At 26.6% G+C, this 139,079-nt stretch overlaps 7 protein-coding genes and 1 pseudogene across 15 annotated transcripts; 6 read left to right on the top strand and 2 right to left on the bottom strand.

Annotated features, from left to right (window-relative positions):
• The first annotated feature begins 368 nt into the window (after positions 1-368).
• LOC112681878 (cytochrome P450 4C1-like) lies at positions 369-21,946 on the top strand. Its single transcript, XM_025552217.1, has 10 exons — positions 369-925; positions 10,751-10,857; positions 16,301-16,391; positions 17,413-17,671; positions 17,916-18,042; positions 18,103-18,178; positions 18,238-18,347; positions 18,467-18,707; positions 19,427-19,609; positions 21,601-21,946. The coding sequence occupies exons 1-10, from the start codon at positions 766-768 to the stop codon at positions 21,759-21,761; spliced, it is 1,515 nt and encodes a 504-aa protein (XP_025408002.1). The 5' UTR covers positions 369-765; the 3' UTR covers positions 21,762-21,946.
• Positions 21,947-25,655: 3,709 nt separating this feature from the next.
• LOC112681897 (GTP 3',8-cyclase, mitochondrial) lies at positions 25,656-37,723 on the top strand. 2 transcript variants are annotated; one of them, XM_025552236.1, is made up of 8 exons: positions 25,656-25,806; positions 27,577-27,667; positions 28,104-28,271; positions 31,493-31,725; positions 32,181-32,405; positions 32,530-32,675; positions 32,946-33,031; positions 37,018-37,723. In XM_025552236.1, exons 1-8 carry the CDS (start codon positions 25,729-25,731, stop codon positions 37,644-37,646), a joined length of 1,656 nt encoding a protein of 551 aa, XP_025408021.1. In that variant the 5' UTR covers positions 25,656-25,728; the 3' UTR covers positions 37,647-37,723. The 2 variants fall into 2 exon arrangements, with proteins under 2 accessions (XP_025408021.1, XP_025408022.1); XM_025552237.1 differs by lacking the exon at positions 37,018-37,723 and adding an exon at positions 36,090-36,333.
• Positions 37,724-43,787: 6,064 nt separating this feature from the next.
• On the bottom strand, positions 43,788-49,478 carry LOC112681870 (sorting nexin-14-like). Its single transcript, XM_025552201.1, has 8 exons — positions 49,041-49,478; positions 47,677-47,745; positions 47,307-47,484; positions 47,080-47,211; positions 46,347-46,546; positions 44,741-46,045; positions 44,271-44,611; positions 43,788-44,210 (listed from the first exon to the last, which is right to left on the bottom strand). Exons 1-8 carry the CDS (start codon positions 49,136-49,138, stop codon positions 43,987-43,989), a joined length of 2,547 nt encoding a protein of 848 aa, XP_025407986.1. The 5' UTR covers positions 49,139-49,478; the 3' UTR covers positions 43,788-43,986.
• A 1,171-nt stretch (positions 49,479-50,649) lies between these two features.
• On the top strand, positions 50,650-53,696 carry LOC112681871 (probable Dol-P-Man:Man(7)GlcNAc(2)-PP-Dol alpha-1,6-mannosyltransferase). The gene is made up of 8 exons (XM_025552203.1): positions 50,650-50,998; positions 51,250-51,385; positions 51,462-51,635; positions 51,981-52,134; positions 52,235-52,379; positions 52,596-52,822; positions 52,887-53,144; positions 53,338-53,696. Exons 1-8 carry the CDS (start codon positions 50,873-50,875, stop codon positions 53,687-53,689), a joined length of 1,572 nt encoding a protein of 523 aa, XP_025407988.1. The 5' UTR covers positions 50,650-50,872; the 3' UTR covers positions 53,690-53,696.
• Positions 53,697-56,342: 2,646 nt separating this feature from the next.
• On the top strand, positions 56,343-69,365 carry LOC112681901 (ethylmalonyl-CoA decarboxylase-like). Of its 6 annotated transcripts, none has more exons than XM_025552248.1 (5): positions 56,343-56,532; positions 67,352-67,394; positions 67,986-68,231; positions 68,332-68,565; positions 68,857-69,365. In XM_025552248.1, exons 3-5 carry the CDS (start codon positions 68,036-68,038, stop codon positions 69,303-69,305), a joined length of 879 nt encoding a protein of 292 aa, XP_025408033.1. In that variant the 5' UTR covers positions 56,343-56,532; positions 67,352-67,394; positions 67,986-68,035; the 3' UTR covers positions 69,306-69,365. The 6 variants fall into 6 exon arrangements, with proteins under 6 accessions (XP_025408033.1, XP_025408030.1, XP_025408032.1 ...); XM_025552245.1 differs by lacking the exon at positions 56,343-56,532 and adding an exon at positions 61,870-62,036; XM_025552247.1 differs by lacking the exon at positions 56,343-56,532 and adding an exon at positions 63,665-63,715.
• A 7,494-nt stretch (positions 69,366-76,859) lies between these two features.
• Positions 76,860-77,311, top strand: LOC112681882 (annotated as a pseudogene).
• Positions 77,312-78,231: 920 nt separating this feature from the next.
• LOC112681894 (papilin) lies at positions 78,232-120,792 on the bottom strand. 3 transcript variants are annotated; one of them, XM_025552231.1, is made up of 41 exons: positions 120,458-120,792; positions 105,718-105,778; positions 98,038-98,240; positions 97,163-97,223; positions 96,755-96,837; positions 96,541-96,691; positions 96,261-96,384; positions 96,025-96,105; positions 95,778-95,950; positions 95,278-95,413; positions 94,046-94,239; positions 92,496-92,642; positions 92,003-92,182; positions 91,764-91,934; positions 91,501-91,683; positions 91,262-91,403; positions 91,061-91,176; positions 90,112-90,916; positions 89,882-90,031; positions 89,553-89,796; positions 89,293-89,468; positions 88,268-88,441; positions 87,924-88,076; positions 87,623-87,847; positions 87,379-87,555; positions 87,109-87,285; positions 86,316-86,492; positions 86,025-86,204; positions 85,077-85,247; positions 84,759-84,971; positions 84,507-84,677; positions 84,182-84,444; positions 83,962-84,097; positions 83,590-83,886; positions 83,211-83,402; positions 82,984-83,111; positions 82,717-82,867; positions 81,567-82,049; positions 80,020-80,175; positions 79,827-79,937; positions 78,232-78,700 (listed from the first exon to the last, which is right to left on the bottom strand). In XM_025552231.1, the coding sequence occupies exons 1-41, from the start codon at positions 120,478-120,480 to the stop codon at positions 78,465-78,467; spliced, it is 7,575 nt and encodes a 2,524-aa protein (XP_025408016.1). In that variant the 5' UTR covers positions 120,481-120,792; the 3' UTR covers positions 78,232-78,464. The 3 variants fall into 3 exon arrangements, with proteins under 3 accessions (XP_025408016.1, XP_025408019.1, XP_025408017.1); XM_025552234.1 differs by lacking the exon at positions 81,567-82,049; XM_025552232.1 differs by lacking the exon at positions 85,077-85,247.
• A 10,558-nt stretch (positions 120,793-131,350) lies between these two features.
• LOC112681880 lies at positions 131,351-134,103 on the top strand. Its single transcript, XM_025552220.1, has 2 exons — positions 131,351-131,478; positions 133,190-134,103. Exons 1-2 carry the CDS (start codon positions 131,351-131,353, stop codon positions 133,905-133,907), a joined length of 846 nt encoding a protein of 281 aa, XP_025408005.1. The 3' UTR covers positions 133,908-134,103.
• Positions 134,104-139,079: the final 4,976 nt, after the last annotated feature.

Genomic DNA, 139,079 nt, shown 5'->3' with positions numbered 1-139,079 from the left:
TCGCGGCGACGACCGTCCGTCCCGTCCGAACGAATACGCTACGTGCAGGCACATTGTACAACAACAAGCGCGCGCACGCACGCGCGCCTGCACGGTCTATGTACACAACGCGTAGCGTTTATAAATACGTACGCGAGGTACACACGCGCACACGCGCACCCGCGTATACGTTGTGCCCACGAAAAGAACAGTGTGCGTGTACGAGACACCACGCGAGAGTGTGTAACGCACGGCGGACGGACGGGATGAGCGGGCCGGAGCGCCGCGCGCCTTAATAGCGTCCAAGTCCGGTTGCTGTGGCGTAGTAGGGGTTGGTCGGGTCGTGCGCGGCGTGCGCGCGTCTGTGCGTGTGTAATAACTAATAACGTAATGGGGATGGCCCGGGCCGGCATATAAGAGTGCGCCGTGCAAAGCGTACGCACTAGATCGGTGGCAATTGTCATATAGCGACCGGTGGCGTGAGCACGTTGAATTTTTTTTTTTCGGTTTTTTTTTTCCTCTTCTCTTTCCCACCCCCTCCCCTCCCGTCTGTCACGATCGCGCACCGACCGAGGACCGAATCCTCGTCTCTCGCACTGTTCAATCGTTCTCACAGCGACGCACCCGGATCGAGACGACTGAGAGTGGTTAGTGCACTACGACGATTTTTTTCGTTTTCTTCCGCTCGCGCCCACCCGCACACGTTTCCGCGACACTCCGATCACTGTCAACCCTCGACCGCCTGCAGCCTGACCGTCCGTCGCATACCGCCCCGTGTTCGCCGCAATGGCCGCAGGCACGTGGACTCTGCTGTGCATCGCTGTCGTGCTCATCGCCCTGATCGTCCGCAGGCGGCTCCGTTTCGTCGCCGCGTTCCGAAACATCGCCGGGCCGCCGTCACTGCCGATCCTCGGCAACGCTCTGCAGCTCAACGGTACCCCTGCCGGTAAGTCCGTCACTTTTGCCCACCAGTGCAAAACGTCACCGGTTCCATCACGATCGTTATTCTTATTGATATTATATAATACCGCTGTTGCCGATAGCTCTTTCGATACGCGTATCGTGTACAATACACCGTTGTTTTTCGCGTTACTCGAGGTATCATCATCGTTGTCTTGTTCGAACTGCAGCTAACTGCACTAGTTCTCGATTTTACCAGTCAACTTTGAGTCGTACGAACGGCTTTATGACTGCTAAAAATCTTTTCTTTTCGAAAAACGTTTTCCTCGGTTTAAAGTTTTTACGAAAAAATATCCTACGCGCACTGCGCGTATGATAATACATATATTGCCTTGTCGGTATATGTCTACTAATATAATTCTAATTATTTTCCCATATTTTGCTCTTACTTTATACGGCGGTAACGTGAACATTATTATACACGACATTTTACAGAATTATTAACGCAATTATAGATTTATAACATTTATTAGTAGGTAATAATACGTATCGAACTTAATTAAAACGTTTAACATTATCTTAGAAACCGCACTATATGATCAAACTGATAATTTTGTATATATTTTGTGTTTCTAAAATAAAATAATATTTTTATAGCTGTAACGGAAATGTTTAGCTTGTCGTAAATAAAATAAGAAATTCAAATATTTAATTTGAATTTTCGTAACCGATTTGAACAATTTCACCTGATTAATGTTAAAATTATTTTGTAGTGTGTGTGTATGTGTATATGTAAGTGTGTGTGTGTATACACACACGTATATATTACATTTTTAAACATAAATAAATTATAATTTTATTTTGAAAAAAATTAAAATCGTACTGATTTATTTTAATAATACAACTGCATTATATATATTCTTGTTAGTATAATATATTGCTAAATAATTAAAATGTTTACAATAATTTAGTGATTACAAAAAGCAGATAATTATTTTTTACAATCACTTATGCATTGTAATAATTTAAGTAAAAGTGGAGTACCTATCAAAAAAGTGTAGATGGAAAAATATCCGAACAGACATGTGAGACAATCGATTAACGAAAGGATAATGAAAATTGGGCTGCAAAACAGATTATTTAGTAATTTATAATTTATAATTTATAGTTAACGACTAATAATTAAGATTTCTAGTAAGATTTGCGTACTAAATGGTGGGATGAAATTATTTTAACTACCTGAGTTTTTAATGCTTTTAGACATTGGAGTATATAGGACGAATACAATTTTCAAAATCAAATCTCAAGACCCTATCTAACACTATCTACACATTTTATAGGTATTACATATATAGTACATGCAATACATGAAATCTTATTAAATAAGTTGTTTTAATGAAAATCTATATTAAATATATTATTATAACTATTCTTTTTTTTATATGAACGAATGATTATTATTATACAGAAACTACGATTTATAATTTGTTTATTGTTATTTATTAAATATTTATTATTAAATATTATTTATTGTATTTTATTAAATTTATGGTTTTTTTTATATTTGAATTAATACAGACAATATAATATTTTTTCCATAGCACCTTTTGAAAATATAATAGTTAATAACAGACACGTGTATTTAGTAAATATTATGTTATACTATGATATATATATATAACAAAACAAATCACAAAAAAAAAGTATTTTTATGTAGGAATTTGAATTAAATTATATAATATTATAAATATAACAGTTATAATTTTTTTCAAATATCATTTCTTGGTAATTAGTTAGTAATTATACATCATCGATTATTATTTAAACTTCATATAACTATGAAATTATGAAATTTAAATTAATAAATTAATTTAAAATGCTTATGGTATGCATCAAAATAAATACAAATATACCGTTTTATATGTACAAAGATGTGATAATAAAATGTGTATGTTTTCAATAATATTTCTGTTAAATACGTAGTAATTTTTTTAAACATCTTATTGAATGTAATTTCTTTGAGTGCAATACTATCAATGTAGAATTGCTTATTTAAAGAATTCTTTTGTTTAATTTAATGTTTTGTTTTCTTCATTGTTTAAAAAATTGAGTAACCGAAGATATATAACTTTATGACTTTTCTAAAATCGACGTGTCAACTGTACGTGAATTTCATAAAAAAAACACGACGGTGAAAAATAATCTTCAGATCGAAGGGTTTACTTTCAAGCAGGTAGGGGACTTTAAGTATATAAATGAAAAAAAAAAGGATGAGTTGTAACGCAGTAAACAGATGTTATTTCACAATGAAAAAATGCTTTTACGTACAAAGGAGAGACTATACTGTATATACTTGTGATCCATAATGGCGTACGCATGTGAGACGTGGTATAGCACCTGCAGGGATGAAGAAAAACTATAGTTCTGCAAGAGAAACATATAAAGGAAAATACTTGGACCGGTGTACAATAATAATTCGGAAAGATTCAAAAGAAGAACCAATGAAAATCTGTAATAGTTGTACAATAAACCGAGTCCACGTCAGTTCTTGTCAGAAAAATGTTGGAATGGGTAGGACACATCTGGTTAGACGAGGGCTTATTTATTAAGAAAGTCACGGAAAACAGTTTAGTGGGGAAAAAATTAAGAGACCTCTGCAGAGATGGTACGATACAGTGAAAAGAGATCTAAAGAAAGTCAAGCCGTTGCTGGATATGAACGCAGAATTAGAGAGGCATAAGTGGTGATGGTGCTAAACGGACCGTTATAAGCATATGAAGAAAAAGAAAATACATTTTTAATTTTAATAAAACAATGAAATAATTTTTTGATTAGAAAGTAAAAATGTAACTTAAATAAATATTATAAGAAAATCACTTTGAATTTTAAAATATTAGACATGTGTACATTTAAAATTACTAATTATTTGATTTTCAATCAAGAATTTCTTTTGGGTTCTTTAACATTGATTAAATTGAATTATTTTCGCTATTTTAATTACTGTCCCTTAGATATTAGTCATAAATCGTCAGTGTTTGGGTATTTTTTATTTTTTATTTAAATACTGAAGTAGATTTTATTATTTATTAACCCATGTTGTCTATGTTAGTTATTAAATCCAATTCTGTATAAAGTATTTGTAACAATTATTTTTTAAATTTTTTAAGCACAAATCAACAACTAGTTATTATGATTTATTAAAACTGTATAATTTACGATGTATTACTTGAATTAATTATCTAATAAATTGCAAGACGAATCAGAAGTTTATTAATAATTTATAAATCGCAAAAAAAATAGGTGATTATTTGTGATAGATAACTAAAATAATATCAAATTTAAGAATTTCTTCTTAAAGATATAAATATTTAATATAATCGTTTTGCTAATTATCAATTATTCAAATATAACATATAAATTATCTGACATTATTAATAATTACATTTTAGATAATAAAAATCATTTAGTGGAACTCTAACTCTGTGCGTACTATTTATGTGTACTAGGGTTTTTCGTGAAGTGTACTATATTAATTAACAAGTATGAATCGTTTAAAAGTGAATTGTATACATTGAATTCTTATAAATTGTTCCAAGGGCGTTTGCTGGTAAAGGCCAGGTGGCGAGGCCCTACCAATTACTCTATTTAAAATTACGCAGGTTAGGAACAGTGAATATTTTTTTAGGAAAAAAAGACAAATTATTATAGTAAATATTTTTATAGGAAGCAGAATTTTAATCATGTATAAAATAACCAATGAACTTTGGTCTTCTAGAGATAGTTTTCTGTTAGCGCGCTCATGTGTATATTTTTATCTTAAGTTATTTTCTACATTTAACCATCGTTAGTTAATAAATTTGCAATACTCTCAAAACAAGTTGGTTAACAAATAAGCACCAATAATTTAATTGTTTAACTTTTTAAACACAGTTTTAATGTATTTTGGAAAAATTGAATTATTTTCTTCCTCGTTAAAAATGACATTAATTTAATATTTGTTGAAATTTCTAACCAAGTTGTAGGTTGTTTTGCACAGATTGATGATTGTTAATCGATAAACTATAAATCGAAAAATAATATTCGAAATGGTTTGATTAAAGAACAATTTAGGATAACAATTTAAAATTTAAATATTTTGATTACTTTTTAATAAAAGAAATAAAAACACATTTATTAAGGTAAAACATAATAGTAATTTTAATACTATTAATGCATTTGTTAAATACTTTTATGTCTGAGGAGAAATAACATAAAATAAATTTAATGTTATATAACTATTGAAGTTCCATATATTTCAATTATACCATCAAAGTATTTATAAAGCCATTAAGTTGAATGGTAAGACTTTTAAATTATTATTTTGATGACTCGTGGTTCATTCTCGCTGAAATAATATACTTCGTATTTAAAAATTCGTTATTATTATCGCACTGGTGTATTCAATTTAAATTCGATCTTTATTTTCTTCGACGACAAAAAAAGTTAATAACGTTTTACGATTGTTGCATAACGGGCCAAAAATATTCTTATCGATTGATGCTGTATAAGATGTATAAATTCTGTTTTATTTTAATACCATACTTACTGTTATACTAAACAACAAACATAAAATATGCATTATAATATAAACACATGTATAATACATCCATAAAACATAACGTAAATATTATATATAGACCATAAAAAATTTAAAAAATATAAATTCAAACAATTTATATCTCAAGATCGGTGTATTGACTACAAATTAAATATATTTTTGTCTACAAACGTCATATTTTCTTCATTCAAATGAATAAAACATTTTATTAGCATGTAAGATGATTATCGGAAAGATGCACAAAGTGAAAGTGGATTTATTGAGGCAATGCTAGTTATTATAATTTACTTTATAAGTATTACATTTGTTCACTTATCTTTGCAAATTATTACAATTCAAATGTAATCACTATGTCTAGACTGTGACTTGTTTGCCTCATATGCATAATATTGAAAATATAAATGTTATATATTATATTTGCATTGTAATATTTTTTTTAATAGGTCAAATTTAGTGCTAAATATATTGTTGCACTTAGAAAGTGAATTACGAAAGGATAGGTGACTGCATTTGCACACATAGTCAATGTCATGGCTAAGATTGCATGTCTTTCATAAGAAAAAAAACCTTTTACGCGCATGTTTACAATAGGTATTAAATCTCCGATCTTGAGATATTTAAATAAGAATATGTTTACTGCTATAAATTATATTGATAAAATGTAAAACTTTGTTAAATCAATTAAGTTGATATTTTAATAAGCAAACTAATGAAGCACAAAAAAATGTATTCAACAATAAATTTTGAACTACTGTATTAAATATAATCTAAAGCTATTTTATTAAAATTCAATTTTTATTTTTGAACAACTTATATTAAATAAATAAATTTCATATAGTAGACAAGTAATGTTTTTAATAGTATTTAAACTATCACATCACCTCCCCTCCTTAATATGTATATAAAATAAAATAATGTAGATATGTGGATATTAAATGTTTTTATGTGGATTGTTATTTTTATTTTTTTTTTTTAAAAAAAATTGTTGAAAATTGTTTGAGGTTTTATTTAAAACATGGGGAACAATAATTATTCTTATCGCTTTCTTCAATCTGAAAAAATTATTAAGTAAACTTTAGTAATTTGATTACACGTTAGGTACACGTGTACCTCAACGTGTGTATTCTTAGTACTTTTAATATTTTATCTTATTGTTTACAGGTTATAATAATAAATACGTATAAACGAGTATTAAGCGATTCGTACGCATAACATGTTTTTAAAATATTATGAGTACCATACGAAAAACACAATTTTTTAGAAGGCAGGTATTTTTTGTTCATTTATATCATATCATAATGATATGGATAATATCGCTCAATAATTTGACGAAATTAAGTATTCATGATTATTTAATAAATAAAATAAATTAACTTTAAGTAAATTCAAAGTGTAAAGAGATATGATTTAAATTTGATATTATTTTATAATTAACAAAAATATTTACCACTCAATTGTTTTGAAAAAAATAGTTTTTTATGCTTTGAAACTTGTCGTGTATTCGTATCAGACGGAAAATCGGCACTGACTTCTGGTCCTTGGCTATGTGACTATAGATACGAGATGTTAAGAAATTATCCCACGAACAATAATTGTATTGTCAATGGTCTTATTTGGATAACGAAATCAAAACAAACGTACGGTCTTTTGCTAACACATAGTATTTAAAAAAAGTTTTTGTTAAGGGATTTCAAATTTGTTCGATTTATGTCCAAAATGAATCTATTACAATTATCCACTGCACATTTTTATCGAACAAATAACAATGATCAAAAGTAATGGAACAAAATGAGATTCGCCGCAACCCAATATATCCCTCGCGGAAATTCAAGCAGCACCATGTACGAAACAATTATTTTTGATTTACAAAAATTCAAATACAAAAATGAAAACAATCACACATTAAAAATTATACATTAATGAAGTTGACTGTTTCGAAAACTCCACCAACGAAACAGATGTTTAATACAAAAGTAGTACCGCACCATTCATCTGCACGCAACGACAGCAATTTAAACGGATTGCACAACTATTACGATAGGAATTATTATTTTTCAACACCATGCAACCAGAGAATCCTTGCAGAGTTGTTCGTCAACGTCGTTTGCTTCCAAATGAACGGACGAACGACGGACATGCGCGTTTCATCAACGTTCGCGCTGTGATCCCGTGATCCGGGCGATAACCATCGGATCCGGACGAGGCATTAACGGACGGATAGCCGATACTCACCGATGTCCGTACCCCGACAGCGGGCGATTGATGGATCATTTCGGCACCGCCATCGACTACTCACCCGTCGCCTTCGGAAGACTACCCTGCTGTCTTCGTTACCGGTCTCCGTATGGCCGTCCAATACGTTCGGCTTTTCGAACCATTACGACGCGACGTGTTAACCACCAACACGGGTCTGGGTCGACAACGCACATATAACACCACCGGCCCCTCTCGGACAGCACGACAGCGTCTCCGTCAGGGCTTATTTCAACGTGTGCTTGAACACATTTTGCGTAACTTTAAATGAAAAATGCGCAGCTTTAATTCAAAAAATGCACAATTGTAAATACTATCTATAAATAAAATTTCTCTCAATAATAAATTATAGTTGTCTACTTCATGGCCGAGTGCAGGTAGAGGGTCCGTCAATCATCAGATTAGGTTTATTAATACTGTGTTATTATTATTATTTTATTGTCACAATATTATTGCACGACCGCAGTGGAGCTTATAATCATACGCAGAGAGTAATATTTTTGATTTTTAAGTTTTGCGCACTTCTTTATAAACCTTAAAATAAACCCTGGTCTCCACAGCGCACACCACGTCTCCGATCGGTTTCCGGTCTTCGGTTCTTCCGCTACGGCGGCTCTTGGAGCGCGCACCGTCGACCCACTTGCCTTCCGTTTTCCAAAAATCATCTCAGGTCCGGCAAGTTTACCGCCGTCTTCCATCGTGTCCGGGTGTCGCCGGAAGAGCGGCTTACCGCGCGCGCGTTATCGTTCACTGCGATCGTGACGGCGAAACGGGTACGAGTCGCTCCGGCGGTTCCGATGCACACGATCGCCGAACCGTACGAATCGTACGTGCACGCGCGTTACAGATGTATGCAACTAATAAGATTATTACAATATTGGATTTCTTGGTCAGTAAGTTGTACTGGAACGCTAAATATTCAACACGTAAGCCAAAAAAAACATTAACAATACACATAATGTTCTCGTGCACGTTCGCCGGATCGATCGACTTCCCGTGAATTAGTTGGCCCACCGATCGCGCGGATCCAGCCTACATAAACGGGAAGGGTGAAATGTAAATATGTACATATATTTACTATTTAAATACCTACTGGTAAATTCGATATATATATATAAGTAGATGCAACAAGTATTTAATGCAATAATTCTTTATTAATACTTTTTTTCATAAACTGCATTGAATGTCTTTATTGAATTATATTTAAAATTTAAAATTACCCTTTTCTTATAAAAAAATATGTATGAAAAAATGTATCGCGATCACTTCTAACTGTGACGTACATTAACGCATGGTAAATTGTAATGGTAGGTCGTAGGTATACGTAATTCGTATGTACCTATGGTTGACTAGTTTCGAACTATTGACAGGATTTTCTTTATTCTATGGTTGACCAATAAATACAGATAGTCTAATATGGAAGATGTTTTTAGATATTTTTAGGACAAAACTCTATGAGCGCAGCGATTGGCAGTCAACAGCAGGCCCGTACTGGCTGTTTTTATGGGGCGATTACGAAAATATTTAAGGGCGCCTTAATTTTTGTTATTTAATCCTTCAGGTTACATATGGCCCAATAGATTACAGATTAAAGAATCATAATTTAGACTTAACGCTTGCCTTCACAAAAATATAAACATTTTTCAATGATGTATTACTGAAGACCATGGGGTTATTACTTGTTAATGAAAAACAATGGATATCTCTTCAAAATCTTGTAGTGGTAATTTTTAAGGGCGCGTCGTGCATCTGCCCGATTGTCCGGTGGGCCAGTACGAGCTTGGTCAACAGCCATCGTCAGTCGGTCAAAATAATAATGGTATTATCAAAAATTTCTAAATTTATGTTATAAAAATAAAATACGAACATTTTTGACTGAATAATATAACAATACATTTATATAGAATAAAGGTACGTTTTCCCTGCAGCATCAAACGTAATATCACTAGACTGTACATTTTATATGTATTTTATATATTTTATATGTGTATATATAATTCTTACTCGCGTCAACGTCAAGCGTCGGTAAAATGACACAGTGCGTCCAAACGCATTACTTGTTTACCGTAACCTATTGTCGACCGGCCGTGCACAACGAACAGAAAGTTGTATGCATTTTAGTAAGACATGCGCAGAAGTTTGGACATGCAATTCGTAAGCCCCGTGAATGCACGTCTTCCGTTTAATAGTGTAATATCAGATTCGGTTTGTTGTTTTCGTTGCCCACTTGTCAGTACAGTTTTCGCGATTTTTAGTAGGTGGCATTATTATACGTGTTGCACTACACTGTTTCGGTGTGATCAATCTTGTTCGTGTAGTGTAATTTGTTTAACAGCCCCGCGTAGAATATTAAAGTTGTTATTAAAACTTTTTACTGATTACTGTTCGCAATGATTACGAAGATAATTGTGAGGGAAGTGCAAAACACCGAACTATTTTATAGTCAGCTTAAATAGCCATCGGGGAGCATTAAACAAATAATAAATCATTCTGTAACACGAATTGCAGTCCAAGACGAGACTTACCGAAACTTACTCATTTTGAATTCCTACTTATGTTCTATGACATAGAATTCTATAAGGTTAGGTTAGCATACCAATCTACATGTTACGTCGTTTAAATATACTTTTAGGCCTTAAAACATGTACAAATAAAACTATTATATATTTTTGAGACTATAAACAGAGTATAATAAATTATATGTTTATTAATAATTAGATCCATTATAAAAATATTAATATTATTATAATTTGAAATATTAAAATCAGTATAAAAAAATATTTATATAAAAGTTTCATAGTATGGATATCTGTATAACAATAGTTTTTCTTATTTTATTTTACGTGGATGTATAAAATCTTCCTAATATAATTTATATGCACAATACTCGACCTATAATGTACACCGAAAAAAAAAAAAATCAGAAAATAAATATTTTAAAATCTATTCACTATATAGAATCCACACATAAACAGATTTTATTCAATATAAGTACTTAATATATGTGTTTATTTTTTACAGATTTCTTTAAGCTTATGTTAGAATGGCACAAATCATTTGGAGACACATTTCAATTTTGGATTGGACTTCGACCATTCATAGCAATGAGTGACCCAGATCATATTCAGGTATTTAAGACATTATTTATATGTAAATAAATTAAAATATAATTTTAAATATGTATCATTGTTGTAGAATATTTGAACAAGAAATAAATAACAGTTATTATGTTTTATCAGTTTAATATTGCTTATTATAAACTTGACTGACACGGTACAGTATATTATTAAAATTGTATCAAACAATAGGTGTATTATTTATTTAAAACCTTACATTTAAATTTTATACTAAAATTACTGAAGTAATAATAATTAAAAAAAATATATATAAACATATATTAAAAATCATGAATTTTAAGTATTTTTAATACAAAATATTGTTAACGATTTTTATCTTCTGATCTATGATAGTACATTAAGACATATATTTATAATATAGGTTTATTGTTGTCTGTTTATTTAATGATGATACTACTTCCAAAAATCATAATAAAACTGTGAACATTTTCAGTTTATATTTTAATAATTTCAGTTGAAAAAAATGTATAATTATGGAGAAGTATAATATAAATATAGATATTACTAATAATGTACCTATGTGTACGTATAGTAAATTAGTTTTTTAGTACACAGAAACAGAGACGTACTGGCCCACCAGTATCTATACTGGGAAAATCCCGGTAGGCCATCTTAAAAATTATAAGACCTGGGCTCCCTACCAAATAGGTACCTGTAGTTTTAGCAATGTTATCGAAATAAAAATGTCATATTACCATGATAACAAAATTACCACCCTAAATACCACATTAAAATTTAGAAATATAACGCGTGGTTTCGCTCGCGAGTATTAATATCGTATAATATATATACTACATTACTACTACACTTATATATATATATATATATATATATATATATATTTATTTTTTTTATAGAACTTGAATAAGTTTACGATTACTACCTACACTATATATAGTTTTTACATGTTTACTTTTTGTTTACTGGATATAACAATATGTATTTTAAATTATAAAACATAATTTTTATTGTATGACGATTAATAAACAATATAATAGAACAAATAATAATTTACTATATTTAACTATATCTATATTTTTTGAATAAAAAAAAAAATTCACAATTTGGATTATAAAATATAAATATTTAATATAAACACAGCTTTTATTATATTTATATATCTATGGTGGATAATGCCTAGTTGTGATTACACGATGAATGATGTGAACGTGATAACTAGTAATGGTAATCACGGTTATGATTAAAATTTATAATATTAACACAGAACAGTTTACAGCTGAAATCTGTAAATATTTTATAAAACCACGGTTGATAATTTAACAAAAAAAAAAAATTTGCTAATTTCAGTGTAATAATGCAATTTAATTCTCTAATATCACTTTTTTTTTTCTAAAATATCACATTTAATACTATACCACACCATGTACCACAAGTGGATTAAATTACCACCATATGGGGTGATTACCACACTATTGGCAACACTGAGTTTTAGTAGTAAAGTTAGTAATAAGTAGTAGGTTCAGTAATTTTATTATTTTTGACAATTTTAATTAAATAGATGAAAAGAGAAAATTGCATAAAGGTCAAATAATAAATTTCAATGGTAATTTTTATTTATTTATTTTATTTATTTATTTATTTCAGCAAATCAATATCATTATTTCAATACAATAATCAAATTACAAAAGTTAAATTATTACAATAATATTGATAAGAGCTGATACGTATACCAACTGAGCAAGCTCGTTTCTGGTATACGGAGTTCCTATACATATTACATATATAATATAATAAAATGAAATAACACGTGTCTTCGCTAAATAACATTATCTTATAATTATATAACTAAACTATATTAATAGATAATCCTTTATAATTACACATAGATACTTTTTAATAATTGATTTTTACACACATTCTCATCAAGGCCATTTACTGTTTTAGTAATTGTTTTTTTTATACGATTTTTGTGAAATATATTTTTTACATTGGTTTTATTAATTTCACATTCATACTTTATTAGACCCTTTACATCATTTCCCAAATTGTTGAATATAGTTTTGACCATATGATTGGGAGCACTTTTTGTACTGGATAATGATATATAAGGTAATTTTATGTTATTGCCTGTTCTACTGTCTATTATTTCTTTATTATTAAGTATCTGCATTTGAATTGTTTTTATAAGTATTTGTTTAATGTATAATTTATAGATTGATAGTATGTTAGTGTTTTTAAAAAGATCTATTGAAGGGTATGTTGGTGGGAATGAGTAGGCTACTTTTATAATAATTTTCTGGGCAGCATATACCGATTGTATGTCTGTTCTGCTGGCGCCTCCCCAGCATGATATACCATATAATAAGAGTGAATTACATAATGCCATATAAATTTGCCGTACAACTGATTTATTAAGAAAGCGAATTTTGTAAAATAGGGAAATTAATCTCCGGATTTTATTTTTGATAAATTTTATATGCTCAGACCATTTCAGCTCCTGATCCATTATGACTTCTAAATATTTAAATTGTTGTACCATTTTAAGTGGTTTACAATTGCAGATTGTCTTATTTACTGATAATGCAATTTTTGGTGTACTATAACTATTAGCTTTGATCATGTATCACTTGGATTAATAATTATCAATAATAATTTTGAATACTCTCAGGAAAATGATAATAATATATAGTGTACAAGAAAAAAAAATGTAATTCATATTTATTATGCGTAACCAATGTTATTTATGAGTTCAATATGTATTCTTCAGAGCAAGGGTGGCAAAAATTTTTTGGTTCAAGTGCTAAATTTTTCCAATTAACATTTTGAAAATCCTCACGAGCCCAAAGAAAATTATATTTTCTAAGAATAAAAATAAAATTACAGATTTATTACAATATTTTTACTAAATTTTAGTCGTTTTAGTGAAACACAAGCAGCAATTTTTTCATCGGTCAAAACATTTCTATCCTTCGATTTAATTAAATTTGTTATGGTGAATAACCTTTCACAAACATAAGTTGACAAAAAATATGAAAGCATAAGGAATATTGTCATTTTTAAAACTTATGTTATATGTATAACTCATTTTACATAATCTACTTAATTAAGTTTACATTTTGAATTGTTAATCATATTTTTGATTTGTTATTGTATTTTTATTGTTATATTTATAAAATATTGCTTAATTATGTTTTCTTCCACATGTTGTATAAATACACTTATTCATTTTTACTTAACATTTTTGTATCATTTTGTTTTTTCATATATAATATATATTTATAAAATGCTAAATTTAAATGATATTGTTAATAATTTCAAATTGAAAACGTATACACAATTACCATACTATTTTTTTAACGGGTTTAAATACCCGTTTAATATAATATAATAAAAAATAAATAAAAAAAAGTATATAATTTGTTTCTTTGAATTTCTTATAAACAATATTTTATAAATAATTTCAATTTTTTGCGAGTGCTATTAAAATTTATTCAACGTGTCATCTTTGGTACGCGTGTCATAGATTCACCACCCCTGCTTTAGAGTATAATAGATTACTTGAAGTTTACTAGTTTCTTTTAACAATTCCTCTTACTCAAGTAACGTGTGAACAGGCCCGTACTGGTCCACTGAGCAACCGGGCCATTTATTTTTAATTTTTTAATTTTTAATTTACAATTTATTCAAGATCACTTAAATAAAAAGAATTATTTTAAAATTTTTGTGTATTTATTTATTTTTATAGAACTTAAATCAAAATGTATATTTGGTTTATTATTTTTGTTCATGGTTTTTTTTATAGTTTTGTTTTAGTGTAAGAAATGGGTAACCAACCTGGGTATTATTATAGGCACGTCATTATACATATGACTCATTTATATTAGTATGTATAGTAAGTGTGCCCTAACTTTATCCAGTTTCCCGGTATGGAAATAAATCCAGTACGCCCCTGCACAGAAAACACAATATTAGCGTGAATAGTGCTTTACATTAAAATTTATATTTTAAAACAATTTTGAGTTTAAATATAAAATAAAATATATTTATTGTTTACTTTTTTCATCACATTTTTTTTTTTTTACTTGTGACCATTTTTTTTTAATCGTTGACAAATGTAAGTTCAACGGTTGCACATGCTTATCAAAAAATAAAAAAAAAAATAATAATAAAACAAATAAAAAAATAAAAAAAAAATACGATATAATCAATTGCTGAGTATAATTTTATTAACGACCTCGCATGTTCTATATTAATCGAACTTATCATTATTACTTTGATGTTTATTGCACTACTATTAGTAAACACGTGGCGCATCATGATCGTCTTGTGCAAAAGATTTATGAACAAGAATGTTTACGTTCAACTACTGATTATTTAAATGATCAATAATAAGTATGTCATGCATTTTTTTCACATTTTTATCTAAAAACTAGTATAAATAAATACAATCAATTATAAGTTATTCGTAAGTTAAATGAATACAATTAAAATTATTAAAAAAGAATAATATTACTTTAAAATATGTTCACGTACCATTTGGCCATACATAATATATTTTTTTATTTATTTATCTATGATATTTATGACATATTGTTAAAAAAATGATTGATAACAACACTTTTGTTTATCTGACGATCAATATATTTTTGTTTAGTTGACAATTCTAAAAACAACCATTCGTAGATGTATATTATATATATATATATATATATATATATATATATATGTATTATATTTCTAAAAAAAATTGAAACGTGTAACTATTTATTTATCTCAAACAAATAAACAAAGGAAATTAATATAATATTAAAAATAACTTACTCTACTGGTATTGAAATAATAATTAACAAACACAAAACATTATATTAGACATTTTTTCTATTTTTATTTGGGCTAAGGATATTTTAGTATTGTTGCCATTATATCTCAAAAAGTTCATTAAGATTGAGTTACAATATTACTCAGAAAGAAAAATCGCCACAGATGACTGAGTTCGAACCGGTGACTGAGCAAACAGCCGTTTTATTGTAACCATATTTAGATATTCCTAAATATTGAAAAATTTCATTATTTTAAGATTATATTAAATACGGTTTTGTTTAATCAATATATATTTTAAACTACCAGTTTACACACAAATATAACAAATATGCCATCGGTCGATTTTAAACTAATATAAACTATAATACACTTATGTGCGCGGTAAAAAATATATTGCCTACCGTTTATTAAGTGCACTTGATTCATTTCAGAAAAATACTTTTTTGATTTAAAATACGTTTTGGTAAATGAATATTAATTATAGTACCTATCTTTAATATAAAACTATGAGTAGGATATTAAAATGAAAAACAAATTAAAACATTAATTTTGAATATATAATAATTAAATCAAATTTTAAAATTGAATATTTATATTTAATTAATTTAAAAATTAGTACAAAATAAATATTGATATTTAATTTTTGTTTTAGGAAATTTTAAGGTCATTTGAACATATAAAGAAAAATTTGGAATACGATTTACTGTATCCGTTTATTGGTACCGGCTTGGTTACTAGTTCAGGTAAAAATTATTTTGTATAAACTATATGAGTAATGATTTTTTTTAAATTAATAAAGATTCAATAATTCATGTAAAATAACATGTTATTACATTGATTATGTATTATTTATAAATTATAAAATCTTAATTTTTTATACATTTTTATGGTTCACTTCGATTTCCATCTTAATAAATAAATGGTTATTCATATGTTTCGTGTATTTTATGTATTGTACAATTATAATTTTAATAACTTCGGATCATAGCTGACTACAATATGAATAAGTTTTAAGTAAACTTAGACTTTATTCAAAGTCCCACAGCTAAAATCAGAACAGTTAATAGATACATTAAAAGAGAACTATAAAAATAATAAAAATAATTATGTTTCTACAATTTAGTACAATAGATTTTCTAAGCATAGAGCATGTGGTCTAAAAAGCCATACAAATTTGACATTCATTCAAAACATGTAAAACATATGATTTGAAGTTCATTGAAAGTATTATTGAAACAAAATAAAAGTTATTTTTATTTTTTATATTCAAGTTATTCAAATAATTTAATACTAGTCAAGCATGGCTTGTTAAAAATGATCGAAATTGTCCATGTACCTTATAATTTTATTAGAACAATAAGTATTAGGTACAATATTAAATAGTTTCAAGTAAAAAATAAATAGTTTATTTAATAAAACATCTTTTATTAAAGTAACATATTTTGTTTCAAAGATTAAACAATATATAATATCTTACGTTTTAAACGAAAATTAAAAAAAGAGCGAAATTCCTTGGTCGGATGAGATACCATATTTAAAAATTTGAAAGTAATACACCGACTTCTTTTATTTAAAATTATTTTTTCGAGAGTAATGGTAAATTTATTTCAAATTTTAAAAATTGATATAGCAATATTATTCACCGCTACTTTTATCCCGCCCCAACTAGGAGTTTCCCCCTTTGTAAGTATGTACATTGTACTTACATGTTTTTTTTTTTTTATATATATACAATTATTACTATATTTATACTGTTTAATGTAGGATCAAAATGGCATACGAGAAGGAAGTTATTGACACCAACCTTCCATTATGGTATACTTAAAGAATTTATAAATCCGATAGAAAGACATAGTAAAATCTTAGTGAAGGTGTTGGAAAAAGAGCTTTGTAACACGGCTGGATTTGACATAAAGCCCTATGCGAAAATGGCTGCGCTTGACATCATAGGTGACACAGCTATGGGATATGAGTTTAATGCACAAGAGAATTCAGATTTTGAATACATCAAAGCAATTGATGAGTAAGACTAATTACTATAATATTAGTCGACCTTTTAAATTTATAATCTGAATTTGAAGTTAAGAAATTATTACAAAAATTTACAAATCAGGATATACAAAAAAAAAAAAAAAATTCAACAGTTATTAATTATTGGTTTTAGTTTAATTATCTTTCGTGTAAATTTTTTTTTCATTCTAATTTCATCAATAAGACATTTATTTCTAATTTTGTAGTAATATTGAAAATGAAAATTTTAATTTCAGGCTCACTGGAATCATGCAGAAAAGATTTATAACACCTTGGTTAAAACCTAGTTTTTTGTTTAATTTAACAACACTTAGTAAAAGACAAAATGCGTGTATAGATATTGTTCATAAATTTTCAAAAAAGGTACTACATTGGAATTTATTCAAAATAAAAATAATAGATACTAAAGTGGATTTATTATAGGTTATCAAGGAAAGGAAAGATAATTTTAAATTATTCAACAATAAGCTGTCGGATATGAATAAAAATGAGATTAACGGTAAAGATAATAATGTTGTTGTAAATGTAAATAGTTATAACTATTAAATTCTTTATTAGGAAAAAAATATAACAAAGCGCTACTAGATTTATTGATAGAAACAGGAGAAGATGGAAAAGTATTGAGTGACGAAGATATTCAAGAAGAGGTTGATACGTTTTTGTTTGCGGTAAATATTATATTTAATTATATATAATTGCACTTATACCGATTGATGATTAGAAAAAATAAATGATTTGAAATTAGTTTTTATTATTCAAAATGTGTTATTTAATTTTTTTATTTCAGGGTGTTGACACAAGTTCTGTTACACTTTCTTGGATCATATATGTTTTAGGCAAACATCCACAAGTACAAGATCATATACTGGAAGAATTAAACAAAATAATACCGGACTTCAGTAATCAAAAACTCACAGTAGATATTATTAATGAATTTCATTACTTGGACAGAGTAATTAAGGAGGTTTTACGACTTTATCCACCGGCTCCATTTATCGGTCGACAAATATATAAACCAGTTCAGATAGGTAAAAAATATATATTAATATTTTAATCTTAAAAGAGTTTGACTTGATTGGTTCAGGAAGTACTGTTTTTGAAACAATAGGTGATTGTTAGGAAAAATGAGTTCAGGATAGTTAAGGATTCACTATGTACCTACCTACTATAGCTAATTTTTTAAGTTTTTAGATAATTAACTTTTGAAAACATCATATTTATATATAATATATTATAAAAAATAATTCATTATATTAATTTAACATCAAATACTTAATTTATATTCAATATTTAGTAAAAAGCTCTTTAGGTATATAATTGAAATAACATACAAAGTAAATAAAAACATATATTTAGCGTTAGTGAAATGTACAACATAATGCGAAATAGTAGATCTTAATATTCTTAAAATAGTTAAGAGTTGAATTTTTAAATTTTATACATTATTTAGGCATTATATAAAATTAGTACAGTCGTTGAATTTTTTTAAGAAAATATTTAGAATATTATATTCTTCACTAAAGAAAAAATATCATTGACATTTCTAAAAATGTCGTAAATCAATCAAAAATATTTTTAAAATATATTAGAGTTTTATTTGTTTTAAATTTGAAGATGTATGTAATTATTTTGTCAAGAATGATTACTAGATCGCAAAACAAATTTATCTTTCGAAAAAATACTCCTATTTTTAAAAAAAATATGAATTAATTTAAACTATATTTTTGTTCTTTATAAATGTTTGTAGATGATAAACACACGATTTTACCAGGAACATCAATTTTCATAAATGTTTTTGCATTACACAGAAATGAAAAATATTTCGAAAGACCTAACGAATTTAATCCAGATAGATTTTTGAATGAAAATAAAATGAATCGACATAATTATGCTTATATACCATTTAGTGCAGGACCAAGGAATTGTATCGGTAAGTTAAAGATAATGAAATACAACACTTCAGTATTAAGGATGGTAAAATTTTGATGTAAATAAATATAAACATTTTCGGCATATACACGGGGGGGGGGATGGGGCAAGTGTCCTAAGGCATTCAAAGAATTATAAATTTAGGGGGCATCGTAAAAATTAATCACAATAAGAAAAATGCAGTGTTTAATACATTTAAATTATACATTAGATTATTAATTATAATATTATTATTTAATTATACATTTATTTTTATGTACGAGTATAAAGCAAAAGAACACTATATCACATAATTAGTGAACAATTTCGTATTTTTACCAAATCTCTTTTGCAAAAGTCCAAACAAAAATCATTTTTGGTTTGATCAAACTATTTTTTGTATTCTAGATTTTAGTGAAATAAATCGATAAATGTCCGAAGTTCAGACATTTATTGACCACAGTCCGTAAAACTTTACCATTAAATCCTAGATTTTACCGATATTCCTACATTTACCTAACATATATATATATACAAACTGCGTCTTAGTTATTAATTAGCAATTCATTATAGATTTTACTTATTTCTAAAAATAAATCGAGTTTGATTGAATTCAGAAAATTCGGTAAACAAACATCACTTTATATAGCAATGTTGTACACACCATACCTATTTGGAAACACATTTATTATTAAATAGGCATAATTTATTAATATTGTTAAAAATTTTGCAAAAAAAAAATAGTTGTATACATAATGTTCAAATATTTGAATATTACATCTTTTTTATATAATTATTAAAACATATTTATTCATTTTTATTATTATCATTAATAACTTGTTCTTATAAACACAAAAAGTAATTTTAATTGAATGTTTATGTTAATATATTACTTATAACTTAATGTACTTTATAAGTACTAAAATTTTTTATAATTTAGCCAAAATATTGAAGTCAGTGGTATTCTGAAGTATCATAAAATTTAAATAAATAAATATATATAAATAAGATAACAATAACAAAACTAATAAAAATGAGCAGTTATCTTTAATAAATATTAAACATATATGAGTATGAGGTAAATTATACGTATAAATGTAATGTTAAATTTCCAAAAAAAATTGGGGAGGGAGAAATGTTGTTGTCCTAAGACGTTATTGGTAGAAAGGACGTCACTGGACATTTATCATTTGATTTCAGTTATATTTAATTATTCGAATAAATTAGAAACGACCTCACCGTTTATTTTATAAATAAAATACTAATGAATTAAAATGACATATAAAGAACACATGATATTAAATTATTTTACATAAATATCTCTAGTTTTTAACTCAAATAATCATATGTATATATCTACCGATAAAATATTATATCAACCGACAATTGTCACGCTGTTCTCATTATTTATGTGTCTAATTATCAATCATAACCTAATAACTAAAAATTTTAAAATACAATCTTAAATTTATATAGTATTTTTTCAATGCTCGAATAGATAACTTTTTCATTGGGTATGTCACGCACCATGTATCATAGTATACAAAATATTTGGATATTTTTATTAGATGCGCAGAAAATGTGATAAAAAAATTTTACTGACATTCCTAGTTATTGTTGCCGTGGGTGGTGGTCGTAGTATAACATAACTAATCATTGAGTATTTTATTATTTTATTAAACAGATTTGTTTGCTATTTCAGCTTGTTCATTAATTCAGTTAATATAATTTATAGTGAACTGTTCAGTTAATTTTATATTAATTAAGATTTTATTTTATTTTATTTTGTTTTGACATAAGACTTACATTTTCTTCTAATAAATATATCATGTCACTTTAAAATGCAATTGTAAACAAATATACAAATGATACTAAAAATATTAATTAATGTCGATCATATTCATTATTTTACAATATTGAATTTTAGTAATACTTTTATTTGTATTGTTAAATATTGTATTATATTTTCTACTAGCATAAAGAATAATAAAATATATTTGTGTCATATTTTAGGTCAAAAGTTCGCCATGCTCGTGCAAAAAATAGTTATAGCAACATTAATAAAGTCGTACAAATTTCAATCGTTAGACTCAGAAGATAAATTAGTTATGGCTGGCGAAATAGTTTTGAATGCGACAAAAGGAATTAGAGTTAAGATTGAAAAACGGACGTAAACTTATCGGAAAAATTGATTACTTTTAAGCATTGATCTTGTATTGACTATTTCTATCGCATTGCAATACCTACATTATTAATTTTTTAACTATTTTAACTTAATTTTATAAGTTTCTGTATTTATCGTATAGCCTTACTATATAAACCATAAGAATTATTTTTTCATTAGAATTGTATTTATTATTAATTTAGGTAACTATAAAACTTTACTTCTTTTATTTTCTTTATTCATAATCAATTGTAATTTATAGACCTACGGTTTAAAAATATATTTTCTTTTACTATATGTATGCATAACAAAGAATATAAATTTTTACAATTATTCTATTGAAATTGTTAGTTATATTTCATAATATGTCCTGTTGGTGGTATTGTAACTCAAAACATTTTAATAAAAGTTCATTTTAATTATACTAATATCAGAAGTAATAATTGTAATAATTTAATGATTTATGTTTATATTTACAATACATTTTATAATAATTGATGAACATACAATAATTTTAATGTGTGAATAAAAAATTATTTAAATATTTCAACTATCGTTTTTTTTTTTTTTTTTTGAGAATGGTTTTTGTTTTGCTAAAGAATTATTGCCATTTGGAATTATAGCTCAATACCTAAAAATAACGTTAAATAGAAACAACTAATATCACTAATAAAATTAATAATAGTAGCAAAATAGAAAAATTTATAAAAACCTTAAATTATTTTCGCGAATGGGACATTGACGTAGGTCAAGAGTTTAAAACTGGATCAATTTCCTAAACAATAATAATAAATCGCCTTTCCCTATTAAAACGTGTCAATGAGTTATTATTGTTAAATTAAGTAAGTTAAAAAATAATTGGCAGTTAAGAAGGGAAGATAGTTCATTGCTATTTTAGATCTTACAAACATTTTTCTAAGAACATGCATTTTATAAATATTAATGAAAAAACTAACCATAACAATTTATTATTTATTTTATTATAATTATTGTTGTTTTATTTTTTTTTTTTAAATTTGTACAATTAATAAGAATAAGTAGTCATTCTTAAGTGGAGAAGAAAATATAATTTAAAACATAAAAGTTAGTACAGGTACATGGGCGTATTTTAGGGGGGGCGAAGGGGCGATCACCCCCCTGAATTTGTATTTAAGGAATTGATTATATGTGAGATACACATTTCAAATTTTTTGATGTGGATCATTTTATAACGAAATCAAATTACACATTTCTGTGAATACTGAATTGGGCTTTTTGTCAGGTACATACTTAGTGAAAAATCAAACAAAACACAAGCATAACTTTCAAAACACAGACAGATGTTAAAAATAACTACACTAAAGTCGATTCTAAGTGGATCCGGCATTAGATTAAAACAAACAATTAATTTTAATTTTTAATATAAAAGTTAATTTAATAATAAGATTTAGTTACACTTAGAAGGTGTACAGTATATAAGTATATATTAAACTTATTTTTATATATTTTGTTGAATATTGAAAAGATAACAGATCGAGATACCTACATTCTGTAGTTATACATTAATTTGATCAGTATGCTCATTTAAGTGCATGGGTCATATCGATATTAAAGATCAATAAATTTCTATTTAAAAATTTCTGAAAATAAAATTAATAAATTAATAAAAATTGTATTTTACTTTTTTTTTAAAAAATATTTTGTTATATTTTATATTTTTTACGACTGGTAGTTAAGTATATAGAAAGAATATATATTTATACATATTCTATCAAAACGACTATATTAGTTTGTTAACGTACGTATGTGTAATATTGTGGTATATTTTTGATATAAGATATTTATTGGATACTAAGATAAAAGAATATTAGAGATTACGACATAATTTGATAACTTAAAAATATAATGAACTAGAACTTTATTGGTTAGTATATACGATAACGATATAGTTTGTTTTAGAGCATATTATACGTATACTGCGATAAATGTATAAAAAAATATGATAGTAAATTTAATTTTAATACGTAGGTATAGAAAAAAAAATACGTGATAAAATGAGAATTTTTTTGAAAGATTATTTACTTATATTATTTTGGAGTTGAAATATATAGTTATAATGTGAAAAAACTTTTTTATTTACTACATTTTTTGCGACGATTTTCTAATATTTTATTCACGAAGTCCATGTATGAAGTATGAATCAATATAGTATAATTAATCTATAAAAGTAAATATATTAAGCTTACTCACAGTTTGTTAAATGTTTAACTTGGACCAACATTGATATAATACATCAACATTTCTCATTATAAAATTTCGATTTTAAAATTAATATATAAGAAAAGAGTAATTTTTGTTACTTCTTATAATTTTTTTCAAAATTGTTTTTTATTTTATAAAATTTATATAAATTATTATTATTATTATAATTATTATTATAAATTTATTATAAAAACCAAAATAAATAAATACTAACTTACAATATCTTAGTATTTATTTGAAATAAAAATAAATGCATAAAAATAAAACAAATAAATATAAAAAATTTAATTTAAATTTTCTTGATGATAATGAAAACGATATTTCGGATTCTATACAAAAATACAAATATATCGTATAATATATTCATGTTTCATTGCAAGCAAGGTGAAATTAAAACAGTTTTAAACATATAGTTTTTCGAATAAAATGTTAAAATGCACATAAATTATTATTTTACACATATTACGATAAATCAAACGTATAAAAATGAATATTAACTTAAAGAAATAAATCAAATTATATTGTAAATGAGATTAAAATAATATAATAATTAATTATCAAGAATAAGTGGCAATGAGTAGAACCCGAATTTATGGGTTAGCATAAAGTACGTAAAGTATGTACATTCATAATCACCAATATTTATATATGAAAAAATATAAAAATACATGTTAAACACAAATTCTGCGCTAAATGTTGATAAATCAATTGAAAGAATTACCTAGTTACCAATGGCATTTTAATAATTATATTTTTGATTATCTTGGTACATTTCAAATATGAAGAAAAATATAAAAAAAAACGCAGAAGTCAGTTTAATATCGTAATGTAAGCGTTCCAAAATTCATGGGCCTTTATACCTAAATTCTAATAAAAACAATGCTGTATGTTATAACTATTCTATTTTATTTTTATGAAATTTATGTTTTTATAATTGTTTTATATTTTATTTTACAATGACAAGATTTTCTAATTTATAACTAATTACAAAATACTGAGAATAAATGAAATAGCATTAAATATCAACTGCGTATATAAACAAATATCAATTAAAAGCTGTACGAATTGAAAATCTAAAAATAATATAAACTAAACCGTATAATATGCAAAAAGTATTAAGGTATTAGAATGATTTATGGTTATGAACTTATTGTGGAATATTGAGTTGGGTAAAATTTTTGTTGTTGTATTCCATGAATATAAATAAATACATTACAGAAAATGTATAGTGTTTAACCTAACCTATATTATACAAACGAATATGCTCTTTCACAAATGTTATACCTTGACCACTTTTCAGGGTTTTGTTAAACTTCAAAAATGTTTTTAAAATTATTTTTAGTTGTTGTTTAAAACATGTTTTATATTATTTACAGTTAATTATTATTATTACAAATAATTATTATGATAATTTTTTCTGAGATTTGATTTATAAAGCAGTACTAAATTTTCGGCCACCCTTGTTTTTTGAACACCTTTGTACACTTGGTTAACGCGACCCTAAATGCAAATAATATTAATGAGAAGATAACAAGTTTAAGAAAGTATGATACAAAAAGTAATTAATACAAAATATATCGAAATAGAAGCCTTATTTATGTAGTGAGCGATAAGCAAATCGAGGATCATATATCAAGTGAGACAACAGTATTAAAATATTTTATTAGTAACCGGTCGTGTAGTACAATACAGAACTTCACTTTCTCTGGACGGGAAAAATTAATTTATTTTAAACAATGTTGTTACGTTTAATTTTCAAAAACAAACAGTTCATCAAATCCATTTCAACAATTTCGAAAAAGGAAAACATACAGGTATTTTACGTTTTTACTAATTTTTATACACTATAACCTTAAAATCAATCTCCCTAAAACTGATATATATATACTTCTCAAATATATTATGTAGTTAGACTCATATTGTTTAGTAATTTAGTACGTTTTAGCTAAATCTTATTACTTAAATAATAATAAATTATAATATTAATTATTATTAATATTTAATTATTAATATAAATGCTATTGTCAATTTAAAGTCGGACTCGACAACAAGAAGCAAACTCTTGGTTTTACGAGAAAAATATAAATAGGTATTTATAATTTAAATGATAGTAAAATGGTTTTTAATTTTTCCTCGTATTTTATGATGGTAACAATATTGGCTATCATATACTGAGTAAGTAGTTAATTCAAATAGCCAACAGTAAAATATATTATATATTATATAACAGCTATTAACTGCCTCAAAATCGGACACACACGTCTTACACACGCATACTTAATGAAAAAAGAGGACCCCACATTTGCATATGCTGTGGGGTCCCTCTTACAGTCAAACATATAATCACCGAATATAACGCATACAATACTGAGAGAATTAAGCAGCAGATATATTATCACCTGACTGAAACACTAAGCCCCAAACCAGACAATATCGTCAAGCTCTGCCAATTCCTCACAAATACACACCTCATCAACCTCCTGTAACCAACCTGCACCAATCTATTTGTTTATTTTATAAATTAATTAGTAATACGTAATAAGTTTATTTTCATTATGTATTAAATCTCAAACATTGTAATGTCCAATGGCCATAGAAGCCGCGGATAATTATATATAATAAAAAAAAAAACACCTTTTTAATATATGTTAAATTAGTTTAATTAATTAAGCTGTAAAACTGAAAAATTATTCGCTATACTAAATTCGCTCTTTAAAAAAAAGTTTTTGATATTAGTTTGGTAACAAACTGTTATATTTGGATGATTAAAAGTTGTCTTTTAACATATTTAAATTATATAATATACCATTATGATTTACTGTTTAGATATTTAGCAAGAATTGTTATTCAAATAAAACGTATCAAGTATTTGGCACTCAAAAATATTTGATTAGGTAATAGTACGTATATTTGTTTTAGGGTACTTAGATAATAAAAGACTAAAGATAAAGATATTTAGAATCAAAATTATTAGATTTAATGAATAACCTACAATTAATTAAATATTCAATTGTATTTTATATTAAATATTCTGTTTCATAAAAAAAATAACAAGAAGATACTCGTTAATTATTTAATTATTTATTTATTTTTTTACTTCAAGTATTTTTATTTTTTTTTAATTAAATAACATTATTGGGTAAATATATTATGTGTGTATCAATTATTTATTAGGCCTTTCGGAATATAATAGGTTAAGATGAAAAATGAAGTTGTTTATTCTTTAAAATTCCAGTCGTTTATTTTATTACTGTATTTATAAATTATATTACTTAAATACAATTCGAATAGGTTTATTTACATTTGTTATTTACTACTTACTACAAATTTCTACTACTTTTTTTTACTCAATACGTCAAGAAATTAAAAAATTATTTAATTTGGATAATCTTATGAATATTAATTAATTATGACTTTTGAGTTTTATAAAACGTATTATAATCATACTGCAAATAAAAATATTTTTTAATGATACACTTATCATGACTTTTAAATAAAATTTATATATATATATATAATTTATAATACATAAATAAAATAATTCCTACCTATTTAATTATTTAACCTAGAAGATATGTTTTTAGAAATCGTCCTTAAATGAAGTTTTAACGGACTCATTTGGAAGAAAACATAATTACCTTCGAATTTCATTGACTGAACGTTGTAATCTTAGATGTAAGTATACTTTATAATGTACGCATAAAAAACATTTTTAAAAACTACAGCAAAAAAATGGAAAATGAAGTCATTAAAAGAAATAAACTAATTATTTACTTTAAAGATGTGTATTTAAATGGAAAATTCTTTAAAGTTCCCAATTTTTAAAAATACCTGTGTTTTTTTTGTTTCGTATACCTACAAATGAATAATTTAATTTACAGGTAGCATTTTTTATCGTTATAAAAATTAATTATGACTTTATCTCAAAGTTAAGAAACAGAATAATTACTGAAATATTTTTAATGAAATAATTCATAGTAATATTATAAAACAATTATGTAAAAATTATTAATTTTTAATACTTACTTATATACGTGTACATATAAAATCAATTAGCGAAATAAAAAATATTCTTTTATTATTTAATAATAACAGATTATTTATTTGTTAGGCGAATATTGTATGCCTCTCAAAGGCGTTCAGCTTTCAGAACAATCAAAAATATTAACAAATTATGAAATTATACGGTTGATTTCATTATTTGCTGAACAAGGAGTTAATAAAATTCGACTCACAGGAGGAGAACCTACATTAAAAAAGGATATTATTCAAATTGTGGGTGAGTTCTATAACAAGTTATTAACTTTATTTAAATATTAGTGCCGAGCTCAGCTCTGAATAAAAAATAAAATAATACTATATAATGTATTTGTTTATTTGGTATAAAATCGATTAGTTAATTCCATAATTGTTTATTCTACTAATTGAATAGTCTATTCTCGTTATTTTATAAGTTTATTTTTTATTTGAATTATACCATGGTAGTAGGGTAAAATATACTGTTTTCGCTCCTTGAAGAAATTTCGCTCTTTTTTGTTTCTATATGTGGTATTTAACCATGGTTGAATTATTACATTTTCTTTGACTTTATTTAAAATGTTATATTTCTAAGTTTATAACCAAAATTAGTATAAGAGTTATAAGTTTTTTTATACTTACAGTTCTTTACAATCATATCTAGACATTTAATTATTGATACCATTGATGATGTTATTTGCACTCTCATCATTAGTCAGTGGCATCCACTAAAATTATATGAAAAATTAAGTTTTAGTTCTATAGAGATTGTTAGTATCTTAATTATTTACCATATTTTTGTTAAGAAATGAACAGAAAATATCTACAGGTTAAACCGTTGAATCATGTTCTTTGAACAATAATGCATAATTATATTTAAAATATATCATATATCCTCATAATACTACCTATACAATGATTTTTATAAATGGAATCATAAATAAAATAGATATTTTAAAGTAAGTAAGATATTAGTACCTCCAAAATAATATAGATATATGTTTAGTAATTACAATACTGAACTGACTTTTTAACAGTTCCAATTAATGTTTTTATTTCCTCTACACAAGTAACAATATTTTAAAAAATAATTTCACATTTAAAATAATTAAGTAATAGTTATGCAAATAGTGTTTAAATATTTCTGTTAAAAATAAAAAAATATAAAACACTGTTGGTATTTAACATACATTTTTATTATAAATAAACCCAAAAAAACGTATAGTTAATGAAACAAATTTCAGCACTAAATAGATAGATAGGTTCTTGGTATACATTTGAATAGTATAATAATAAAAAGAAACCCTATGAAAATCTTTTACGAGTAATTTATATAAAAAAAAAACCAAGAAAATAATTTGTTCAAGATTAATAAAAAAAATAACAAAATAAATATAAACATCTTATGTGAGTTAATCCAATTATAGTTATAAAACAAATGTCAGTATCAAATCAATAATAAAAAATTAATTATTTCCTTATCTAGGAATATATACCTAACAAAATTATGATTATAAAAATAACAAAATAGGATATATACATAGGATGTAGGATATATAGGATAAATAGGAATTTAAAGAAATCATTAACAAATTAAATATATCAATAAAAATAAAAATTATAATTGTCAAGTTACAATTAAATACCCATAACTTAATTAACAATCACCAATTTTTCACAAGTTAGAAAAATAAAGTGTTTCATCACTACTGAGATCACAAAATTAATTTCTGAAAAATAATTTAAATTTAAAGTAGGTAGATAGGTAGACAATTGCCTATTTTGGTCTATGATAAACAAAAATTATTATTGGCAATAACTAAAATGTAATTTTATGTAAAAATGTTCAGTTATTGATATCCTGTGTCAATAACTGAAATAAATTTTAAAACATAGTTATTAGTACCTCAATTTATGATTATATAAACAATTAAGAACATTTTAAAGTTGTTGCTTTTTAATTTAAAATGCTCCTGTAAATCAAATAAAACATACATTTGTAACCAAAGGCCATTAAAATACTAATCAAAGTTTGTTTATAGAGAAGTAGTTAACAACCTATTAGTTAACAAAAAAATTCATTTATTACTTCTTTCATTGACTTATTGAGATATTGTTTTATTTATGCATTTTTTTTTATCAATCAGTGCTCTTAAAATGTTGATAATTTTTGGAGAAAAAATATATCATTTGAACCAAATATTAAAAAAAAAAAAATGCATTAAAATGTCAAACATAGCATTAATTATCAACTAAATAATTTTACTATACTAATAACTGAGTACTTCATACTTTATAGCAAATTTGTTATGAGATAAGAAACAAATTTAGTGCAAAAAATAATAAAAATGATAGTTTCAATATTAAAAATACCTCTCCACAAATTGATGATGAATTACCATTACCTGTTTAAGATTATTTTTAATCAACTCCTTTACGAATGTAGTTTATTTTAACAAAAATTGACCATGATTATGATCAATATCATATTATGATGATTCATGGTACCTAATATAGTTTAAAAAGTTATAAATAATAATAAATTATTTTAATACTATTAGTGGACAACATATTATTTCTCACTTGATTTGCGTTGACACTTTTTATAATAACTTAGTTTTGTACAATACGAATAATATTCAAAATGTTATTTTGAAGACAACATAATTCACATTTAAATTACATTAATTAACATTGAACACAGTTTTTTCTATAATGTTAATTCAAAAGCTACTCCTCATAAGTATAATATTTATTCTTATTAGACGAATACCTACTTTATAGTAGGTATGGGAAAAATTGTTTGAACATCGATATTCGATGTATCAATACATCGGTTTTTAAAATATCGATGTGTTTGATGTATCGGTGGAAAACAATCGATGTTTAAGAACATCGAAGTTTAAATTTTATCAATATTTTTATTTTTTAATGACATTAAATTTTATGAGTTAAAAGCAGTACCACGAAAACAATGTTATTGCGCACCAAAATCATTCACCTGTTATTGACGTGTCCATTGCAATCTATCTATTTTCGTCGTAATGCGTTCATTAATTATAATTTTAATAAAGTGTAATCGAAGAAAAAATATAAATGGATAATTCTTATTATTTTAAAAAATCCTTTAACATTTTTTTTTGTGGATAGTTAAGGATTTTTAATACATATTTGATCAAATGTTAGTGCATTATTGCATACTTAATTATGCGTTTTATAATGCATGAACTTACAAGCCCTACTTATAATTGTATAGCGTATACTGTAAAACCATTTACGTATACTGCATACTAAAATAATACAAATAAAAAATTCGAACTTCTAAAACATTAACATCGATTTTTAAGTTCGAACATTTCGATCATAAACATCGATGTTTAATCGATTAATCGAAAACAATTAATTGATGTTTTTTGCCCATCCCTACTTTATAGAAGTAGTAACCGGGTAGAATATAAAAATTCAATCATGTATATATTTTAGAATCTATTAGCGATATAAAGCAACTCAAAACGGTAGCAATGACTACAAATGGCTTAACATTAACAAAAATGTTGGTGGACCTTCAACGTGCCGGCTTAAATGCACTAAATATTAGCTTAGACACGTTGCGACAAGATACGTATGGAAACATCACGAAAAGAGATGGACGATTATTGAAAAGAGTATTGGCAGGCATCGATTTAGCATTGCAATTAGGATTCAGTCCTGTTAAAGTGAGTTATTACCAAAAATAAATACTTATCAAGTAATTTAAATCATAGTGTCAAAGATGAATGTGATATTCATCTTTGTTTTTGGGGTTTCAATCAAAAAATAACATTGTCAAATTGTAATTTTTTTTTTTATACGAATAAAAATGTATTACGATAAATTCAACCGCTAATTAAAAATCTATCATTATTATTGTTTTTAGGAATAAATATGGCTCAAAATATTTTTTCTACGGAATTCAATAAAATCCTTGGTATCAGTTTATTTTCTTTTTCTTTTTATAAGTGCTTATCTACTTTTTCTACATTATTTTAAAGACTAATTATTATTATTAAAAATACATTTAATCTCTATGAAAGCTGTTGTAATTATATTACCAACGTAAATGTGTTGTGACGGCATTACTGCAATAATTGTTCGTAAATTGAGCGTATATAATACGATATCCCTTATACAGGTGAACTGCGTACTAATGAGAGGAGTAAATTTCGATGAACTATGTGATTTTATCGAAATGACTAGAGACAGGGCAATCGATTATAGGTTTATCGAGTTCATGCCGTTCTCGATGAACGACTGGAAAGAAAACCGAATGGTACCTTACAAAGAAGCTGTCCAAGAGATTATGAAATCGTATTCAAACTTCGGACCATGCGATAACAATCCAAATTCAACTTCAAAGGTATAGAAAGGGTGATTTATAATATAATAATTCTCATACCATTGAGTTTACGAAGGCCAATAGTTAGCCGAAAGATTACAAAACCATGGTTTACGTCTAAAACGTGTATGTTCTGTCTGTACAGATGTACCGAGTGCCAGGATTTATGGGTCGCGTTGGTTTTATATCGTCGATGACGGACGACTACTGCGATGGCTGTAACAGGCTCAGATTAATGGCTGATGGAAATCTAAAGACCTGCTTGTTTGAAAATAAAGAAATACATTTGAGGTACATTTTTAACGTAATAAAAATCTTTATTTAGCCTGAATTGATAGAACATTATTATACGGCAATATTTTTCTTTTTTTAATAGTTTTTCAACTTTTTGTTAAGTTTTACCTTCTGTCAAGGTAAAATGAAAAACAGCGCAGAATTATTCTATCAGAAAAATCGATAAATAGTTTTTACAAATTTATTGGAATTGATTTATTAAATTATATTTTCAAATATAATTCAAACGTTACTTATAATAATATGAACTTGTTTGAATGGGTTTAGGGATCCGCTCAGACAAGGAGCGTCTAACGAAGAACTATTGAGTATCATATCGAATGCGGTGCAAAACAAGAAACGGAAACACGCAGGTAATTAAAATATTGCAATCGTCAATAATGTATAGGATATGAGTATTTTATAAATGCTCGTAGGTATATTATACAAAACAGTCTGTAGGTGCCATAGGCAGTGGCGTGGTGAACGACGTTTGCCTAATGAAATGGCTTAGCCCTAGAAATCTATCAAGGAGCTGAGTGTCCCTTGGCTCATGTATTTATAAACATATTTTATTTAAATAATTAAATTAATTGGCTAATTTCATGCATTGAAAAATAATTGAATATGCACATATAATAGATAAATTAGGTATTTGAAAGGAATTAAAGAAGATTCTATAGGTAGTACAATCGAATAATTATATACAAATGTATTATTTAGCAGTGGTGGCTCGTGCCTAGGTGTTCAGGTGTGTGCACACCACATAGATTACCATAGATCAGGGATGGAAAATAGGATTTTTTTCAACGTGCCAATCTATGACATAATTAAAAATAAAAATTTTAGCCGTGCCAAAATTATTTTTATTAACACAGAAAAATACAAATGAAATATATAAATGAAAAAATATGAAATTTTCATTCTAGAACAGTAAATACTGTATTCGAGTATAGGGAAGAATTAATTAATTGCATGGAAAAAATAATAAGTGATGAATCCATTAAACATATATCTACTATTGAACAGGCATCGAGACTAAAAAAACATTACTTGATAATACATTTATTTCTTGGCGTACAATTTTTCATAATATGCCTCGTGTTGATATATTGTATAGTCAATTATAAAAAAGAGAAACTGATTCAACAACTGTGAAAAATAATATTGAAAATTTTACTAAAGAGATTTCCAAAATAAGAAACCAAATGGAAACGTTATGTGAAGATAATTTTGAACAAAGTGGTGATAAAAGAAAATACAGAGAAGGCGAAATAAAACGAGAAGCAATTGAAATGTATGATAATATTATATCTCAAATAAAACAAAGATTTGATTTTATTGGTCATCTGGTTGCTTCAAATTTATTTTTGGCGGATAATTTTGAAAAATATCATAAGCATTTTCCGGAAGATTATTTTAATGAAACTATAAATTTATATCAATATTTTGACACTAAAAAACTAAAAACCGAGTTACAATTAATCTATAGCAGAACTGAATTTAGATCCATGAGTGGAGCTGTTTCATTATTATCATTTATACAATCTGAAAACCTTATTGGTACATTAGGTGTAAGCATGAAGCTGTTAAAAATTATTATTACAATATCAATGTCTACAGCGGAATCAGAAAGGTGTTTTTCTACATAAAAAAGAATCAAAACATTTTTACGTAATACAATGCATCAAGACATATTATCGACGTTAGCAATGCTATCCACCGAAAGAAACTTTGTAATGAATATAACTGATTTCAATAATAAAGTCATAGAACAATTTGCCAATTCCAAGGAGAGAAGAATTGACTTTATATATAAAAATATTTAATTTTTTTGTGTAACTACTTTCTATAATTAATTATGACACTGTTGCTTATTGTAACAATATATAGATACAATAAATTATGACAAATATGTAATATTATAATTCATAATACATGTTTTAAAAATATGTAAAAATCCAATAAATATCATGATAATGGAATTTTGAATCTAATTTATTTGTAATTAAACTTTTGTGATTTATTTTTTGCACACCACCCACTTTGAACATCACGAGCCACCACTGTTATTTAGTAAGGGAAGGGGGAGGAGAAGAATCATTATTTAAATACTTTACTTAGGGTTTGAAATATGCTTGACATGCCACTGGCCATAGGTAGGGATTTCAACGATATATCAGATTAGTTATGTGTATTAAATATATTGTTTGAACACCCTGACTTTGGGTCGCCTAAAGTTGGCCTTTCAACGCACGTGATAAGCTTATATTTCAGCCAGACTCCGGCTTACCGACGACCGACTTTTGCATATAGCGTGTATCGCTTCCATTCTGTGGATACTGTATCGTACTCCTGTATAACCATCATATACAGCCATTTTCGGATATTTTTTCGGTTTTTTTTTTTTTTTCCAAAAATATATTAAGTATTATCCATTTTTTTCTATAATAAAATTACGAAATTGATTGTGATCGATGATAATTGTTTATTACATCGATAATTTAAACATCATATCTTTGGGCGATACCGATATTCTTAGCCATAGGTATTTGTAACCAGGGGCGGATCCAGAAATGTTTTACTAAGGGGGCGTAGTAACACACTTACACACTAGTCACTACACAAATATAAATTTATAATATTTTATTTTTCGTAATTTTATAATAGGTTAGGTTAGTTACTCTACTATAAGGTACTATAAAATAATACTATAGCATCTGGTTACTCTAGTTAGTAGATATAATGAATTTCGAAAAATAACCAAAAACCCAATATATTATATTATACATAACACAAACCTATTTTTAGAAATTTTGAAGGGGACCCGCGTTCCCTTCGCCCCCTTCCCCTTTAGACCCACGTTTGGTTGTAACTGGAGAGTAAATATTTCGTTTAGTAGTATTAGTCTAACAGTAATAATAATAATTTTAGTAATAGTCATCTTTTAACTATAACTAGTTTTAAATGTTTAAGCCGTTTAAAATAATATAATTGATATTAAGTACAATCATAATATGATCAGGGTTTGGCATTCGTATTATTCAGACAATTTGAAGGTAAACAGATAGGAAGAAATTATCAATCAGTATATCAAATGATTATGTAATATGTAATATGATTGAGATCCGTTGTATAATTGTTGTGAAATTTAAATATTTTTTTACACTTGTATCAGTTGTTCTTTAATTTATAATATCGATGTCAAAATTTGAAAGTTCAATGGACCCAATAAAAAAGTAATTTTTAATCAAAAAATGTTTATTTCATAATATTATTTAATTGAAATTTAAACGGAAAAAAATTGTTTACGTAAATACCCACTCATAAGCTCATTAAATTTATGTTGAAAATGGATCAAACCACTACTTATCCTAGGAAATATTTAACTATATTTAATTACAATGATGAATAACACGCACATGTTTTTAGGAATGGAAAATCTTCCTCATATGCCAAATCGTCCAATGATATTAATCGGCGGATAAGTAAAGTCCGACGACGCATGAAAAATATTACTTATTATAGGTACAATGGAAAATATTAGGTTGGAAGAAAAACAAACGCTGATCAGCACGGTTTACAGACATGTATTGTAAAGAACCCTCATATACGAATTTTATATTTATTTTGTTTGCAAATATTTATATTAAATTGTGTATATTCATTATCAAAAGTTATAGCTTAGAGTATTATTTTTTTTTAAATTTGCAAGGATTACGAAACTTAAAAATGTCTTGTGACTTCAACATAAATAGATTATTCAAAACGATTAACAAAATTAACAATATACGCATCAGAAACAATGGTCTCGCGGTTCTGAAGCTTTGACGAAAAAATGGATTTAATATATATATTTTTTTTCGAATTGTGATATACTCATATCTTAATTTAGGTAGTGTCAAGTTACGGCCTTTCGACAACCAACTAGAGTTCAAGACGCGATGTCAGTTTGCGTCACAAACATGACTTGATTTATAGTAAAGAAAAATATTCGGGCTTATTCTCAACGTAAAAATATTTTGTCTATCATTGATCATTTTAAGCATTGCCGAACACAGTATGCTAATATTTTACAAATAATTATTCCGGCACCAATATACCTAGATTAGAAGGGAGACCTGAAATTTGGCGACCACTTTCAAGGATTCACGTAGTAAACATAGGTCCGATCACGCGATTAGATTAGGAAGGATTGTATAGACGGTTCTTTTTAAATCCCGTTCCTAGGACGCATCCTTCCTGTTACCTCTGCCCGATACAGCCTACTTTTGCGCCATCAGGTACGGCATGCAGTACGGCACGAAGGGAAACGAAGCGAAAACAAATAACGGTATAATTGACGTTTTGCGTGTTTCAGCAATGGTTAAACGGGCGGTTAGGCCGAGGGCGATGGTCAAGGCGAAACGAGGAGCGATACAGAAACGGTGCGGAAACATTAGTAGTGATGTAATGACCGGCTGGCATGAGTCCTCGGGCGACGACGGTGGCCGCGCCTCGCGTTTGACCCACGTAGATGGCCGGACGGGCGACGCGCGCATGGTAGACGTATCGGGTAAACGGGCGACGCGGCGGACGGCCACGGCCGTGGCCCGGGTCCGTCTGGACGAGACGACGACCAGACTAATCGCCGAGGACGCGTGCAAGAAGGGTGACGTGCTGTCCATGGCCCGGCTGGCAGGCGTGTGCGCGGCCAAAATGACGTGGCAGCTGATACCACTGTGCCACCAGATCCGGCTGGACGTGGTCACGGTGGACGCGCGGTTAGACGTGGGCCGTCGTGCGGTTCTCATAACGGCCACGGCCGTCAGCACGGATCGAACGGGCGTCGAAATGGAATGCATGACGGCTTGCGCGGTGGCCGCGCTTACGGTGTACGACATGTGCAAGGCCGTCAGCCGTGACATAGTCGTCGAACATATCAAGCTCCAGTCCAAGACTGGCGGCAAAAATGATTACGCTCGCTGCCACGACGACGACGACCTATAATTTATTGAGAAGGATTATGAATTGTTTCAAACCTTTGAAAACTATAATATTATGAAATAAAAAATAATTCACCCGAACGATTGTAGTAGTTTTAATATTTAAGAATAAGAAAAATGAGGAGTCTAATAAATCAACAATAGATAATGCTATAAATTACTATACTTACCACGTATTTTAAACCAAAACTGTTCTTCCAAACTAATGTATAGCTTCTCAGATGTTTAGTACAACACAAATATTGGTACAATATAGCTCTCATCGGTCTTTTAAGGGCTTAAATTTATCAAAAATGTACCCAGATGCGGCTCAAAGGGTAGGCGACATAGGCCCACCACACCAAGGGTGGCATTTAACATTTTTGTAGTATAGTAGTTAATTTTAAAAAAAATATTACCATTTCTAGTATCAACTCATATCAAATTATGTGTTGTAATAAATAATATATAATTCTAAACTCACAGGCGTTTAAAGATTTTTTCGCCTTTGAAAAAGCACATTGTAGTACCACAATATGGATCAAAAATAATTGCTTAATAATTTAATCGTTATTATTAACGACAGAATATTTGGTTCATAAAATGTTATATATATATATTAATATGTTGTTTATTTCCATACAATTTATTACATTTAATATAATATTATGTACCTATATTATCTATATAAGTTATAAATATATAATTGTGTATCACATACGTGCCTAACATAGGTTTATTTTACATATTAAATCTACGTATAATGGATATATGTTGTTTCAAAATGGTAACTATCAGTTTTACATAATATTATATATTCGTTTTTATATTATTATTATCGAAAATTTCAGACCAGTTAGTAATAAATATACATAGTATATGATTCAATATACCTAACCTATATATAACATTCTCCGCACTACTTTCTATATATCATTAAAATAAGACTTAAAATTATATTCTTAAATAAGTAATAATATATACAATAATTAATAATAATAGTAAATAATATCAACAGTTAAATTATAGATTATATAATAGAAAATACAATATAATGATTGTGTAATGTAATGATACATATATATAAACTTATGTTATTAAAACAATCGGCAACTTCAACAATGAGTTAACAGTTATTATTATAAAATAAAATACTTAAGCTTAAATATGGATGATTATTACAACCTGTTCAACTAAAAAACAGATGAAAGAACAAATGAGTTAAAAATTTACAATCATAGTTTTAAACATAATATCAAGATTAAAAACTTAATTTGTTTCTGGTATTAAATGTTATTGATACTGAAATAGAACAATTCATTAAAAAAAATCATATAGTTTGTGTGAGCAAATGAGAATGATAATGTTTGAATTAGGTTAGACAAATTTATGTGCTTGATCTGTTAAGTTCGTGAACCTAGTTTTAACTTCAATCAAATTCATTTTGAAATTTTTAGTTAAGAATTTAATTTATGGTAAAATATATAAAATGTACTGTTTTTCAAAATATAATTGATATACAAAATTTTAAATAAAATTTAGTAACAAATAACAAAACCTTATTGAAAATGTTTTAAAAATGTATTAAAAAAAAAACATTTATCTACTAAAAGTAAACATTTTTGTGAAACAATGTTTTTGGAAACCTATATATTTTATTGATGTTGAGCAATAATCTAAGAATTCATGAAATGTTGTTTTATAATAATAAAAATTAAAAAATTAATTCGTTTTCCCACTTTAATTTTCTTTCTTATCTATCATTTATGAAGAATAAAATAATTGAATAATAATAATTAAAATCATCGGTTATTTTTTGAATACATTTGTTTCAAATGACTTCTCAAAAATTAATTAAAAAAAAAAATTTAATCCAAAATGTAATTATTCTGTATTTTCAAAATAAATTAGTTGACAGAAATAATGAAAACATTATCTTTGGGATAGATACAAAAAAAAAAATTAATTTAATTCAATGATTGGCCCCCAGATGGATTATATTTCGATTGTGTAGTAAATACTATGTTTAGGTAAAAGTTTAATTAAAAATAAATAAATAAATAAATAAAAATAAACAATTCAATTTTCGCAAAGTTAAAAGCTCTTCTGGAATAGCCACATAAATTATTTTAATATTTATTGAAGTTTAATAGGAAAACATTTTTAATAATGTTTTTCAAATCATTAAAATGTTGACATTATTTGTGTTATTATTAATAAAATATTTTCAATTACTTTAATGCATAATACTTTGAAATTTTAATAAAAAATTAAGAGTAAATATAAGTATAAATAATAGGCATCCCATATAATTAATATAAAATATAATAATTGACACATTTGCAGACATCAATTAATATATGAAATTGACAAATGTTATTAATATATAAGATAATTGTGCGTTTCATTTTCATATTTACTCCAAATAAAATGAACAATTCTGTTTTTGTCAATATTAATAAATGAAAGTAAGTTAAGAATATAGTAAAATATTATTATATAAATATTTTACATTATTTTTAGGTAATGAAGTACTAATGAATTAGTAAAAAAATAACAAAATAATAATTATAAATCCTAAATTATTAGTATATTTTGCTCCTAATTTAATTAATTTTTGGTTTGGATAAAATAATTATGTTTAATTAATACATGTACTAAAACACTATGAACACATTATTTAAATAGGGGTATTTAATCTTATATAAAATATTTATGATTTTAATAGCACATCAAAGCAATAAATAATACAGAAATGCATTGATTATTACTATGATTATATAAATATTGATATATTGAATAAAGTAAAATATTATCAACTCATTTATATATGTACTTAAATTGCTTATATTATAGTGATTATGATGAGCATGAATTAAGTGTATAAAAATTATAAGCTATCATGATGAAAACAAAATACAATATTAGTTTTTTTCTTATTTAAATATTTCACATAATATTAGCAGCTAAATAAAATATTTGTACTAGATTACATAATTTGAACTAATATTTTTTTAAGATATATATTATAGAAACTAAACCACATAATAATAGTGTACCTTATGTGAATGTAATATTATAAATATATCTAATATTGAATTAAAAAATATAAAATATATTAATCCACTAAGCGATATTGAGTCATATAAAAATATAATAATATGTTCATAGTCTAATAGTAAAATTGTTTATTTGTAATTCTTAAAATATGTCTATAGAGATCTAGTTATATGATATATATAGTTATTATATTTCATTAAGTGTTGATTAAATAAACAAATAACATTTATTTGCTAAATTATATTTGGATAAAATTTAAAAGCCTAGTATATAATTAAATATAATCGACTGTGCACACAACATTAGTTTTGGATTCAGAATGTAGTAAAAAATGAATAAAGTTTATAAACAATGACGATTTTTTATTTTTTCTTAAAGCCAATATTGCTTAAAAAAGATATAAAGGTCATCAAGTATTTAAGTAGTCTAATTAATTGATTAAATATTTTTATCACATTTTACACATTGTTTTTAAATATTAATAATTGTATAATTTTCAATAAAAATGAAAAAAACTAAACAAAGCATTGAATAAACATATCAGCATATTCAAATTTTGTATAAGCAAAATATATACGCGTATTTCAAAGTGTATAATTTATTTGACATTTTTTGTAGCATAATATATTAGGTAATTTAATATTTTTAAATAAATTTAACAAGCATATATTATATTTCTGTACTTTAGACAAATCAAAATACATTTATACAAAAACAATTTTTAGAGAAAAGTAAAAATTTAACTTAGAATATAGAGTAAATTTATAATTTTTTTAGAAGAATAGTTTTTTAATTATACCTATCAACCTACATTACCTAAATATGTTTATCATGCTGTATAATATAAATAATTAAAAACCAATGGAAATATTTAAGCTTATAATTTTTTAATTTATAAAAAAAAATAAATGTATTATCTATCAAAAAACTATAAACAACATTATCTATTCAAATGTCCAAATCAACCAAAATAAACAACCATCATAGTTTATTCACTGTTTTATATCTTATAAAATATGTTTATGGTGTACTAACAATAAAATACAGAATATACTTATAAATTTATAATTAAGTTGCTAGGACTATTTCATAAATATTCAAATCAGTGTTTTTAAATAAAATAGATATATATCCCAAATAAAAGTTAAATGTTAAAATGCCGATGTTCATAAAAATATTATTTTGATATAAATTTATAAAACTGAACTCATTTTAATACAAATTAAGATGACATATTAGTTTTTTTTTTCTAACTAAAAAAATAATATACTAAGATTATTACAATGAAATACAAAATATAAACTAAAAAATGGATAGGTTTGTATATATGTTTAAGATAAAAAATATAATACATGATTAGCATAAAAAATAAATCTTAAACCAACTACTTGATTGTCTGTAAATGGATAAGTTGACAAATTCTAATTGTTTAAATTGTTCATATATAGTATCATATCTTAATGTCAAGTGACACTGAAGTAGTAGTTTATCAAATAAACATGTAGGAAGAGAAAATTAAATTAAATGGTTGGCACTTGTAAATGCGGGAAATACTTTCAAATAGTAAAACTATGTAGTAACCAATCATCAAATAGTGTAAATATAAGGAACTACAATTAACAACTTTGCATTTATATTACACTTGCAATATTTTGATAAATAGTGATTAGAAAGTGGACGAGGATTTCTTTTATACCGACCGAATGAGTACCAAAAATATGTTTTAAAATATATTATTATTTTATTCTAATTCTATATTGATGTGGTGTTGATACACCGTATATGTTAATAATAACAAATGAAAAAGAGGATCCGTACAAAAAGCACACTACAGTCAACTATTAAATTGGCTGTAGATGGATAAGTCAATAATTATAACCATTCATATATAGCATCACATCATGAATGTCAAGTGAGACTAAAGTAGTATTTTATCAAATAAACAAGTAGAAGAAAAGGAAACTCAATGATTGGCACAAGAATGTACCAAAAAACAAGTTTCATCAACTAAAATCATGTTATTAGCAATAATCAAGGAGCGTTAATGCAATGTATCACAATAAAAATGTTTCAATTATATAACATAAGTAATATTTTAATAAATAATTATTAGAAAGTAGAAGAGAATTTTTTTATATTGAATGGATGACTACTACAAATATATGTTTATAGTTACATTTTTGCATTCAATTTAATATCTTATATTTTTTTGATTTTTTTTTTTTACACGTTCATAATGTGTTTCCAATGTTTGTACTATATATGTTTAGGGTATAGTATATTTAATGAGGTTTTCATTGAAAAAAATGTTATCATTTAGAGTTTAGAAGTATGGAATTGTTTAAAACCACAAAAAATTTTAATAAAGAATTTTAAATAATTTATTATTACTTTTAATAAATAATCAAATGTATTAGATTATTTTTCATCAATCGATATATCTATTTGAAAGAAACTTATTATAATTTTTGTTATCAATATAAAAATTGCATTGTTTTTATTATGGATATTCAAAATTTTTACAAGCAGCATTTTTTTCTTTTTTTTTTAACAACTATTATTTCTTATTTTTATGTTTTTAAAAATTAACTATCGGTCATCTGCAGGGTTTTTTTTTTTTGTTTAATTAGCAATACATTTGCCACATAGGAACACCAAGAGGTAGTACTTCAAGTGGTGAAAATGCAGGTATCTAGTCTAGTTATTTAAGCTAACTGATAATGTATACAAATACATATAAATATTTTAAATTGTTAGTATTGTGATTGCTGAATTAATATTGATCATTTAATTTAATTCACTATTAATTAATATGAAAATTAAAGCAGAATGCTTATTAAAATGTTTATGCTATGTATGTATGTATGTATATAGTATATATTTTATACAAACATAAAAAAATAAATCTAAGTACCTAAAACAAATTTTGAAAAAAATAAAAATAAAATATTTTATAGTGGTTAAGTATTTGACTTCTATTTACTTGCTTAATTTTTGATTTTATAATCTGATACTTTTTTTTCTGGTTATATATACATACATACATACATATATACATACGTATATATATATATATATATATATATATATATACTAGTTGAATAATATAACAATTTAAAAGTAAGAGCATAAGGCATTTTGATCTTCTAAAACATTTTTTTCTTCGTAAAATTAGCTTTAAAATCTATTAAAAATTCATGAAAAAAATCTTTATATTCTAAAACATATTTAAAGTAAATACCTTATTTAATTATTACAAGGAATGTATCACTCAATATTATCACAGCAATGAAGTATTATCATCATTATTGTTCGTTAAGTTGTGTATGCAGTTCTGGAAACATTTCTTCGATTAAAACATCTAAAAGTCTGTAGAATAATTGTTTATTCATAACTGGATTCTGTGTACATTTGAATAAACACATATACAGCGGTAGAAGAATAGAGTTACTCCATAATGGTAGATGATCAACTGAAACTTGATGATTTTCAGTCTTTTGTAATACATTTTCATCAGGAAAAAGTAAATCTAATAACACAAGAATTAAATTAGATTTTATTTATAACAATCAAAAATATTTTTTCATACTTTCTAATAATTCAATCAAATTGGAAATTTTAGAAGGTGTAAATGATCTAACGACACAAAGACAAATGTAACGCTGTAATATAGAATCTAAAATATTTCCACATAGTGATTTAATTGCCAAAATCAATCTAACAACAGCATTGGATAAATTGTATACATGTACTCCAAAAAAAATTATACAGTCAATTGGCCCACAGGGAATATTTAATTTATTTGATACATCTTCTTGTGGCATTTGGTGTTCAACATTAGTTATATTTAAATTATTTCTGAAAATTAGATTATCAGCTGTTTTTATTTTTCTTTGAGGAGGTTCTTCACTAAAATCTTTCCATTCATATCTATAATAAAAATATAAACATGCTATAAAATAATTTATTTTATTATAATATAAATAATATACTACAGAAATAAAATGTAATAATATATTAATCATACAAAAAGTACTATAGTTTAAAAATTGGTTATACCTTTGTTTTAATTTGGTTTCTACTGAAGACATGAATATAGTAATGAACGATTCTAAATTTTGGCCACGTTCTTTTCTCAAAGATGTTGGCATAGACTTTCTTAATAATCTTCCAATAGCTGATTCAGAGTCCTCAAAATTTTCCAATGATGTTAAAAACATGTGCAATAAGTCAGAACCCTTAAGCTCAGGTTTTTGTAACAATTGATTGAGAAATTGCAAATATATATCACTGTTTTCTGTTTTTTGTAATAAAATTCTTCTTGGAGGTAACCAAGCTTCTAAAATTACTCCATGAAATTCTGTAAGTTTTGATTTTAAGGTATAGAAATCAGCAAGTCTTCTTTCTACACACCATTGTTTTACTGTACCATTTTCAATAGTCTCTATCGTAATAAAAAATACTAAAGATTGACCACCATTAGATCCAGATTCTAGTTTCATAGCTGATGTAACATCAGTTACCTTCCAAGTACTTAAATCTCGTTCACTGTTAATAATTTCACTATTAATAGAGAGATCTTCACCATATTCAGGGTCACATTCAGAAGATAAAGAATCAACTTGACCATCATAAATAGAACTAGATTTCAAAGCACCTTTAATCCTATTTAGCTTGCGGCCAAGTTTAGAAGTAGAAGTTTTCTTATCATTGCTTGATAAAGAGTCTTGTGATGGATCTGTTTCTGAAATATTGCGCGGTCCACATATCCATGAAAAATATTCATTAGAATTGTGAAATTCTATCCAATAAATATTTTCTAAAGTATAATATGCTTGTTCATAAGCCTGATATAGAGGTTTTGAATTTTGAAGTTTAATAACATCTTTTGATAAAACTTTTCTTAGTTGACTCACTAACTCAGGATCAAAACTTATACAATCTGGTGAATGTGAGCTAAAATATACAGAAAATATATCCCAAGCATCCCGATAAAGCATGTCAAGTTCTTGAGACGAAATATCAGGTTTTAACATGCGTTTGTTAAACTGATCTACATCTAAACAAAATTGTAATAAATGCATAGCTTTTCTTCGTTTTAAAAAGTTCATAAAGGCTGATAAAATTGTTGAATCTTTAAATATACAACGCATTTCAAGTTGTACACTATCATATTGATCTTCATTAATAAACCTTGATAAGAATTCTACTTGTTCATCTTTTAATGTATTAGTCTGTGGAATATTAGATGATTTGGATAACTTTGACCAAGTAGTTGTAAGGTTAACTGGATTGCATAGTACATCAGATATTGGTAATAAAATCCAAAGTGAAATAAGTTCCCGAAGTAACGTAAAAAATATCCTATAAAATAAATATGATTAATAATTATAACAAAACAAGAAAAATGTATAGTCAAAAATTCATTAAAAGAAAATATTTGTAATAGTGTAGTATTATTAATTTTATTTTATTTTTTAATTATTTTTTTAAACTATAAATAAGAATATGTCAATATAAATTTAAATTATAATTTAATTTAATAATATTCTTTATTTAATCATGTAAAGAGTAAAAACTGAATTTTCATTTTATGTATAAAATATAAATAAGTAATCTATATCAGCTAATATAAAATATAAAATTAATATGAATCAGTTCATACTTGCATTGAAGATCATTTTTCCGAGTTATAAATGGCAGTAAACTTGACGATACTTTCTTAAGGTATTTAATTTCCACACAACGATTACTGATAGCATAATGATGAGAAATTTTTTGACCTTTTTCCATTTGCTGGCAGTGTCGAATATGTGATAAGCATATTGGTAATACTTTAGATACAATAATTTCTTCCAAATTTAACTAAATATTACATAAAAATATTAACTAATTATGATAAAATTGTTTTTTTAATCTAATATTTAATTTATTCAATATTTATCAAATTTTAAAAATACATATATTTAAGTAGTAATAATAAAAAAATTAACTTATTAAATTCTAAATTAAAAAAAATAAACAAAAATAATTTCTAATCATATGGTTAGATTATATTAAATTAAATATTTATCAATTTAAAAGGATTTTACAGACATTTTTAGTTCATTCAGAGATGGTAAATCTATTTTTAAAATATGATATTTTAATCTCATTTTTCATCATAATTTAAAGAGATAAAAATGATATTAAAAATTCATGGTCCATCTAGAGATTAATTAATTTAAAAACTAAATCATTAATTTTATATTTATATAAAATTGTACATAATAAATAATATATAAAATCTATAATTTCAAAATATTATTTTAGTAATGATAATATTAATAAAAGTTTCATTGAAGGATCAATATTTCATTATAAATTATTATTTAAATATTATTCAGAAACATACTAACCTGTAATAATCTTTTTAGCAACACACTTGTTGCAAATCGAACAACATGTTTAATTTCTTTTATCAAACTTGGATCACTTGAAATATTCTCATACCAACTTTCTACATATGCTTTAATAATTTTTGACAGTAACTATAAATTAAAATGTAAGTATTATAAGGCTATACATAAACGAATATCATAATTTTAAACAAACAGCAATAGTATGAAGAATAATTGTATTTTACTTTGTCTATTGAAGAATCTATTTGTTCGGGAATTAATAAATTTTTCCATGGTGTTTCTTGATTTACACATTTTAAATTAATGTTGCAGGAAATACAATTTTTGCAATTTTTGCATTTGCTTATATTAGTTTTATCAAATACTTTATTTGAGAAAAAAGAATTGCTTGAATTCCGATTTCTGAAAATAAATATTAATTATAAGCAATACTCTAAAAGGAATGAAACATAAATAATATAACTGTTTAGGTATGAATAACAAAAATCTCATTTTAGATTCATTTTAGAAAATCAGAAAATATATATTAAATTAAACTTTTGTACAAAACACATTTTATTTACATAAAATATACTGATAAATAAATAAACTTACTTCAGAATATAGTCGAATGTGTAATATCCACAACCAATGGCAATAATAATAATAATGAAACTTAAACATCTAAAAGAAAAAAATTCAACAAGTGTTAAAATATGTATTAATTCATTAAACTTTTATGAAAAAATATAGCAAATATTACTATATAAAAAACTAAAAAAAGGCATTCGTGTAGCAGGTGATCTACCAGGGAGTGGGTGATCTGTGAATTCAAGACGAGAGATCTATGTTTTAATATTATAAAAACATATTATATTTTTTACTACGAGTACGTCATTCATACAAATATTTGTCAAATACAAAAATAAAAAATAATTAGCCAAATATAGTTATAATTTCAATTACAGTAAACATTTTATAAAATTCAGATCCACACATTATAGACAAACTCCGAACAACGATCAATTTGAATCTAACCTATCCAGCAACATTGCTAATGACTCATAGTTATATTTTAAATGTTATTAATTGTTATCGCAATACTGTCTCACAGCGGTCTATAATAATGTGCATATAAAAAGCTTAAGTATAATATAATGATAGGTAATAATAATTGTAGATCACAAACTACACCTTGTATAATACGGTAGATCACCTAATATACCTAAAATGAAGCCATATCACCTGCAACACGAAAGCCTAAATAAATATGTAAATGGTCATAAAACTCGTGCTTGCCAGTTTTTATTTTTATATCAATTATTTTAATTAGAATTTTTTTCGGAAACCACTCGATTTTTCTGTACTAAATCTCAACATTTAATTTCTTAGAATAATAATACAAAATTGGTTAAAAAAGATGAATATTTCTTAAAAATATTTGCTGGCGATCAACGTCTAAACAGTATTTCAGATAAATTGTATTCATAATATGTACATATTGCAATATGATTGATTATAATTTGGAAGGTAAGAAAAAATTTTATTTACTGGTCTCGAAACAAAAAATTACAAAGAATTACAAGTACAGGCATGAACACGGGAATATAGGTACAGTGTACACAGATATATTTACAGTTATTTAAGACATCAATAAACAGATCATAAAACTCTCAGTGTAGTGTATTGAAAAATTTTTCAAAGAATTTTTTTACCTTAAATAATAAAGACAACCCAAAACAGTAAACGATTTGAAGGTATAAAATATATCAATATAAAATATTAGATTTTAAAACATTTCATTAAGCCTCAATGTCCGCAATAAAAGTTCCCACACGCCTTACAGTTTGCATTTGTAGATCGTCTTTTTAAACTTGTTGACATCTAAATAGTGAAACGGCATATGGGTGTAAAGACCTACTACAGGTATTGCCTCATTTTCACAGAACTAAGCAATACACTACCCGATCACTACTTACCCCCAGACGAGGAAGTTTAACAAAAGCACGAAGTTGATCGTCACCACGCCATAGTAAACGAATCTGTCATCTTCCAACAGGCTGAGTACGGTTTTCATTTTGCTCCATAACCAACACTAGCAGGAGTTACGGTCAGGGAATGCGGAGCGCGGACGCTTGGATCGCGATCATTGTCGCCAAACGTTACCAATGCTCTCCCCCCCCGGCCACTGTTATCCGTAATTACGAATTACTGTCAACTAGCACTCGAACGACGCCCGTACGCGTTTCGCACAAATCAAAAACGGCTTGTTGGGAATTCGCACGTCTTATCATCGACAGCGGCCACCACCGCCACAACAACTGATTACGGTATTATCTTTGGGCGTGCTCCTCACGGCCGACAACAATAGCCACGCGCGGAAACGTGAAACGACTCGACTCAATAACGGGCGCGGCCCCGCCGCCGGACCATCGATTTTCCGGTAGGTTTTCGGCAACTATAGGTGCAAAATCTGGCGTAAATAATGTGCGAATAATCAAAGGAAAAAATGATGGGCCCTTTCACAGATACGTCTAACAAACCGTTTTCCGTTCATCCGCCCGCCGTCGGATTACGTCACTACGTCACCGACGATGGTTCCTCCCCCCCGATAAAGGATTGTGAATCGTCCGTGATCTCTGCAATCACGTGCGAGTGCGAAATAATGTAATATTACCACAAGGTGTGAAGTACGGCCGTGTTTACGTGTACGATAAACTTGGTGTCCGTTTACACTTGACGACGTCTTGGACTGTGAACTTACGTATAGAATAAGATGGTCGAGTGCTATTGATTGTTTGGTGACATTATTGGAAATCAGGAGGGGGGTCTTAAGGGGCTCAATCCTCCTAAATATTTCAAAAGACATAATAATGTTATTATTTCTGTTTTTCATTCATATTTTTAAAAATTGTAAAATAATATTTAACCAACAAATGGCGCTAATAAAAAAATCATTAAAAATGTAGTTCAAAATATTGATTCTAATGTAAATATTAACATAAAAGACGTTTTAAAAATTTTGTCAGAAAGCCAAACAATATTGCCTAATTTGCAAAAACTATTTACCATAGGTAGTGTCAACGATACTCAATCAATTTGGTTACTTACGAAAGAAGTTTCAGTCCAAATAAATAATAAATTAGCTAAGGACATCAGTAGTTCAGGATGGGTTTAGCGATCTTTCTTCGCTGTATAATAAAAAAGAAATGTCTAAAAATATCAATGGAAATTATATTTAAAATATCTTTGCTGATAAAAACAAATATTTGTCATTAAAATAAAATATTTTTTATATTTAAATATATTTATTTATTTTATTATATCATAAACATATTCATATTTTTATTTATAATATGTTATACTTGTGAATAGGATAGACTCTAAAGGGTCACTTTACATTGGATTATTATAGTTCCCTAAAAATGCCATTAAATACCCGCCAATACACAGAGACAATAACGCCCCGAACGCCAACGGTTGAAAATGAGAGGCAAACCGTTGTTGACGGTGTTTCAAAACATTTTGTAATCCCCTTGTTTTCCGTTGGTGATAACGACGATAACGTTCGCGCAAAGGGTCGAGATCATAATATTATCACGAGATAGCATAAGGCATAAGATATGTTTGTCCGAAAATTCTCTGTTCTTCCACGTTTTTATTATCCCGTAATATTTAGTCCCGTTGACGTCATGGTCGTCATGTTCTATTCCAACATCCATTCGGACTATTATCGGTTCGTCTTGTAGCTCGGAGTTAGAATCACACATACGGAGCACGTACGACCGCCGATTTTAACGCGATATTCGTGATGGATCACATATTATATGTTGTCTCGGCGGTACACTTGCTACTCTGCCCGTTTACTAAAGTCGAAGAGAGTTTCAACATACAAGCAATGCACGACATTTTGTACCATAAGAGTAATTTATCACAGGTGTGTTGTTACTTGAGTCGTACTTAAAAAATAAATGAAATATAATCGAACATGATTATAATTCTCAAAACCAGTTCCCGATGTCGAAATATTCTCCATCGATCTACCTGTCATTCATTAACACAATTTTCTTTTTGAAAGCTTGGAGTTTCTTGGGGGTTTATCGTACTTTAAACATTAGAGTTATTTCATTTTTCCATAGTATTTTTATATTGTTAAAAATCATTATTATTCTTTTTTTTTTTTTTTAGTATGATCATTTAGAATTTCCAGGCGTTGTACCGAGGACATTTTTGGGTCCCCTACTTATATCAGCATTATCATATCCGTTCTTTTTTGCTCAAAATTATTTTCAATTATTTACCAAATTTGTGAATCAATTATTAGGTGAGTTAATTATTATACAATGTATTTAATTATTATATACCTTCATTTTAAAATGTATTCACCTTTTAATTTGCAGTCCGTGCAGTATTAAGCACTATAGTGATCACAAGCATCAATTACTTTCATAAAAGTATTGTCAAAGTGTTTGGAAAAGGTGTTGGAAATTGGTTTATACTCATTACATCATCGCAATATCATTTATTGTTTTATTCAAGTCGTCCACTTCCCAATATTATGGCTTTTCCTTTAGGTCAGTATTTATTATATTTAAAGTACTTTTATCAAGAAAAACTATTTTATTGGTACATTTAAAAAAAAAATTAATATTTTAAATTAGTTTCATGCAAAATAATATATAGATTGAATAAAATAAACATGTAATTATTAAACAAATTTTTACTTAATATGAACTAAACATTTTAAATTTTGAAAACTATCCACTGAATTTTCATGCATAAAAATATTATTTATAAAAAAGTGCTATAGGCAATCTAATTAATACTTAACTCCTTAATAGTGAATTGATGGTCATTATTGTAGTTTTATATATTAATAAGAAATTGTACCTTATATTGATTTTTTGTTAGGGATATAGTTATGGTTGCTTTAAGTTCATGGATAAGAGGAAAACATGTTACATTAATATGGTGTTCAGCAGCTGCAATTTTAATTTTCCGTTCAGAATTGGTTATTTATCTTGGTATTATTATACTAATAGAATTATTTTACAAGCGATTAAAATTTTTCAGGTACTTAGATTAAAATAATATTTTGTGAAATTATTGAATTGAATTGTTATTAAGATGATTGAAATGTATATATATATATATATATTTTTTTTTGATTTAGAGGATTGAAACATGGTTGTTTAGCTGCATTAGTTGTTTTAACATTAAGTATCATTGTGGATTCAATATTTTGGGGTCGTCTTGTATGGCCAGAAGGAGAAGTTTTATGGTTCAATACAATTCTCAATAAAAGTAATCAATGGGGCGTATCCTTTACAAAAATAAATAAACAATCCATTTTTAAAATAATGACAATATATTTCACTTTCAATGTATTTTTGTGCTATCCAATTTTATTTAATTTTAATTTATTCTCATTAAATATAAACAATTATTATAATATTTGCATTAATATTTATGACTTCTGTTATTTATTCATTTTTAATTAAAATAATAATATTTTCCTTATTTAATTTATTTAGACTTCACCATTTTTATGGTACTTTTATTCAGCAATACCACGTGGAGTTGCATTTTCTATATTCTTAATACCTTTTGGTATGATATATGACATTCGAGTAACAAGGCTTCTAATTCCAGCGTTTATGTTTGTAGTTATATATTCTATATTGCCACATAAGGAATTGCGTTTTATTATTTACATATTTCCAGTGTTGAATGTATCTGCTGCTGCATATTGTAATAGAGTGTATGTTGAAAAATTACTGAATAAATAATTAAATTATTAAACAAAATTATTTTCTGGTTTATAGATGGCAAACTAGATTTAATCCAAAAGGATTGCAGAATTTAATTGCTCTGGCATTCTGTGCTGGTCATATTTTTGGAAACATAATTTTTACAATATTTCTAACAAGTGCAGCTGTTAAAAATTACCCTGGAGGCCATGCAATGACATTATTACATACATTTGAAAGCAATAATATGAATGCTAACTACTCAATTCACATTGGCAATCTTCCAGCACAAACTGGAGTTACACGTTTTACACAACTGAGTGATTCTTGGACGTAAGTAATTTAAATACTTAAAAGTAAATATTAAATTAATAATTTACATTTTCAATAGTATTTATAAAGCAGTATAAATTATAAATGTATAGCATCATTTATGAAGTATTTTAGGTTTGATTTTTTAATATTTTCTAAATATTAATAAAAAATTAAAAATGATTTATTACTAATATTGTTATTTCTCCTATAGATACAGCAAAAAAGAAAATTTGAATCCAGGATGTGAAGAACTTATGTCTTATACACATTTAATTGTTGGATCGAGTAGTCGAGATAATGAAGAAATGTTACCTTATCGACATACTCATAGTGTAATATCTACAGTACCTGGATTTTCTCATGTTTGGTTTAATTATAATACATTTCCTCCACTCAAAATCAAAACTAAAACTCAGATATTTTTATTAAAAAAACATGTTATTAAATTAGGTATTAAACAAAACATAAAGAGAATTGTAGAAGAATACAAAAACGAAGTGAAATCAGATAAAAAAGTTGATTTAAACTTAGATTTATTAGATAAAAATTTAAAAAAAAAATAATTATAAATAAAAATAAATTTAATAATAATGTAAAAAGCCAATTTTAGTTTATTGTAACAAACAATGATGTATACTTAAATTAAATAATTTATTTTATAGAATAAATGATTGAAATTAATTGTGCTTTCAAATATTGATTGTACTAACTGCTTAACTTTAATGTAAATGATAAAAGAGTTTTTTTTTTTTTTTTTTAGTTTTTATTAAACTAAATCTTGACCTCAATTGGCTTTTATTGATAAAAATCAACTACTATTTTACATATTACATGTAATTACAAAATAATACATATATTGCAACTACAAAAAAAAAAAACATTGTTATATATTTGTAAAACTTAATATAGTGAAAACTGTTTAAGACAATAGAATTACATAGAATCAAAAAAATATCAAAATTTCAGTTGTTGGTTGTTTTTAGTTTATCATAGGCCCATCATAAACATGTTTTATAATATACTTTTAATTTCTGTTACCTTATCTTAAATATTTAAACGCAATATTATTATATGGTAAAAAACATAAAAAGAAATATATTTTATTGTTATTTAAGCATGTTATCATATTTGTCATTAGTTACTATAGAAGATCTACACTAGATTATTATTTAAATTAATCAAATCTAATTTTCATGCATTATTTTATCCTTTAAGACTAAAGAGAGAGTAGGCTAGCTAGAGAGTTTACTAAGCTACGAATGATTGAATATAATTACTAATTAATACTCTACTTTAAAACTTAAAAATATAATGTATCTATTAAAGTTAAATTTATATTAGTTTTTATATTCTGTGTAAAGTGTAAATGTGTTTGTTTTACATTGTTTGAGAATACCACTGGTTGTTGATTAGTATATTGTAACATTTTCACCAACTGAAAGTATTTGACAAGAAAAAAGGAACTTAAACAACAAAAATCTTCATTTACTATACTTAAAATCTAAAACATTTACATATCATACAAATTTAAATTAAAAGTATATTTATTATATTTTGTTATATTTAATAGACAATTTACTAATTGTTAAATATTAATAAACTTAAAAAAAAAAAAAATAATAATAAAATACATATGTAATCTATTTTTTATATGTTTTATTGACACTTGTTTTCAACTAAGATTTATATATTTTTTATAAATAAAATAAATTTAAAAGTTTATTGTATAGTTTGTATCTATATTATAAACATAAATCTGTAAAAATTTTTATTTTTTTTTTCTGTTTGTATATTTTAATAATTGTAATGAAACTTAGTCGGCTAATGTCAAAAAAAAAAATAATATATTTATTTACATTTATAGTGTTACAATTTTATTAACTTTGAGAATACCTGATGATGAGTTTTTAATTTTGAACTGGTTGTGTATTACACATGTAATAATATTCTAGCTTATGCATTAATTAATAAATTTCTGTATTTAAACTTTATTTATATATAGGTATGCTTGATAAATTATAATTTAAAACACAGGTGAATAAGAACATTATATAAATTGATTTTTATTTTCCCATGCCGATTAATAAGATATTACTACCAACCAACATTAACTGATTTATAATTAAGGTTACAATTTAGGATACAGTTTTTCATTTTTTTGAAATTAAGGTTCCATAAAGGTTATTGTTCTTTATTTTTAAGGTTTACCAATTAATTTCGGTATTGGTTCTGGTTCTTGGTTTCCATGCCTACATTGATCCATAGTTATTTTAAAGAATTGTTTATGAATTAACAAATAATTTTGTTATTTGTTTTATTTAATTATTTGGATGCCAAAAGATAAGGCTGTGTTTTGTAATCTTTGTTTAAAACACTCACAAATACATAATTGGTGAATAAGCCTCTTGCATCAGTGGTCTTGACTTAACTTTTTTACTGAAGAACAATTTACATCTTTATTATCAATAAATTAATTTCAGTTTTAGGTATTTTGTTTTAAATATTTTTGTTCAATCTGAAAATTGTTCAATGAAAAAAAGTTTTTATAAATTATTTATTTATTTCATTTGTTCAGGGTTTGCTAACCAGTTAATTACAATACACTGGTCGATTTTTCTAGGAATATTGGTTTCTCATTATAAAAATGTTGGCATTGGTTTTGCAAAATATCATTGCCAGGTATCATATTAATGCACTTAATTCTTTTATTTTTTAATTTTCTTGTATACTATTAGAATTGTAAGATTATTAATATTTATTATTTTTCTTATTTATTTCATATGGCTATTATTATTATGAAGAAACAATAAACAATTATTAGACCCTTTTATTTTTTGCTCATTAAAGTAATTGTCTCCTAAAATCTTTTAGATGTTGATGACCAAGATCTTAAATTTTCAAGTGTAATTAATTTGTTTGAAAAGGTTAGGGACCACTGCTATAACTAATTCAAATACCTATTGAAATTATTTCCATCACTTGTTGAATTTTTTCATTGTTAGTAAAGTTGTTAATTTTTATGCACATAATTTCCTATTTAATGAATATGGAAATACATTATAATTGATTAACGACAACAGCTTACCTTTGTGTTATTCTAAGCTATGACATAACATTCAGTTTTATTTTAACTACCTATATTAATTAGTAAAATCAATAAATTTAATTTTTGTTCTATGTATTCTTACCACATACTTAATATTAATTTTTAGCTTAATCTTTGTGCTCTTCCACACTAAACTTTATTTCATCTGTGTATTAATTTTAAATATCAAACATATGTTGTTTACTTATATCAGTTTAAAATACTATAATTTTTAATGTAATACATTAATAATTGATTTATCTACTTCCCTAGGACAGCTGTACTAGTGTTAATTTTGTTCACCTTCCTATATTAGTTTTAGTAAGTATTAATTAGAATATATAAGCATATATTTATCACATATTTTATGAGTTTAACTTATTCTAAACTATAGTCAGATATGTATATTCTGGTTTCATTTTGTAACACTTTATATTTATATATTATATATGAAATTAACACCATTGAAAATTATTAGACTGAAATTATTAATTACTAGCAAAAAATAATACAGGAATACAAAAAAAAGTCACATGGAACTTTTTTTATCTATTGATAATTGTCATAACATTGGTAAAATAAAAGTATTCTTTCATAGTAATTTTTAATTAAAAATTAAAGAATAACCTAATAATATAAAACAAAAATTAGTAAACTCTTAAAACCGATAAATAAATATATAATTAAATAGTTTGTAGATAGAAAACAAGGCCGGAAAAGTAAATTAATTTTTTTTAACTCGTTGACTTAATATAGAAAAATGTAAATTAGATTAAAAGTGAATTAGAAAAAAAAATGAATAATAATACATTTCGTTAAAGCTTAACGAATAACATATTATAGAAAACAATATTTAATAGTTAAGGTATAAAAGATAATAAAGGTCTTCCTATTTAAAACAAATGTATATTATTGCGTTAGGGGAGAGTGTGGTAAGTTGACGGATTCGTTTTAATTAACAAATTATGATATCAATCGATATTAGTATGCTTAGGGACTTATAGCTCTAAAAAATACACAAATATGCTTCTAAAATCATTAAAATATGCATTATAGTATGCATTTATATGAATTAAAAAAAAAAAAAATACCACATAGTACACAATATAAAACGTGTTCATCGGATTTAAATATATCTTTAAATTCCGAAACAAAACTTTGTAGTCGGCTACTCGTAGACTGTTGTACTTTCGGCATTATACAATGTTATAAAATATACGCTTACGACCGTTTTACGTATGATTGGACGTTGCATGGTTGCGAGACGCAAAAATAATGACGGATAATAATCGACTGAATTGAACACTAAACAAATAATCTATTATTCCATATCAACTATTATCTTTATTGACATCCGAACGATATCCAGCGGGTCAATACGGGTTTATAGTATTATTCATACTTACACAAAAATTATAACGAGATATGAGAGGTAATTTGCAGATAGCATATTATTGAAAGTATTAAGTCCTCTTAGTACATTTTTTCGATCGGTTGAAATATGTATATAATAGTTATATGTATCTATACTTTTTGATTTCGAATTTGAAAAATTTGTCAAAATATGCAAAATAAGCATAAAAAATTTAAAATATGCACTCTCCTGCAAAATCTCTCAAATAGGTATGCAAAAATATGCACATTCAAATTTTAAATCTGATATCATAGCAATGAGAAACGAATTTATTTCGCACTCTGCTATATTTAACAATAATTAAAAAAAGTATGCAAATGCTAGAAGTCTAAGCCTAAATATTAGTAACCGATTACATACATGATGTTACGAACAACTTACTTCTGGATACCGAGGTTATTTTGAGAAAAATTAAATATTTTATCAATGTTTCTTCCCAAAATTACGTTTTGATAACATTTTTGGTTCATTTGAAGTAACTATTTCTCGAATACCGTAAGTATAATTACTAAATCGATTTTACACTTTAGAAACTACATGTTATTACCTATATTTTGAATATATTTATGATAACTATGATAAACTGCATGTTATGATGAATAATTAAAACGTTTAAAAAAAAATTGTGGGGCAAGATGACATTGGTAAGTTGACGATGTCGTCAACTTACATCTGTACATTAAATAAAAGTATACGATTTTTAGAACAACTAATTTATTAGGATTACAATGGTGAGAAACTACAAAAGAAAAACAGAAAATTCATGATCGCGTGACACAAACAAGGCAATAGATGAATTTAAAGGTTCCAATTTATCATTTTTATTGTTTGTTATTGTATATTTTGTTTAAGCTACTTATTGTTTAAATATTATGAGATACCTAACTTAAATTTTTATCCATATAAGTAGGTACTGAAATGGTTATCCCTAGGTTATTTAATTGTTAAATTTAACTGAAGAAAGTTACTATTATGAATTTATACTTTAAATTGTTATATTGTTAAGTTTTAAATACCATAATATTGAAATCAATTTTATTTTTTTTATATCATATACTAAACTGTATTTTAATTATGATAATTTTGTAATTGTTAATAGGTACCTACTCAATTATGACTGATAGAAGTTCCTAAGAATTGGTATTTTTATAGGATTTTTAAGTTTTAAATATAATGTTTACCTAAATACATTTTATTTTGTTTTTAGTATATAGGTACTAAAATGTGAATTAATTATGTTCATAATCTATTTGTTATTGCTTAAATATGAGTTATGACTGATAAAAATTTCTAAGAATTGATATTTCTTGTTGTTTTGTTTGAGATCTTACTTTTTTTTCTAAAAATTCTAAACTGTTTAAATAATTAAGTTGTTATTTTTGAATTTTGAATAAAGGTTATTGTATTATTTAAATTTATTTGATCATTTGTTTGATCATTTTTATTTAATCAAATAATAATTTGTATTATTTTGTAAAATTGAACTTTTATTGTGTATATAATTTGTATAAAACATTTTAATAAAATTAAATAAATAAAGAAATTACTTAAAAATAATATTCAATAATTTACCTTGAGTAATTATTATAAAATATTTAATATTATTATAGATTAAATATACAAAATATTTATTCTATATTTCATTGATTTATCTATGTAATAAAATACACCAGTCAACTTACCCTAGGGGAAAGTCAACTGACCCTAAGTACGGGATAATATGACGAATTCAGCATTTTTTTTGTAAAATTTATAAGTGATAAACCTTTTAATATTAAAGCTTGAATTTATTACAGGTTATTCTTCATATTTAAGACAATATTTATACAATATTTCAAAATTTTCCGACTACTATTTAATAATGTAAATATTAATCAATCCTTAAGTTCGTCAACTTACCACATTTTCTCCTTATTGTTGTGGTTACTTTAATACCTAAATCAATTACGAAATCCAACAAAATAGTTGAATTTTTTTAATGTATTTTTTACCTACAAGTTTTCATCGACAAAACTTTTTTTTTAATTTTTATTTTGGTAATACTCACTAAATGTTAATAATCATGTTCAGGTTATAAATATGTAATTATTAGAACCCGAAAGTTCATGTATTAAAAACTCTCAAAATATGCATTTAAAATAACTAAAATATATGCTATTGTATTAACAGTAGATAGGTATATTGTATTTAATTCAAATGAATGGTGATTATCAGCCAATGTATTTTTGTAAAGAGAATAGCTCTGTTCTATATCAGAAGAAGAAATTGGCACATACTTGAAATTTATGAAGTCATTCATTTTAAGATCTGGAAAACCATCTGTTGTTGTTTCTTCTCCTGATATGATTTTTGAAATGTTTGGTACTGTCTTAAACCTCTCGTTTTTCTAGATAACTTGTTCCAATTTTATTGTAAATTAGGTTCCTATACAGTGCCACAACTACAAAATAGGAGGCCCGTGTGCGGTAATTATATAAGGCCCTTCCTAGGATTTATTTTTGTTGTACGTCTTATTTAAAAGAATCAATATTTTTAGGTTTTAAAACACGTTTCACATTAGTTATTGTATTATATATATATATCAAATTAAATACCTACAACTGTTGTATATTATACTAATTACATGTTTATGTAGTTATGTTGTATGCTTACTCAAATATTCAATAGACTCATTGTTAAATAAATATTATATTACTCTAAAATACTATAATATCCTAGTCTGAATTTTAAAAAAAGTTTCTTTTTATTATAAAATAATAATATAATATTATTAAATAATTGTGTGTTTGTAAAGTGTAGTTTATTTTAGGCTGCGACTAGGGGGCCCCCCAAATGTATGTAAGCCTTGGGGGTCCGTGTACACGGCACACTCTGCACACCCGGTTATTGCGGCACTGTTCCTAAAACACCTTTTGGAACTTTACTTTTTTTCTCTAAGAAATTAACTATAATTTAAATTGCTTTAACTAAGAGTGTTCCTCGAGTTTATTTACGATAAATGGCTGATTATAAGAAACCATCGTTTGTGTGAATAAAAATAAAATTTTATCATACCTTTTTATTACATATTATTCTTTTATTTTTTCAATTGCATGGCACCATCAGTATCAAGCATATTAATCACTTTTTGTACTGTACCACTATAATGTAATTACTAGGGCTCAGATTTCAATGCAAAGTGCATATTTTTTTGGTTGATCATACACAATGTTCTCTAAAAACACAATTCGTTTCATGTAACGAGGGTTTCAAAACTACAAATTTTATTTTGTATTTTTTTGCATATTTCGACGTTTTTTCATTTTTAGAGTATTTTTAGTATTATTGGGTAATTATGTTGGTTTTTAATGCATGTTTGTTCGATTTACTAAACAAATTTAGCCTATTTAAAATAAAATCAAAAGACAAATTATTTTCTTGATATTTAAGTAGGATTTATCGCGTTTTTCCATACACATTGACAATCTTTATTTTTTGATTCAGTTTTTATCTTTGCTTTATTATTAACTATGGAACGTCACCAGTATTCGGTAAAATAACAAATAATCAGCTTGTTCATATTATCCTGCAGACGTTGCTCGGATTACGTGTGAATGTGATTTTAATGTATTAAATAGAGTGTTAAATTATACCCAAAATAAAAAAAATTATGTCATTTATAAGGTCATTTATGTGATAAAATGCATTTTTTAAGGACATTTTTGGCTATTTTTTAGAGCATATTTGTATAATTTTAAGTGCATTTAAATCCGGGCCCTAGTAATTACAATTATAAAATACTAAATTAAACGTATCTTATCTGTACGTACATATACAGATTATACAGATTATACATTGAACATTTAACCACGCCGACGCGTTTTATACGAAGTTTTTGTTTAATTATTTTTCGTTTCATCTGATAGAATAATATAACTAAGTGGTCATTTTAATTATTTTATATGGATATCCATACATTTTTATGCAAAAAAATATAAATGGAAAATTATGTGACAGTAAGTGTCTTTATTCATATTTTATTCTTATGTTTATTATCCAACTGAAACTCATATTCCTTCTTCGTAGGAAGCGTCTAATTCTACTCAAAAAAAATAATGACCAACAATCAACAGTATTATTAGATATTGTAGAGGTATTTTATTTATGATAATGTAACTAGTTAAATTAATTTAGAAGTTGTGTACTTGTGGTTTATAAGTTTGCATTTTGTTTTCAGAAGACTGCTCACACAGTTATGAATATCAATATGGATACTATCTAATACTTTTCCAGAGTTTGTGACACGTGCAATGCATCAGTTTTGTATAAGATTATATGTGTATAAAGCAGCTAATGAAAGTTAATACTTTCATGGTACCTGAACTTCAAGATTTGATTTGACTTATTGATTTCGACTCTCATGATTATCACTGTAATTTAGCGTATCACAAAACTTCATTATTGAAATCTAATTTTAAGGCTTAAATTGAAAAACAATATATTCTATCTGTTGATTTACAAATTTTAAAACAAAAATTAGATTTTATAAATAAAAACATAAACCTTTTAGTTTCTATGGTTGAAACTTTAATACTATGTGGTTAATAAGGTTTAGCACTTCGTTGTATAAATAATAATGGTAACAATTTTTCTGAAGAAACTCAAAATAATGATGGAAACTTCCGAGCTCCTCTAAAATATCAAGCCATACCTAACTAATGATCAGCTTAGATATTGTTCGCTGAACTCTGCGAAAAATGCCATCTACATAAATAATCGAGTCTAAAATGATTGCATTATGTAATTATGCATAATTTAATAAAAAAAAAACAAATTATTGAACAGACTAATACATCTAAGGGTGTTTCTCAGTAACAGTAGATAAAACTGCAGATATAAACAATAATAAATCAAGAATTTTCGAAATATATATTTAAATATTTTAAAATTAAAATAAATAATAATTAAATAAAATATAGATAGTTAAAATATGTTTAAGTATTTCTGAATAACTTCAGCTAGCTAAAATAAAAATTAATAATAAATACATTTTGATCTTCCTAATATCATTAATACACATAAAATAAAATATTTTTAAAAAACTCAAAAAAACAATGTATTTCCCTCATAAAAAAAATTTAGTTTCATTAAAAAATAACGAAAGAAAATGTCATAGGACAGTTGTGGAAATTGTATATTTATGAAATTTTATATTTGACTTAAAGAATATATGTTTGAATAACACACCTTCGACTTTTTAACACACAAAATATTTACGACTTTTTACTACCGATAAAAATTATCTAGAAAACTTTATTTTATAATCATCATATATTTATTTATTTATGGAATGTATTATGTGAGTTTTTTATTTTTTTTCCGCCGTGTAGGAACTAACATGTATTTTTTTACCTACTAGGTCTCGTGTAGGAACTTACATTTGCCCATATATAAAACTGAACATAATCAAAAGTGAAAATCGTTGTTACGGGTTGGCTTCGAAACTACTTATTCAATCGTCATGAAATTTTTTTTTTTAATTTAAGCAGATATCATTGAGCCGTTTTAAGCATACATTTAGTCCGATAAAATTAGTAAATGATTAGTTATTAATTAAAATAAACATGTAAATTGTGTACCTATATACATATTGTGCAGCACGGTGACCCACGGGTTCCCAGCTGCCTGCAATCTGACCTTTTTGTCTGTCAAATTATGTGTTTGATATTGGCTTGTAGATATGAATTGTACCGAGAAGTTTATTGAAAATAATCTCGCTTATCCGACGTCTTCTAACACTATAATTTTTACCGAATACTCACATTAACTAATTAATTATTTGTTATAACTTTTAATATTACAAATTTTAACAATAAAATACACGTTGTTGACATAATAAACCAATACACATACTTATTTTACAAACGTTATCCATCCGTTTTTATTCACATTTACAACAGAAATTTCAATAGAGCAGTGTAATATTATTTTGTCCGTATCATTGCGTTATATTTTTTTTTTTTTTTTTTTTTTATCGTTGAGTTTTATTATTTTGTTTTGTTTTTTATTTTACATGAAAGAGTACAAACACCACATCTATAAGTTAATTGGGTAATTATTTATTTGTCAATGTAATTATTAATATTATATACACATAGAGATTTGATCAAAATCTAAAGTAAATCTAAATTAAATATAAAGTATCTATAAAATATTCTTTTTATTTTATTGTAGCTTTTAACTCTAAAAAAGAACTCTTGAAATAAATATAATTAATATTCATTGTGAACTTCATAAATCGCTGTTCTCACAAAAGTTTACACACATTTTTTTAGTGCATTTAATTATCGGTTTAAACTCACATAATCTTTCGAATATTTCGATTATACATTTTTCTCAGTAAATTTGCCAGCATCATCGATGATTATTCCCTCCAATGTTAATTGATAATATAAATAATCGGTGTACCAAAGTCAACATTTGTATTATCTATATTTTTGTTCGTTGGCTTTTAGGCTTTTTTACTTGATTGTGTTCTTCAATTTTTTCGATGGAAGTTTTGTTTTTATGTGAATTTGGATTTGTATTAGTTGCATAATGCCCATGAAGAGGAAATCAAACCTTGACCGCTCCACAAATAATGCTATCATTCACAAGTGTACGATCAAAATATAGTTGGAGATGATAATAATAATACTACCAACAATGATATTAACGACAACAGCCATGACTAATAACAGTGATAAAAATAACAATAACAACAATTACAATAATGAAAATAACGGCAATAACGAGAAAAACAACAATAACAAGTCCGCCTTCAATTATAATAAATTTATTGAATAGATAATAAATTAATAGAAATGATTCTTACGTTTCGATAGGAAATATGAATTTAAAATGTGTCTTCTGTCATGCATTGAAATTAAATTTAAAGAACCACCAGTTCTCTGATATTCAGGTGGAAAAGTTTTATCGGCAGAGATTACTGCTTTGTTTTGCAAGTCCATCAATAAGGCACAGAAATGTCATATGCTTTGACATCACGAATCCCTCTTTTACTCGTGGACAATTTTATGTTGTTTGCTCTCGTATCAACTCGGCAAAAATTCTATAAATTTATGCGTCTCACCAAAGAACAAAAATATTGTTTACAAAGAAGTATTATAACTTTAATAAAAATATGTACAGAGATATTATATAAATTAAAGAGATATAATAAGAGTTTAAAGAAAGTTATAATTTTTTGAACCTCATTTTTTTCATAAAATATTCGAATATCTTCTGGACGAAAACGCGTTTATTATATATAGTACTTAGTTAGTATAATATATTTTTCTTTTCTCTATAATGATTAATCCTAAGGCCTTTTTTATTAAATCTTTAATATCTGTAAATTATTATAAATTATTATTTATAACTTATAATAACTCAACAAAATATAGTATATACTTATTCATCTCGTTTCACATACATGCACAAGCCCGTATCTAGATGGGGGGAGTCCAGGGTGTCTGGACCCCCCCCCCCCCGAAATTTTGTCAATATTTTACGAATGTTTAAAATACTTATTTATTTTTATTAACAACATAAATATTTTCAGTCAAAAATGACTTAAGCTCCAATTAATCATTGACTGCTTTTAATTTTATACCATAATATCATATGAAAATATGATATTAATTTTAATAAAAAAAGATTAAATCTTTTTCTGTTTTATTTTTAACCAAATATCAAAAGTTCAAATCTAAATTCAATAAAATTACAATATACATGTTTTGGACCTCTCCCGAAAAAAATGTCTACATACGGTCTTGTACATACATACATAAATACATATATACATACATACATACATACATTTGTATTGTGTAAATTGTACAAGGTAATAGGTAATTGTATTTATATATATTTATATTAATTTGATAATTAGTGAAATCCAAGAAAGGTGTGAAACAGTTTAACAGAAAATAAAGTAAGAAGTTACTTTAAAAATAAGTACTTCATTGAGTTAGAAATTCCTTAAAAAATTGTTACTCCTTATGTAAATTTAAAAAACTTACTTTAATATTAAACTCATTAATTCCCAGTCTAGATAGAAATAAAAAAATAAATAAATAAAGTCACAATTTTATTGAATTTGTATGTATGTACCCGATGATGAATTTTTAATTTGAAACTGGTTGTACCTTTATTATAAATTATTAATAATATAATAATATAATTATTATATAATTATAAATATAATAATACTCCAGACTAAGCATTTATTTATTTCTATGTATAAAATTAAGGTTAATAATAAAATGAAAAAATGATTATTTTAGAATTTTTGTTAAACTATAAATTTACAATATTAACAGCCTAATAAAAACTATGAAAAATTATTACTATACTAATAATCTACAATAGTTAATTAAATGTAGATTAAAATATCTACTATTTGTATATAATTACATAAATGCTGACATTATAATTTCTAGAAAGGTGATATTTATTGTTGTAATAAAAATATTATTGATAACAATAAGTTATCAATTGTTATTAAACCTTTAAAAGTCTGGATTAAAATGTATTAATATTAAAGAAACAGTATCGGTTCCACGTAGAAAGACGATTGACACATAATGATAGTACGTTGGTAATATTGAAACTTACAATTATTAATTTCAATAAATAATGGTAAGTCGTTTATTCACATTTTTTCTTTTTGTTCTGTATGTCTTTTATTTTATTCATATTTTGTTTATTGCATTAAATACACGGTTAGAGTATTTTAGTAGTTTTTACACAATAACCTATATAACACATATTTAACTTTCAATTGAAAACGAAAAAAGTTATTTTTTAAAAACTATTGGTGTTTTTGATACAAATTTTAAATAGATCTGTCGTTGGTTTATATTCTGTCTGGTTTTCTTTTCTTATTACGAATATTACAACTTTTTTTAAATTAATGCGAAAAAAGCAAGGATATTATTCTCAAGTAGACTAAATAACGAGTTCAAATCAAATTTTAAAATTCTTTTCGTATAAATAGATTTACCGGTATACGTTTACTTAACTTACATTCTAAAATGAATAAAATAATTAATTATCATACTCTCAACATTTTTAAACGTTTGTTCACTATGTAAAAAATAATTATTACGAACTAATTAAATCCAATTATATTAATTGTGAAATTAATTGTCAATGAAAATTCATAATATTATTGATTTTAATTGAATATTATCAAATAGTAGAAGAACATAATTTTATAAATTTAGTTAATGGCTTTTAATAATAATTTTTATATTAAATTATATTTTATATAACGAGTTGAATTATAACTGATTATTGGTTACAATGCTCATTGAAGTGTTTTTAGATTTTAACATTATATAAATATGCATTTAAGATAATTTAAATGTAAGTAGGTAATATAAGTTTATTATAATCAGTTTATAAACAGTTCAACAGTTATTCGATGAATAAAAATCGAAATATAAAATTAGAAAAAATCTGTATCACATTAAATATATTTTAGAAAATAAATGTTTTATTTTTATCAAAAACATACAAATTAGTTATTCATTATTTCGAAAAAAATGGATTGTTATGAAATTTAAAAAATATTTATTAAAATAAATGTTAGTAACTAAGTATCTATTTAATAAGTACCTAATTAAAAAGTAAAATATTTGTTAATATTAACATTATTAACATTAAACTTTGTTACAAATAGACGATTAATATTTGTTACAGTTGCAGTTGTGCAAAATTTATTTGGGAACTTATAAAATTGTTGGTAAGTATATTGGTGTACTGAATATTATATATATTTTATAGGTTACAGGTTTAAAAGAATGTCTTATAATTTATAAATATAAGTATTCACTGGTATCATGTCATTTTTAAAGAAATTATTAAATTAATAACAAATTAAAATATAATTTTAGTATATGATGGAAAAAATAATACACTAAGTTATCACACCATTATAACCATAAAAAATTACCAATATGTTATTGATTGAGTTATTAATATCATTCATTTTAATTAACTAAATAATATACCTATGTGTTATTTAATAACACATATTTTTTATATCTTTAAGTATACTTAAACCAAAACCAAAAAATGAATGGATATAATTATTGTATTTATTACATTTTTGGTTTCTATTTTAATATACGATAATTTAAGTAAATTTAAAGCTAAATTTAATGAAAGTTGTATATTTATAGAAGATATTTATCTAAAGTTCACATCCGACTAAAATAGCTAGTACCTTGTATAATAAAATTACATAACTAATGAGATAGTAGTTTTTCTATTAATTAATGGCAAAGGGACAAATTCCAATAATCTAAAGATAAAAAAAATTTTTTGAACACAGGTGTTCCAGGTGTTCCACTACGTACTATTGGTATTAAACGATTATTAAAAATGGAAAGAAGTCGTACTCCCAAGGAAAATTATTTACACAACTTTACATACAACGAGCAGGAATTTTCATTCAATAAAGCGAAAGAATTGATGTCCAAACATTTGGATTTCGATGGCTCAGTCGATTTGGATGAGAGTATAAATGGTATATCTAAAGTGTGTTTGAATAATCCTTTGACTAAAAACGCATTAAACGGTACAGTATATAATTTATTATTATTATTATATTATTTTCGGATTATATTTATTTGTATGTTTCAATTTTCTATCACTCATAATTATTCTTGGGAATTTAGGAAAAATGATGCTTGATTTAGAAAAAATTGTTAATAAATTGGACCAACAGATCGAATGCAAAGGAGTGATTTTATACGGGGCCGATGGTAATTTCTGTTCCGGGGGTGATTTAAACATGATGAAACAAATGAACAATCCGGAAATGGGATATGCAATGGCAACTTACATGAATAACATTCTAGATAAATTCAAAAAACTACCCATGATTACCGTTGCATTTATTGAAGGCTCAGGTATTAATTTATAATTTTAATGACATTTTAAATATTTTTAAAACACATTGAAGTAGAATGCTGAGGAAGTAAATGTTATTTTTAAATTTTTTCTTTACATTTTATTTCATTTAATTTTAATTGTTTTTATAACATCATAATAATTTTTAACACTTTTGGTCGAACTCGGTTAACCATGAATTGTACAAAAAATAAAACTTCACAAAAACGATTCAGGTATGATGGTGTGTGCTTGTCGACGTAATATTATTTTCAATTCGATTCAAAAAGAAAAACTCGAAATTTGTACAGGTGCCTTAGGCGGAGGAGCAGAGCTGACCACGGCATGCGATTACAGGCTGATGAGCACCAAGATGGAGACCACGGCCATCGGGTTTATTCACGCAAAAATGGGCATAGTGCCCGCGTGGGGTTCGACGGGCCGCCTGATGTCGATTATGGGCCGTCAGAATACGCTGAACTTGTTGCTGGACAGCCGGCCACTGAGGGCAGCCGAAGCGATGGACATTGGCCTAGTGGACGGTACGGTGGCCACTTTGCAAGACGCCACGGACTGGCTGTCGCAGAAGACTAGACACCACGTGAACGTGATCCGGGCCATAAAGCGGACGTTATCGTGTCACGACGACGGAACCGACGGGAGAGCGGCTGCGTTGATGGAACGCAAAATATTCGCACCGCTTTGGGGAGGGCCCGCCAACCAAATGGCTCTTGATCAGTATTTCAGTCGCAACAAATAAATGTTCTTTAGAATTGGTGTTTTTTATACAAATTTTAAATAAAGCTGTCGTTGGTTTATATTCGGTCTGGCTTTCTTTTCTTATTACGAATGTTATAATATTACACTTAAAACGAAGGACTTCATTATGCACGGATTCTATTAGATTAATGAAACTCATATTTTGAATGTTCCAGATTACTGAGGCATACAGACGGGAGACGATAAGCTGCGTCAAAATTAATCTTTTTTTAAAAGTTAAAATACAAATTAAATAAATATAAATAATAATAAATATTTAATTACTAGTTTACTAATATCTTTTTTTGAAAGTATTAGTAAACTAGTAATTAGATAAATAAATTAGTATACTGCGGCGAAAAAAAAAATTTTAAATTATACAATCTGCGACAAAACCGATAAAATACATTATACTAATTTTTTTTTATTTTATATACCTCTTATATAATATATACATATTGGTACGATAATATACATGCGTTTATCGTTTAATTAGATATACGTGTTATGACAGTTTACATATCATAATTAGGACTGTGATTTTGATGAAAATGTATTATTTTTTTTAATGCCTCAACACGTAGGTCCCTAAAAAGAAAATGTTTTTCAAGTGATATTGATTAATTTAATGTAGTTTTTATTTTTCAGTTTTTTGCATTTTATGACAAATTTAACTTTAAGTTAATTTTTTGGGCATATTTTGCTTTTTTTATGACATTTTTTAAGTTTTTAAAGTATTTTTAGAATGTATTTATTAATTCTTAAATGTTAGTATATTTGATCACGCGTTTCAGCGTTTGTTCACTTAAAACATGGACGTTTAGTATATAATCTACTAAATGATAAATTGATAAATGCGAGCATATCGGCCCAAGTATATATTTTATAAAAATTATAACACAATTAAAATGGTGAAAAATTTTTTTTGACAAACGCAGTATTTCAAATTTTCCGAGGATTTCAATTTATTTTGGATAGAGAAAATTTGAAAGACATCCATTTGATTTTGGAAAACGATTTTTTGAAGCTTCGATCTGTTAGATTATAGAAGTAGTTGAAGTATTACCTTAACAAGAAATGTGGGTTATCTGATTAACTAGTTGTAAAAACTTAAATATTTCAAGAATAATCGATATATCACTGGGATGAGAATCAGAACCAGGAATAGCGTCGATTAAGTTAAAAAGTAAAACATTTTTTTGTTTTACTTGTCTATCAATTATTTCATTAGTTAAGTTATTACTAGGGCGCAGATTTTAATGCAAAATGTATTTTTTTTTCTAAATCCTTTCGCAATGCTCAGTTTGGCAAAAATATGTTTCAAGTGGTATATATTCATATAATTCAATTTTTATTTTGAATTTTTTTTGCATTCTTGTCATATTTATTTAATTAATGCATTTTTGATATTTTCACTACTTTTAAAAACATTATTTTCATATTTTTTAAAAATTTAGCATTTTTGGAAAAAATTAAAAAAAATCAAATATTCATATTATTTTTCTTTAATCAAATTATTGACAACTACACTTTATCGTCTTATGTTATCGTTATGTTATTAAATTGTGGTATAATAGGTGATAACGATAACAATAATAAGGACTACGTGTGTGGAAAGCATTGATTAAATAAAATAAAAAAAATTTAATGCATTTTTTACATTTTTACGTCATTAATTCAATTTTTCACGTTTTTATACATTTTTTCTAAGTCATTTTAAGGTATTTTTTAGGGCATTAAAATCCGCGCCCTAATTATTACTAATAAGTAAAGTAGAAATTCTCCTTTCCAAAATTCTACAATTTGCTTGTTCAATAGTTTTGACGAAGTTTTTTAGGAATAAAACTCTATGTTATCTGCCGATAATAAATCCAAACGACGAGCAAGGTTGTCAACCTTCGATACCATATTTGATAGTTTATCCGTGTGGGAGTTCACCAAAGCAATAAGTTTGCTGTGCAATTTCTTGAGTTCATTTAAAGATTTGGTAATTCATCGAGTTAATTTTCCAAAGTAAATATTTGTAAGATAATCTTTAGTTTATAAAATTGGAATGATATAACCGAAAAAAAAAATTGAATCCGCCATTCAATACAACGAAAAGTAAAATAATATTCATTAGGAACATTGAATATATAATATTTGCTCATAAAATTAACACTTACAAGAGAATAAAAAATTAAAAATTTCAACCTATACCTTAATTTACGAGCCTTTACAAAGTTCCTGGGCATGTGCCCGGTTACACCATCTTACATCTACTCGAAATTCTTATAATGTATCTCTCTACAATTATTTATAAAAAAAATTGTCATGATAACTGATTATTTTCTACTTACAAGTCTTTCAATTTTTCTCTACAGAATTGTACATACCTCAAATTTATATGAAAGACCGTTGATTCATGATTAAATACACATATTTTTATAAGATTTATTTTACTTAATTTTAAATTTTTTAAAGAAAACAAGGAAATGGGGTAAGTGAGCAAAAAGGCAGGTAGAAAGATAGAAAAATAAGCCATCTCCATATATTCCTCCAAAAAGAGAGGTTTTATAATGTCTGTAGTTATTCTTAAGTTTTATGTCCTTCCTCTGGATAATAATCGATCATATATATAAGAAACTATCCACTCGTCACTGCATAAATTGTTAAATATTAGAGATATTTATTGTTAGCTATTAGCTACTCAAATCGGTGAGGTAATTAACAAGTCGTATTAATTGTTTAATGAAACGATTGGATTCGAGAAGATTCATTATAAATTAGCTAAAACATACAAACTAACATGTATAATATTATAGACTATATTAAACAATAATACTCACATTTGGTCATTAATTTGTGGTTAAAAATGTGAACATACCGAGAAAGGCTAAAAATCTAAAATACTTACACATGTACCTACTTGAAATGTGTACCTATCTGTATTTGTTAAAGTTGATCAACAGTAAGATAAAAATAATGGTCAACGATTTCTATACTGGACACTGGTTTTCAAAAACAGCGTAAGAAAAATTTTATTTCTGTTATATAGTAAATTGAAATATTATATTATAAAAAAAAAAAAAGAAACCTTAAAATATTTATCAGTTAGTGAGCTATTTTTTTGGTTATCAGCGGAATTGTTTACCTACAATAAAATTTTTTAAAAAAAAAACAAAACGTACCTATTCTTTTTTATCCTAAACCACATGTGAAACTTAAATCACTATTATAGGTATACTATATTATTTGGTATATATATATCTTTTATCTAAATCTATGCGTGAACAAATGAACAAATTTCACAATAGGTACATCTTATGAACGTTCAACTGTGATGTAATATATTTTATTTGCAGCCGTTTGAATTAAATTTATACAAATCGAGCGTTTCGTTTCTTATAATACTATATGACTTCATTTTTTAATATTATTTTTTCTTCGATCATTATTTCAGTTGGAAAATCACCGTGGAACAAAAAATAAATTGTAAACACTTGCTCCGTGCAATCTTGCCCTCACTCAACCTTTACTCCACCGTATTCAATGTGACGTGCGTTTTTTTATATTGCGTTTACATTACCTTCATTATTATTTATAACGTATGTATCGTTTGTCTTCTGTTTTACCGGGGAAGAAGAGAATAAAAATCTCAATGTTCGCTCGAGTGACATTTTCGAGAACGTGCGAAGTTTACCATCGTACCGTCGTAGGTTACGAGCGTCAGACAGTACTTATTATTATATTACAATTTTTTTTTTTCATTAACGACAGCCGATGCGCACATAGCTTCTCTGTACCACAACTTCTTCATGACTTCTCGTTTCCACCAACTTACGTAAGTAATATTAAAATAGCATTATATATATTTTAAATAATCTCTTTTCTTAAAATATATTATTTTTATATAAAATGACCAATTTTTTTTGAATATATTCCTTCCATTATTTTTTCATATTCAGTCAGGACTTTATTGACTTTGTATATACCTGATGATGAGTTTTTACAGAGGTACTTTACAAATACAATAATGCTCCAAGCTCAGGGTTTATTTCTTTATTTATTTCTATATTAATTGACGAATATTACCCATTTAATAATTTTTAATTTTTATTATTTCATTATTTTCTGTTTAACCTTTAATACCTTACCTGTATATATTATATATTAATTCATGAATCATTTCACGTACATAAATACATTCGTATCTTGTAAGTTGCATTAGCTATTAAGTACTTGTATTTATACACCTATACATTATTTTGATACTTATAAGATCCAAAGTTCATGCGAAATAGTTCGACGGTCTATGATTATTAATTTAGAACATATTCTATAAAATACCTATATAATAATATACCATTAAATAATAATATAAATAATATTTGATATATAACAATAATGATTATTATTTTTCTAACACAAAATGTTATTTAAACTTTTGGGATTTATATAAAGAAAAAAATAACTACACGTATCTAAAAAATAAATTAACTACTCGTAGTTAAAAAAAAAGTAAAAAAAAGTAACTCACTATATAACTAAGTTAAAAGTAATTAAATTTTTTAATTCGTTAATAGCAAGTCTTATTTATTTTTATTTTAAGTAAGTTCATGTTACAACTTGTCCAATGGTTTATAATCACTAAAACTGACGAAAAGTTATAAAAAATCGACAACGTTTACAGTATATCGATTTTCGACAGAATCGAATTTTCGTTTTTATCGTAAATCAAAAATAATAACATTTTATTTCAGAAGTATTTTATAATTGTGATGAGCGGAATAATTCTTGAGGTCGAAATCATTTACTATTTGAAGTAGACATTATATAATAGTTTTCTATAATATTGTTCTAGGTCTACAAAATGTATTTAGGAGCAGAAAAAATTTTTGGTAAACATGTTCAACTGGCGCCAGTTGAAACGGTGTGCCGAGGTTACCAACACCCGGATTTTTATATAAATGTACACGAAATATATATCAAGTTTTTTATTTAACATTAAATAAAAATAATACAATTAATTTAATAAAATTATTCTGAGCCACGCGGATGGTACGAATAAGCGGCCGCAGCGGACGTTATCGGACCTGATCAGGTGCGATAAAGAATTGGATTCATGGTCGACAGCAGACTAGTAAGCGAGCATATCGACCATGATCACTTTACCAGCGAACACTTGTGTAAGCACGCTGGAAAGGTTTGTACGGATACTGGCCCTGAAAAGAGCCATTTTTAGTGTCGACGAATGGGTCCACGAATCGCGGAGCCCCGCGGTAAATACCACTGGAGCCAGATTCGTTGTTGTTCTTCATGGCCGTGGTTGCCCGGCAGCCGTCATCGCCGTTATCTCTACTGTCGTTGTCGTCATCATAATTATCACCGGATGTTTCTATTTTTTTTATTTTTTGGTTGTTGATTGTTGTGAATCGAAGAATGGAGTGTCGATGCTCTGAAAAGTGACCGGTATGTATACCCAATCAGATATCGACGCTCCATTCTCAAATTTCGAATTTTTATCTGTCCAGTCGACAATGTAAAACGGAACTATTTCTCCGCTGTATTAGTTGCTTTCATGCCGTTTTACATTGTCGCAATGATGTTCTTGGTGGCCCTAAAAGAGCCGTTGTCATTTGAGCGCGTGTTCTGTTTCAAGATGTATTACATTTTTCACAATGTAAGTAAAATTTTCATAATTTCAATGTATTTATAAAGAAAAAAAAATGAAGAAAAAAAAAAATGAAAAACGAGTTCGAATTTTAGTTCGATAAAAAATTTGAATAGTTAGATTCGGGTCGAGTTTGTTTGAATAATTTTAAGTTCGTTTAGGTTCGGGTTCGTAATACTTTGATATTGTTCGGTTCGTCACCGAAAAATTAGATTTGACCTATCACTAATGAATACAAGCATTTTAACTAAATTTTTATTAAATTTTATCCATTTATATATAAAAATGCATTTAAAATGTCAAAAACTACTCTAAAAAGTAGAAAAGTCTTAATGAAAAAATGCAAAATAAAACTTTGATTTTTCAAATCCTCATTATATGAAATGAACTTTGTACTTGAAAAGCAATATTTTTGGACATCTAGAAAAAAATACAATTTGCATTCAAATCCATTCTTCTTAATAATATTAGATGTAGAACTATAGTACATGCGAGCATAATTGCCACGCTGTGATACTTCACTATGAAAATAGAAATTGTCAAATAACGAACAAAAACAGTTAAGGTAAGATGTCCAAGCTGCAAAAGTCGCACTGTTTTTGCGCAATTCCTATTGACTGGTTTCCAATGAGAAACTGTGAAAGGGCCGCAGCGACACGCGGCTCTTCTCAGTCGAAAGCAATGTACAGTCTGCTCATCAGCAATTTTTGCTATTATTTCCTATTTTATACTAATAAATTCCATGGCCGAATCATAGAACTTTGCCAAAGTCGTATTTTTGCTTGATCGATAAGAAATATTAATTAAAGAAATACGTAATAATTCTGTAACAATGTTGCTGGGTAGTTTAATTAGTTTAAACTTAACAAAAGATAATAAGTAATTGAACTGTTGACGTTTGAAGTCGCGACATTTTTTTTCTTTATTTAATAAATATCTTTCAATTAAAATTTCAAAAATAACTTCAGTTTTACGACTTTGATGTCCAACATCAACTTTTTTTTTTTTTTTTATTTTAGTAGAAAAATGATTTGTATTCTTATTCAATCTCCTCCAATAAAATATACACAATTGTATTGTAATTATAAAAGCATGTATCAAACATCTTGAATACTAGTAAAAATATCACACTAAATAAATAGGATCTGCAGTATTAAAATCACTTTAACTTTTTCATTTTTCGATGAACCACAGTGACCAGTCACTGGTGTAGAACAACAAGCGGACATCGGCGACTGATCATCTCGGTAGTCGCAGCAATAGCCGTGGGCACCGTACCAGTTAGTTGTTCTATAATCTTTATTCTATTATCGGTATTGATAACTTTATAAAATCATGTTATACCTTATTATTGTAGTTGACATAATGCACACTTTGTTTCGATTAAATACGCAAGACCGCGTACCATATTACTGCGCGCTGTCGACCTGTCGATATATTAAAGCAAATTTTCAATAATTAAAAAAAAAAAATGTATCTATAGAGTCATAAGTCGGAGAAGTGGTAAATCATATTGGAGCCTATAGCGGCACTTGTGATAAATCCGGCCATGTATCTAATCGATTTCTTCGCACATTGTATAATGTTAAACTTTATTTTCGCCGGGGATCGCATATCGACTTTAAGAAAACAGATTAACTTGCCACAGATTACACAGAGCCAAATCTGTACGTATCATCTGTATACCTCTACTATTTTTTTCTCCAAGTTAGTATCCAACACTGGATACAACTATCATTTTTTTATCTCCTGCGTTGTTACTCAACCAAGGTGGGTTGGTAGTAGTACTACCTTGTACCCAACATTCAAAATATTCAATCGCACGTGAACTTCGTTTTAAACAAATAAAATCTCGTTTATTTATTCGTTTTACTCGATCAGGCTTTTAAAAAAATACTCTAAATGTGTATAGGTGCTTTAGACGGAGGAGCAGAGCTGACCACGGAGTGCGATTGCAGGCTGATGAGCACCAAGGTGGAGATCACGGCCATCGGGTTTAATCATGCAAAAATGGGCATAATGCCTGCGTGGGGCTCTACGAGTCGACTGATGTCGATTATGGGCCATCAGAATACGCTGAACTTATTGCTGGACAGCCGGCCGCTGAGGGCAGTCGAAGCGATGGAAATTGGCCTACAGACGGTACAGTGGCTACTTTGCAAGACGCCATAGATTGGCTGTCGCGGAAGACTAGACACCACGTGAACGTGATTCGGTCCATCAAGCGGACGTTATCATGTCACGGCGACGGAGCTGACTGGAAAGCGGCCGCATCGATGGAAAACAAAATGTTCGCGGCATTGTGGGGAAGGCCTGCCGACAAGCACTACGGCACGGGAGACAAAAGCGGCTGATCACTTTCATTTTTCGTTCTACACGATGCAAATATAATAGTATAAATAATACGAATAAAATAGTGTCATGATATTTAAGTCTTTTACTAATAAATATATTATATCTTTTGTTTAAGAACCTAACCTGCATAAAATAATAGTAAATTCCAAGACATGTGAACAGTCTATTTTTATTTTATTTCAAAGCACAGTTTAATGGCCACAATATATAAAATTAGTGTCTCTTAAAGGTAACTTATATAAACCTGAACACAAAAGCTTAAATGTTAATACGTTATTGTCGGAAAGAAAACAATTATAATTATCTTAAATTTTAATAATATAGAATACTTAAAATTATTTTTAATTTTAATTTTATCCAACATACAGATCATTTGTTTTGTAACAACTATATATTCAATACAGTACAAAAATAAATATGTTTTCTTTTTATTCGAGTCTATTGAATGGTTTTAGTTGGAAATCACCTAATTACATTATTAATCATTTCAATTATCTAAAGTAGGTACCATTATTAATGGACAAGATACAAGTTAAATGAAACTTCAACTTCAGAAGTATAATAATAAATAAAGTATTATTTAACTAATCTTCCCAATAACGAGTTACTTTTATTAGGAACTGATTTAATAGGTACCCGATAAAAAATGAATGCATTAAAACTTAAAACAGTATAATTTATAGCATACAATAATATTACGTGGAATGACTATGTGCTTATTGAAAATTATTTAATTTACTATGAAGAGAAATTTTAGATTATTTAGTTTTTTGGAACGAATACAATTTTCCATTGGAATAGTAAGAATGATAAGTGTAATAATAATAATAGTAATAATAATAATAATAATAATAATAATAATAAAAATAATAGTAATAAAAATAATTTAAAAAAATAGTAGTTATTGAAATAAAAGTATATAATGATGATAATGTTGCAATAATAATAGTAATAATAATGATGATAATGATAATATTATAAATACAAAACCAACATGTATATAGTGTTGTGATAATATTTTCCTGTCATTTTTTCCAATGTATTAATATTATTGATATATAAAAATAATTTTTTGTTATTGAATTTTTATGACTAAAATGTGTCAAGCCAAGTGGTATGGATTTCGTAAAGTTGGATCGTCATGAATTTTACTCAGAATAAATTCAAACTTTGGAGTTTGTTGACTAGATCTCTTCTGAACCGTCTTATTGTACTGCCGATGTACGGAAAGTTTGACTGAGGATCATTAGCTGGCAACATGCCGGCTCGTGTACACGACTCGCAGCAGAACTTCTTGTAGTATGGATGATTACAGTAGGATCCTTTCACAATCAGAAAACAGTTGGCGAAAAGTCGGCTGTCCGTGCAATTTGGATGAATGTATACGCCTATAAAACGAAAATGATGATTTTAAAACAAACCAACATAATATCTACAATCATAGGCGTGCGCAAACTTGTATTTCATGAGGTGCCTACAGTACTTTCGGGGCCTATCTCAACAAAATATGTAGGTATATTTAATAAGTATAATGTTTAAATAATTAAATAAACATAATTTAAATTTTTTATTTAATATTGTGGTGTATTAGTTCCAATGATTATATTTTCTTCGAATCTTGTATATTTTTCTCAAATACCAACAATTATTTATGAATTGTACTTTTGTAGTTAATTGTAGTTATTATATTACCATAATAAGTTCTTATATAAAAATTTAGTAATTTTTTTCTATAACTAAAAATAATTTAGGTATTATTTACCAAATATTTTAGCATAAATTGAATTGAATTTAATTTAAAATATAGACCCCTACTCTTAGACTTCAATTGTAGGGCTCCATTTAAAACATTTAGGGGGTCTCCAGGCACACCTCGCACCCCCTTCCCCCATGTGCACTCCTGTGTCTATAATAATAAAAAGTCCACAAATAGCATGGCTGTATAATGTTACAGTCATATTAATATTTCCATGATCGTGTAGAGCTCTCAACGTCACACTATCAATTGAAATATTTATAATTTTCAATAAATTGGTACCAGTTATGGGAATTTTGATTAGAATACGAGTACATTTTACACGCGATTATCATTGTTAAAAAATAAATTATATCTAATACATAATATTATTTGTTTTAACAACATTCAAACAGTGTTGCTGGACAATGAATACTCAGGAACTCGAATATTCTACTAGGGTGTTATAATATAACATATATATTATATAATGTAGGTGATGTACAATTATCTCATATTTTTTTTATGTAACTGTCTGACTAATGTTTAACAATAAATTTAACTACAAAATGTGAAAAATACCTCAATTTTAAAATTATTCATGCATTGTCAATTCGTTATTTCTAAGCAACAAAATATAAATCTGTGTAGTAAAATTATAATTCTAGTTTGACTCAATTAATTTGTTTCAAATTTCCTATTTTTTCGCAGTCCAATATTTTTTAGTTGATGTTTTGCATCTAAACAAATAATTATTTCTATAATTTAGGTACACAAACCTTCTACTGTAATGTTAACAATTTTCTCATCAGAACCGTATGAGTTGTATGCTTCACATCTATAAGAGCCTGAATCCGAAGCATTGGTACGCACAATAATCAACTTGTTTTCTAAAAAAAAAAAGTTATTCATTATAAGTGCTTATATGTGTACAACGTAAACCTTTTTATGCCATAGCTATAGTATGGCTACCTGTAATTTGAGTACGATCATTGTTTCGTAATATTTGTCCGTCTTTGTACCAGTTCACAGCGGGTACCGGATAACCGTCGACTGAATAAGGAATCATCAAGTCCGAACCCACGGAAAACGTTGTAGTGGACAAAGATATGTTAACTTGCACAGGAACTGTACAGCAGTAATATGGTTATCAAATCATGGTAATAACATTCATATTAAACTAGCTAATAAAATAATGCCCATTGAAAGATTTTACGATTAAAAATAAGTAACTACACTTCTAAAATATTTGTAACAATCCACTAGATTACGTAAGATAACACTTAAAATGAAAAATCTAAAATAGCTGTGCTATAAAAGTGTAATAAAATAATTAACATATAGGTATTTATAAATGTAGGTATATTAATAATAATATAAAGTGTATAGTTATGATGTAATCATTTCCGTCACCAAAGCAAAGAAATTATTATCCCTGTCGATAAATTTAAAAAATGTTTAGTGAATAGTTAGTAATAAACCATTATTGTTCAAATTATTTTTAATTCATGACATACAAAATATACACGAATGAAAAAACAAACACCATTACATAGAAGTGTAATCGAAGATATTAAAATGTATATTGTATCGATTTTTTAATAAAATTATTACTTGTTAGACTAAGATCACACGAAGAAAATTAATTTGGTTATAAAAAATTTTAGTATTTTTAAAATAAATATATTATGCGAGTAAAAAAAAAATAAAGAAAATAACCGAATGCAACGAAGAACCAATGTTATTATGAGATTCCCCGTAGAAAATAATCATGTGCATTATTAGTGTAGTGAAATAATAGAAAAAAATTTAATAATTTTTGTCCATCCGTTTTACCTATAGGTAAACGTATACGTCTCCCGAGAGTGTTTATTTGATATCAAGTTCTGTCTGAGATTAAGTCCTGTCGTACTGAACCCATATCTCGGTTTCTATGAAAGCTTACGTGAAATAGAATTAAAAATTACCGTACAACTCGCGACATATATGAAAACAATCTCTGTCCCGCGCACAGGACATACGGAACGCATAGTTATTTCGCGTGTCTTATCCACGAGGGGTATGTTTCTGTATATGTATGTGTGTGTGTGTGTGTGTGTGTGTGTGTGTGTGTGTGTGTGTGTGTGTGTATGGGTGTGCACAGTGGTGTAGTTACGTGGGGGGGTAAGGGGTTTCCATCACCCCAGGATTTTTTTTTATTATCATATTTAATTATTATTTATTAATATTTACATATTATAGTAAAATGATATTTTCAATTTACTATGATAAGGTATATATTACAAATTGAGTAATAAAATACTTTTCATTAAATACGGGACATAATAATAATTACATTTTAAATGTAATATTATTATATAGGACCTCGTAAAGGTGTACTAAGAATATTATGAATTGACTCTTAAACACCCAAACCCCCCTCCATCAGAAAAAAAGTGTATCTACACCACTAGGTGTGCACGTCAAATGCTTCTGAAAGTAGTTAACGGCGGCGGTGAGCGAGAGAGCGTGTGGCTTACCGGTGAACACTCTCGCCTGCGTCTGCGTGGTCTCCTCGTACGTTTGCGTGGCGGTAGTGGCTATCCTATAGATGGGCGGTGGCCTGGTGATCCTGGCGTCGATCGGTCTTAGCCGGATCACGTCTCCGTTGTACGGTCGTCTGGGCGGCGGCAACAGGTACGGGCTGGCCGGGTAGTTGCCGTCGGCCGTGCCGTACGCCTGGAGCGTCACCGTCCACGACGCCGCCCTACCCTCGCCGTTATACGCCTGGCACGTGTACGGGCCGAGCAGGTTGACCGTCACCAGCCGTATCAGTAGCGAGTGATCGTTGCGCTGGTCGAACGTGTCGGACATCATCGGCAACATCCGGTCGGCCCGCCACCACGTGACGATCGGCCGCGGCCAGCCGATCGTGTAGCACTGCAACACGGCCGGGCTGTTCAACGTGACGGCCACGGCGGTGCTTTCCTCTCCGATGACGTTAGCGGGTCGAGGGACCGGGTCTGTGGGTTAACGTGTGCGACAACCGTTGGAGAAGAGGTGTGGAAAAAACGCGATGGACGGCGAAGAACAACGACAACGACGATGATAACAATAACAACAACAACAACAACCACAACAACAACACCAACCACAGCAGGGTAAAACACATGCAAACATCGAAGATGATATTATTATTAATATTATTATTTTTAATTAAGTTTAATGCGTACAAGTGCGAGTTATTGGCGCGTTAGTTGCAGAAAGAACCGAAGCGAAGCCTTAAAATAATATCGGTTACAAATCGTTATAGTAATATTTAGTTCGTCGAATAACAATATCGTAATAAAAAAATCGTGATATTACAACGGAATTATTTCTGTTCTCTAATCTTATTCCATTTGCTTTATTTCATTGTTAGTAAACGTCTCTTAGCTTCATAATTTTCATTTAAATTGAATATTACAAAATGCGGCAACTGTCCATAAGTTACACTATTTAAATAGTTGTTGGTTTTTTTTTTTAAAAAATAGGTAAAGTATATAAAAAACAAAAGTTATTGGAAATCGGTAATAACGATTATAAATTATTACGTGAAACGAATTTAATAAAATGCAAATCACTTTTCAAAATTACCGTTAATATGAATTATCGGTCACAGTAATTGGGAGGGGAAAAACGGTCACGTACCTTTGACTGTCAAGTAGACCTCTTTCCTGATCGGTTCTCCTATACCGTTGCTAGCTATGCAAATGTACAGTCCCGAATCGTATCTGTAAAGTCCTATGATCTGCAGCGTACCGTCACCGTACAGCTTGTAACGACCACCTGATCCATCGATCTGAAACAAAAAATACGCATAAACGCGTTAACGATAAAATACATGGATCGTCAGTTATTGTTGGAACTTTTTTTTTTTTATAAATTTAAACTTTCTATTTTCTATCGTAATATTACCAGTGTCGTGTTCTTCTGCCACACGATCGTTGGCGTAGGTCTACCGACGACTACGCACTTGAGATTGGCGTAATTTCCTTCTTCAGCCTCTACGATCGGATCGGCTGCGACTACTTGAGGTGGCGATTCTGTCCACATACGGAAAATAAGATAGTTATTATGGTACTATTATCACAACAATTGTTATATTCGTTGTTTCATGTACAATTTCGGTTAATTAAGCTTACCTTTTTCTTGTGATTCCGTTGTGGTTGTCGTTGGCATAGTTGTAGGAGTGGACAACTGTGGCCGTAAACAAAACGTACCACAACCATTGTAGCAACACTTGTCATCTCCCACACAGTCTGCGTCTGTTCTGCATTGTTCCGCACAGTCCACCTGGTAGGATGCTAGTTGAGGACATTTACCCGGTTTGAACACTTGAAATAAAGAAGTAATACTTTTTACTTATATTGATTTAAACCGATTTATAAATATATATATATATTTATTTATTGATATATGTTCATAAAAACATCATCTTAATGTTTACAACGTGACATTATAAATAATAAATAATAATATTTATAATATGCACGTATATTGTTGATTTTTTAATTGGTTTACCTGGTCTACACGAAACTTTATATTTCGATTCTCCATTATCCGTTGTAATTACATCCACGATACACTGGTAATCAGCTGGACAGATAGATTTCTGATCTGTTCCTGGTGAACAAGGATTATAACATCGGCAATCTTCACAGCCGACGGCATTGACCCAATGTTCAAGTCCATAAGGACACCGCGTTGCTTCTTCAGATAGTTGTTTGCATCGCAATTTCCCGGCTTCGCAAATGTCCGTAGAAATTTGTGGTTCACCCGAAGGCTTAGAAATTCGTGTATCTTCTTCAATTTTATTTGCTGCCCAATGATAATGGTTATACTCATGTTTTATTAAATAGTTTCATCATAAAAATATATGATTATAATACTTACCGTTAGGATCAAGATATGGATAGCATGTTCTTTCACATTCTTCAATCGTTTGGAATTTATTAGCGTTTCCTTCACAACCTCCATATGAAAAAGGTTCGCATCGTCTGGTCGATGTTTTAAAGTACCACATACTTACCTAAAATAATAACAACAGTAATAATATTTAAGCATAATATGTTTTATAAATAACATAAAACGTATTGAATCAAGTTCATTTTACTGTTTGGAGACAAGGTCCAGGGTCAAGAGGAATAAGGCAAACATCACTTGGTCGCACTGGAGCCATTGATAATGATGAAGCGACTGTAGTTGCGGAATTTTGTACACAACGGGCTTCACAAGAAAGTCGGTCGTCAAAGCGATTCGGGTTTCCTTGACATCCTCCATATCGAAATTGTAAGCATCTGTCGTTATTTGCATCATAATACCATTGTATAAAATTTCCATTGCACGGCCCTTCAAGTTTCGGTAATTTACATAGATCTACAAAGAAAATGTTTACATTTAAATTTAAATTTTTAAATTAAATAGAATACTCTAATTACCTTGCGTGTCGTAGCACTGTTGTTCGCATTCTTTTTTAGAACCGAAACGGTTTTCATTACCTCCACAACCACTATACATGAATTGCCTACATACACCGTTTACCCTGTCATAGAAATATTTAGTAGTCATATTACTACAGCTACCACGGTCTTCGTCCAAATAGCATATATCTATAAATTGCGTTGAAAAACAAAAATAATTAATGAAATAGTTTTTATTATAATTATGAATTTTTTTAATAAATTAATAACCTTTTGAAAACTGTGGTGGTGATAATGTTGTAGTACGACCAGAATCAATACATTTACTCTCACAAGCATATTCCGAAACGAAATTATTTTCATTTCCAGCGCAACCGCCATAATAGAATTGTCTACAACGACCTTCCAATGAATTAAAGTACCATCTATTTACGTAATTATGGCATTCACCGACAAGAGCTGGTAATTTACAAGTATCAAGTTCTAAAAAAAAAAAAAAAATAGTCAATTTATTTATTTTGTTTCTAATTTAAGTATAAACAATCATAAATAAAATGTTTTGAATCATTTTATCAGTCACATGCTTACTTCTCCTGGGTGGACATTTCGCTTCACAGGACTCTTGTGTCTCATAATTATTAGAATTGGCACCACAACCAGTATAATAGAAAGGCTTACATGCATTTTCGTTGTTATCAAAATACCACCTCGGGATCTTCTTATCACAACTACCCCGAGCAACAGTCATCAAACATTCTTCTAAATATTTACCAAACCCACATGCGTTTTGTGTTAGTAGCAAAATACGATAATCAAACAAGGATTTAATATTAATCTTACATTATAATTAAACATATTATGTATATTAACATGTAATATTTATTTACTTTTTGTTATGATTAATGTTATAATGCATCGATAAGTAAAATTAATAACATCTTAATTTAAATTTTATTAAATTAATAACGTCTAACATCCCAAGTCTAGATTAATTTTATAAATATATTAGTCGGGTGTTATGTCTGTGTTCATAACCCTTGGATAATAATTCATTGTATATTCTGATTGTGATTGAAACTTAATTTCATTTCTTTCATAATATCCGTAAATGTATAAACAATAAGGTATAATACCTATACTTGTTGATTTTCATGGTTACAATACCAATAAACTTTAGAATGATTATACGAATTAGTTTTATACGAGTTCATAGGTAAAATTGTAGTTCAAAAAATATCTTCTTTTAAATCTTCTAGAAAGCAAGTTTATATATATTTTATTAAATTTAAATATAAATAGCTAGTAAGAAATGTTTTATTTGTTTTTTCACTGAACTTTGTTATACATTACATAAGTTTTAATAAATATTGAATATTTATATATTCAATTTATTATTTTATATGTTGATAGTGTTATTGATTAAGATTATCTATCTACTTGTCTCATGCAATTTCATAACAAATTTATAATTTATTTTTACAAATATAACTAAAATATGTTGCTTCTACTTAAAAGATTCAAATATACCACACTCACCTTGAGTTTTAAGCGGATTTACACATTTATGGCTACATGATTCCTTCGTTAAGAAATTATTTTGGTTTCCTTTACAACCACCATAGTTGAATAATGAACATGTTCTTGCAGATTTATCGTAATACCAACGTGAGTAATTACCTTTGCAAGGTCCAGGTGTTAAAGGTTGGTCACAAGGATCTATTTATAAATATGATAAAATATAATTTAATTTGTAATAACATAATAAAACATTAATAATTTATTAACATTATAAATATTAACAAATTTTTATTGTTCAAATTGTATTACCCAAAGTATCAGGCATAACACAAAGGTGTTCACATTCTTCACGAGTTTGGAATTTGTTATTATTACCGAGGCATCCACTATAAACGAATTGTGCACATTGCTTTCTATCTTGATCATAATACCAAGTGAGATAATAACCTTCACATGGACCGGCACTTTTTGGTAAATAACATGCGTCTATGAAAATACAGTGATTGATTTAGGAAATAAATTAGACACGTGAATTTTACATAAAAAATTGTTCAATGTGTGTAAAAAAAAAGTTTGGTAAAAATGGTAATATTGATTTTCGTTACTCGTATAAATTTATTATCACCACTAATATGTAATTATTATTTATTTTGTAGAATCTTATCATAATTTTAAGTATTTATAAATGATAATTTTAATAATATTTAATTTAAAATCAACTTCATTACTTTTAACAAAATTTTTCCATTAAAAGAAGTTCTACCGGAGAAGATCCAAAAAATCAGTGCATAAATTAATAAAAAAACAGTGATCGTTTAGTTGGATAAAGTATGGTACAACTTTAATAAGTAGAATTCTTTAAAAATAGATTCTTTTTTTTCGAATATAAATACTCGTGTCATATAAGTATTATAAAATCTTAATAGTGGACTTAATAATAACTAAACAAATTTATAGAACCCTAAAAAAAATAAGTTTGTTCTTTGTAAATAATTTACTTTACTTGTAAAAATTGTTCCATGTACATTTATATTTATACACATGAATAGATCTTACATCCCTAAAATAAATAGTACTCATATCCATATGTTTGCTTATTTACCTCGCCCAGATGGTTCAACACATGTATCTTTGCATTCTTCTTGCGTTGTGAAACGATTATTATTGCCATTACACCCTCCATACCAAAATCTTGAACAGCCACCATACTCGGTGTCAAAGAACCATTTAACAGTGAAATTGGAACAACTACCACGGTCTTTCGATTGTTTACACCTTGCTAAAAAGTTTAAGACAAATTGTATTATATGTATATATGTTGTGAAACAAAAAACATAATGATATGTAGATATGCAATTTGTATGATAGATACCTCCTGGCAAAACGGGTTTAGATTTACATCCATCGAAATTTTCTCCTGTCGCTTCACTAATACCATCTAAACAACATCCATACTTAGATGCTTCACAACTACAATTTTTAGATTCATCTGGAGCTGGTGTATTTTTATCTGGACAACATCCATACTGAGAATTTTCACAGCCACATCCTTAAACAAATTAACAAAATATTATAAAACGCATAATAAATTGGAATATTACTTTTGACCACTGTACCTTGTGCGTGAGGACCAATGGCTTTAGTAATACCATCAGGACAACAACCAAATTGGTATGTATAACACGGACAACCTTGGTACTGAGGCCCTGAAGCTGGAGTAAAATCATCTGGACAACATTTATGTTCAGTATATTGGCAACCACAACCTAAGTTATTTGGTCCTCTTGCAGTAGTAATGTTATCCGGACAGCATCCATAGGGTGTATAAATACATCCACAGCCTACATTTTAATAGAAATTATCTATTCATAATATATGCATCCAACAAATAAATATAATTAGTGTCTGAAAATTTACCTTGTAAATTGGATCCATTAGCTGGTAATATATTATCGGGACAGCAACCATATTGGGTGTACAAACAACAACCTTCTTTGTTTGGACCATGTGCAGCAGTAATATTGTCGTCACAACATCCAAATTGTTCATTTGCACATGAAGGCACACAATCTTAAAATAATTTACAATTACTGGTTGTTCATCAAAGATAAAACAAGAAATTATAAATATTACTACACGGAAGTTAAAAGGTTCTATTTTTATTTTAAAATTTAAATTTTTATTAAGTTTTAAATAAAATATACAAATTAACATTATTAACTTTTAATAGTATTTTATTCTAATTTTAATAATAAGTTTACCAGTATTGTTTTCACCATATGTGCAGTTATCAAAATCAATTCCTAAACATCCTTCAAGATTATAACCCGCTGCCCCTGTAACTCCATCAGGACAACATCCGAATTCTGATAATTGACATGAATCACTTGGTTCTTCTGAAGTAGTTGATACAATTATAAAATCATCAGTTGTCACTGAAATATAAATGTTTATAATTGGAATATTTAATAATTTTATAACAAATATAGAATACATTGGCAGTATAAATAATGTTTATTAAATATATAAGTATTTGTGTATTTGTATAAAAGTAATTTAAAATAAATCATTTTAAATGAACCTAAAAGAAAACTCAACTTAACAAAATAGATATAACATGTCGGTAGTAGAAAATTTTTAGTAATATCCAAGAGTAAATCATTTATTTCACCAATTTTGGTTTAAGATTTCTATAACAATAATTTAATTTAATTTTTACTTTATCAACAAAAATGATTTATTATCTATTAATATTAAAATCAATTAAATATGTTACTACTATTAAGTAGCTTATAATTCAATAAAATATGCATGATACAATTGTAGCACTTAAAAATTATACCAACACTTTGTACAACTAATCTGTACAAAATAAGTTATTTTATTTATATGAATTTTTTTTATAAAATTATGTTTATAGGATTTTTATTTGTAACATTTTTAATTTATAAAATGGTAATTTAAATTATATTATTAGTTATTTATTGTTAAAAAATTATAATAATTAGTAAATTACTGATAAACAAAATGATAAAATAATATATATTGCGATTTAGTCCACTGTGGTTGAAGTATTAAAAAAAAAAAAAAAAAAACTATAAACTTAAATATACATAAATATTTTTTTTTAGCAGATGAACCTTTGAGTATAAAATCAAATATTCATTTTTGAATAATACTAGTTTTATAGGACCTTGTTTTATTTTGATACTAATTAAATAAAAAAAAACAGAACAAAAAGAATAATTATAGTTTACATTTTTTGCAATAATTATAAACAACGTACGATTATCTTGGCAACCGGCAAAATCGGGTCCACTAGCTGCAGTGATATTATCTGCGCAACAACCATATTTAGTTTCTAAACATGAGTCACATTCTCCTGATCCTTCAACACATTCGTAACATCCTTGGAAACTTGGCCCCGTGGCAGGCGTTATTCCATTTGGACAACAACCAAATCTATCATTTTTTAAAAAATCAACATTATATATAAATATGTTATAAATATTTTTTACTACGGTTAAGTGAACAAAATAGTATTACTGAGCATTTTTACATCCAACGTCAGGTACCGGAGTAGTAGTAATAGTTATATTAGTTAACTCAACGGGACATCCTTCTAAATCATTTCCTTGTGAAATGCTGTAACCATCAGGACAACAACCATATAAAGTAGAGTTACACGTTGAAGGAGGACATCCTTCATTTCTGGGTCCAGTCGCAGGAGATACACCATCCGTACAGCAGTTATATTCTGTGTCTTTGCAAGTGTGTATATCTGGACAACCTGGAAAATAGTTAAAACTAGTTAAAACTTTCTATTTTCATTTTAAATAAATAATTTAAAATATGTTCATTTTTTTTAGCCTTACCTGCACTGAATGGTCCTTTAGCTGGAGTCTTTTTATCATAACAGCAACCAAATTCAGATGTCTCACAACCTCCTAGTTTTTTTTTTCTTTTACAAACACGTTTCTTCTTTGTTGCACTAGCGATCAATGGGTTTTCATTTTTAGTAACACCTGTAAAATAAATTAAATTATAAAGAATACTAGAACATTTAACAATGTATTATAATTTATAAAAATAAATACTTTTATACCTTTTTTGGTTGTAGTTATAGTAAAATCTGTCGATGTCGGTATAACAGAAGGCATTTCACTAGTAAAACTGGTAGTGCTCATTGGTAACTCCGTTGATGACATTATTTCAGTGCTGGATGGTGCAAATGATGTAGATGACGACGATGGTTCAGTGCTCGATAATAACTCTGTAGTTGAAATCGAATTTGTAGTTACTTCTGTTTCACTAGTGTCAGTTATTTCACTGGTTGATATTGGTATAGTTGTTGATTCTGAGTAGGTAGTTAGTTCACTAATTTCAGTAGTATTTTCAGTAGTCGATGATGAAACTATTTCTGAAGTAGATACATTTTCAGTACTCGTTATTGTTTCAGTTTGAGATGAATCTGTCGATTCTGTTAATGTTATTGATGGCGATTCTGATGCAATAGAACTTAATTTAACTGTAGAAGACATATCAACAGAAGTTGAATCTGACGTTGACATCATATCAGTTGTTGGCCCATCGGTTGTCGACAATTCAGTTGTTGACACATCGGTAGTCGATATATCGGTGGTCGAGACATCAGTTGTCGATATATCCATATCAGTTGTAATCAATGAATCATTATTTTCTATTGCACCTTTAGAATTGACAAATTTTAATTTGACATCTGCTATTTCAGCTTGTCTCTTTTTTCGTTTAATAGAAGGAATAGTGCTCGTAACAACGGTTTTATCTATCGAATCAGAAGTAGTTATTGACTCTTTGAATTCTGTTGTAATATCTTCATTCGAAGTAGACATACTATTATATGTTGATTGTGCATAAGGTATCGTTGTGACCTATTACAAAATATTTTAATTATTAATAAGTAAATTATAAAATTGGATACAAAGTACAAAATATGTGCCTGCTTTGTTTGAAATTAATTAATTTATTTATTTATTATTTTTTAATGCTATATATAATAATAGAAGCAAAATTACTTCGGTATCTGGTTCAATTGCAAAGGGAGTAACAGTTATAATTTCATCTTCACATTCTTCTTCTAGCGTATCTTCTTCTACTATTGACTTCTTTGTCTCCACAGGCATAATTTGATCTAGATAAAAATAAATTAGTACTCCTGTCTTATGGATAATATGAAAATGTTAAATTCTCATACAAGAGAAATAGTTTATTTTTACCTTCTCCACAAGGCTGTTTGTTACATTCATCGCTTGTGTATAATAGTGTTTCAGGTTTACATTGACTAGTATCTACAGTTTTGTTTCCAAGCATGCAAAATACTTTCCTACTCTTTTCTCCCGAACCGCATGGTTTTGAACACTAGTTATGCATTCAATTGGATTAAAGATAGAAAAAAATTAATATTTAGTGAAATAAATTTAACGAAATGTAGAAATGACAATGATCTGTTACGTACTGCTGTCCAAGGACTTGCAAACCATTCTCCTTTGCACGTTTCTTTTCCGGTACAATTTTTGGTATCTTCATATTTTTTACTTGGGTCACATTTTACGCTATCAACTTTTTTTATTGTTTCGCCTACCAATGAACCACAAAATACTTTTCTTATTTGCACTCCAGTACTGCATTTCGATGAGCACTGAAAGTATTTTAAAATTGTGTTTAAAAGCATAACTTATTAAACAGAATAATATTATTTTAATGGTTTCTTTAGTATACCTCGCTCCATTGACTAGCGTACCACTGAAACTCGCATGCGTCTGAAGGAGTACAATTTCGTTGTGATTCTGGTTCTTTCAAATAATTACAAAATTTTTTATCATATAATTTCCCTTTAGCATTTGCACAAACTACTTGTCTAGTTTCAAAATCCAAATTACAATCACCGCACTAAAATAAAAAGATAATTACGTGAAGATAAAACTAATAAATTAATAAAAAAACAAAATGTTTCTTACTCCTGACCAAGCAGATGTTATATAATCTACACCTTCGCATGGGCGCAGTTCACAAGATTTCGTCGTTTCTGGTTTTTGAGCCTCGCATTCATCATCATTTAAAACGATAATTTTTTTACCCACTTTTCGGTAACAACTTACTTTTCTGGTTTGCTTACCAGCCCCGCACAATTTATCACACTGTATGCATAAAAAAAGTGTTATTTAATATTATTAATGTTTATTTACGTGTAATTTAAAAATAATTTTATTTTATGTGATCATAAACATATTTTAGGATCTTATTTACTTGAATTTTGGGTACAACTTTTCAAAAAAAAAAAAATAAATAAATAAATACAATCGCTTTTAATGTGAAATATAATTTTTATATTTAACGTAGTTTTATACTTAAATAAAATTTGTAAATATGAATGACTTATCATTGGGTGTAACTTTTACATTGTATACTAAAAATGTTATTCGTAATAGTAAAAATTGTTTTTTAACTTACTGGCTTCCAAGGGTCAGTATACCACAGTGGGCACTCTAATCCTACATTGCATGGTTTTACAGTGCTCGGCTTAACTCCATCGTATTGATCACAATAATTATTATCAACAGGAACATCAACACCATTGATACGTCGAACACATTTAACCTAAAATTATACAAAATACAGTGACATGTTTTTGATTCAGTGTGTTGAAAATCGTTTAAAATTATATATAAACAAATAAATAGTTTATGTATAAAAATAAATTAATAAAATCTTAGCCTGGAGTATTATTATATTTGAAAAGTATGACCGGTTTCGAATTAAAAATTCATCGTCAAGTATATTCAAAATCAATAAAATCGAGATTGAATATAAAAAAAATAAAGAAAAAATACATTGAGAAAAATTGTTCGTTTTCCATAGGGATAAGTTATTTTGATAGGAGAGATTATTTAAAATGAGTTCAAATTAGACATATATAAGTTAAGAAATATAAATACTTTGGTTTATATTATTTATTATTATCTAAAATGTATTAATATAAAATATTTTTTTAAATCGGTTTATACATTTAAAATATTATTAAAATGATTTTTCTTTATTTGGTGGTGTACGTATAACTCTTCTAAACCTGAATTAATGAAAATGGTATTTTGGTTATTTAACATTTCTAAGTCTTTATTGATATCAAAATGTGTGTTATAGTTATTTTCTAAACATTATTTTCTTAGAGGCAGTCTTTTTCAATTTTATTACAGAAAAGTATTCTTTATATCTTATTTTTAAATTTTTTATTTGTCTTACCTTAATAAAATATAATACAATCATATTTAAGTTTAAATAATCCAGAAATTTCAAAAGAAAGATAATTTTTTGTGAAGTTTTTAATTCTATTATTTATATATTTGATTAAATTATTAATAATTTTAAAAACAATTTTTACATTATCAGTATTATTATTTTGAATTATAAGGAATTCTATTGTTAGATATGAGTATACTTCTTTAATATTTCATACTGCAACAGTAAAGAACAATATTTGGTGAATTGTGTTATATTTTTTTCTTTAATGTGTTTTTATAATTTTTTCATAATATTTAAATTGAAATTATTACTATATATTAGATAAAATTGAGGTCGTATTTATTAATATATTAATTTAATAAAATACGTTCAAGTCTACAGAATATTGAATTAAAAAATGATATTTTTCGAGAATAATAATAAATAGAATGATGTGATATTACACTATCATTTTGTGTAGTTTTCCTGTAAATACTAAATTCAAATTTTTTATCTATTATGAACATTTTAAGATCTAAGAAATTATGTTAATTATTTATTTGCATTTCGAGTATTAATCATTTACTAATTTTTAATTTTTGTTTTCTTTTTTATCATTTTATTATATGTATGTGTTAATGTAAAATTTAAAAAATAAATAAATTGTACATTACAATATTATGTAGTTAAAAGTGATCTAGCTTCTAGACTATCTAAATAAATACCTGTTTAACTCATTTCAAATTTAAGTTATAATAATTATATCTTAATTAATAGTTTACCTCTCTTGTTTGAGTTCCATTGGTTCCACATTTATGTGTGCATTCTGTCCAATTAGCTGGAACCCATTTAGGTGGACATGGTTCCATCGAACAAGATTGTGTCTTTATGGGTTCCAAACCCGGGTCACAAAGTTCTGCAGGTACTGGCATTGAGTCGTTCTTTTGAGCACACCAAACGTTTCGAGTTTTTGTACCTGAATATATTATTCATTTTAAAATTATATAAATTAATAAAGTAATTAAAAATAAAATAATTAACAATTCACTTATGCTGTTTATGTATATTTCAAAGATATAAACACATTAGGTAAAGAATTTAAAAGTTTTTAAATACGTTTTTTAGTATTAAAAATAACTAATATAGCACTTTATTCTGCATAGTCTAATAATTGTTTATACTCTATAATGATTTAAATACAAATTAATATATATTATATAGGGAGATGATATCATAATCAATGAAAATTAATTTGAATTTTGGATAATTATTCAAATTCAATTAAAAATTAGTTTGATAGAATTCTCGATACACAATTATATACATGCATTATAATATACAAATATAAATTTATAAATATATATTTTTGTTTTAGATTGGATCGAAAAATGTCTTTCGGAATTGGCAAAATATTTATAAATATTTGAGTGGTAAAATAAAATATAATAAATGTATAAAAATCTAAGCAAGGAAATTATATAGTTATGTTTTTATTTTAAATGTTATCACATATAAAAATTTAATTTTTTTATTCTTAATAAATATTCATTTTATTATAGAATATATATTTTCGTATTTTCATATTTTTTTATTTTTATTTTTTCTAGTTTCTGATTTAAAACGTAATGTTTGTTTGTTGTATAAATAATAAGTACTTATTATCAGAAGTGTGAAATCATAGAATAGACATTTTTTTTTTTTGAAAAATATAAATTTACTAGTATATTTATTAAAGTATAAAACTGAATGTTGTTTCTATTAATTTTAAAACTAAATACTTATTGCTCTTTTATCTTATTTAAAATTAAAACAAAGCTAAGAATGATCAAGTATAATAAAAGTGAAAAAATATCTATTAAAAGATTATTTGATACGTATAACTATTCTTAAAGTATAATTATATATAAGAAATATAAATTGTAGAATTGAAACGAAATAAAAATATAAATCTGCATCTAGTTGTATTAAAGGTTTCTATAATGAATTATTTAAAATTTAAAATATGCTGACTTACCTCCACCACAGGTTGTGTTACATTCAGTGAATTCATTATACATCCAATTGTATCCTTTAGATAATGTTTGTTTTACGGCACTAGTAGGAATACTGTACTCATATTCGATTCCTGGGTTAACTTCTTGATACAATAACTAGTTATATACATAAAACGATGATTATTAAAAAAGATCCTCAACAGTAAGTAAATGACATTTTTAATTAAAATGAAAATTATTTATTTAAATAATTATCTTTTTATATTTTTAAATTATAAATTTATTAAGATCTTCAAAAGTTAATTAATGATTCTATTCTGATAAAAAATTAGATGAATTAACTAGTTCATAAGTGAAACTACATCATAAAATAAGTATTCAATAAAAAATAAAAATTATAACACGACATCAAATGAAAAACCTCATTCATAATTTGTTTTTTATTACATTACAAAAAAAATAAAAAATTGTGTACGAGTATATAACATATTTATATTTGAAAAATAAAATTACAACTTACCACAATATAAATTGCTTCTGAGATTGGTCCTAAAGCTGTAACTGTTTCGGGTGTATAAAGAGCTCGTTTTTTCCTTTCATAATGAAATATGGTATTACATATTTGCAAACTTCTAGGATAATCTATCTTCCAATTACCATTTAGATAGTAGTGCCCAGTAATATTTCTAATTGCTTTGTTAAAATAATTTTAATATCATTATATGGATTATAAAAACTAAACCAACAATGCTAAGACTGAAAATTACCTAAATAATTATTGGATGGTTGGATTTCTCTTACTTTAATATTTGTAGCACCTGCTGGAATTAACAATATATCCGTGTACCCTGAAAATACAATCAATTTGAAAATAATACAGCTTTATTTTCTTATTATTTAAGAAGAAATGTTTAAATGCAATATTTCTTAAATTAAGCACTCTCCATTTTTATGATACTTTGATATCAAAAATAATTATAAAAAAATTGTAATAACTACATACCGTATTGTAGATCATTCATGTCCAAAATACCTTGGACAGTATTACAGTTGGAACCATCACCTCCACAAATACGACAACGATCTTCTCTTTCTGGTGATCCTAATAGGTTATCACATCCAACGGGCTAGAATTTATGTTTGAAAAATAAAAAATTACTACTTATTACATTTGACTATGAAATAAATTAAAACTGGTAAAATAAGCAAATAAATCAACAAAATATTTTGTTATCGTTTCCTTTATTTTTATTAATACTTTAAACCTTATTTAATAAAATTACCAAACATTTTCCATCGACACAAACATCAAGTTTTTCTTCGTCACATTTTGTACCATCAATTACTTTATTTCTATGCCTGTAGTAAAATCGTTCACCTTTTGGCATGCAATTTAGTTCACATTTGTTCGGAGCTTTGGTATAGGGAATCCATCTAGATATTGAATTAATTTTTGAACACAAACATTTGAAATGTAACGTTTTTGTTGAAACTTACTCGTATTTCGAACCTTCAAATGGTAATCGGTTAAATGCTGAACATTGTTCAAGTCGAAAATCGAGACTATTTTTGGGACATTCCTATAAAATAAACAATATATTAATTATTCTAATTATAACTTTTTTTCTGTTATAATAATAATTATGTTCGTTAATAACAAGGATTATTAAATTCTTTTGATTCATTCAATAATTTTTTATGTAGTATAAGTTGAGTTCCTCGTGCTTTTAGCTATTATAATTAATCTGGTCCATATCATTCTCATTATTCTTATCACAAATATGGATGATTTAAAAAACATTTTCTTATATTTGATTAATTTAACACCAATTATTGTCAAAAAAATGTAATTATACTTTAGTTATAAATTTCTAAATATCATTTTTGAACAGTAATGATACATACATGAATGTTACAGGAATAATATCTTTTCGATGACCCTGTGCAATCTTCAGAACCATCTTGTCTAGGAACAAAAACAAAATAATAAATATTATGTATATTAATTAATTAAACATTCATTATTCAAGTACATTAGTGATAGTATAATGTCGTATTATGCAAAAAAAGAAACGTAGTGTAATGGATCCCATTTGTTGATATTTGCCAAATAAAATAACAATACCACTAATATTTTTCACTAATGACCTTTTTGTATAGATTGTTTAGGTAAATTTGTTAATAATACAAGTTTACCTTGAAACTCTTTTTTCAGATTAATAATAATAAAGGCGTAGCAAATAATCATAGACTTAGGAAAAATGAAAGTACTTATCCAATATGTTTTCGATTGATGAAACAGTTCATTGTTTTAAACAAAAAAAATCAGACTAAAACATTAAATAATCAATTGCAAACGAATTTTATTTAACAATTATGTCATAAAGATAGGTTGATGTAATTAATAATAATTACATCAACCTATAATAATCAGTGGTTAATTTATAAGTGAAAGGGATATTTAGTTCAAACTTGACGTTTCCTTTTTAATCGCACGGCTACTAATAAAAATTAAAATTCCAGTAAGTGATTGATTTTAATTTGTTCAATTTAGAATTTAAGTTTGCATGTAATTCCAAAAAAATAATATACAGCTCTACTAGAAATTAATTAAACTTATCTCATGTAATATAAAATTATCCAAAACATTAAATTATTCCACATACAAGAAATGTCTGCTGTACATGATTTTACATACATCATTGGTCATTGTTTATTAAGCGACAGTGAAATTAATTTAATTAATATAATAAATGTATGCTAGGAATCTCTTAAAATACCTGGATGTTAAACATCTTCTGGTTTGAAATGCAACTCCCCCGCCGCAACTACGTGAACATTGGCTGTCATCTGACCACGGACTCCATTCGCCACTTTCCGGGCTACTGTTTTCCAAGTATACATGGTATTCTGGTACGAATCCAGAGCTACTAAATGTAGTGTTCCATTGTTGTCTTTTATGTCGACCATGACGTAGGTGATGCTAAAATATAAACCATATGATTTAATTAGGTATAAATATTTTATTTTCCAGTTGAAATATATATTGTATTTTATTTATGCAATAAACTATTATATTTTTAAACAGACTAGCCGTACCAATTATTTTTTTTAAAATTCTATATAGCATAAAAAAATTTAGATATTGGTTCTTATAGCTATATAACAAAATTTTTAATAATAAATATATTTAAACATGGTTAACATAATATTGAACAGTTTGTTGATTTGTATTTTGACTAATTTCTTTTTTTGCCACTTTCTTTTTGATATTATATTTAAAATGTTTTTAAATTTATATAATTACACTTTTATTTTTGTATCTTAAAGCTGCATAATTTATTATTGAAATATTAAATATCCTTCTTAACAAATGTAATAGGTGAGTAAAATAAATTATAAATCAAAGTTAAAATAAAAAATAATAAAATTGAAAAATCCTTTAAAAATTAATAATTATGATTATTACATAATAATTACATTCTATATCCCCAAATTTAAACACCAGCATAAATCAAATGAAATTTAAGCAAATTCACTTAGTGTAATAGTAATCTTACTATAAATATAAAGAAGAGTTATCTAAGATAGTAAAGTCGTAAAATCAAAATTAATTATGATAATTTAATTAATTTAATAGCAGAATAAAAAGTAAATATCAAAACTATTAAAGATATATTTTGTATACTTTAGGTATGAATCTGAAATTAATTAATATATTGAATGGTGGAATATAAAGTACTCGTAGTTAACCATGTTTCAGAGTTATAAGTTTGAAAATATTTAAATTGTATATAAGAATTGGTATGAAATCATATAACTAATAGGCCATTTAATTCGGAAGCATGAATTCCACAAAATAGTTATGAAAACAATTTATATAATCGTTATATAGAATTACGTGAAACAAATTGTACTTAATATCAAAGACACGTCACTTTTATTAAAGAAACAATTTTATTAGTTTAATTGTTGTATTATTTGTATTTTCTAATCCACCAATGATATTATATACTTACTTACATAAATGTTATGATATTATAGACACCTTTATTATCCTATATTTATGGTGTTCACCTTTTATGCATAACGATATCTTATATGTGGTTCATTAAAATATAAACTTCTATTTTATCCATATAATATTGTATTTAATTATATCATAACAAACGAGTTAATAATATCTAATAAAAATAAAGACTTGGTAAAAATTGTATACTGGCTATAGTGACCGAGACTAGATACGTAGTAACTAACACATGAGATCGAGAGTTCGTTAGAGGTGATTAATGGAGTGTTAAAAATAACGCCACAACACCCTGTCACGGCCTAGGTTCTTCTCACGATTTTCTAATCATTGGTCGTGAAAAAAAAATATAGCGTAAAATGAAAAAAATAACTGTGCAATGTTGATTGTTGTGTATCGATTACTAAAAAAAAAAATAATGGAGTAAAATATACATGAATTTTTATACAACGGACATTTTACTCTTAAGCTATGATAATCATGAGTTTTAAACTCTTCTTTTCATACACACACACAGACACACAGACACACACATACGCACGCACGCACAAACACATGCACAAACACCATGTGAGTACCTGTACCTATGTGTTGTATATAATTTATATATATTAAACCTACTTATGAGATACTCATCTACAAAAAAAAAAAAAAAAACGACCTATTCCTGTGAATATATAATTCACATAATATATAATTCATCTCCATAATAGACGGTTTGTCTTAAATTACGTAAATATTTTGTTTAACACTACCAAAATATCTACCGAGAAATACAAGATATTTAATATGTTTGATATATTTGATATCTCCTATTTAATAGAATAATTACATTGAACAAGTTCTATAACAATAATTTATTATAGAATATTTTTTTTCTTTTAAATATTTTATGGAAGGTTAAGTTTCTAAGTAAATAATAAGGTTTATTATTGTAATATTAATCGGAACATTATTGGACTAGAAAATAATTAAAAAGGCTGATTTTTTGAATCGTTTAAACATAATACTCTCTTGAGTTTAATAAACTTAGACTATCTAGACAATTCATTTGAAAACTAATTATCTTAGTATTTTGTGGTTCATTTTTTTTTTTTTTTTGTATTTTAAGACTGATCTTTAAAACTGTGTTTACTATTTGGAATATAATAAATTGGAACATAAAAAATTAAGTTATTTTTAATGTGGTTTAATAATTTAGGTCCATATTATTTATTACATATATTGAGCTAAGAATACAGGATAATCGTTTAAATAACAATAAATTCATCAAATATTTTAAAACAATGTAATTGTGTTTCACATGGTTGTAGTATGACTTATATACAGATTCAATGAAAATTTATGGTTATTAAATGTTATATCGTTAAAAAAAATTATTTAAAACATTTTTAATGTCAAAAATGATTTTGCTTTAAAATATTTAAGAAGAAGCCTGTATTTTGGGTAGGTATTCATATCCTATAGGTATGTTCAATTTCAAAATTGTTTATTTTAGAAAAATGTAATCATATCTAATATGAGGTTATTTTATGGTAACAGAGGGATAACATTCAATCATAATAATACAAATGATCTGAACACAGCAACAATTTTCAATCATAATATTGACCATGAACAGATAAATAGTCGAATTTTCTACGCACCGTGGCGTCAAATATCATTGTAAAAAGAATATTATATTTTACTATTATCATTTCTACAAACACCTTATTCATATTTCATATTTTCTAACCAAGGACAGCCCTCATCGGAGAGTATTGTAATTTTTTCTTTAAGAGTGCGTTAAACTTGAAAAGAAGCTCAAAATTCAATTACACGAATCGTCAGTACAACAACCTATTAAAAATCATTAATTCTACGTATAAAGGCAATTTTGTATGATTGATTTTATTATATTTTTATATTAATGAAATTAAATATACTTAAAATATGTATTATATTTTTAATAATATTCGTTGTACATTTTAGTGAAAGTTACACACAATTATTTTTAGTATAATGTATTCATCAAATAAAATATAAGATCCTATAACTTGTAATATTAATTATTACATATACCTACATAATAGTTAAGTTTGAAAAATAGATTGATGTTAAAATGAGCTATTATCTTATATATATATAATAATATTACTAGTATTTCAAAATACCATAATATAAATTTAATGACCAAAATACGTTTACTAATTATTATATTCTATGTATATTTGTAGTATATTACTATCCTTATCATTAATTTACAAAATTTGGATTATATTTTAAAAGTGGCTATAATTAGACAAAATGATTAATTAAAATATATAAACCTCTCATTACTAGTAGGCACTTATATAAATTGAGGAATTTTATAAATACAATGATAAATGTGCTTTGAAGTAAATGTTATAATAATTATAATTCGGCATTACTATAATAATAAGTACTTCGTACTATCCTCATTGTCAATGATAAATATATATTACCTAAGTAAAACGTGTTTTGAGCTACTAATTCACTGAAACTAAGTTTTTAATTCTTATAATTATTTAAAAATCAATCATATAAAAAAAATGTTCAACTCTTATGTTCAAGCAGTTAATATTTCTAATATTAACTTGTACTTGTTCAATTTAAAGAAACTGTTTTGCTAGTACTCGCTTAAAAAATAAATCTATACTTTTCAGAATAAAGTATTACAGATAGTTGTAAATGCACTCCGGTTTAAACGAAATTAAAACATACATAAAGACCTCCAAATCAGAAAAAATTCAAGGCTACATTTCAATATAAATTTAAAACTCAACTGTTTTTCTATTTAAATATAAATCAGACATTAATTTAATGTCATATTTTACAATTTTTCTTGCATACTATTGAAAACTTTTTTGTATATTTGTAGTTTATAAGTTAAAGATAGACCTCTCATTTTTTTTTTTTTTAAGGAATTAAATTTAATATTTATTAAAATCTATTTATTAAATAATAATTAATTTATTATTAATTAAGTTAAAATTTCAATCAAATAGAAAAAGAAAGTAAAAATGATTAAAAATAACTTTAATACTTCAAATAATTAAGTAAATAATATTATCTAAAAATCTCAAACTCTGTTATAATTAATGAATATGATCAATATAGATATAAAAATATATAATATAAGCCAAGTATACACGGAAATTAGTAGTTGGTACCAGTAGTAGTGGTAATCCTGATAGTGGTACTAGGATTTATTCATGATTTTCTACTAGCAATCTATCAAATATAATTAATATTGGTCATATAAGTAGATATGTATAAATACACACTTTATAAAAGTTGGTTATGTCTTACTAATACTTATTAATATAAATGTATTTATAATTTAATAGTTTTGTACGACTGTAATTTATAATAATAATTAATAATGTATTTAGTTGGAAAAATAAATGAAAAGCTATCTAAATACATTTATCAGGAAAAGGGATTAATTTAAATGAGTTAACTAATACGTTATGTTTAAGTATATAATATATTCATAGGTAGATGGATTTGGTTTTTTTGAAATTAGTACATCTATGAATGATGATTGCAAAAAGTTATACATTCACAACAGGAATAAGACACTAGAATTCTTCATTCATAACTAAAATATTTCATTGATTTGATGCGACTACTAAAATATATGATAATCACGGACGGCAGTTGACTAAAGAATTCAAAGCGTCTATCTATTGTTAGTCTGGGTTCTTTTTCAAACTACCGTCTTTGCACCACCGTCACACATAACTACACTTAACATAAATAACTGCAATAAGCATACACATTATACACATAAAATATATATACAATTATGTGTGTATAATAATAATGTTACAGTAGAAGTTTATTATTGTTTAACAGTGGAATTTTAAAATCCTACTTGTTGTAAGTATTTAACAACGTCCGACCGATTGGAACAACGGGCACGTATTTCTAACAAAAAAAAAAAAAGTCATAAAAATGTATATTTTTTATCTACTCTACTAGTTATGATTACACACAATGTTGTAGGAAATGTTAAATTATATTTAAAAATCTTGTCATTGTAATTTCGTTGATTACAATAAAAGTACCGAATATACCTAGTAGGTAATAAAAAATAATAGGTATACTATATTGCCGCAGCTCATCAAGTTAATTTCGTTTGTACATTTTTTAAGGTATAATTCAAGGGAAATAAGAAATTAATAAACTTTCGAATATTTCGTATTACTTGATATAATTATTGATTAAGTATTTATAAATATACTCACGAAAATATCATAAATTTATGCTATTAATCGTCGTTTTATAATGTTTAAATATTTTAATACATGTAGAGATAAGTTCCAATGTATACATCTGCATACCAACCATTATTGTTGGATTACAAATTATTTCGAAACACATTTCAAAATGTGTATTATTATTTGATTTATAACTCGTGCTGTAAACATAGTATTAAGTTGAAACTAACCATGCACATGATAAAGCTAAACGACACCGTCATTATTGTTACCACTAACACAGTATAAATATGGAGATGCCCAATGCCCAGAAGATTTCCTATCCAATCTTTTACGGGCTTATGAATAATTATAGTTTAATTCGTAACAAAGCGATGAGGTATTTGTCATATTTTTGTGTCCATTGTGTCGCATAAAAAAACTCGACTTTAAATCCTCATTAAGACGTGTTGATAAATAGCTTTAGGTGACCATTATGTTTCCGTTTTGCGGGACAAAAAGGTGGATACATATGTGTAAACTAAAATGCCATACACATGATTTATGATTATATTATGAATTACCTTCTTTATCGTTAAAAAAATAGAATTATCATTTTGTGTGTTTAAACTAGTTGCACCTATTTTAATCACTTGGTGGTAAGGAATAAGGATAACATGATATTAAGACATTTTTTAATAGATTATTTTCATTTTTTTTTTTTTTTAAATTATATAGACATATTAAATCAGAATTATATTGTATTCAATGACAAATGTACAGCTTAAGTTTAGTGAGCGCGGTATACAATTTTATTACACCGCCGTATTTCAAAATATTAAAGTAACGAACTATATAATGTCTATATATATATTATACAATGATACATACATTATTCGGTTTTAAACTTTCAGCTGATTGCAAAAATTAAATTGAAAAATAAATGTACGTATTTACGTAAAAAAGAAGAAAAACTTAAAACTTATTATAATATTATATAAAGAATTTAAAATCAAAATAATCATAGTAAAGCTATTTAATGACATTATAATTAAAGTATGCTTATGCGGGAATTTTAAAATAATACTCATAAAATATATTACTTATAATTTAGTACAGATAAACTATAATAATGAAATACATCAAAATAATACATTATAAATAATCCAACAACTGTTAATCAAGACTAATAATGAAAATAAACATCTCTAACAAGTACTATTAAATACTTAAAGAATCAAGTGAAGTAGTAAATTATAATATCTAAATAATTATGGGGGTCGATGACTTCAATTCTTTACTCTGCTTAAAACAGTGTAACTTTGAGTAATAAAATCACTCATAGTTTTTATACGTTGATGTAATATTAGGTAAGTACTTAAGTTAAAACGTTATTATTTATTAGCAGATTTATGTTTATATGGATAATATTTGATTACATTTCATTGCTTTCATAAGTATTAAACTTTAATAAAGGTTAATAAATATTAAAAGTATAGAATAAATAACCGATGATAACATAATGTTTCTATATTATAGTAATGTTTATTTAAATCTTGTCGTTCGAATGTAATACATAAAAACAAGATGCATCGTTATTATACATAATTTATATCACCCGTTTCTGCACTGCAGATACATATTATACTATTTGTCCAAAACCCAATACGAAAAACTATAAGGGTCTTATGTTCAAATTGATGTATATGAAATTTCTAGACCATCAGTCATTCCAGGTCATACATCATATATCTGTCGACAAGTCCTTCCGTACATTTTCATCACCGTTTGGTCAGTTAATGAAAATCCAGTGAATGAGTCACTTTGAAAAGAATGTATGTATAAATATATGTTTATGAAAGGTATATAGGAGTATATAAATGTACATAATGACGGATCATAGAGTGCACACAACCGTATGTCGCTGTATGTTGCACATTTTAATAAACGCGCCAGACAGCCGATTAGCGGCGAAGCCTTTTGATGTTCGAATTGCACACAATAGTCGTACAATAGTATACACTCGCACATGGCTAGCATGTGTATGGTTTTGATGAATGGGGGTCGAGACCGGACAAGTGTAACATTATAATACGATGCATCCCACAGAAAAATAATATAAATACGTAAAACTATACAAGTAACACTGAGCTAGATCATTATTATTATAATTATCATAAATGCTGTATAATTGTAATAAAAATGCAAGCTACAGAAAAAAAACTTACTTTATTTGATACAGTCACAGAGATATTATATGATATAATTAGTATCAAAAGTGCCAAGTACCTAAAACAAAAAAATAAGACATTAAACATTTTTTTATGCACAAACGATAAGTAAAGATGTTAAAAATAATCATAATATTGCAAAATTTACAATTGTTTATCTCATAATATTGTATTTTTTTTCTGATATTATTTTCAGTTCCATATGATAATTCATAAATGTAGAGGAAGCAGTAATACTTTATCAGTAAATAACAGCTTGATAATCTTCTTGTGTGGGAATCGTCACACGTGTCATGTAATCACACAATGAAATAATAAAGAATCGACTGTTTTGCGTTGGATGTTTTTTTGTGAGAAAATATTTTCAAAGAATAATCGTATTGTAAAAAATATTAATTTCCACTGTATACTGTTAATTTTTAAATGCGTTTTTAAAGAAATATTTGATACCTATAAAAGAATCAATAAGTTTTATCTTAATTAATCTGGGCTGGTTTTGTCCGTTAATGTAATTTTTGATATTTTTCGATTTTCAATTACCTATATTTTAATGAATAACATTTAAAAACTCATTATTTCTTAGTCTAGCTTCGAAATGTTTTTAAACAGTAATTTATAATTTAGAAAAAAATGATTTATAGTTCTTATGCGTTAATCATTATAAGATATATTCAAATCAATGTTACATATAATTATATAACGTATAGTAGTAATGTATTCTATTACAATATGACAATAAATATTATAGTTTAATTTACCCGTATAATTTATATTCAACAACTAAGTTTTTAAATCATAATTAATTATTATTCCTATTGTATTATACAGCGTTTACAAAACACATCATAGATCAGTAAATTTTAAAACAAATCAAATTTAAGATTCAATTAATTTTATGTATATAACTGAACCCTTCACTATTTTACGATTACTTAAGTTTTGTCAATTATTTAGACTGATAATAAACTTTTAATAACAAATCTATAATACATAACAAAATCAATCAACGAAAATGTATAATATTTCTTTATACACCATACTTTATAGTTACTTTTACATTTCACAATCATAAGGTATACATTTTTATTTCGTAGTACGTACAAACTTTTATATTAATTTTTAAATATGTATGTAGAAATTATGCATACAAATTGCATTGTTAAAATTTATCAAGAATCATAATAATAATAATAATAATAATCAAAATACATATAAAAATGACTAATAACAAAATACTAAATATACGCTGTCCAAATGTCCTACGTTTCTGATTTTTAAATACGTAATAATATTAAATTAAAGAAACCGATAAATTGGATTTAAAATTATAATAAATGAATATTTTTGGACTGTAAAATGCTTCCTTTATTTGTCTATTAATACAACGCATGATAACCAGATTGAAACAGGATGAAAAAAGCATAACTATTCGTCTACAATTAAAAACAGATGTAAGACTATGTAAACAGGAACACATTTCACGTTATTACTCATATTTCGATATTTTGGTTAAAGTTAATAAATATTTTCAGATTGTTAAAAATAATATTATATTATAGAACTAAATACACGTATTGACAATACTAAGTTTTTGTTAATGAAAAATTTTTCGACTCCTAATTAATTTTTGTCGGTCAATTATTGTTGAGTAACATTAACATTTCAATTAATCAAACAGATAATTGAACGGTCAAAAGTAAAATATAAATAATACATTCCAAACTGTACTTTGGGAATCGTGGTGTCTATAAAAGAGGTTTGTAATACCATTAATAAACAGAAAAGTGAAAACTTTAGTAATCACAACAAATATCTGTGTACGCAGGTACTCGTTTTATTAATTTACTGATAGCTTATTATTATACAAGTATTAAAGTAAATAATTATTTTGAATACAAATATTTTTATAGGTCCAAAAAATATATTATTAATTCAATACATTTTTTATTTGCATTTACAAATATATAAATATTTATAAGTATAGGTTACTTGTGTACGTTTTCTTTTCAATTTAATATAAAAATATATTTGCATTGAGCCAAAGATAGACAAGACGGGGGAAATATTAATATACCAATCATATCCACAATAAATTGAAATTAAAATGATTTTAATTACTTTATAAAACATAATTTATTGATTTAAAATTAAATGAAAAACATATGATCCATTACGAATAACATTTTTTTCATTCGATAAATTATACATTATACTATATACAATAGATATTGTTAATATTTTTTTATTTTAGATTATGTGTACATATTTCATGGTTCAAATAAATATTATGTTTAAAGTTAATTTTTATTTATTACTAATGCTACAGTATTGTAATATCGCTTTTATTGTTTGTCTATTAAAGAAGCTAAAATATCAGAGGTGTAAAATAACGAAGTTGGTTAGACGTTGACAGTAGAGCAGACAAATAAATCTTAATTCAAATGGAATGAATGTAGAAAAAGCAGTCAACTAAGAAAAAAAGAAAAAAATTAGGTAGTAGAAGAACAGTTTTAACGATTTAATCGAATATCAAGGGACACGCATTCCTACCGACCGATTATTATAGACCGGTAAATAAAGAAAGCATCAAAAGTAACCGACAATGTTCACTATAAGGGGCAGGATAATAAGAAACAATGATACCGTATAATATTGCAGGTACCTATAAATTATCCCTTTTTCTGAAAGATTACTGTGTTCTAAAATAAATATCAAAAAAATTATTATTTTAACCCATTCTTTTACGAAATATCTACGTACTTTTATCATATAAAACTATTAATACATACTACAATATCATGTCGTGTTTTATTATTTAGGTATAATATTCAATAGTACGAATCAGTTTCAGTGACAGCATCTCAAAAATACATGACAATCACTTTAGTTAAACAAACTAAATAACTAACTAAAATAACTAATAAAAACTAACTAAAAGTCTTTAATTATTTTGAAAACTATAGAATATCTTTAAGAAGTTATTAAATCTAATAATGTATACATTTTCCGCATTAAAAATGTATACTTATACACACCTTATTTGAATATTTAAATTTATAAACATAACTATAATATAAATCTATGATTCATACATAGTTAAAATTAATCAATTTATATTATCATTGTGAGATTTCTAGTTTAGATTATTTTTATATTTTTATAACTTTTCTTTGGTGGCCGTCTGGTTATATCTGCGATGATTCACTGAAATAAATAATTTGTATGACACTTATCATTGTTGAACACCACTCGTCAATCATAAGTCACTAGAGTTTTAGGAAAAATAATTATCTCGATGTATCCCTAGTTTATGTATTCGACTGTCGGCGGGAGATCATCTTCGAAATCCTCTACCTCAGGACTAACAATATTATATGCTGAATGCGCAAGACGAAGAGCGGTCGATTAATAATCATTGCTCTTCGTAGAACATGTTTACATTTCGAACTCGTTTAAAATGTTATTTACAACGCGGACGTTTTTATTGTAACACGATGGTAGTTACACAGGAGGGAAGATAACGAAGTAAAGAGCTATAGGTTTTATATTCATATTGAATGGATTTTATTTTATTTTAACGAGGTACGATAACCCGCTGTTTCCATTATCTCACCTTAAATTAGTGTTTTTTTTCTTATTTATTTTTTTTACATGTACACGCAAATAACCATTTATTTAACCGAAATATAAATACTAGCCGTAAAAATTCTTATGGGGTGCTCACAATCTTACATCACAATAATAACCGAATCGATCCTGTTTTGTTTTCCCCGATGAACACCGGTGATAAGACAGTTTGATGAATTGTGAAAGTCATTGATATAGAAGTAAGCTTAAAGTGACCGCCTGCGTATAGTGTTAGTGTGAACGTTGCGATGGCGGGGACCACCCGCACAGAGGAGACTTGAACGCGACTTCGGATGTAATAATAACTCAAACAATAATATTTCAGTGCCGGTTCTTCACATTATTAATCATTCTGCTACGGTTACCACTAGTACTACCGCCATCATCAAAATCACCTTCACTATTATATGTAGCAATTATATAGAGCTATATTAAATGATACGTACAGACTTATATTATACTACACATCGAAAGGATTCAATTTAAACGTTTTAAAATTCAATATCCTAATATTATATTTTCTGATAGACAATACTCGATTGAAGTGTTTTTAATTTTACAATCAAAGATATTTTAAATTTAGAAAATATTGCATTGAAAATTTAATTAAACATTAAGTATAATTACTTCCTAAATTGTTCTGTTTGAAGAAATTAAATTACGATAAAAGTGTTCAATAATAAATAACACAATGAATCTCAATAATAGTAATGATATAAAATGTATTGTAACCAGAAATAGGTACATTACGTTGTCCCGGGACAGTAAAATTATTACCTGAGAGCAAAAGGTTATTTAAGTGCATTGTATGATAATTGATATGTACCCATAGGTCATGTTGATCATTGTAGGTACCATGTGATTTAAATTATATGAACATAAAAAGTTTTAATGAACTAGGTTAACATAAAAATCAAATTAATTATAAACCTCTAACTTCAATTTAACACAGGTAAAAATGTTAAATTTATTGTTATTATTATCAATAAAGTGTTATCTTAAACCTATTATGTTTTAGTACTTACTATACAAATAATTCAAGCATCACAAAAAATTAGTATTTTTTTTTCTAATGTGTTTTTCAAAAAAGATAAGTACTTATTATTACCGAAACATTATTTTTTAAGGTAACAATTTTTAAAAATAACAGAGTTTTTTTATCGAAAATGTTTAGCTTTTTATTTTATATTTAATTAAATATGTATATATTAACTATATTATCACATGTTAAAATTCTTGATATTTTCAGTTTCTTTAACGTAATAAGTTATATTGTTATACATTAAAATAGTGTTTATAAGTAATATGTTCTATGTATATCTTAATAGTATTTATTTTGATAATATAATAATGAGTATAAAAATAATAACAAATTATTTCAAATATAGTAAAACTTGCTTTACTTATAATAATTTTACCAATTAATTGGTAAATCTAATAAAACCAAATTTAACATTAATGTGTAATTTTAAAATAAAACTATAAATAGCGTCATTAAACATTAAAATCTTATATAATCAATTAACAATACATTATAATTTTTTAATATATTACATAAAAGTTATCTTTTCCAATTCTATAATTTACCATGTCGGAGTAACAATATAATAAAACAAATAATGCCTACAGCTACCAATCATTATAATATTATTTTCAGACCTGTACTTTTAATGACCAGTAATAAATGCATGCATTCCACGCGGAAGAACTACATACAGGATAAATGTATTCCAAACACTGAACCGTAACCGATTGCCGTGTAGAACTAATACTCTAAAGACTTAAAGATCACGTTTTTCTTCTGATTTTATTGCTATAAAATTAGATTGCACAGAAGGAGGTTCATATTATGCCGTGGAACTTTATCTAGAGTTTTTAATTACTATTTATAATATACAATGGTCTCATATCCTACATGTCATCTTATTCTTTACCCTTTTTAATACAGCTTGACTTTATTTTTATTTTATTTTCGACAACCGGCATCGAAGAAACGTTTTTCTGTTTTTACGTCTACACCATCACCCCCATTTTCTTTATAATCCGATTTTAAATTTAGAATAATAATTTACACTTTATCTCCAGATTTATTTTTGTAAGTGCATCACGAAATGTGGTAGTGAGTTTTTACACTTTATTTCCAGTGTCTGATCCTAATAACTTCTATGTCAGAATTATATTCTCGTCTTCATTTAAGGAATTTTATAGGGATGACTTAAAAAATAATTTAATATATTGTGATTATTATTCTGTTTTAATTAATAAACGTTTGACAAATAATCCTCATATATTTATTAGACTATGTTCCAAAAATGAATTTTTTGAAATGTAAAATTAAAAAAGAAATATTAAAATAACGGAAGCAATTTCCTATAATTTATTATCATTCGGTTAACTGTACAAGTATCAGAAATTTACAAAATTTGACAATTTTTAAGGATATTTATATATTTTCTGTTAATATCACTAACAGACTTAATACATAGTTTATTTTCAAATGTGCATTAATAGTTTAGTTTCGTTAAAATTTAATTATTATAGTAACTAATTTATTACAATAGTTAAACAGTTTTTTGTTCTATAACGTATTAAAAATTTAAATTAGCCATAAACACTATTTTTATTTTACTTTCTAAGCAAAACTGCATAAATAAAAAATATTTTTATAGATTAACAGTAATTATCTGTGATCAAATGTATCATAACTATTAAATAAAAATGCACGTTTAAGAATATTTTTTATTAAGCTATAGTCAGATGAATTATAGTGACTTCGAAAAAATTAAAAAATGGATTTTAAATCGAATCAATTATAATCGGCTGATATTTTAAGCCTATGAATGACGTTTATGTGCCGGTTATTTCTTTCGTCAGTTCAAAAAAAATAAATAAGGTCACGTTAATGTCATTCATCAAATCATCCCTTAGAATTATTGTATCCAGTAGTAGTTATTGGTGTTGAAACCACCCACGATGAAAAACCTCTTATGAAATAACTGTTACAAACGTGGTTCTCACCGGTCTAGAATTATGTCGCGTGTTTCCCGGAAATATGTCGATTTTTGTGTACAAAAAAAGCCAGTACGAAGAAAAATACAATAAAATACATGCAACAAATTTCAATCATTATACAAACAAACGAAAAATTCCAAGCCATAAAATTAGTCCCAGATATTTTCAAATATTTAAAATAATGAATTTTGTAAAATAATAAATATACAAAACAAAAAAAGGAAAAAAGCATAATTTTCTTAAATTAACAAATTTGAGCTACACGTTTATAATAAATGCTAAATAAATTTTGTGTTTGATAAATGAATAATTGATATACATTAGCATTGATTGTATGAATGAAATATGTAAAAATAAACCTCTAAGGCATACAATTGTAATATTCTTTGACTTTTTTTAGATAGGATATACGCTGTCTATGTACATATACTAAACTCTTAAAATAACGTCGACCCTACTTGATACGTTTTTATGAATGAAGTATGAACATGTTTATTAATATTACTGGGTAAATTCCACAGTATAAGGAACAACTCACATTTACATCACCATGCGGATATACGTGTGTAAGTGTGTTTATAAAAGCTGAGGTGTTTTTAAATGGAATAATTTATTTTTAACTGAATGTAAAATAACGAAAATCAAACAAAAATTTAACCCAGTATAACAAACACGTTTCGAACGAGTACGAAGATATTCATTCTGAGGCGCACGTAAAGAACAGCACATTATGCTATATAAGGGGCAACGCTATGTTTTATTTAAATTATAGACGACGTCGTCCACAAGTTATGTAGCTTATGAAAAATAACATGTGATTATTTCAAAGTTAAATATTTTTGGAGATCGTTACAGAAAAAAAAGAGGTATGCATTATAAAATTTTAATTTTTACAAAGAAGAACAATTTAGAACCATTTACATTTAGATACAGTAATAGTAATAACCGCAACGATATAAACGAGCAGGGGTGGTTAGACGGGCGTTTACTAATCATTATAATATCAGAGACCAGGTAATATGATACCATTTTATTGACACCGCTCCTTTCATAACCAAGTGTGTAGTTACCATAGGATTGGGGTAGACAGGTACATTATCATACACGGCTGGAACCGGCTCCTTAAAATGATTACCATGTTCAATATAATTTTTTTTTTTATTCATAAGCCCATATATTTATGTAATTTGTATTTCTAACAAACGTAGAACAAAAAAAAATGGAGTATATATTATAGTATATAGAGTGTAGGTCATATACTCTAATACTCTAAAATAGTGGTATACTTGCTAAGAAATATTTCTTTATGAGTAGAAAATATTTTTTCCGAACTAATTTCAAGAACAAATTTGGATTCGTTAAATACATAATTAATTAATTTTACAATTCATTATATATACGAAGAACAAATATATCTGTAAGAATAATTGTAAAGTATAGTAGTATTCACCCTTATAAGTAAGTATATTTTTTTGATAATATTTACATAGTTTTATTTATTTAATAAAAAGTTGTTTTGAAGATGAAATTCAGTTTATTTTCTAAAAAAATACTAATCATGGTGACTAGATTGTTTTTATTCCCTACAATTATATTTGTATTCACAGAACTTTATGATTGAGTTCCTATTGAATTTCGAAACGGATGGTCACCACAGTTAAACGTACATTAATATCTTGGTAACCGGCAGGAGAGAAACAGTAGTTTTCATCTCTCGGTTACGATCACATTATCTAGATGTCTTTACGCCCTTAGCTCATTAGGACGAATCGGTGAGAGATATAATAACTGGAATATAAAGCCATCATCAAAACATTTAATTTACATATAAATGCCAATGGAAGCTGACGGAATGTACATATTATTGCTTAATTGAAAAAACAATTAATTCTTTTGTTCAAATAAGTACAAAATATGTTGTTTAATGATTACATCAATAAAAATAATTATATATACATACATATATCATTTATTATGTTTATTAGATATTACAACATTTTAAACAATACATTTATAAATTTAATATACACATAAATAATGAATAAGCTACACGTATTAACGGTATGCATTTAATGTATTTCTCAATATTAAAACGTAAATAATTGTAAGATATTATATTCGTGTTTAAGTAATTAATAGAAACCATGTTATTAAGTTGTAATATTCTTATTTTATTTGTATTTCTTAAAACTACATGTATCTTAGAAAGCCCTTCATTATAATAATCATACTATGCGTACTATTTGATATCAAATCTATTATTGTCAGTTATTGTATTATATATTTTACTACTAGTTTTCAATTTAGTACATACAATTTAAAGAACATTCATGTACCCATCATAAATAATAACGGATAGGATAACAAACCAAAGAAGTATTTTGAATCGTTAAATATTTTTTGAATGATGTTGTTACAAACATCTCAGACAACCTAAGCCAACCATATGTAAAAAGGTTTCAATAAGCATGAAGGATAAAACAGACCTGTCTCAGTCGTGGTGCTATTATTTCCATTTGATACATCGGTAGATATTAAAGTAATCCAATGTATTATGTTGAAATTCTATACCACTCCAGATTTTAAGAAAGGTCCATCACGTTTACCGGGAAGTTATTCGATTGTTTTTTTATTCATGCATTACTGACAAACAGTTTGGATACTTGAAGCTAGATAAAATATGTACCAATACTTAATTCTTTATTATATATTTACCTGTATTATAAAATAACTCAACTCACATTAATTTTGTATCATATATTATACATATATATATATATTTTAATCTTAACCCATTGTATCATAATTTATAGAACAACAATTTATAATATTATGTACAAAAAAAAAAAAAATAAAACAAATGTATGAAAATTAAACCTAACTTACTATTAAAAATGGTTTGATTTAATTATAATATACAAAAACTAATCACATTTTTTACTATGTGAGTATAAACGAAGTAGAATAAAAATTAAAAAAAAAGATATTTTCAAATACTTTAAAATATATTTTGAACTGTTTAAAATCTTATTCTGGCTAATATATGAAGTTAAAATCGACGGTTTATTTTGAAATTCCAACATGTTACGATACTATTTTGCCATGAATTCACATATAAAAATAGATAAACAGATTAATCAACACAATCCATGAGTTTTATTCTTAAACTTATTTTAAATACAAAACGTATCAAATCGGGTCAGTTGATCTAAACTTCCTGGGGATTATTTAATTAAAAAATGAGGGCTATTAGTTCTGAAATTCGGGTAAAAATATCTGTGATGTCTTCAGACGAGAAACAGACCCATACGATATTTGTTGTATAAAATAAAACAATAAGATGAAAATGCTCTTATAAATAGTCAAGATGTATGTTTACATCGGTAATTTGATTATTTTTCCAGTGGTTCTTATATTGGCAAAGTACTCAAACCATATACCCGAGCCTTCCACGATGGTTATTATTTTCATTTTGTCTTTAAGCCTAGTTTTATATAATTATACTTCTCTTAGATGATTGATAAAATCACTAGACAACTCTAAATAAGCATTAAACAAAACCGTCACACGCAATGTATAATAATAGTGGACACTGCCGAGTCAATAATTATATGCACTTGGAAATTTTGGCCGCTTGCCCATGAGCGTAAACGTCGATTTGATCGATTTATATATAGATATATAAATACATTTTTAACGGCGAAAAAGCCGTATCCAAGATATTCTTAATCGATGGCAGTAGTTTATGCGCTAAAAAAAGACCGAAAATATGCCCCAGGATGCACGTGCGATGCATTATATAGGTACTCGTATAACGACTTGTTAGTCAAAATGTGCATTGTTTTAATGTTGTGATTATATTGTGAAAATCTAACTACCTACAGGGCAAAAACTAGGCCTATAATGTTATCGTGCAGTTTTTATTTTGTTATGGCCAATTATACTTGTGTACTCTATCAGAAAATTCGTATGCAAGAAAATATCTATATGTTAGACTGAAACTTGTGTTTTTCTAAATGTATTTTGTATTTAATTTTTAATTTTTACGTATTAAATTCTAATAAAAAAAAAACAAAAAGTACAAAGAATAAATATTGATGATTCATTTCATATATTAATTAGATAATTCACTGAAAATGCGGTAATGATAAGAAAATATTATATCTTTTTTTAAATTTTGGTTATTGTTACTTATTTATAAAAAAAATTTTGCTTGCTATACCGTAGTATGCTTACTAATAAATATAACAGTTATGCTACTAAAGTATTACTAAAATAATTAGATATTTTTCACTAAATTTTCTAAACTGAAACTAAAAACTTATCATCTATTTTATCTAATTGAAACAATTTAATAATCAAATTGTAAACATAAAATGGAAATAGCGTTTTATGTTCACAAATATCTATAAATCTAAATTATCTTATAAAAATCGACGGTCTTTACAACCCTCAAAATAATTATTTATAAAATATTTGTAAATTCAGAGTTCACAGGAGATAAAGATATGTACAGCCATTCATCCATTGTTCAGTATACAATGATTACCATTTAAATTGTAATACGGCATTGTGATTTAAGTGATAAATTTAAAATTTTAGATGTTATAATGTTCATAGTACCTCCACTGGGAGGTCTCTACATTCTCTCTAATCTGTAATTTTATTTTCATCAATTATTCTTATTGTTCTATATTATAACAGATCGAATAAAAAATAAAAAAAACTTTAAAAATAAAATTAATGTTTGTTGTTTGTGTATAATATTTCAAATACCTTACACCTATTTTTTAAAAATATAATTCTATATTCATGTCCAGAAATAATATAAAATATGTCATCATTATTTTATGATTCTTTAACTATCTTCTTTATTACTATTATTTTGTGTTATGTATGAGAACTTTTTTGTTTGTTTGTAAAAATATCATTAATTATCGAAGATCTTTCACAAAATTATTATTAATAATAATAGATACCTAATGAACACATGCAACTGTTACACAATATGAGTGATAATTTATATAAATTATATTATCATATGTTATGATATGAAATATGATTATTATCATAATAGTACATACACTTTTTACCTTTTATTAATATTTACTCTATTGAAACTATTAGCATTAACATAATGTGCATAAATTTTATATCATAAGAATATACAAATTCGTCAGTAATTAAGCATTATCAGTAGTTTACTTATAGAATCGCATTGAAATTATATAACAGAAAATGAATCACGAAATACGTTTTTAAGAAAGGTCCTCATTAGCAAATTCAATATTTGAATTAATATTTATATGCATATGAAAATAATTCATTTATGAGAATATTTACTTATTATTATCAATATTTACTAAGTACGTTTCAATGGTTTTCTAACATCAATTTATATTTTACTGAGAAAATATTATATTTGGACAAAAACGTAATTTAAAAGAAACCCAACGCAGATAAAACAAATTTATTTTTGCAAAATTAGTAAATATGTAAAGATTTATTCGGTTATTTGATTTATCATTTTATTACTCGCAAATACGTGTAAAACAGTTCTGTGTTTGGAAAAATGAACAAAATGAATACATTGTGTATCGACGAAACGACGAAATAAAATAAAATAAACGACATACCTCCGTCGCACCAATGTTGCAGACAAATGAATACTTTAAATATCTACTAATGAATTTTTAGACGGAAAATCCGTATACAATGTACATACCCAAGGTGTCATATCCATGAAAAAAATGCATCAAGTAGGTACCTAATGAAAAGTGTTTCAAATTCAAAATGTGATTTAAACAAAGTATAATGCCGTATGAATATTTTTTATTTTTTAAGTACCATCTATATATAATTTCAAATCATATTAATACTTTTTTTTCTTCAGAAGAGTAGAATAAGATAAAATCACATTGGTTCATATTTCATAACAAAATATTTTATTTTATTTATAATTGATTATAGATTTTATACATTAAATAATGACGATTGTACAACTAAAATTATAGCATAATTTCTAAAGAATTGCCTAATAAATAAAAAATGTCCAGTCACAGTCTATAGCACCCATATAAAATATTATACATTTGTTTTTAATTTAATTTTAATATTAAACTTTTATATGCTTTTATCAAAAATCGTAACAGCGATTATTTTAAAATTAATTGTATCATACGTTTTATCAGGATATAGAATCTTAAATATTACATAATTAAATTTGATTGAGAAAAAAATGCTTATTCATATTTTTATTAATATAATTGATTGCTAATATATGTATATTAATGTTGGTATATTATTTGAAACTAAAGCAAAAAATACCATTTAGAACAAAAATTGTAATAAATAGTATTTATTTGTACTTATATGTGTATCGTTATGTATAAATATTATGTGTTTGTATGTACCTACCTATGTCTATGGTTATTTTAAATTAAATCCTATTTTAATACCTAAATTAACTGATTACTATTATTCTTATTCAAATTTTTTTAGATTTATTTTGTATTTATATTAGTTTTAGTTTTAAATCTTTCTTTTTTTTTTTTTTTTTTTGATAGTTAGTTTAAAAAAGTATACACTCGAATAGAGCATTAAAGTCTCTCAAAAATTGTCAGGGACAATACTTCTTACTCTACTTTATAGAGTCTTAAATGTAATAAACTTACGTATATTAAAACAGATTTTACGTTTAAACTTAACAACACACACGTGCAAAGTTAACATTGTTATTACGATGTTGTTAAATTTTTATTATAATATGATATTTATTTTAAGAAGAATATTTAATAATTAACATTTCAATATGTTGTCGTAAAAAATAGTATTTAAATATACATGACACGACGTACACTTGACAGTATAGGTATACCTATGTATATTTAAGTCCTATATTATGGTAACATTTTATCGAAGCACGTGTGTATTTGTTTATGTGTATTTATATCGATTCAATTTAGCATTCATTATACTCGTATGTTTCAATAGGAAATACTTTGTTAATGTATGAGATAAGATAACTGACATCAACGTTATCGAAACATACACTCACTTACACATACCCTTATACCAATATCGCGTGGAGGAAACTAATATTGGATGATATCTAAATGACAGAAGGTTCTGATAATTCAAATACATATTATTAATTATTTTGAAATTTACGCGCGATTGTCATTCAATAATGTTGTATCATTCATTCATTAATTATTTGTGTGAATACAAGGAAAAATAGTCAAGTGTTAGTCATGTTATTAATATTCATTTTAAATTTTAACATACTTTTTATTCATTTAAATTTTAGAAACATAACACGTAAAAATCGGCAAACAATAATTACATAACTAAAATCATAAATTTCTCGTAAAAATGGTATTCATTCACGTAATTTCTATGTTTCCATCCTAAGATTATAATCTCTGTGGGGAATTGACCGTTTTAGGTAGTGAAAATAACGTGATGGTCTTTGTGGAATTTTTGTTAATACAATTAACATAACAAGTTTTTTTCATAAAATACTATATTTTATGTACTTTAGATATAATAAAGTTTGACGAGATAACTATGGTATTATTTAAATTTAAAAATTCAATGTTATATGTTTCTTTGAATTCATAAGAATATTAACCAAGATAAAAAAATGTTTTTTCGATCGGGTCTGTTATTTTTATACTTGAAATATGTCTCAACATACTGTCCTTTCCACAATATCTTTTTAGTGAAATCGTCGGAAAAATAAAATTATTTACAGTAGCTTGTATAAAATATTATCTTACGTAGGTCGAAGGATTTTATTTGGGATTCGGTCAAAGTTAAATTTGTTGATTGTGCACGTAAAAGTGTGTATAACTCGATAAATGAAACAATTGTACCGCGCTACAAACAATAAAACTACATGGAGGAATATTGTACCAGAATATTGGGGGGTTGAAAAAAAATTTCCCGTGTTTTCACTGTACGTGCTTTTCGCGGGGTGGAAAGGAACGAGAGCGCGATAAAGTAACAACGAAAAAACCCCTCGTTGAAAAAAGCAACTGGGGGGGGGAAAAAAAAGCGAGCGCGAAAAGTGATTAATAAAAAAAAAATGTCTTACTTCTCGAATCTGAGAACGTCCATTTAGAAGGCACGACGGATACGTTAGCGGTGCCTACCAGACGTACACACATATACAGCACGGTCGCGATCGTAGACGTGCATGAACCGCGGCGGACAGGATCTCTTACGACGGTTAGATCTTCACTGACTCGCGGCGAAAAAACGACTGAATTTTCTGTCGGGGGGTCCCCTGGTCCGCGCGGTGATGCGCGATGCTGCGGGTGCTCTGAGCTACCCGTCGGTGGTGCCGGAGGATACCGCTCTGCCGCCACCGTCGCTGCCTGCCGCCGCCGCCACCGCCGCCGCCGCTGTCGAAGGAGAACGCACGCACAACGAAACGTGGTGAGAGATCGGATAAGAGTGGAATGAGAGAGAGAAAAGATCTCTCACACGCACAAACGTGGCCGCCCCGGCGGCGCGGCGTGCGTGCACACACACGCGCCTATTAATACGTATACGCGTTCATGTGCTCGCGCGTGTCCGTGTGTCCGTGTGTGTGTGTCTGTGTGCGTCCGTGTGTGTGTGTGTCTGTGTGCGTCCGTGTGTGTGCGAGTGTACGTAAAAGTATAAACGGTGGTATTTGCCCCGCTCGGTGTCCGATACATACATGTGTGTATATATAATCCAATTTGAAAAACCGACGCATATGGTCCGGTACGAGCGGCTCAACGACAGGGTGTTGAGAACGGTCTTGGACGGAACGTATAAATTATTATAATAACGATATTATTAATAGCTGGCATTGAACGTTTCGCGGTAATACGATATCGAGCGCTTAAAAACCGAGTACCTACGGAATGATGTGTTGTAAGAAATTCGTGTGTGATTACTTGAAAACCCTAAAAATACCACGAAGGTTATCGTAAAGTCGCACTAGTCGTTACAATGTACGAACGCCGTCCATATTAACGAAATACTAAAAATTTACTTGCAATACGATAGGTGTGTAAAAAAAAAAAAAAATGTACAGTTGTTTACAGCAGTAGATTCGTTACCTTCCGTGTTCCGATTTTTTTTTTTTTTTTTCTATAAAACATTCGATTTTCGTGTGTTACGGACTGCGGAGAATATATTTTTTAAATATTGGTTTTTTTCAAAGCTATCAACAGTTTAAAAAAACTAAAAAAAAAAGTCAAATTTGAGATATCAATGTTAACAGTAACACATCACTGGATTGATTTTACTATGTTTATTGGTTAGTATTTATATTTTACAATCGCATCATGATAAAACTATTACATTTACAGCTTCGCTCAGAATCTAAATGATCAGATAATATAGCGTTTAGATGATAATCAATATTAATTCAATGGATTATGTTTAAACAATATAGACAATCAAATAGTATTACACGGCTTATAGATGTATGTTAGTAATTTACTATAAGCGTAAAGAGTCTAATTAAATGCAAGTAGACATAAAAATAATAAACACGATGAATATTATGCGAATAATAAATGATCTTTAAGAAATAATAATATTATTAAAATTGTTTATTTAATTTTCTTATGTTATTTTTTGCATGTCGGTATTAAAACGATATAAATGTCATGTACATAATATTATATTGATATATTACTTTTTACCGTTAAACAAATACTAGTTATAAATCATAGATTGTATAAAACGTTTGACACCTTTCACTTTAGACAAATTATTATTTTCTATTACACCTAAACTAAGAAAACACTTCATTATTCAATTTTTTAACAAATACATCTACTTTTCACCACAAGCTCAAATATATAAAGAAAATAAACTATGGTTTTCCATTAATTTATTATTACTTTTATAATTCTTAAGCAACTGCATTATAATCAATTGTGATTTTATCGATAAAAAATATGAAAATCGCTATTTATTATTTAAACAGTTTAATTTGTATAGAATATGTATAATAATGGAAATAATTTATATTAATTTTAGAAGTATAATATATTTAACGACCATAAATTAAAATTAAATTTTATTTGAAATCAAATAAGTCATTTTATTTACCTATTTTCGTAATCTATAAATTATAAATATTTATATAATGCTCAAAACTGGGTTATTTTCAGATATTATTTACGATACACTTTCTATGAATTATAGTACACGACTTAAGTCATCCGATATTATCAACATAAATAAATTGGGTTTAAGTACTTTCCTAAAACTTTTAAACTTTGCTACACTTTACTTACTTACTTTACTTCAAAAGCAAATCGAATCATCTAAGAACCACACATCAAAAATAATATCTAAAACCATTTACCTACACCCTCAAGACATTAAACAATACTTTCAAAATCTTATTAAGAATGGTATATCTTTTTGAGTTGATCATTTTCTTTTCATCTCATGTTGGCCTTAGAACCACAATGTTTCAGCCGACTTTATTTAAATTTTATAACTTATAGCATTCATTAAAAAACTCGCTTCCTTGCAATAATAAATTTCAATATAATATTTTATAACATAATTAATTGTTGTATAATTGTTACAATTATTATAGCAAAAATAAATTTTAAATATTGTTACATGGCTACTAAGATTAACTTAAGACATTAATTTTCCTTGACTCTTTAAAGAAAATAAAAATTATATTAACATTTTCTGAAATTAATAATTTTGTATATATTATACATAATTTAGTAGTTAATTTGATTTTTAGTTGATAAAATTATTGATAATTAATAATTAATAAAAACTAATTCATCTAAACATTGACAGTTAATTTTAAATTATACAATTACAAAATGGACTTCATCGACATTATACATTAAAAAATATATATATATATATATTAGCAAAGTATAATATTAATTTTTGCTTAAGAACTTGCTGTAAAAATTATTAGGATTTAAAAATCATAAATTAATCTAAATTGAATATTCAATTATTTAAAATCATCCAAAATTAATCCACCTATGAATTAAAATAAATTAAAACTAGTAATGACATTATAAATAAGCACATGATGCACTATCAATATATAATCGACATATCTAAAAATACATAAACTTTAAGCCTCCAACTCTAACTGTGCATATTATATAGCCTAGCAATAAACCATGGCAAGCATAAAGACGCACGGCCAATTATTATTTAGCAAAAGAAAGTCGTTAAAGAAAATTACATCCATTTCATTACTTCCAACAAATTGCTATTTAACTTGTTACGTTTTTTTTGGTCGTTATCATTTTTCCGAATTCATATACAACCAAAAATTATTATCATATATATAATACTTGAGAATTTACAAAAACACTAACACGCATCGAAATATCAAATACTTTTAGGAAAAAGTAAAGACGTCAATGTACTTTTAAATTAAATAACATATCTACTATTCGTTGTGCAGCAATGTTGTGAGCATCAGGTGTATCGATCCACCTGATATTACTTTTTTTATAATATACAAACGTAGCCCACAGTGTTTTTTAATTAATTGGATATGGGGAGAGAAAACCAATAACTAGCTAAAAAAAAAAACGTAATTACGAACTGTAAGTAAAATAGGGCGGACAATTTCTGTGATAAAGTACCTGCAGTGGTCACATTATACACGTTGCATAATAAAAATTATTATCACGTACTTGATTACTTTTAAATAAAATAAAAAATATCACACTTCTTGAAGATGCACACCACTAAAATTAATGAACAAAACCCATAACATATGTACGTATAATAAATTCACTTACGAGTTCTATAATTTAGATGCTCGTAGAAAGCAATATTACAGTCGTCCGAATTAAAATAAGCTGGTCTTATTGTTGTCATTTTCACCATTGTTGAAGGTTTGATGGAGCCGGAATTGATCATAAATATTTTTAATTATTAATTTGTCTGTTTTAAATTTATTTTCTTATTTTATTTATTATAGAAGCTTTTATTAACAACGACGAGCACTTCAAAAAATATATACAAGTATAGTAAATTTAATCCAGCGTCATAGAATCGCTTCATAAAAACATATTGTAATTATGATTATGTCATCAAGTCAATGTATATTAATACAACTCACATGGGCCGAGTATTTTATGTCCTAAAAATAACATAAACTCGGAGTGAAAAAAACATATTTTCTGAATGTATATTAAAATTTATGTTGTCTGTGTAGTATATTATATGGAAAATGCATATTTAAAATCGTACATGGCATTACAAATAAAAACGCACACGATGAAAGTTCAAATTTAAATTATATGTTCTAAAATTACATCATATTACACATATTTCTGTTCATACTTTTATAGTTTAACCGTAGAAATTGCTAATAAAACTAAATGTTAATTTTAAAATACTTTTTTTAAATATTGCTAGAAATGAAGTGTGCCACATATAATTAGCGTTAAATAAATATAAATGACAAAAGACTAATTATTACACAAAAGAACATCTGAATTAAATCACATGTATTTACTCAAATATATATCGTTATTTTAATAATTATACTGAACCATTTATATGAGTCTTAAGAACAACAGTGCATATGACACAATATATTTATATACTTTTTTTAAGTAAAATAATTAAAGCAAATAATGACATTACCTAAATATTAAGTTAATATTTAACAATAAAAAACTGGAAACTAAAGGGATGTGATAACTATTATGTGTAATTTTTTTTTAATCAAAACTTTAATTTCGCATGTATTCGATTAACATTTTTCATTGATGAATAAAAGTGAAAAAAAAAAATTAAACCAAAAATAGCGGGTCAATGAATTATGTTATCGTTGAGGAAAAGAGATATGGACCAGGCGGAAGTGCTAGCCGCCTCCATGTTCCGTTGGCCTGTTTTTAATTTAAGTTATAAGGTTTCTATAATAAATCAAATATTCAATAGAAGTGTGAATTGTAGTTCTCGCCAAAAACATTTTTTTTCTAATATAATTCAATAAAATTAATCAAGATAACATTAAGTAAAAAAATATTTAAAATTGTTGTGTACACACTACATGCAATTTTTCTAAAATGACAATAAGTAAAAATCATATAATAATACGAGCTAGTAATTAATTAAATTACATTAAACACTGTAAAACAAAGATACTATAGAGTAACACTAATATTTTATCCCTATAATCAACCATAATGAACTTTCCTATATATATATATATATAAATTTGTAGCTATATATTGTACTACAATTTATCAAATCAAAGTTGAAATACGATTTTCAAATTAATTTCCATTTAAAAGTATATGCTTATTACTTTTATTCTACACATTAATATTATATACAAAATATATCATATTAAAAATTCCATAATCTACTTCAAATAGTTATGTATCAGTGACGAAAAACGAACCGCAAAACTAAATTGTGAAAAAAAAAAAACTTCTTATGTACCTAAAATTAAAATAATTTTATTCAAGTTTATAAAACAACAATATTTAGGTAAGCATACAGTATTTATAATAATTATTTCAGAAAGTAGATGGCATAAATGGATAAAAAAAACTGTGATTAGTTTAAGTTTTAAGTGAATGCTATTATGTGATGATTTCATTAATTTGTTTTTTTTTTATTATTAATATTCTAGTTATCTATTTTATCGATTAAAGATACTCAGCACAGTTTTTCGGTTCCAACTATAACGAGCAATCTTTGATAAATTATTACCATCTTCACGTTTGTCAACTGTCAGATTTCATTGATGATCAGGTAACGGCTTCAATAATATTTGTTTAATATCACAAGTGTGTACAGTGCATAATATTGTATGTCCATACTGAAATCAGCTCATTATTACCAAAATTCAAAAATTAGATTTTTTTTTCAAGAGCTTTAAAAGTTATTCGTTGTTTTTATGACAAATTTCTGAAGAATTATTATTTTATAAAAAAATGAATATATTATACCTATAGTAAATTAAGGACTCAATAATAATTTGCCGGTGTAATAATATGATTGATCGATTAATTCATAAATAATATAATAATTGCGAATATGATAAAGTAGAATAAGTCAAATTTTGGTAATCAGCCATAGATTAAGGATACTAAGAAATAACATTTATCAGATCAGCGTAATACATTTAAGCTCATTTATAATTTTTTGTAAAAAGGAAAATATATCTGTAATATCTTATGCAATTATAAAACGCTGATGTAAAAAAAAAGCATGTACCAATTTAAAGTTTGTTATTTTATAAAAGATAGCGCACTTTTTTTATTATGCTTTACTTTAGAAACTTATCAAAATTAACTTGATTAATTATTTTCTAACATTTTTTTTTTTGTAAAATCGACTAGATAAATATTTGAATGATATTAAGTTATTTTCTGTACCTGTGCATTCTTGTTTACAATATTTGCATTAAATCCAACGATATACACAAATATACACGACTTGTACATAAATGTAATGTAAAAAATATGATACAACACTTGAAACAAAACTTAATTACTATTCATAATTTAAATTTTAATAATTACAATTTATAAACCTAAACACAAATGTTTATGATAATAAACCAAATTGTATTAATCATTTAATTAATAGTTATGAATTAAAACAAATAATAAACAATCTCACGATTAACATCAACAAGCTAAAATAAATAAAACGTTATTGTATTATGTCTTCTGAAAAAAAATTGAAAGAGTTTTGACCAGTGTATTGACCAAATGTTATTTAACTTAATATTAAATAGTAAGTTAATGAAAGTCCATGAAAACTTTGCAGAAATTCAAATTATTTATATTTTATAAATATTAGAGCTCTATCCTATTTTAATATTATTTTACTTTTATAAATTCTAAGCGAAACGAGTAATGTAATATTTTACAATGGTGTTTTATTTAATTTTTAATTGGTTTTTTGTTAATTCTTATTAGTCATGTTATTTTTCAAATAGGATAAATATAAATTACATAGAAAAATATTCTGAATATTGTGTAGGACAAAGATATATATTAGTCAAATGATTTTATCCAAATGCGCATATTTGAAAATAATCAATTCAAAAACTCATACAAAACAAAAAATATCCATTTGTTTTATCATGTCTTTAATGCGATTCGTCAGGAAATGTGAAAAATAATTAAAATATATATATTTATATTCAAAAACCATAAATTTAATAACTTTATTTAAATGATTACTGAAGATTTTTTTTTTATAAAATATCACACTTATTGTAATCTAATGTTCTTTATAGTTAAAAAAAGTCTAAAAATGACCTCTCTAAATTAACTCTTGTATCCAATGTATAATCTAATAACATGCCGCGTTGTTTAAAGTAAACAAATATTAGCATTTAAAAACAATACATTACTTGTTATGCTTTTAATTTACAATTCAGAAAAAAACATAAATGTACATAGGTACATAAAAAAAAATGTAATATCGTAGAAATAGAAATATATGAATACCGTTTACATATATTATTTTTTAGTTAATGTGTATTCCTCTAAGCACCAACATTAAATTAAACTAGAAACAATTATAAGTATTGATTAAAAATAATGATTACGATTTAAATTAGGATTCTTATGTGGTGCATTGATATAATTTTTTTTTTTAAATACATTTTATTTTAATATTTAATAATAAGTGTTTGATAATAATTTAGGATATTTATTTATTTTTATTATTATAATTTCATATTCATATTTTATAATAATATTTTAATTATACAAACCAATTTTAAAATGTAATATCTTATATTTATACATTTTAGATGTTAATTAATAATAACATCCAAAGTATTTATATTTTTTAATATATCTATATTTAATAAAAACTCATTTTAAATATCCCCTCATATTAAAATAAATTATCTCGATGTTAAACGACAAATGTTTTCCTTTATTTTTTCATACTCAGACATAATTTTATTAACTTTTATATATACCTGATAATGAATTTTTACTCATAACCGGTCTTAAATTATAAATATAATAGTTCTTCAGGCTAAGCATTTATTTATTTATTTATTTATATAAACTAATTATTAATATATTAATTTACAAGTGTAATAAATTATTACATTTACTACATTTTTATTTTATTTTTTATTATTTTATTTTATATTTAGATATGTTTATTTTTAGATAATTATGTTAGTACATATATATATATATATATATTATATAAACGTTAAGGCATTTTAATAACTTTAGTCCATAATGAATTCAATAAGCCGAGTTGAAATAATTTTTAATTTGAAAATAATATTCAATCATTAAATTTAAAAATGGATACCTATAGTTTAAATTTTTCATTGAGTTTTTAATTTTTAATTTTAATAAAAATTATGAAAAATATTTAGATAAAATAATTTGAAATAGTTTCATTTAAATAAATATTGTATTAATTATTATATTAAAGTTATTATTCTAAATAATTACATTAAAAATGTTATGTAAAAAATTCTTTAGATAAATAATTTTGCATATTTTATTTCAAAATGTAGATAATATTTTATTAAAATTAGAATATTGTGTATTGTTTCAAATACTAAAACCTAAAACTCTATTTTTGACCAGTATACTCGTTATTTTTAATGAAAACAATCAATTAAAATAAAATAACAGTAAATTTAATTTAATACTGAACCACTCATAAATGTATAATTTATATATATATAAATGTATCATATTTTATACTTTTAAATTATTGAATTAAACAATTTTTAGATTCAATAAGGAGGTACTTGTATGTGTCATAACTAACGACTTAAATTTATAGAATTTGATTAAAATTAATGTCTAAATTAATTTTAAACTTTTTGATATAATCAACAAAAATAATATTTGTTAATAATAAAGTTTAACTACTTTAGAGTTTTGTTATCTGTGGTATAAAACCACATTTGTGGTTTTATATCTCTCGATTGAAACAATATTCATAATTATAATAGGATATAATAATAGGTCACTTATTGACTCATATGTTTATACCATTGGTATTGAGTTCTTTCATAACATGCTATCTAAGGAAACAATTTTATTTGTTATCACTAATTTCTAAATTGTTTTTAATTCTTATTATATTTTGAAATCATGTTGTAGCACGATGTTGCGTGGTAAAAAATGATGTTGAATCTTAAAAATATTCACAAATTAAATAGTTCTTTATATATTTATAAATGGAATTTTATTTTGTAGGATAAAATTCTTCGCAGGTTGATTTTATATATATAATCCTCCTCAGTAGTTTAAAACCCTACCTATATGTATAAAAATAAATTTAATTTAATTTTAAGTTCTTGAGTTCACATTACTACATTGAGGATAATATATTGTAGTTTGCTTTTAATAATTACTTATAAATTAAAATTTTTCCTATAGAAATTTTTATTTTTATTTTTTCTAAAAATAATAAAATATTAGTTACTATCGTTAAAAAATCAAAATAAATTATCTAAGTATCAGACTTAAATGTAAATAAAATGACTACCATAATAAAAAAAAAAACGTTATAGGTACGGTAAGAAAATATAATTAAAAAAGAAAACAAGTACATTTTTATGTGATTATGATTTCTATAATATCTAATTTAAACATTTGGCACTAACATTATTATTTTTAATATATATTTAACAAATTTGATACTATAGAGTAATATGATTAAATAATTACAAATTGTAATAAAAATGTATACTCAGAAGATTTTTATCAAAAACTATTATTTATTTTTATGTGTTGAAATAACAAAATGCAAATATAATTATTCAATGACTATATGTACATATACAAAAATATTAAATCATATAGTGAAATAAAAATATTTTAGTTAAAATAACTAGCCAGGAAATTGTTTATCACAGGAAAACCATGGTCGTTGTTATCAAACATAACGGATGTTTCCGATTAGCCAATCACCACTACACGGTTAAAAATTTGCACGCCTGTATATAATTTTTTTTCCGGTCAAGTCATTATTTTAGTTTTAGACAATAAGATCACTTAATAGTTAATACTATAATAAATGAATAGCATATTTCATTTCAAATGAGATAAATATTGAGAGTTAGGATTACTATTTCATTATAATAAGTACCCATTCGCTCTACATTTTTGAACAAAAAAAAAAGTTTTTTCACGTTATTATTTATATCATAATTATTATTATATTTAAATTAAATAAATAATAAAAACTGGTTAATTTTCTGAAGGAATTTAAATTTAACTAATCACTAATACTTTTAAAATTAACTTTAAAAAAACTTTAATCAGGAAAACGCATATCGTTAACATTGAGTTAAGACCAACAGCAATCTATACAATACGTGTAAACTATAAATATTCAAATGAATTGTATTAATGTAGTAACTTCATCGATATCGATTATTTTCAACATTAGTTCATTTTTATAGTTCGAATACTATAATGTTGATTATAATAAACAATAAATTTAATGAGTATTGGAAACGTTAACTAAAATCAAAAATCAAGAAAATAGTAAAAAAGGAATTTATTGCGGTTATTATTTTTAAAAACCGCATTACTATAATATTATTTAAAGCTTAATTAAATTTCCAAAATATTTGTTGTACATAGCAATGAATGTGTTAAATTTAAAATTCTTAAGAAGAAAAATGTCTTTTGTAAACACATTAGTCCGAACACATAAAGGATTTTGATATAATTATTGCGCATTGTTATTAAAAAAAAAAAATACATCAGAGAGTAAAAACAATTTTAAGTGCATTAACAATTAGCGGTTGCATGCGTAATATTAAAACAATTAAAAAACATAAACTATTGAATCAGAAACATAACTGTGATTTAAGTTAGGTAAGTATATAAACAAATGTTACCCTCACAATAGTTTACACTTGTTTTAAAATGCCAAATAAAAAGCAATTGAAAACAATCGTTAGCTTTCATTCATTATTACACCACAGAAATTGTTGGTCGCGTTTTTCATTTTGTCTAACCTAACTATGTCCAATTCCGGTGATAACTACAGATCAAATGCCATCGATTTGTACAAAAACAATCGTAATACTACATTAACAATAACAGAAGAAGACAATGGTGTGGCTATCGAACCTACTCAACATTTTCTACGGTTAATATCCATTTTTGAAACCGAGGAATTCGATAAAATGTCGAATTGTAAGTATACGTATAATTAACAAACTTAACTCATCAAATACTCAATGTAATTTACTATTATTCTACATAAAAAACAACTAAGTCACTTTGTAGAAATTATAATTTACACAGAGTCTTTTATTTCATAACAACTTTTATAGGCTAGCCTTCCATCGACGATATTACTTTTTTCCATTTATTAAACATAGTGCCTCTGTAGTTTTTGTTGTTTGAAGTCGTCTAAAGCTGTATAATATCATTCATATATTGTATACATAATATTATAATTATAAACGTTGAAGAACGTGCTATTATGAGGAGTTTACGGTATCCAAATGGATTTTTTAAACTAGTTTACGATTTTTTTATCAATACGAAAAAAAAAACATTACACAATGTATTGTTAAAAATAAAAAATATATTAATGTATTATATTATCGTGCTGCGGTGACCTACATATGTGATACAACTACCGTATCAATTTTCTATTTTATTAACTATAAAGACTTTAGTGGGCACAGTTAATTTTATTGCATTACACAAGTAAAACTATTTTACGGTGAAGAGTTCCGTAGAAAAGAGCAGTGCGCATTACCGTAGTCGTTGGATTTCGTGTAGTCACGTCTAACGATACATAAACCGCTCATGGACACAACATATTTTTCTAACGTTCAAGATTACATGTAAATTATAATTTTATGCTGATTGGTAGATATTTAGTTTAATGTATTGAAACAGCAACACAAACGCATGGCGGCAATCTACCAACAATTATTAAGGAAAACCAACACAAGTACATTAATAATAATAATTGAAAATTACCCGAGTCGACTGACGATAAATTATTTGATTACGTTAAAATGTTATAAATCATGAACTCTATAAAACATAGGTTCCCAAAATGTGCGCCCCGGCGCCCCAATGCGCCGCGATGTCTGTGTAAGGGCGCCGCGCCGTCATGAAATACTATCGGGTCCAACATTTTTCTTATGACTAGTTATGCTATGACTTAGAGAAGGGCGCTCTGAAAAAACCTTAAATCAAAAAGGGTGCCCCGTGAATCGAAAAAGTTTGGGAAGCACTGCTATAAAACATAATATTGCACCCAGATTGTAGACTAAAAATGTCCACGTAATTCGTTATTAATTATTAATAAAACAGTATAAATCAAAATATCAAACGTTAATGTTACTTGTCTAAAACAAGATCTCGTCGATTTGACAAATATTAAAATCGAAAAATGATACCGGCTGCGTTACTGATGTTTATCGTCAACACTTTTTTAACAACACGCATTTAAGTCTGAGCTCATCGCAATGGTCTACGAGTATCTCGTGCGTGACAAGACAGAATATCACGCAATCGTAAACTGTATCATTCGCCGTCAACTCTATACGATGCACGTGTGTAGCTCAAACGTCGTAGGCGCAAAGAGAGTCGAAGGAGGAGAGGGGGGGGAGTGTATCGGGAACGAACGCCGTGATTAAAACTATTTACAGCTCCGGAAAAGAGATTCCAGTAAAACAATTACGATCGAACCAGGTAGGTATTTCATTGTGCAGGAAAACAATAAAAAGGTTTTTATTTATTGCAATCGTTGTGCATTTGTTCCTTTTCGCATTGCATGTTAATACATTTTAATACTGCCGGTCGAATGCATAATAATACCTAAATCGTCCGATTAGCCGTCCATTATGTACGACTGATAATACTGATAATTGTATTGGTAATGGATCATCCGGTGACGGGTGTCCAAATTTCCGCGAACCATGTTTGCACACCCACGCTCGCGGCTACATTGTTACAGTGTACACTCGTGCGGTTTTAGATTCGTCACGGAAACGATCTACTGATGAGGCGGAAACGTCGTCGGCGGACGGCCGCGACCCGGTCGGGCATGTCGACCAAAAAGCAACCGGCTCTAGCGGCACCGGTACCGAGATCGCCGCCACTTCCGCTTCCGGCGTGGCCATGGCAACCAACGGCGGTGACAGTTGGACGGTGAGCCGACCCGATCGCAACTTGCTGGTCGTCGTACACCCGTGGTGCATGCTGCGCAAGTCTGGCGCGGACAGGCAGTCCGAGTTCCCGCCGCCCGGCTTCCTGGAACGGCTCAAGGCCAAACTGTTGGCCATCCACCGCGAGACGGACCGCGGACAGCACCGCCAGAGTCCCGCGGACGCGTTCAGGAGACGCTACGGCGACGACGACGGTCAGACGATCAAGTGCTGGTTTCGGTATACCGCGGCCGCGACCGACGCGTTCCGTGGCCGTCGCGCCAACACTATCGCAGCGACCAACGCCTCTGATACCGACGGCCCGGCCGTGTTCGACTTCCTGACGATCCGGCGGCGGTTCGCGGTGCCGCGCGAGACCAACCGACCGGCCAACGCGCGTTCATAATTTCGCGCGTTTTGTCCTCGTACCGCGCAAAATTCGTTCAGCGGCCTCGGCGATATGTTGCATTCCGTATTTAATAAACGTATCGTAACGGGTAATACTATTGTAAGTAATCATTTTGTTTCAGCCCGTACGGGTCCACGCAATGCCGTAGCAACCAAACATTGCGCCCGGGGCGAAACTTCAAAATGCGCCCTTATGTACTTTTAATGATTGCTTTAATCAATATAAAAGATTTTAAAGATTTTGTAAACAAAATATACGACATTGACCGTTGTAATTTTTAACATTGAATGCAAGATTTTCATTTTTCTTCCAGTAATTTAATTTCATTTAATTTACTCTTCCAGTAATTACGCCCGGAGCATTAACACCTCTCGCCACCCCCTTGGTACGGCCTGGGGCTCACGACATTATTGTTTCATAGTATTTTTATAGTTTCTTTTGACTATTATCCAGTGACAACTTCTGCGTTTCTCTCTCTCTCTCTCAACTTGTAGTTCAACCAATAGGAACATTATCCATTATCCATTATTTTATATACACCACTATTTATGTAATCTTCGTATAATATACAGTAGAATATGATTACAGTGTATTATACATAATTATCACTAATTTATCATTTATTCGCGTGTTTCGGTGTGTGCGTGCGGCCAGTTCAATAGCGTGATTGAACGAGTTTGTCCTAAAGGAGAAATAGAAAATTATACATGAGTAGTGAATTTACGTTGATACGCGCTTACCTAAAACTTATATATTTTTATTATATTAACTACGTTATATATTATTGGAATTTACAAAATTTGTTTTGTTGTTTGTTGTTTGCAAAAACTTTTTTATCAATTACTATTGCTGCGTCTAATTTAATTTTTCTTTTTATTTGCACTTTGAACAATAAAATGACGAATCTTTATATTTTTAAACCAATAATACTTATATTACCTATATTATACTATAATACCTATATTCATAATGTGGTGGTCCACTATCACTCTGGCTATTTCATTTGTGGTGTACGGTCGAAGTTTATAAGATGGTCTTTCATCATCTAAACCGTAAATCAGCCCGAATAAATCTTACAGCTTAAGAGCTTTAGAGTCTAAACAAAAATAATATTGTTTGATGACAATTGTATGATAAGACTTGGCGATAACATATTTTCACAAAAGCAAATTTGTGTTCTGAGCTGACTCCACACAAAAGCTAACGTCTTGTTCTATAATAGGTCATGAACTCGTAGCAAGTGTTGACGATACAACGACAATAAACTGATGAGAAGTATATACTTTTCAATGGGCTATTCATATTTAATAAATAAAGCAGACACAAACAATGCACATAAAAATTGTTTCGTACTTGATATTAGTGAGCCATTAATTGTAAACAGAGAAACTTAAATTCTTTGATGGCATCTCGAGTACCTAGTAAATGTGTAGTATATTTTATAGGTACGTTATATTTGAAATTTATATTACAAAATTTTAACATATAAACTCGATTGAACCAAGCATCATAAATCAAACGTCACTTGTTAATTGAGATAATAATATTATACTTTATTTAGTATACATAATCTAGTAATAATTTAATGATAAATATTACATTTGAATTACAGTGGACAGTCTGGCAGTTAATTGTTCATCGTTTCTATAGGCCATAAGGCTACAGAAATATAGAGTACCTACAGACATTATTTATGAATATCACGATTCAACAGTGCACACGTTTATTATAATCAAGTGCAAATACGTACACATTATTTTAAATATATATTGAATGTATCGTAGTACATGCATATGAAATGTTCACATGAAAATTAAGTCCTCAAGCATTATTTAAAACTGTATTTCATTACATTTTTTTTATTTTCAAGCCATAAATATTGCGTATACATATTGATAGTATAATTTGATTCGACTATGTTGCACTTCACAAATCTTACCATCTCCTGGTATCTAAAATCAGACACGTGCGAAGGAGAGAAAGGGTTATAACCCCCCCCCCCCTCCAATCGAGAACCTTTTTACATACATTTTTACTAAGAATAGTCATCATTCTATACAAGTTAAAATTACTTGAAAATTCATACATAGTTGTCTATTTTTATTTTAACTGCCAATTTTCTCAATTTGTTGCCTTTTTCTATTGAATTTTTGTGCATTTTCCCCCTACTGTCAATTATCGTTGTAAATTCAACCATTGGTAAAACGTATTTTCACTGATAAGTCAGCTATTCAACATGATCAGATATTTGTTGACATTTATTGATTTTCGATCCTGATATTTTAGATTATGGTCATTCTAACTTATATTTTTTTATTGACTTCTTACCTGACATAACATATATAATTTTGAACCCTTCCCATTAAACGATTCCTACGCACGAGCCTGTCTGAAGTTATTATTTAATAGACCTTTACAATGACGGCTTGGGTTTTGGTGTTTAGATGCAATGGCATCTCTAAATAAATGTATGTTTCCTTACATGTTGCATATAAAAAATTAATTCAAAATTCCAATTTTAGTATTATTCAAGTTGATACTTTTTTCTAAACATAAAGAAATATTACGTAAAGGAATTTTACGTAAAATATATTTAAAATATAAATGTTAGTCAATTATAATTTTTACCACATGAAATTTTTACATTTTTACCAATGAACGCGCGTCGTACAGTGGTCAAAAGTTATACTTTAGGCGAACAAAATAGAAAAAAAAATAGTTTTAAAATCAAATATTTTATACCTGATAATTAATCTATACATTTAGTGTATAAAGATTTGATTGGTACTTCATAATGAAATCAACAGTAACCACGTTAAAAACGTATGAGAAAGTGTTTAAATAATTTATTAAAATTTTAAATGGACAATTTGTCTCTTATATATATATTTTAAATCGTATATGAAACGATACAAAATCACGGCTTTAATTTATTAGATAAAATAGTGTAATAAGAAGCCGGGTCCCAGCACTATATTACTATTATCACAATATATATATATATATTTCGTTATGATAAATATATGTTCATCACGGTCGATTCATGATGAATTTTTACTTTTATAAGACTTAAGTATAACATAGTAAGGGGGGTGTTACTATACCTGTAACATTCCCCTGACTACGCGTCTGAACTAACGAGTTAAACTCGTAATTTCTTAGTTGCTCGTGTTTGAGGCACTTGTACGCAATTTACCTTAGGATATTGTACTTAGTCATGGAAATAGACGAGGAAGGTAAGTGATATTTCATATTTTATTAATATTAAATATATAATTATTAAATAATTAAATTTAAATATGTGTTTCTTATTTGACATGTATTTTTAAACTATCACAGACTGCGGATCTAAAGAGATCTAAAATGATTATATAAAAATATATAGGTATTATTCAAAAACTTCTTAGCTTTTCAATGACATAATTTCAATCTATGTCGAGTTGAGTCTGAGATTAGCATATTTGTTATTTCCCTATAAATGTTGTTGGTTCAACGGTTATTATTGTCACATTTCAGTTATTGATAAAAATAACAAAATCGTATACAATGATTTGTTTGTATTCTTAAGAAAAAAGTAGCTTTTGGATCCGAGAAGTGTGGTATCTAACCGATTTTTACCATAGGCGTGCGCAAACCTCTTTTTTAGGGTATGCAAAAGGCTGCCACTGCTTAACTCTCCCCCCAAAACTGAAAGTTAATTTAAGCGTTCGCTATTTTGGTCTTAATAACTATTGAATTTAAAATTTTATTTTTTTTTCCTGAAAAAAGTGACTGAATAGCCATTTCTTAATCATTATAACTGCCTTCATAATTTAAATTTAAAATACATTACGAAAAAAAAAAATGAAATACATAACACTTGAAATAGATTGAGTGATACATTTAAATAGGGTAAATAAATAAAAACGTAATTATATACTTAAATGAAAAACAAAATAAATTTGATAAATAATCAAAATTAATCATAAAATGATTCTGCGTACAGTTGAGTTCTTAATATCACCAATAATGTTTTCGGGATTTTAATTTATAGCCATTTCTTGTTCTGTAGTTGATAGCTATTTAATCTCGCTTGAATTATTGTAGGTACTTTTTATTTTAATTAACATATTAAATTGTTATTATAGCATATGATTTGTATTTCAAAAATAAATTAAACTGTCTGGGACTGAATATAAAAATATAATAAAAATCACATAATATGCATAAGATTAAATATGTCATAATTTTAATTTATTTTTTATAATTTTAGAAAGAAGGCTTCATGTTTAGAATATACAGTTGCATACCCTGCATACCCCCTACGCACGTCTATGATATTTACTACAATATATTAAAGAAAAATATAATGCTGACAATTTAGAAGAAGAATATGAAAACAAAGTTAAACAAAATATTTCCAATTTTGCAGACGTCTTAAGCAAATTTTGGATAAAAAGTTCACAAAATATTAATAGATTTAGTGAATGAAATGTTGAATGGCTAAAAAAAATATTTGTTATGCCATTTCTATCATCATCATCAAATGTCGGTAGACCTCAAAAATTGTTTTCTGATTGTTGTGATAAAAATAAAAGACGTGAAATTCAACAACAATTTTATAAAATTGTATTATTATAATTGTCGTCGGAGTCATTTGAAAATAAATTGAAACTAAACCATCAAGACCTAACAATTACCTGAATTTAACTAAAAAAATTTAAACTAATTTAACTCAAAAATCAAAAAAAGGGAAATAATGGTTATAGCTGTCTTTTTAATACTGAGTTATTCCAAAAGTACAAATGGCTAGGTAGGTGACTGCTGTCACATTATTTTGTTTTCCTTGTATTTGTTTTGGAAGTGAAATTGGTATTACAGATTTAACACATATTTTAGTTAAAATAAATAAACACGAATATTATTCTTTCATTTTTTGGAAGACCACCCCAAAAGATATGAATATTTAGTCGCATCATTATATGAAACTACTGGACATTAACATTCATAGATAGATAGAAAACATAATATGATGTTAGTTATTAATACGAGTACATAATATTATAAATTAATCCCACAGAAAAACACAGAAATTTTCTTCAAGCACAATAATATATTTTAGCTACTAATTCAATTTTAACAACCATTATACGTCATGTTACCCTCTAAGAACTGTGAAACCAGTTAATA

This window comes from Sipha flava, unplaced genomic scaffold, assembly GCF_003268045.1.
Source record: "Sipha flava isolate LNK unplaced genomic scaffold, YSA_version1 198_pilon_pilon, whole genome shotgun sequence".
NCBI lineage: Eukaryota > Metazoa > Arthropoda > Insecta > Hemiptera > Aphididae > Sipha > Sipha flava.
Note: the sequence above shows the minus strand (reverse complement) of the source record. Positions and strands in the feature narration are given on the sequence as shown.

Coding starts and splice junctions, on each gene's coding strand:
- LOC112681878 (XM_025552217.1), top strand. CDS start 766: ATGGCCGCAGGCACGTGGACTCTGCTGTGCATCGCTGTCGTGCTCATC. Junction 16,392..17,412: donor CGGCTTGGTTACTAGTTCAG/GTAAAAATTATT, acceptor TGTTTAATGTAG/GATCAAAATGGCATACGAGA. Junction 19,610..21,600: donor AGGACCAAGGAATTGTATCG/GTAAGTTAAAGA, acceptor GTCATATTTTAG/GTCAAAAGTTCGCCATGCTC.
- LOC112681897 (XM_025552236.1), top strand. CDS start 25,729: ATGTTGTTACGTTTAATTTTCAAAAACAAACAGTTCATCAAATCCATT. Junction 28,272..31,492: donor GGATATTATTCAAATTGTGG/GTGAGTTCTATA, acceptor TATATATTTTAG/AATCTATTAGCGATATAAAG. Junction 31,726..32,180: donor TAGGATTCAGTCCTGTTAAA/GTGAGTTATTAC, acceptor TCCCTTATACAG/GTGAACTGCGTACTAATGAG.
- LOC112681894 (XM_025552231.1), bottom strand. CDS start 120,480: ATGGACGTTCTCAGATTCGAGAA. Junction 87,286..87,378: donor TAAACCCGTTTTGCCAGGAG/GTATCTATCATA, acceptor TAAACTTTTTAG/CAAGGTGTAAACAATCGAAA. Junction 86,205..86,315: donor TGTTATGCCTGATACTTTGG/GTAATACAATTT, acceptor ATTTATAAATAG/ATCCTTGTGACCAACCTTTA.
- LOC112681871 (XM_025552203.1), top strand. CDS start 50,873: ATGGATCACATATTATATGTTGTCTCGGCGGTACACTTGCTACTCTGC. Junction 51,636..51,980: donor TATTATGGCTTTTCCTTTAG/GTCAGTATTTAT, acceptor TTAGGGATATAG/TTATGGTTGCTTTAAGTTCA. Junction 52,380..52,595: donor ATAAAAGTAATCAATGGGGC/GTATCCTTTACA, acceptor TAATTTATTTAG/ACTTCACCATTTTTATGGTA.
- LOC112681870 (XM_025552201.1), bottom strand. CDS start 49,138: ATGAAAACCGTACTCAGCCTGTTGGAAGATGACAGATTCGTTTACTAT. Junction 47,485..47,676: donor ACATTCGACTATATTCTGAA/GTAAGTTTATTT, acceptor ATTTATTTTCAG/AAATCGGAATTCAAGCAATT. Junction 44,612..44,740: donor GAAACCAAATTAAAACAAAG/GTATAACCAATT, acceptor TTTTTATTATAG/ATATGAATGGAAAGATTTTA.
- LOC112681901 (XM_025552245.1), top strand. Junction 67,395..67,985: donor GGGAACTTATAAAATTGTTG/GTAAGTATATTG, acceptor TTTTGAACACAG/GTGTTCCAGGTGTTCCACTA. Junction 68,232..68,331: donor GACTAAAAACGCATTAAACG/GTACAGTATATA, acceptor TTGGGAATTTAG/GAAAAATGATGCTTGATTTA.
- LOC112681880 (XM_025552220.1), top strand. CDS start 131,351: ATGTCCAATTCCGGTGATAACTACAGATCAAATGCCATCGATTTGTAC. Junction 131,479..133,189: donor CCTACTCAACATTTTCTACG/GTTAATATCCAT, acceptor TCGTCCGATTAG/CCGTCCATTATGTACGACTG.